Here is a 105000-nt window from a genome sequence, read left to right on the forward strand (position 1 = left end):
CAAGAAAAATTTAATCCCTCGACGACCGACTTCTTGGAAAGAAGCAGTGAAGCAATTCAATCTCTCTCTCTCTCTCTCTCTCTCTCTCTCCATTCCTCTCGCACGCACACACACACTCGCGTACATACACACAAACACATACACTATATCTCTCTCTCGCATACAAGCACACACGCACTCACACATGCACACACGTACAACCACAAACATGCACCTCTCTCTCTCTCTCTCTCTCTCTCTCTCTCTCTCTCTCTCTCTCTCTCTCTCTCTCTCTCTCCTCTCTCTGGAACAAGCCAGCTGCTGTCAGTCCTGGATAGGCTTAAAATGCTCAAGATATACCTTGTGTTACTACGGTGTCTCCGCGACATCAGGAGTCGAGGCCTCAATCAAAGATGTGTGTGTGTGAGAGAGAGAGAGAGTGAATGAGTGAGAGCATTTGTGTGTGTGTGTGCATGGATATGTGTAAGTGTATTTAAGTGTGTGTTTGTGTTTTACACACTGGCATTCACGGTTTATTCTTTCATTTATCACATTAAAAGTAAAATGACATTGAGACAAAATGACATTGAGACAAAATGACACAGAAATAGAAAAACCATTTCTTAATATATTACTCTCTTTTCACTTAATAATGCGCTCATTTACTTCGTTCATAAAAAAAAAAAAGAAATCATGTGAAATGTCATGAATATTCATGTTTCACGTGATCGAGTCGTCTGCCTTTGTGAGGATTATGCCTTCGTCTGTACAAATATTACTGACCAGAATATGGTGGCAATCGAAATACACAGCTGTTGTGGATGCACCAGCTAGTGAATATCATTTAAACAGTAACATATTTAAACACTGTATTGCCACTGATCATTATTATTATGTATGTTAAATAATTCCGATCAACTTCCGGACATGTATATTTTATCTATTTAATTTTAGTTTCGTATCTGTATAGGAACTTTCTATTTTGTGGAATATAATAAATGTTTTAAATATAACTAAAATATCGCTACCTTGTGAATACTCTTTTAAAAAGCTTTTGCAGTATGGTTTTGTCTTTTGCTCGATGGGAGTCTTTCCATGGAAATAGATTAAACGACTAACATCATAAGATAACATTTAATATGAGGGAAATAACTCTGCTAGAATCAGAATCGTCTGCAAATTCTTCGATAAGCAAGGCGTTCTCCCTAAAGAATTAGAACTGTTATAGCAGTTGTTTGATAAACTTACCGAATATATTCTCATAAAAGCATTTCACTCATTTTTCTTAAAATAAATATGCCTAAACGAATAGAAAAGGAAATGCTTAGGGACACGGAATTAAGAACAAAGACGATATATTGGTTTGACCGGAAAGTTCGTGCCGATTTTTAAAGGAAAGAAAAGGTCAATAAATACTTGCCATTACAATTTTAATCAACCAAATATGAACCATTTTGTTGTACAATGCGTCTCCATCTTTCCTTTAACTTGAAAATACCCTCTTCCCAGAATTGAGGTGGTTTCATGGCAAATAAGTCGAAAGTTAAACTACTATAAATCGGCACGAACTTTCCGGACAACCCAATAGTTCTTACACGACTATGTTTACTACTATTTCTTATCTTCAATGGTGTTAATTTTCTAAATTTATTCATTAAAACAAGAGTAGATAGGGGGCGGTTCGCCCCGGGCGACACTTTCGGGTCTGTTCTAGGTAATATGTGTTTTTTGTGGGGTCCGGGAGCTGCAAACGGAAGGGTCTTCCCGGGCGGCACATACTCTAGCTATGCTAGTGCATACATACATACATACATGCTGATCCCAACATTTGAGATACTTGATTGGTCTGTAGAGAACATCCACTCCATAGATATCAAAACCCGCAAATCCTAACAACAACTGGGAACTTCCTCAGAAACAATGATATTGACAGGCTGTGCCTCAGAAGAAATGAAGGAGGTAGAGGCCTGAGATCAGTGCAGACGGCCTTCGAATGCCGTATGGTATCACTCAGGCAGCACCTGCTGAGCAACAGCAGCAAAAATAAATATATAAATGCAGTGCTCAAAAGTGAAGTGAGCAACATTGTACGAGTTGGCAGTGAGCTCCTCAAGAACCACTCTTTTCCTGATGATCTCCTATGCAGCCCCAAAACAGCTGGGCTCTCTTACCTCAAAGAAGACCTGGGTGGAAAGTACTCAGTATACAAAAAAGACTATGCATGGGTATGTTGCTCGGAAGCTTGATGAAAACAGAATTGATACGAAGCACAGCCTCGCTTGGACACAAGACCATTACATCATATTACACTTTGAAGGCTTTGTGTTTGCAATCCAGGAACAGGAGATTGCCATGAAGTATCTGGTGAACAAGAGTGACCATAACGCTTTTGTAATCCCAAGGTGCAACCGCATGTGTAGGCTATGTCAGGTTTCTGTGGAAGACATCAGGCATGTGATTAGCAGCTGTGCTAAAATGTCTTCACAGTACTACCTCCCTTTGCTGCACGATGTTGTCGCTAAAACAATTTACAATGCCATCCACAAGAAAGACTGTCCTGAAATAAACTTATAAAATATCTCTGTTATGGAATACATTCTTAAACACCACTCAAAAAACTCAAAACTTCTCTCAAATGTAAACATAACAGGCCAGATATTGTCGTTTGGGACTGAGAAGCAAAGGTATGTACTGTCATAGAGGTCACTCACATATATACGACGGGCTTCTTTCAGTTTCCGTCTACCAAATCCACTCACAAGGCTTTGGTCGGCCCGAGGCTACAGTAGAAGACACTTGCCCAAGGTGCCACGCAGTGGGAATGAACCCGGAACCATGTGGTTGGTAAGAAAGCTACTTACCACACAGCCACTCCTGCGCCTATATATATATATATATATATATATATATATATATATATATATATATATATATATATATATATATATATATATATATATATATATATATATATATATATATATATATATATATATATATATATATATATATATATATATATATATATATATATATATATATATATATATATATATATATATATATATATATATATATATATATATGGAAGATGAAAGAGGCAAAATCGGCTTTTATATATATATATATATACCTATATACTCGAATACCCAAGGTAGAGTAATATGCTTTATTAATAAAGCTGCAAAGTATATATATATATATATATATATATATATATATATATATATATATATATATATCGTTGTGTGTGTCATTGAGTGCTTTCTATAAACCTGAAAATGATTCAAAATATCAACAGGAAATGTAACTCCTCGTCGTGAATGTTAAATTACGCGATATTTTGAAGGTTATGTTTTTGCTATATGGGATAGAGGTTAGCTATAATATGCTTATCGAATAAAAAAAGCAGTGAAGCACTTAAACCCACAAGCTGCGACCGATAATGTTGAATACGCCATATTTATGTGGAAGACATTACACATATAGTCAGTAGCTATTCAGATGTGCCATTTAAAGTATGGTCTTCCAATGATACACGATGAATATTGCTGATAAAACGATACACCTTGAAATTCTTGGTCTGAAACGTGGACTACGACCTGAAAATCACGATGCGTTACGGTGGCTGTTTGCGGAATAAAGCTACATTAGAAGGCTTTGGTAACTTTCATTTGAAACTCGTGAGTGTGTAAACTATCCATGACAATGTCTTGATTGCTAAAAACAAAAAGCCTTCCTTCAACAGCTCGCCTTTTGTAAACAGTTAACCATAAATCTGTTCATGAACTGATATAATCTCTCTTCAGAAGCTAAGTTTTGACTTCAAATTTCAGAATGTAAAAACTACATTCGTGATTCATTCAAGACAACCATACGCCACTTGCAAATGATAAGATGTCTCTGAAGCTGCCATCGAAGCTACTTTTAATTAAAAAGAATTTGACTTCCTTCCTTACTCATAAAATCATTATACTTGACCAAAGTACTTACTGCTTTAATTGTTACTACTGAAGTATCCAGAAACATCTGCTCAAGCATATTCGTCTTTGTCACTGAAAGCACAACGACTATTTCTAATGTTACTAATTTCTGACTTTGTATCAAATTTGGAAACCCATCAAAAGCAATCATGTTGTTGCTGCATGTTTTCATGGGTTATTAATGTAGTTGATAATCGATTCCAAATTCAGATTAGAGAGGCTACTTCTTTAGTATCTAGTATATTTTGTAAACGCTCTCCCATTGGTGACTGAAGCAATTCCAAAATATAGTTTTTCCTTCATACGTATATCCCAGGCAAGTAAAGTTTCTTATCATATTTTTGCTGTCATCATACATCACTAAAGAATTAAGGGATAACTTCAGGAGTTCACGCATAACAAAGTTCATTACACGGTTTCAATTCCTGGTCGAAACTATTTCGCTTCACTTATACAGTCAATGATCTAGGTAATGCCAGAGATGTCCATATCTTGTTAGTTCGGTCATTAAACCAAGACGAATGTGAGCCAATCTTTTGTAACTCTGAATTATAATCCCGTCGGATTTGACTTATTTTCCATCCTTGCGTCGATAAAATAATAGAAAACTATTTTTTAGATCGATTCTATTGATCATATCCAGTCACTGTAGACATTTGCTCTGTACTTAGTCAAAACAAATCAATATTTTGCAGCACTCGCTTGATCTGTTGCGACCTGTGTGACGTTTAGGATATTTTCATTCAAACAAAACATTTTAATCTTAACAGAGCTATAGTAGTAACGTAAGCAACAAACTGTTACTTGAAACTACCCACGCGTTTTTAGATAGCAACGGCGCATTCAAAGGACCATTAACATAAGTCAACAGATTGCTGCTCACTATCTATTGGACAGATAGACATACACACAGATATGCACACACACACATGCCTTCGCATTTATGTATATGCATGTGGCGTGCTATCAGTCAGTGATGCATATTATTTCCGGGAAAAATTTTGATGTAATGCTTCTTTGTTCTGTTTTTGATGTCGCCTCTATTAATGGGTTCAACATGAGAACAGCTCTAAATACATTATTGGGAGCTGATGTATTTCTCGTTAATTCTGTAGTGCTCCTGCCGTTTGATAAAACGATCTTCCAAATCGACACCAGTTCTTGAATGCTACTTTATTTTCTCAACTCCGGAAGAATGAAAAGCAAAGCTGAACGCGGAGGAATTTGAACACCCTAACCCTAACCCTAACCCTAAACACTGCAGGTATTCTGTCCGACGCTTTAACGACTCTGCCATGTGCCTTTTTCTGTTACATTTAATTTCAGTTTAATATGTGGAGGCGCAATGGCCAAGTGGTTAGGACAGCGGACTCGCGGTTTCGATTCCCAGACGGGGGCGTTGTGAGTGTTTATTGAGCGAAAACACCTAAAGCTCCACGAGGCTCCGGCAGGGGATGGTGGCGAACCCTGCTGCATTCTTTCACCACAACTTTCTCTCACTCTTACTTCCTGTTTCTGTTGTGCCTGTAATTCAAAGGGTCAGCCTTGTTACACTCTGTGTCACGCTGAATATCCCCGAGAACTACGTTAAGGGTACATGTGTCTGTGGAGTGCTCAGCCGCTTGCACGTTAATTTCACGACCAGGCTGTTCCGGTGATCGGATCAACTGGAACCCTCGTCGTCGTAAGCGACGGGGTGCCAACAATATGTATGAGTCTAGGTCGGCAAGCTAGCAGAATCGTTACCGTGCCAGGCAAAATGCTCAGCAACATGTCGTCTTTCCTTACGTTCTGAGTTCAAATTCCGTCAAGTCGACGTTGCTTTTCATCCTTTCGGGGTCGATAAAATATGTACCAGTTGGAAACTGGAGTCGATGTAATCGACTTACCCACTCCCCAGAAATTTCTAGCCTTCTGCCAAAATTTGAAACCAATATTATATGAGTTTATGCATGTTAAAATGTTTTTTGGTAGTTGATGAGAGATGAAGAGTTGGTTTTCCTCTTGATGCACCAGCAACTTGGTAAGTTACCATTCATCAACTATATTTCTAACATTTGGCTATGTGCAGGGTCGGTGTTGTGCTCAAAGCAATCAAAGTGATCGCCTAATGCGCTAAAATCGGTGCACTGGGGGTGCCGCGCAAATTCTGACAGGCTTAAATAAAATTTGTTAACCCAACTAAAAGCACAAACTTTCAGTAATGATAACAGCAGGAGAGATCAATCTCAGAATAAAGGAGGATGGAAGACAGAGTTGGGTTGGAGCGGGAAAGGTAAGAGGTTCGTACTGTCACGTGAAATGACGTGAAACACTTGTAGGGAAGTGGTTATACACCATTAGGTGTACACCGCTTCCGTACATTAAATTTCCAGAAGAAACAACGGAACGCAGATTCTGAACAACATAACAATATTTATTTACAGTGGAATTCAGTTCACGCTTGGAGGGAATTCGGTAGCTCGTCGCCCTCGGTTACTGAGACGCCTCCTGAATGATTTCCGTGGTTATTTGTGAAGCTCTGGTGCTGACATGTGAGAGGGCTCTGTTGGACGTCTTGGCTCGACGGAGATCAGTCAACGAATAGTGTGAAAAAAGGCGCCAAAGCTGGGTGTCGAACTCTACGCATGCGCATGAGACTCTTCCTGTATTCCTTCCGGAACTAGTCCCTGCGCATGCGTGGATAAAACTCCGGACATTGAACATATAACAGTCGTGTGTGTATGTGTGTGTTTGATATATGCATTACATACGTGTTTGTATGCATGTATATGTATATATGTGTATTTACATATATTGGGAAGTGTGAGGTTAGTTGGAACGCGTCGTAACATGAGATACCTGTTTTTTCTACTATTTTTTTTTTAAGCAATATCAAAGAACTTGGAGATAAATGTAATAAGGTGAAAGCCGATACAGAAGCTTTGCAAGCGAACAGAAAGGTTCCTATATGTTCCCTCATCCTAAAGTATAATTGTTTAGTTTGTTTAGTAAACACTGTTGTCAAGAATGAAGAATTTCGTGTGTCGATTGTTTACTAAAAAGTAATTGGAATGAAGCAGGAAATAATTTGCCTGCTTGTTGAAACATGTTCCAACTAACCCCTCTATTAAAAATACGCTGGTACACGTAGTAGCACTTGAACTTAAAAGAATGTTAAGAGTTTGGCATTTAAATCTGGGAATCGGCTTCGCTTGAAGATACCCCGGAGTTATGTGGATAATAAAAGTACAGGCAAATACTGGTAGCAAAATTTGGTTTAGAAAATTGAGAATAAGCATGTGGTGACTTTACAGATTCGGGGTTGGAGAATTATGTTCTTGAGCATTTTGCAGGGAATTAAGAGGTGTAGTTATATTTTTATACTGGTAGATGACGAGAACGAAGATGAAGAAGTAGCATACAAAATCCAGAAACATGAGTGTTCCAAGCAAAGATTTTGCGTGCTCCAAATTGACAGTATTTAAATAGTGTTGAAATAAATAAACATGAATGTGTGCGACCACCGAATTCATTCTGCCTGCTCAGTACAGCTGTGGGAGAACAAATGGTCGTCAGCAAAAACTTGGGTTTCTTGTTTGATCCATCGATCTAAAAGGCGATGACATGTTGTGGACTAATAAAACTTGTCATGAGGTTGCTTTGTCACCAATGTCGCATGATTGTTTAGTTACCTGTTTGTTGTATTGATGAACATTATCATGTGGTTTAACTGGCTATGTATAATAAATTAAGCAAACCCACGAACCTTTAACTTTTGACATATTTATTGCTACATATAATTTACTGCATTTGGGTATTTGCAAAAAGAAAAAAAAGTTCAATAATAGGAGACAGACTATTGTGACAATCATGTCTAGTTAAAGTCACCGGATAGAATATATTACTGGAATTGAAAATTGAAATGATACCAACATAATTCTTGAATTGTTCTAGAATTACCAGTGTATTCCTATATGGTGTATAAAGCATGCTCCAGCGAGCCTGACTGTGAGGCAAGCTGAACATTTAGACGTGGGTCACAAAAACTTGTATTTTTCTAGAATCTTTTAAAGTCTCTGCAATGATGTTATAAATTTATGCATATAAGCGTATTATGAACATAAGCGTTTTGGTGAAATGTGTTCCAGCAAAACCGACCTTTCTTTAATATACATTAAAAGTCTCCACAGAAGAGATATGATTTAATTCACGAGTGTAATTGAATGTAGATGAGTGAAATGCACTAGCGTAGCTGGGGTGGTTCGCTCCGCGCGGTACTTTTCATCCTGCTGTAGGCAATATGTGTTTTTTGTGGGGTCCGGGGGCGGCAAACGGAAGGGCCGCCCTGGGCAGGATACACTCTAGCTACGCTAGTGGTGGAGGGTTCTAATTCTGATAAGAGAATCACTTGACTTAGAAATAATTTTATATTATTTGCCTTTTCCATTCCCCGTAAACACTGAAAGGTGAAAGAAATTAAAAACAAAAATTTAAAAATGTAGTGAGAGCCTATTCTCAACTGAATTGAAGTTTTATACGGATTTTGAACAATTATATCAACGATAGAACTTCATTTCTAATTTTAATTTCTTTTATTTTATGTCACAAACTACAGAGCTCGTGTAGCTGAACTAATAAAGTAACGAATCACCAGGCATGAAATGAGGGTTTCGCTTCCTGTCATAAGCGTGTTAGCTCTGTGACTGAAAACATTTAACCATTAAATGGTCTAGATCTGTTGGTCTTAACCTGAGTATTTGATGACATTGTGCGGCTGTCAAGAATACGTTGAATCTTTAAAAGGATAGTGATTTTTCTTAGAAATGTAATATTTAAATAATGTACAATAAACACATTTTCAAAAATAACTTGGTCAGATGGAGGATAGCGGGATGGAGATATGCTAAGGTCTAGCATAATTTCATTAAATAAAACCTCGCGTTTTTAAAGTAATTTCTATAGAAATTTAACACAGGGGTCTATGGGTCACAAGTTTACGCACATACCTAAAAAAGCGACATAAGCGGATAGGATATTTTACTTTCTTTTAAACATGTGAATGAGGATACCTTTATTTAGGATATATTAATTAAATAGCCGATCGATTAAGGAAAGAATAACTAATTTTAAAATAGATATTCAATTATGGTTGCATCAAAGCCATACGAGCGTGTTTACGGCTATGCATGAGTTATTTCCCTTGCAACAGTGTGAGTTATTTCCTCTTAGTTACTTATCAACTTTGCAAGAACGAAGTATCAAATGAATAGTTTTTAGTGAGTTATATGTTTGTTTACTTTAAGTAAAAAAGAACATTTTAAATTCTGTCCTATCGGAAGAACAACACTTAACATATTTTCCTTCTCTGCCGGCGAATGGTTAAGCATTCAACCTTTATCTTATTGACATTAAAATACATACAGCAATTTTTTAAAATGTCATTAATCAGTAATGTAATTGACTACAGATTAAATTGCTCATCACCTTAGGTGTGTCACTAACACAGTTTTTGTAGTAGTATGTTTAAGTACGAAATAGCTTCCACACACTCTAAAATAATCTCATTTTTATATGTAACTGTAACTGTATCATTCTACCTTAAGTTTACAAACTGACAAACCGATAGTTCGAAACGTTTTGAAGGCCAGCTAAAGCAATTACAATTCAATAACATCATTAATCCATTTTTAAAATGTATTTATTCTGCTAGTGGCTCAATCTGTGCCGGAGCGTGATCTAATGGTAGTGTGTTCACGCTAGAAAGTTTGTAGGTTCAATTCCTGGACTGGATACTACATTCTACTTCTGTGCAAACCACTGCATTTCGCATTGCTTGATTCAGTCAACTGTAAATGAGTACCAGCCAGGTGCTGGCACAACCCTCTTTTCTACCATCTGTCATATCTTGGATGTGCCACAAGGCAAAGGGGGCGGGGACCGAAATGATGTCTATGTCTGCTCGTGACTAGAGAGGTACCTAAAACAATTAGCGAAAGTATGGTGCATGTTGCTAAAGGCGGCTTAATATCATTATCATCATTTTTAAAGTTCTCTTTTCTATGCTTACATACATGAGTGTGTATGCCTGTATATATCGCTTTGTTATAATGTCCACATTTGCATGCTTGTATGAAGCTTGTTGTCCAAAATTACTTCCTGTTACGAACCTGTTTCCAAGCAAGGTTATGTGCGTGAGTATGCGCATGCGCTTGTGTGTACATGTATATACATATATGTAAAAAACACATCACACACTCATTTTCTCCGGAACTGTTTCCATTCATACCAGCAGAAAACAATAAAAAGTTCTTCCACTGGAATATCCAGAAAATTGATAGTATGTGTTTTATCATTTTTTCCATTTTTCTTTCATCATTTAATCAGAGGATGAAGGGCAGCATACACTGATCCATTTTAGTGTCCCAAGGTTAGTGGGATGAAAGAAAGTAGTTTACATATCTTCGTTCTATAAATTTACTTCAACTAAACTCCGAGAATACTCAATAATAAGCAAAGCATCATCATAACCAACAAACAATTATAAAGTCACTATTTAAACAAAATACCCTTTACCTTGAAAGATGTCATAATTAAAAAAAAAACAAAAAGAAGACTTATGATACTTTTGTACAATCAGAAACTTATTTTAAAATGGACTCAACAATAAACAGAGAAAATAGTAATTCATTGTTGCTAGTGACAGTTAATTTAGTTGTTAACGTATTTAATCCATCATCCACATATTACTGTCAGAAATGTCTTCCCATTGTTTATTACTTTTGTGAGAAGCCATTGAATAAGAAGTTTATTTTAATCACTATAATGGGGGCTGGTCCACATTAGTCTGTAAAGAGCATAGGGCTGGTTTCCTGGTTTCTGTGGGATATATATTACTCCCTGGATGGGATGCCTGTCCATCACAGGGTGCCTTGTTTTTACCAGCTGAATGAACTGGAATAACATGAACTGAAATCTTTTGATCAAGAACACACTGCAGTGCCCAGTGCAGGAATTGAAATCACAATCTTATCATCATGAGTCCAACACTCAAACCACTAAGCCCTGTGCCTCCAGCAACATCACTATAATATTCACGAAAAAAAATATTAAACTCAGGACTCTTTTACTTTTTTACTTGTTTCAGTCATTTGACTGTGGCCATGCTGGAGCACTGCCTTTAGTCGAGCAAATCGACCCTGGGACTTATTCTTTGTAAGCCTAGTACTTATTCTATCGGTCTCTTTTTGCCGAACCGCTAAGCGACGGGGACATAAACACACCACCATCGGTTGTCAAGCAATGCTAGGGGGACAAACACACACACACACATATATATATATATATATATATATATATATATATATATATATACACATATATACGACGGGCTTCTTTCAGTTTCCGTCTACCAAATCCACTCACAAGGCTTTGGTTGGCCCGAGGCTATAGTAGAAGACACTTGCCCAAGGTGCCACACAGTGGGAATGAACCCAGAACCATGTGGTTGGTAAGCAAGCTACTTACCACACAGCCACTCCTGCAAACAAATGGAACTTTTGTCACTTGTAACACTCATTCTTACAGCAGTAAGTTATAATAATATGCAGTATGTTATAATAAGTTATAATAATATGCAGTATTAAACTTGCTTGGAAATATTTGGCTTTAGTGTTTTGATGGTGATACGACTTTGGGCTCATGATCAGAACAGAAATTTTTAATTCTCTTTCTGCTCATAATATGGGAAGACAGAGAAAAAGTTGAGCATAGCTAGTCTCTCCCCACAATGATGCTGATGATAATGATGATGATGCTGCCAACCCAACAATGCTGCTGTTAATAACACCACCATTAACATAGACTGATATTAAATATATATTTTTCTATATGCCAATCAAATATCAAATTCTATTATAATTTCCAATATGTCAGCTGTGGCATGTAGATATGAAGACTTAAGTTTTAAGAGTAGAAATTAAGATGTCTTGAACTTTATGCATTAATCTAAAGACATTTAACAATGTAATGGAAAGTATTTCCAAATGGAAATTGTAAGTTGGTCATGTACTTAGCTTTCTGAGAATATTCAACAGCAAGAACAGCAACCACTGCTGCCACTGCCAACACTACTACCACAGCCTTCACAACAGATTTCTTTTGACTGGACTCAAGGTTAATTTCATGTTGGGATGGACATATACCCAAGCTGAATTTACCCAAGTAGATTACTGCTATTTGATATTCATTTCACCAATTCTGGAAAAATTAAGAACAAAGGTGGTATTGGGTTTCGTTTTAAGACAAGGACAATAAACAGCAATATACTGAAAAAGGTGTTTGTGACATCATTCTACTAACAAAGACTCAGAACTACCTTTTAATAAGGATATATTTTGTTGCATAGGACTTATGTTTTAGATTTACCACTAGCAATGAATAATATTGTGTGATACGATATTCATGTCATTTTTAGGAACGTACATGAAGTGGAATGGCTTGAACGACAAATCAAAACCAGGTTATGTGTTCATTTCAGAAAGAGCTTACCTCTGTACTATTGTACTATACTCTACAAATGACCAATACTCATTTTTATATTAGCATAAGACATCATATTATAATGAAGAAACGAGGTGTTATAACAAGAATACATTTCACGGAGACGTTTATGCCAGCCAACTAGATATCCTCATTGTATTTAGGTGTTGGCTTTCAAAGACTCTCCTTTTCCTTCTGTGTTGTGTTGCCTACATGCAATCATCCAGGCTCTTGCTTCCCATCCATTTGTTGATGTCATCAGTCTCAAAACATCTTTGATGGTCTCTTGTTCTCTTCCCTTCCACACTTCCTATCAGGATAATCTAAAGTAAACATTAATGACAGTGAAGTAAAGTGACCACCACAACTGAGATTTGAAAGCAAGTTATAGCCTTGGTATGCTTGAAGCTTATTTCCATTCACTCAGTATTATGAGTTCAAATACTACAAGAGCTGGCAGAATTTTAACATCATTCTAATTTGAAACTATCTGCTGATGGAAGCTTAAAAAAATCTATAAAAAGAAAAACAATTTGAGTCTTAATAACAAAACATTAAAAAAATAATAAATTGCGTGGCCGTTGCCAGTACCACCTGACTGGCCTTCGTGCCGGTGGCACGTAAAAGCACCCACTACACTCTTGGAGTGGTTGGCGTTAGGAAGGATATCCAGCAGTAGAAACACTGCCAGATCAGATTGGAGTCTGGTGTAGCCATCTGGTTCACCAGTCCTCAGTCAAATCGTCCAATCCATGCTAGCATGGAAAGCGGACGTTAAACAATGATGATGATGATGGTATATTCAATTTGGTTTCCATGCCAATCATCACCTATGGTCATGAATGTTGGGTAATGACTAAAAGAGTACAATTGCGAATATAAGCAGCCAAAAATAGGGTTCTTCCAAAGGATCTCTGGAGTAATGTTACCTGACAGAGTGCATAGCTCAGAGACCAGGGAATCTTTCCAGGTTGAGTTGCTACTTCTTCTCCACACTGAGAAATTACAGCTCCAGTACTATGGATATGGAATTAGAATGTCACAGGAAAGAATTGCAAGATGGATTCTACAGGCCAAGCCAACTGGTAGGAAACCTAGGGTTAGGACAATAATGAGATGGCTGGGTAATCTTACCTGATCACACTCAAGAATCCAACCAGAAAGTGGAATGATGGTTACATTTGACTGGACCTTGTGGACGAAGTGCCGAAGGATTCTACCCAACAATCCTCTCAGGAATAGTGAGCAGAGAAAATGGATGGATGGATGGACAGACATCTTTGGATTTATAAAATTAAAGATTTGTTATTATTCTAAGCAGAAATTGGCTCACACAAGTTCTTATGCACTTGCAATTTGGTACCAGATGTACTGAGTCAAAAGCATCAAATGCATGAATGCAAGAAAGCAGTAAAAGAACAAAAAGGACAGTGTAAATATAACAGTAGAGCAGAAGACAACATGCATGAAAATAATTAGTTTCATTCTTCTGAGTTCCAAGATCAAATTCCAGCAGACTCAACTTACTTTGTCATTGTCAAAGATTGATAAATAATTTCTATAAATATTCTTGAATTGATTTGTTAAATTCATATTCTGTATCATTCAAAAATAAGTCTAGCACCAATTTAGAAACTAGCATAAATTTCTTATATCCAGACAAGGTTTCAATCCTTGTTACTTGAAGTTTTGATATGGGTTTCAAATATTAGCACAAAGCCAGCAATTTTAAGGGAGGGGCTAAGTCAATTGGATCAACCCATGTGCTCAGCTTGTACTTATTTTATTGATCCCGAAAGGATGAAAGGCCAAGTCGACCCTGATAGCATTTGAATTTAAAATATTGGGTTGTCCGGAAAGTTCGTGCCGATTTATAATAGCTTACCTTTCGACTTATTTGCCATGAAACCACCTCAATTCTGGGAAGAGGATATTTTCAAGTTAAAGGAAAGATGGAGAAGCATTGTGCAACAAAATGGTTCATATTTGGTGGATTAAAAATGTAATGGCAAGTATTTATTGACCCTTTTCTTTCCTTTCAAAAACCGGCACGAACTTTCCGGACAACCCAATATAAAGATGGACAAAATGCTGCTAAGCATTTTACCCAGCATGCTAATGATTCTGCCAGCTCCTGCTTTACATGTATTTCTGATGTTAAAGTTAAATAAAGGTTGTGTAGGAAGGCATGTGGCCCAATCGACACAATTGTTTGGTGATGGGTTCAATTCTTCGACTGGTTGGTGTGTTGTGTGCTTCAGCAAAACACTTCATTTTATATTACTTCAGGGCACTCAGTTGAAAATGAGTACCAGCAACAGCTGGTACTTAACCCTCAAATGAATGAGTAGTTTTGTACTTTAAGTTACCTAAATACCTTGCAAAGCTAGATAAGCATCACCCTCCTGATACTGTAAAGCTCAAGGTAGATTTTGTTTAAAAGTTATTAAGGCAGGAGATGGCCAAATTGTTATTGCACTGAACAAAATGTTTATTGGCATTTCTTCCAGCTCTTTACATTCTGAGTTCAAATCCTGCTGAAGTCAACTTTGCTTTTAATCCTTTTGGTATCAATAAAATAAAGTACCAGTCAAGTACTGGGATTGATGTAACTGACTAAAGTCCTTCCACTAAAATTGATGGCCTTGTACCACAATGTAAAACCAATAGTGAAGGAGTCTCTCTGTGTGGTAGCTTGAATTACTAGAAATATCAGCCAAATCTCTCTCCAATCACATTCTACCATCTTAAAAAAAGATAAGGACAATCTAGTCCTAGATTGTTTTGCAATATATTAATGAGAAAAAAAATTATTAGTAGTAGTAGTACCATTATTATTAAGGTGGCGAGCTGGCAGAAACATTAGCATGCCGGGCAAAATGCTTAGCGGTATTTTGTCTGTCTTTATGTTCTGAGTTCAAATTCTGCCAAGATCGACTCTGCTTTTCATCCTTTCACGGTCAATGAAATAAGTACCAGTTACACACTGGGGTCAATGTAATCGACTTAATCCCCTCCCCCAAGCTGCCCTTGTGGCAAAACTTTGAAATTATTATTATTATTATTATTATTATTAAGGCGGTGAGCTGGCAAAATTGTTAGCACACCAGTATTTCATCTGCCACTACATTGAGGTCAACTTTGCCTTTCATCCTTTCAAGGTTGATAAATTAAGTACCAATTGAGTACTGGTGTCGATGTGATTGACTGTTCGCCTCCCCACAAAATCCAGGCCTTGTGTCTATAGTAGAAAGGATTATTATTATTATTATTATTATTATTATTATGAGCTGATGGAACACATCAAACAAAAGGTTTAGTAATACCTCTTCTAACTCTTTACTTTCTGAGTTCAAATACTGCCAAGGTCAACTTTACTTTCCATCCTTGTATGGTTGATAACATAAAATACCAGTCAATTGCTGGGATTAATGTAATCAAATTGCCTCACCCCTGAAACTTGCTGTCTTGGCACCAAAATTAGAAATGGATTGCAATATTTAGTGTCATCCATTTTTTAAAAATTTCAAATCCGGTCACAATAGTCATCTTTAGTTTTCATTTCTTTGATGTCTCAGCTTAATTTCATTACTTATAATTTCATTTAATACACCCAAATAGTAATAAATAAATAAATAAATAAATAAATGAATAAATAGATATATTCTCAAGCTAGAATAACATTATTATAGAAAATTGCAAAGCATTTTATATATTTAAAAACAACATCCAGTATACATTTTTTCCCTAAAAAAATAGAAAACAAAATTGAAGAGATAATAAAAAAATATTTAAAAAAAACAAACTATATTTCAGAATTTAAAAACAAAAACTCAGAACATTTAATAAAAAAAAACCCAAAAATGTCATGTTAAAATAATAACAACCCTCTAAAACATTGTAACCTATTTTAAATGCAGATGTAATTTGTTTAATTTCTAAACATTAAATGTCATCATAGATGCAGCAGTAAAACAACAACCACAAAAAAGACTAGTTCAGATACTTAATGGCCTTTTGTAACAGAACTCCTCAGCTCTATGGAAATGCCAAAAAGTAACAATGAGGATGAAGATGATGAAGATGATGATGGTGACGGTCGTGATGTTGAGTAACTGGTGCTGTGGGTAAGATGGGGATGAAGAATGTAAAAGACAATGACATTAATGATGAAAAGAAGTTATGATGATGTCAGTGATTGATGATGACTATGATGGTAATGGTGATGATGATGATGATGGTGTTTACATTATTGCAATGGAAAAAATTGCAATGCAAATTATTATTATCATTATTATTATTATTATCATTATTAAGGCAGTGAACAGGCACAATTGTTAGCACAGCGGGGGGAAATGCTTAGCGGTATTTTATCTACTTTCACATTCTGAGTTCAAATGCCACCAGGGTTGACTTAGCCTTTCATCCTCTCGGGGAGGTCAATAAATTAAGTACCAGTTATGTATTGGGGTTGATATAATCAACTTAATCCCTTCTCCCAAATTTGAGGCCTTGTGCTTGCAGTAGAAAGTATTATTATTATTATTATTATTATTATTATTATTATCATTATTATTCAAGTGCTTAGCCTGCAGAATCATTAGTATGTCAAGAAAAATGCTAAGTGGCATTTCTTTACCTTTTAAGTTCCGAGTTCTGAGTTCAAATTCTGCCAAGGGTGGTTTTTACCTTTCATCCTTCTAGGGTCAATAAAATAAGTAACCTGTTGAGTACTGGAGTCAATGTGATTGACTGTTCGCCTCCCCACAAATTCCAGGATTATTATCATTATTATTAAGGTGGTGAGTAGCAAGAATCATTCATGCATTGGACAAAATGCTTCACAGCATTTCATCTGGTTCATTACATTCTAAGTCCAAATTCTGCACATCGTGTGTGTGTGTGTGTGTGTGTGTGTGTGTGTGAAAGCTATCATATCTGCCTCTTGCATAAAGTTGTCTGAGTTAAAAAGAAACTGTGTCAACATGCTTACATTCCCCGAAAACATTACAGCCTGTGGCTCTGTGCCCCTGAAGAAGCAGAATAAAAGCTTCTTTACTTGATAAACAGGAAATGGTTGATGACAGGAAGAGTATCCACCCGTAACAACAATGCCTCAAATATACCACCGTAATTATATTCTCGTAACTTAGCAGTTCAGCAAAAGAGACCAATAGAATAAGCATCAGACTTAAAGATAAGTACTGGGATGAATTTGTTCAACAAAATCCTTCGAAGTGGTGCCCCAGCATGACTGCAGTCCAATGAATGAAACAAGTAAAAGATAAAAGATGTAAAAACAGACATATAAATAAATTTTAAAAAATGAATGATTATAAAAAAGTAAGCCATTGAAGTCTTTGAGAAAGTAAAACAATTTTATTTTATCAACAGGACAAATTTAAAGAAAATTAACAAGTATTTTAAAAAAATAATTAAGAACTGGACAGTCACAAAAATTATTTCCGTTGTTTACATATGAAAATAACATAGTAGTTTATATAACGACTTGGAGAAAAGGAATGGTAATGGCAGTGATTGTAGTAGTAATAGTAGTAGTAGTAGTAGTAGTAGTAGTTGTAGAATTAGTAGTACCTGAGTGGATGATTAGGATCTGATGAAGCTCCCCTGTGCGCTCTCTGAAATCTTCTCATAGTTCTTCTCAGTACCAACTGACAATGGTAAAGATAACTTTGTTTCTTTCTGATATTTTGTCATAAGCATAACTAAACTTTGAAACAGAACTTTACAGTCCTTATTAAAAACTTCTAGTTACCTCCAAAGTATTCTAATCTTGTTTTACGTGACTTGATTTCTGGCACTTCAGTCAGCTCTGTGTTAAGTTGTTCTCTATCTGGTTCTAACTGCTTCACCCCAGGAGGAATTTCTTATATTCTACGCAATGGATGGTCAAGTTAAAAAAGTAATGGACAACCAGCTACAAAGTAGACTGTGTGTATTATCATTAACACGACATTGTGTTTAAGGTTAAATGATGATTCAGCTGTCAAATGTCCCAGTCTACTTGGCCATAAACAGAATCTACAGACCAGGAATGACTGACCCATAAGAACACAGTTAAATTCTCAACATCAAGAATGAAGGAGTCTCTCTGTGTGGTAGCTTGAATTACTAGAAACATCAGCCAAATCTCTCTCAAATTACATTCAACCATCTTAAAAAAAGATAAGGACAATCTAGTCCTAGATTGTTTTGCAATATATTAAAAAGAAAAAAACAACATTAGTACAAAGCTGAAATGCCTTTGATTGTGGTGTCTATTGATGTAATCCTTTAGCATTTAAACCCACTATATCCGGCCCAAATATTCTACATGTTTTATGTTCAAAGTGGCCAGATCCAGCCTCTCACACCTACACTCCAATGTCATTCTAAAAATAAACAGTCACATCATCAAAATCTCAAAGCTACAAGATAATTCATGATTCATTTCAAAGCAATGTGAACGACTAAGTATTACACTTGACAGAGTAATCTGGGTTAAAGCTGACTCTGGGACTAAACAACATCAACAACAACAATAACCATAGTCTACTAAAAGAGAAGCTGCTGGTCAACAGAGTCTACAACTCAAATTCAATTCTATTTTGGCTTCATTTCTCTTCCTTGATTTTGATAGTTCATGAAAAAAAAAACCCCAAAACTCTACTGAGTTTCTTTGGACAGGATTCAAAGATTTATAAAGAAATAAATGTTCAGTGGAATCATTGCTGCTATATTATTATTAGTGCTTGTTTCTTTTAAGTCCTAATGGAATGAAAGGAAAAGATGACAGAAACAGGATCGGAGCATAGAACCAAATGGAATACTGTTACAGATTTATCATTTACACAATCTCTCCTGCCAGAAATAAGTATGATGATTTTACTATGATTAGATGGGAGTTCACAGGATTATTTGGACAAGAAATAGGAAAAACTGCAAGACAGAACTCCAATGGGATTTGTGTAGTAGGATTTAACCCTAATGATCTCCCTTGAATTCAACAATAACGTTAACATGTCAATTCAGAAACATTCAAACCACTACTAGTTTGTTTTTGTTTTATTATATCTATATAATTTTGTATCTTAAAGAAAGAGAGAAAGAAAGGTGTCAGATTTAAGATAAAAATCCATACTTAGTTTTTTTTTAATGTTTTTTTTTTTTAATAACCCTGAATAATATATTAGCATTTAATGAAATAAAATACTTGAGCAATCAGTGCAGAGTTTCTCAGATAGGTTTCTGCGAGTAATGATACTGATTATGACGATTGAATAGCATCAGACAGTTACCACATAAATAAAACATATCTTCTTCATTTAGGTATAATAAGAAAGCAATACAATGAAATAACAAGTAAGATGAAATTTGTAACAGGAGACTGGACACTCGTTCTATAATATTCACAATGTTGCAGAAGAAAACGAAACATTTACACACACAAAATTATATATATATATATATATATATATATATATATATATATATATAAAATTTATCTATATATATTTTGTGCTTGTGCCACGTAAAAAGCACTAAGTCCACTCTGCTGAGTGGTTGGTGTTAGGAAGGGCATCCAGCTGTAAAAATCCTGCCAAAACAGTCACAGAAGTCTGGCACAGGATTCTGCCTGGCTGGCTCTTAAGAAACCATCCCACCTACGCTAGCATGGAGGGCGTGTGTGTGTGTGTGTGTGTGTGTGTGTGTGTGTGTGTGTGTGTGTGTGTGTGTGTGTGTGTGTGTGTGTGTGTGTGTGTGTGTGTGTGTATGTATTTAGTCCTCCTGAGTGTCCAAAAATCACCCTCCCCATGAAACAAGTTGGTAAGTTTAGTTGCTGATAGCCCAACTATGCAACATGTTGTACTGGGTTACATGTTACCAGTAGCACTATGAAGCAACCTGACCCACATATGTTTGTGTGTAACTTGAGTTTTCATGGGAGAGAGTTTCCTTTATACAACTTAAGATAAATCACCAATTGCATAAATGTTATCTAATTCATCCTATCAAACTATACACGTATATAAATACACACACACACACACACACAAGCGTCTAGCTGATCTCATGAGCATGACCCAATATGTTGTACCACATTTTTGGCAATTGTTTTAGAAAGCAGACAAAATGTCACAAGTATGACAAAACATGTTCTTGGCTCTACCACCCTTGCCACAGTGTAACACTGAGGATGTGACAGCAGGAGGGAGAGAGTGCTGCAGCCTCAGTCAGCTGGTTCTCATCTTTAGCTTAGTAGACTGAAGCAATAGGAAATGATGTGCCTTGCTCAATGACACAGAGCAATGCCCAGTTCAGGAACTGAAGTAGTGAATTTATGATTGTGAGCCTAACACAATGGCCACATGCTTCTATAGATTTATACACACACACAACACATACTCTTTTACTTGTTTCAGTCATTTGACTGCGGCCATGCTGGGGCACTGCCTTTAGTCGAGCAAATCGACCCCAGGACTTATTCTTTGGAAGCCTAGTACTTATTCTATCGGTCTCTTTTTGCCAAACCATTAAGTTACGGGGACGTAAACACACCAGCATCGGTTGTCAAGCGAAGTTGGGGGGACAAACACAGACACACAAACATATACACACACACACACACACACACACACACACATATATATATATATATATATATATATATATATATATACATATATACAACGGGCTTCTTTCAGTTTCCGTCTACCAAATCCACTCACAAGGCTTTGGTCGGCCCGAGGCTATAGTAGAAGACACTTGCGCAAAGTGCCACGCAGTGGGACTGAACCCAGAACCATGTGGTTGGTAAGCAAGCTACTTACCACACAGTCACTCCTGCGCCTATATATGAATATATCTAAATATATGTTACGTCAGATCATTATGTAACCCTGTAAGACCTGTTGCATGGTCAGACTACTGGCAACTAAATTGGTGATGCTATCAAATCTGCTTGGTAAGAAGGATAGTTTTCATTCTGTCCTACCACCTTGTAGGATGGAAAACAAAACCTATCAAAGGCCAAATGAACTCAGAAGAGTCAACAGCCATCCAACAGCTGGGACACACCTCCTAATCTTTGTTTAAACATTTCTCTTGAGCAAATGCATGTATGTATATATGTCAGTGGCTAGCATATAAAAAAATTACCATATCGGTAAAATTAATTTTTAAGAATATAACTATAATTAAGAATGCTGGAATGCCAGTGCCTATATGCTAGAAGTAGATGTCAAATACCTACAATCCACTCTAAATTTGTTCTCTAATAGATGGAATGTATATGTGCGAAATGCATGTATATATTGGTATCTGTATGAAGAAATTTATTGGTATGTATATATATATTTTTCGCTTATATACTTGTTGGTGTATCTCTACTAAGGATTGCAAATTAATCTTTATTACAGAGCATGAAATCTTAAGATATAAGATTATCCGACATTTTGTAAATCTTGCTTCTTACCTCGCATCTAACTTGGGGTTATAAATAGAGAACAAATTTAAAGTGGATTGTAAGTATTTGACATCCATTTCCAGTGTAGAGGCGCTGGCATTCCATCACCCTTAATTATAACTATATTTTCATAATTATCCACTTAAAAATTAATTTTATCAATATTGTCATTTTTTGTTTTTGTGTTAGCCACTGATATAATCATTTTAATAATTATATTCTCAATTTATAAGTATAAATAATTTTTGAGTTCTCTAGTCATTATATTATGCTGCGGTACTGTATTTGATCCGTATGATTTCTGACATGAACCACATGGTCGAGATGGGCTAATTGATGGAATGTATATGTGGAAAATGCATGTATATATTTGGTATCTGTATGAATAAATTTATCGGTATGTATATGTATTTTTTGCTTATATGTTTGTCAGTGTGTCTCTACCGAGGATTGCAAAGTAATCTTCATTACAGAGTATGAAATCTTAAGATATAGGATTATCCGATATTTTGTAAATCTTCTTGCTCATTACTTTGTATTCGACCTAGGGTTATAAACAGAGAACAAATTTAGAGTGGATTGTAGGTATTCGACATCTACTTCTAGCGTACAGGCATTGGCATTCTAGCGCCCTTAATTATAATTATATTTAAAAATATATACATATATATTCATATATATACACATACATACATATGCACAAAGATAGATAGATAGATAGATAGATAGATAGATAGATAGATAGATAGATAGATAGATAGATAGATAGATAGATAGATAGATAGATAGATAGGTAGATGGATAGATAGGTAGGTAGATTAGTAGATTGAAAGACAGATATATGTGTGTATTACAAATTGAGGAATTCAATATATATATTGACTTCTTTGCTATTAGGACTTATATACATAAATGCATACATACAAACACACACACATGGTCATATTTATATATACATGTATATTTATATACATGTATACACAGACACATTTATATATATATATATATATATATATATATATATATATATATATACATACATACATATATACACACACATACATATATACACTTATATACACATATAAACTCACATAAAGGTTTTAATATCTGAATATGGAAAACGATTTATTTCTGTTCTGTAAAAACAGTCGTTCATCTACCTGACATCAGACTGACATGCTAAAAATATATCATTTTCATTTATTGGCTCCGCGAGAGAAAATTATTTTTCCCACCCAAAACTGATTCCATAAAATAAACTATAAACAATAAAAATTGAAATTTTTTAAAAACATCACTTGTTTGGCTGCATTTCTAGAGCCATTAAGCATAGCTGCCATGAAGAATGAAGTCACCTGTACATGACACTGCAACAGAGAGAGAGAGAGAGAATAGTTAACTCAGAGTGTGTGTGTGCACATATGATTGTTTCTTTTAGAGAGATAGTCAGCTGTGTGAGTATATGAGTGCACGAATGAGAGAACTAGAAGGAAAGTGTAAGACAGAGAAAGAACAGGAAAAGGAAAAAAAAAAAAAAGTAATCACATTCCCGTAAATTTGACTGTAAAAACAGATGTAACTGACTGTGTAAATACTGCGATGCAAGAATGAAAAATAAAACATTCACTCAAATTTAAAGAAGAAATCTGTGCCAAACATGTGACAATGAAGGCAAAAGCTGTGTCTCACATGTATAATCAAACTGGGGGAAAAAAACCTCACCCAAGTTCGTGACTGACTTAACAGAAGTCACATCACACGGATATGACTGCAATGATAAAAGCTAGCATATAAGGATGCTTGTAATATCAAGAGATATCACATAGGTAAGACAGCCATGTCCATAAACATCATATAAGTAAGAGTGTTTTTTCAATAGACATTATATAAGACTACCATATCCATAAGCATCATAGACATTATATAAGACTGCCATATCAATATACATCATATAAATATGACTGCCATATCCAAAGACATCATACTAGAGAGATGTCAATGGTTTCCTCCAGTTATGGATTTAATGATAGTAAAAGTCTTCATACAAATAAGATTGCAATGGAAATGCTTTCATATTGCATTTGGCATGAGTGCAGAGAGCTACTCATAAATGCAATAAAATAAAGCTTTCATACAAAGATGAGAGCAATAGTAGAGATTTCATACAAGTACGAAAGCAATTGTAAAAGCCTCTATACTTGTATAACTGCAATGAAAAAGTCTTCATACAAGTATGACTGCAATGAAAAAGCCTTCATACTAGTACGACTGCAATGGAAAAAGCCTTCATACTAGTATGACTGCAATGGAAAAAGCCTTCATATTAGTATGACTGCAATAGAAAAAGCCTTCATACTAGTACGACTGCAATGGAAAAAGCCTTCATATTAGTACGACTGCAATGGAAAAAGCCTTCATACTAGTATGACTGCAATAGAAAAAGCCTTCATACTAGTACGACTGCAATGGAAAAAGCCTTCATACTAGTATGACTGCAATGGAAAAAGCCTTCATATTAGTATGACTGCAATAGAAAAAGCCTTTATACTAGTATGACTGCAATAGAAAAAGCCTTCATACTGGTATGACTGCAATGGAAGATGCCTTCATATAAGTATGACTAAATTGAAAAATGCCTTCATACAAGTATGACTGCACTTTTAAAAGTCTTCATACAAGTATGACTGCAATGCAAAAAAACCTTCACAAAGGTATAAGAGAGGTAGTGGTACAATGTTGGACAATGATGATTATGCAGACTAATGGGCAGGCCTGAGTAAGACATTTTGAAGAATCTGGCAATTGTCCACACATGTAAGTTTCCCCTCTCCATGCCACCAGTGTTTATCCAAGAGAAAAGCCAACTTGGGCTGATACAGCTTGGCACTAGTGTTGTCACAGGATTGCTGTCAGAACACTAAGAGCCAAAATAGGTAGTGCAAGGCACCTTGCCTGATCTAATAATTCTGCCAATCCATCACCTTAGATTGGTACTTTTTTAATTGATTCTGAAAGGATGAAAGGCAAGGTTGACCTTGGTTGGATTTGAACTCAGAGTGCAGAGAGTTAGAACAAATACTGCTGAATATAATGCATCAAATATGAGAGGAATTATATTCAATGTCCTAATGTATCAATTTGCTATGTTATACAAGTATGAGCACAATGGAAAAAGCCTTTATACAAGTATGGCTGCAATACGAAAAGCCTTCATGCAAGTATGACTAAATGGAAAGACTTCATACGAGTATGACTGCAGTGGAAAAGCCTTCATACAGATAGGACCACAATGGAAGAAGCCTTCATACAAGTATGACTGCAATCAAAAAAGCCTTCATACAATTATGACTGAAATTGTAAAGCTGTCATAAAAGTATGACTACAGTGATAACAACCTTTATACAAATATGATGCAATGGCAAAAGAAGGCAATGATTGTCATACAAGTACAACTGAGCTGAAAATAGCCTTCATATGAATCTGACTGAAATGGTGAAGGATTTCTTACAAGTATGACTGCAAGGGCAAAAACTATCATGCAGATATGATTGCAATAGCAAAAACAAGCATTCAAGCATTACTCAAATTGCATAAGCTGTCTTGTGAATGATAGAAAACATTTGATTGTATACATTGGAAGATAAATTCATGTCATATGCGTGTAACTGTGATGGAAAATGCTATCACAAAATTGTAATAACAATGGTGTAAAAACAGACAGTTGCTCACGTGTGACTGCAATTATAAAACAGTCCAATATCTTTTGACTAGAAAGGTAAAGTATGTCAGTCACTTTTGACAGCCATGAAAAAGTGAAAAATGTTATCGGTAATGTTATCTGCAATGTAAGGAATAAGACACTTGTGAGTGTGTAACAGCAAAGGAGAAATAAGTCACCTCTCTCTCTGATTGTAATAAAGAATACAAGTTACCTCCCTAAGAGCAGTTGACAGTGTGTAGACTTCATAAAACAGTAGAAATCAATTAATATAAATTTCACTTATTTAAAATAAATACCATTTCAGTTATAAAATAAAATTTCCTCTTACAAAAGTTTTTTTATAGTAATGAGCCAAATATTTACTAAACCCACCAAATATATTCAATTTTTTTTTACAAGAAGCTAAAACAAGGAACCAAACCTAAGTACAGAGTTCTATTCACTAAAAGTCAAAGTGGTATTATACATCATCGCCAAAATTCATTCGAATTTGTTCAAGGAAGATGAATGTGAAAACAGTGTGTGGACCAAGTCGTACAAAGGCTGGTATGAAACCCTGCAAATAAACAACAAAATAGGATCAATTAAAAACTGAATTAGAAGTACAGAAATATAATGAAAGGCGGCATGTTGATGTATGCTGCATCCAAGAGATAAGGTGGAGAGGGGCTTCAGCCAGATTCCTCACAGGCAAAACTCATAGGTATAGAATCTTCTGGGAAGGTAACAGTGATGGGGTAGGTGGTGTGGGCATACTTCTTGCAGAGAAACGGGTGGATAAGGTCATACAGATAGTCAGAGTGAGCAATAGAGTGTTTAAGCTCAGGCTAGTCTTGCAGAATAGCATAGTGTCAGTTATTTCTGCTTATGCCCCACAAGCAGGCCAACCAAATGAACAGAAGGACCATTTTTATGATGTTCTCCTGCAGGCTACCTCTAAGACAAATGACAAGGATCTCATCTTCATGGCTGGGGACTTCAATGTGCATGGTGGGCAACAGCCAGGTATTTTCCATGGTGTACATGGGGGCCATGGAACTGGTTCACGAAACAAAGAGGGAACAAGGCTACTGGAGTTCTGTAATGCAAATAACCTGTTGATCTGCAACAACTTCAGGAAGCCGACCAGCCACCTGATAACCTACCAATCAGGTGGTTATGCTAGCCAGATCGATTACATTCTCACCAGGCAGCAGGATGCATGGTTGCTCTTAAATACAAAGACCCTCCCTGGTGAAGAATGTATCCCCCAGCATAGACTAGTTGCTAGTGATTTTAGACTCCAGACCAGAAGCAGACCAATCTGGAAAAGAAGGATTTGGAAGCTTAAGAACCCTTCATGTGCTCAGAGATTTAGGGACATCCTAAGTGAGAAATTTGATGAGAGGGAGGAGGAGCTACAAACTTGTGACATAAAGGGCAACTGGGAATTCCTATGGGACAGCTTGCTGAGAGCCACAGACCAAATCTGTGGGTGGTAATATTGTGGTGGTGGAATGATGTGGAAGAAAAGGCCATTAGAGCAAAGAAACAGGCCTGGAAGGACTGGAAGAGTGGGGGTAGCAGGTAATAGTGAGAAAGGAAGTTAGGCAACAGGTATATCTAGCCAAAGGAGAAGCAGAAAAGAAGAAGTTTGCCTATGTTCAGTGATGTGAGGACCAAAGAATTGAAGTGTTTCAGATTGCAAGACAGTGTGTGAGAGAAAACTGTGATATCATAGGAGAGAAATGTGTCTGAATGGATGATGGTGCACTTGCATTTAATGATTCTGCAAAGAAAGAGGCTTGGAAATGCCATTATGAAAGACTGATGCATATGGAGAATGAATGGGAAGAGGAGAGTCTGCCAAATGTTGACCCAACTGAGGGACCAGCTATCCAAATTGACAGTACCTTGGTAGATAAAGCAATTAAGGATATAAAGACAGGGAAAGCCCCCAATCCATCAGGAATCACCACTGAGATGCTTAAAATATCTGACGGTGTGGGTTATAGTCACCCATATTCATGGACCACGAAGGAGTCATACCCAATGACTGGTGTAGCAGCACCATAGTCAACTGCTACAAAGGTAAAGGTGATGCCTTAGATAGAAATAATTACAGAGGTGTCAAATTGTTGGATCAGATGATGAAAGTTACGGACAGAGTCATAGCCTAACTAATTAGGGAGGAGTTAGCCTAGATGAGATACAGTTTGGTTTTGTGCCAGGCAGAAGCACCATTGATGTTATATTTCTGATAAGGCAGCTGCAGGAGAAATACTTAGCCAAAGATAAACCTCTGTACTTGGCCTTTGTTGACTGGGAGAAAGCCTTTGACTGGGTTCCCTGATTCTTTATCTGGTGGTCAATGTGGAAACTAGGGACACATCCCTGTATAAGCTATGTACAGGGAGGGATGCTACCAGTAAGGTGAGGGTTGGCAATGAATACAATGAAGAATTCAGGGTACAAGCAAGGGTTCACCAAGGATCAATGCTCAGCCCCCTCTTGTTTACCATAGTCCTCCAGGCAATAACAGAGGAATTTAAGACAGGCTGTCCCTGGGAGCTCCTCTATGCTGATGACCTTGCTCTTATAGCTGAGTCACTAACAGAACTAGAGAAGTTTGAGGTATAGAAGCAAGGTCTAGAATCGAAGGGTCTTAGAGTTAACCTAGTTCTATGCTACAAATTTCCTGTTTAAAGTCGTCTAAAACTTCCATTAAAATTACATACTAATTCATGTTTCATGCATCATTTTAATAATGACAATGTTAGTTTATTAAATTCTTCATTATTTTCAAAACTGATTGAAATAAAAGGCAGTCTCAACAAAAACATTTAAGAAAAGAATTACTATGTTCAGAGAACTGCATTCATTTCAAAACAGAGTGTAGCAACTATTTAGAGAACTCAGTTAAACAAATCAACTTCTGTATCTATGTTCTTTTAAAATCTAATACTCAATCAATCAGTCCATTTTGCCAAACTACAAATATAGGGACCTAAACAAACCAAACCAATTGTCAAATAGTGGGGTGGGAGCACAAACACAAACACACACACATACATATACAATATAGTCATGCAGTTCCCCTTTGAATCAGAGATGATGCATAGTTGATGTGAATCTTGTGTTGCAGCACTGGATGCAAATTCTTTCAGAATCATACAGCATCTTTAACCTCAGTTAATGAAGAATTACAATGTAAGAAAGTGTGCTGGAGATTTTACCAATACTACCCACTTCCTGAGAGTATAGATTTAGCATACAACACACGAGAGAATATTTTATTTATGGGAACCATTTTGAGCGTGGCCGTTGCCAATACCACCTGACTGGCCTTCGTGCAGGTGACACGTAAAAGCACCCACTACACTCTCTGAGTGGTTGGCGTTAAGAAGGACATCCAGCTGTAGAAACTCTGCCAAATCAGATTGGAGCCTGGTGTAGCCATCTGGTTTCACCAGTCCTCAGTCAAATCGTCCAACCCATGCTAGCATGGAAAGCGGACGTTAAACGATGATGATGATGATGATGATGATGATGATGATGATGGGATTTTCAATAGATTCACAACAATCTTTCTATTCCAGGGAATTCTTTTGTTGAATTTTTCAGAAATTAACATTTATACTTACTTTAAAAAAACCTAATGGACCATTTTTGCTAATCTCAATAGCACAGGCTAGAATGTTCTGAAAAAAAGAAAAGAATAGAAGAAAACAAAATAAAACAATATGGTAGAATTTATGAATGACAAACTTGCATTTTTAAGAACATTTAACATTAAAGAATTATCTGTTGAAATGGAATTGGTCAGAGTTGTTTACATTTCAAATGAAAAATGATTACTAGGGCTTCCAATGTTTAGAATCAGTTCAAAGAACATAAATTCACTTAGTGTTTGTAGATTAGTGAGAGAGAGAAAGAGACATAGAGAGAGGAGAAAGAAAGAAAGAGAGTTGGTCTAAATATTTGTATCACTTAACAAAGTTGATTTTCTCTTTTAAATTCTTTGTAAAAATCTAATCTAGTTTACTATAAATTGTGTGCATTTTCCTTTTATAGAACAGAGTTTGACATCATTTTAATGTCCACTTTTGATTAGATTCATTCCCAATGTTCCATAAACCGTTCAATCATGGAGAAATACCTTGCTTAGAAAAAGGGGGAGAGTTGGTGACAGGAAGGGCATCAGGCCAAAAAATGAGCTTCACCAGCAGCAGCACTACCATCACCACAACCACCATATTTTTAAATCCACTTTTCCATACTTGCAGTAGTCAGATGAAATTCATTGGAGCAGATTTTCTTGGGTTGGCTGAATTTCCTATCATCAATCCTCACCAATTTCTAAGTGAGGTAATATTACCTTCTGGCTGGACTCGTTTTCATGGGAGACTGGAAATGAGGGACTATGATGATGACAATCATTTATAGCTGTCCCATCATATAAAGACAAGGAAACACAAACACACACACATATAATTAAATGCATATATGATGATGATGGATTCTCCAGTCATTAGACAATGTATGAGGGTTCGACAATTTCTTACCGAACAACCACACAGATAATTTGTTTATAGTGATCAAATGTTTGTGTAGACATACACTCACTCCCTCCATCAAATCGACTTTACCTGTACAGGTGCAACAGGTGCCACATGTCAGATGACGATATGAAAACCAAGAAATGAAGTGTTTTGCTCAAGAACAAAACACAACACCCGGTCTGGGAACTGAACCCATGATCTCGCAATCGTGAGTGCAACACCTTAACCACTGAGCCACACACATCTGTACACATTAACTATATACTCTGTAAAGTAACCGGTGTTAGGAAGGACATCCAGCTGGAGAAACCATGACAGAACAGACAATGGAGCTTAGTGCAGCCTTACCAATTCCTGTCAAACCATCCAATCCATGCCAGCATGGAAAACAGATGGTAAACAATGACAATAATATATACATCATCATCATTTAGCATCTCTTTCCATACTGGCATGGGTTGGATGGTTAACCAGGGCTGGTGAGCTGGAGAGCTGCACCAAGTTCCAGTCAGATTTGGCATGGTTTCTATGGCTGGATGCTCTTCCTAATGCCAACCACTCCAAGAGTGTAATGGCTGCTTTTTACATAACACTGGCATTGGCCACAACTACGATTTCACTTGTCTTGATTAGTCTTCTTTTCAAGCATGGCATATTGTCAAAGGTCTCAGTCACTTATTACCTCCATGAGGACACATATAATCTGTGTGTGCATGTGTGAAGTGTGTGTGTGTATATATATATATATATATATATATATATATATATATATAGAGAGAGAGAGAGAGAGAGAGAGAGAGAGAGCAAGAGCTTCAGATAACAATCATGCAATTTCATATTAATTACACTAATTAGAGTTTTTTGTTTTGAGTATATAATTTTTACCTTGTATGTTCCAGGTGGAGCATTCATAATTCTTGTTTTCATGACATCTAGAGGCATAGTGAGAAGAGTTGCAATTGTACCCTGCAATGGAAATATAAGTAGATATGAAAACAATCCTTTGGGTATTAACCCACTGGGTTCAATGAAACAAATTCCATTTTAATGTGATGTAAATTATAACCTTCTTTCGAAATTGCTCATATCAATTGTTGAGAGAAATCACCAGACACTTGATACCTAATTAGGGGTTTGCTACTCTTCATTTTAACTGTCCTGTGACTCTCAACTAGTATCATGGAAGACACAAAAGTAATTTTCAAGGCAATTTCTTTTTTTATATTTTCCATGCCCAGAAATATGGTAAATATTATTTTGGATGCATTCCATTCCCTTGGCTAGTCTTATTCAATGCAGAGCTAGCTTTGCTGGCTGCTGTTATCACTCTGGACACCAAGCCATATCAGATATTATACTTTGGAGGATTTGCATCCAAAAAGAAGATGAAAACCACCCAGCAGCATTGATGTTATTGGCAGAGACACACAACATAAAACCTGAAGAACTACCAAAGTCAACAGAACATGGATTCCTGGTAGAGTGAGTAAAAAATGCATTTCCGTTGTAGCCATTTGAGGAATAAGATCTCAAGACTAAAATATGTTCTTGATTTGTAGTGGGTAAAAATATTTTAAGTGACTGCGTTTTTAGGGGGAGGGGGGGTTGTAACAAATTCCACTGAAACTTCAGTTGAATTTGAGTTGTCTTTTAAAGCTTATTCTTTAGAATTTCCATTGTAGTTGTGAGTAATTCAGAAGAATATATAGCTGGCATGCATGCATGCGTCCATCCACCCATCCATCTACCCATCCATACATACCTACATACATACATACATACATGAATAAAATATGACAAACTTTTGTGTTGTACTTACTGCCATAATACTGGAAGAAAAGTGTGTGACAAGATTGTCTGAGAAGAAACCTGTGCCCAGAAGAGATGATTTGATCTGGTCATAACAAGCAAGCTGAAATTCAAAGAAATATGTAAGACTTCACATCACACACCAAATAAATTAGGAAAACAACTGTAAACAGTTTCTGAAATATTTCAGAGAATAAATAATAGTAAAACTAAATGTTATGCAACAATCTAAAATAATAAGACAAAAAAAACCATATAAGTTATTCCAATAACAAAGTTGTTGGAACACAAATTGAAGACTTCAACCACCTACTATAGCGGCAGGGTCACCAAAATCTTGTGAGTGGATTTGGTAGGCAGAATCTGAAAAAAAACCCATAATATATGTTTAGGTGCAGGAGTGGCTGTGTGGTAAGTAGATTGCTTACCAACCTCATGATTCCGAGTTCAGTCCCATTGTGTGGCACATTGGGCAAGTGTCTTCTACTATAGTCTTGGGCCGACCAAAGCCTTGTGAGTGGATTTGGTAGACAGAAACTGAAAGAAGCCCATCGTCATCATCATCATCATCATTATCGTTTAACATACGCTTTCCATGCTAGCATGGGTTGGACGATTTGACTGAGGACTGACAAACCGGATGGCTGCACCAGGCTCCAATCTGTTGTATATATGTGTGTATATATATATATATATATATATATATATATATATATATATATATATATGTTTGTGTGTCTGTGCTTGTCCCTCCAGCATTGCTTGACAATCGATGCTGGTGTATTTATGTCCCCATAACTTAGCGGTTCGGCAAAAAGAGACCGATAGAATAAGTTCTAGGCTTACAAAGAATAAGTCCTGGGGTTGATTTGCTTGACTAAAGGCAGTACTCCAGCATGGCCGCAGTCAAATGACTGAAACAAGTAAAAGAAAAAAAAAGAATGTGATTGGAAGTGGTGGTGGTGGTGGTAGTTACAGTTCCTTGCCTTGACATTGCATGATAGTTACAAACAAGTGTCACTATGATATAAGCAGTGTTGTTCATTTCCAGTCACCCATGAAAACATGTTAAGCTTGGAAACAGGTGAGGATTAGTGACAGGAAGTACATCAAGCTGTAGAAAAGCTTCCTCAGTAAATTCTGTTTGACCCATGCAAGCATATAAGAGTAGATATTTAAAAACGATAAAGGATGATGATGATGATGATATTAGATATCAATCACTCATACTTTTGCTACCACCATTCACTTATTGTTGCATTTCTTTCTATTCATCTTCTCAGTAACTAGCCTTGAGCAAACAGATACAACACAGGGTAGGAAACCACAACCATTGAATTTTTAATAAGTGAAGCATCATAAACATTTCTAGGCTGTTGAACTGGTTGTGTCAGATTTAGAAGTAAAATAGTGTAAACAAAATAAAGAAAAAAATTTAAGTAGGTCAATAGATTAATTCAGCTCTGCTTCTAAATGTTTCTTTAAATGTTTTGTATTCATTTTTCTATGCTAACATTACTAGAAATATTTTAAGGAAAATAAATATTTACATAGTTAAGAGACAACAGTCTTTTCTTTTTTTCCTTTACAGTCGAATGTTCTAGTTACAACTATCAACATTATCATCATTTAACGTACGCTTTCTATGCTGGCATGGGTTGCACGGTTTGACTGAGAACTGGCAAGCTAAGAGGCTGCACCAGGCTCCAGTCTGATCTGACAAGGTTTCTACAGCTGGATGCCCTTCCTAATGCCAACCACCTCAAGAGTGTAGTGAGTGCTTTTTACATGCCACCGGCATGGGAGCCAGTCAAGTGGTACTGGCAGCGACCATGCTCAAATAGTGCTTTTTACGTGCCACTGGCATGGGACCAGTTAGGTGGCACTGGCATCTAGTTCATAAAGAAGTAGAACCTGTTGTTATCCACATAGGCATGCAAAACACTATCAATGCTTAGTATCACTTTGTGTATTTCTTTGGCTAATTTCATGAGATGTACCACTTGTCTGGTTATGACAAATACCAAAAGAGAGTAGCTCCCAAGAACTGGTATTTTTTGCAGAAAGGAGACTCACATAAAACACACTGAGAATGTAAGCAACTTGACTTTATGAGTATTTATTAATGAAATATGTAAAGGATGCAGTCTTGAGAGCTATTAGCAAACTGTCATAAATTCAAATCTTACAACTATTATTTTTGCACTGATTGTGCTGAAACCTCTCTCTCTCATTGCTTGCTCCAGTTGTCAAACTGAAAAAAACAGGATGCCACACCTACTTTCAAATTAAATGGTTAGTGGCACACAGCACAAAGAATATCTAGCTATTTTTAATAAAATGAAGCAACATATAAAGCACTACATGTGAGCAAGTACAGAAAAACAAATCTAAAATAGGAAAAATAAAAAGGAAAAGAAACATTAACCTCAATTCTTAAAGGACTTTTGGTGGACTACTTTAAAGATATAAGAAACAAAAAAAAAAACAAATTTGATATCTTGATTTAACCTGTGCTGATGAGGCTTAATATAGCAGAAATAGGGCCTTACACAGATATTCTGTTAATAATAAAGGATCTTATGATAAAACATGGTTGCTCTTCTCATTTTTCTTCCACTGAGAAAAGAAAGAAAACAAAAACTTGCCAACTTAAAACCTAGAAAAAAAAAAGAAAAGAAAGTGATTCCCTCTCCTGAAATACATAGATTCTTCTTCCCTCCCTCCCTCTTTTTCTTTCTATCTCTCTCCTCCCTTTCTCTCTCTCTCTCTCACTCTCACTCACTGCCATAATAACACATCTAGCAAGCAACAGACGCATGAAAAAATAAATCATTTTGAGTTAATCGCTTAAAACTTAATGAAATAATTATAAGACTTTAGAAATAAGAACTTTATTCCATATGACCTAATAAATTACAAAATAATAAAAGCAATACATCGTATAGGTGCAGGAGTGGCTGTGCATTAAGTAGCTTGCTTACCAACCACATAGTTCCAGGTTCAGCCTCATTGCGTGGTACCTTGGGTAAGTGTCTTCTGCTATAGCCTCGGGCCGACCAAAGCTTTGTAAGTGGATTTGGTTGATGGAAACTGAAAGAAATCCATCATATATGTGTGTGTGTGTGTGTTTGTGTTTCTGTGTTTGTCCCCCCACCATCGCTTGACAACCGATGTTGGTGTGTTTACGTCCCCGTGACTTAGTGGTTCAGCAAAAGAGACCGATAGAATAAGTACTAGGCTTACAAAGAATAAGTCCTGGGGTTGATTTGTTCAACTAAAGGCGGTGCTCCAGCATGGCGGCAGTCAGTCACATGACTGAAACAAATAAAAGAATAAAAGAATAATACCTGACCAATTGTCACAAGAACTGCTCTGCTGCTGGCCATGGTAGCACCATTGAACATCCGTGCTGGCCCTTCTTCACGGACCACTCGATATAGACCATCGATGGCATGTTTATAACTGGAAACATTTGTAATTAGCAAAAGAGAGAGAAAAAATATATAATTAAACATTCATTACATTTGCATTGTAGTAGGATTAGAGTAAAAAACCCTTGAGGTTAGTGTTATGGTAATTGATGAGATATGGTGATTTTTACTGATTGTTTCTTTTGCTCCTCGGCAAAACTGTAGAATGTAAGATCAAAATACTTATGTGAAACAGAGTTATTGAACACCATTAGAAGGTTAAAAGAACAAAATGCTGGCTGTAGAGTTAAAGAGCTCATTTTGCAACCATATCGTTTAGGGGTTCAGTCCTACTGCATGGCATCTTGTGCAAGCATCTTCTACTATAGTCCTGAGCCATGAAATTGTATGAAAGCCTGTATGTAAGGTGGTGAGCTGGCTGAAACGTTAGCATGCCGGGCGAAATGCTTAGCGGTATTTTGTCTGCCATATTGTTCCGAGTTCAAATTCCTCCTAGGTCAACTTTGCCTTTCATCCTTTCGGGGTCGATAAATTAAGTACTAGTTACGCACTGGGGTCGATATAATCGACTTAATCCGTTTGCCTGTCCTTGTTTGTCCCCTCTATGTTTAGCTCCTTGTGGGCAATAAAGAAATAAGAAACTGTAAGAAAGCCTGTCATGTGTGTGTGTTTGTTTGTTTCCTTCAATGCTTGATAACCAGTGTTGGTTTGTTTCCATTCCCATAAATGTGCTGTTTGGCAAAAGAGACCGATAAGGAAACGTACCAAACTTAAAAACACAAGCACTGATGTTGATTTGTTTGACCAAAACCTTCAAGGTGGTGCTCTAGCATGGCTGCAGTCCAAGGACTGAAACAAGTAAAGGATAAAATATCTGTGACGTTTGTGCCATGTAAACATCTCTCACATTATTAAGGAAAACAGTGAAAGCGATCAGTAAACAACATCATTATCCAGTATGCTGCAGCCATTATGAGTCAATGACGGCACTTGTGCCAGTGGAGCACTAACAGCACCGTCTGAGTATGATCATTGCCAGAACAGCTGTCTGGCTTCTGTGCTAGTGGCACATAAATAGCACCATTTGAGTGTGATCGTTACCAGCATCACTTTACTGGCACTTGCGCCGGTGGCATGTTACAAAATCATTCGAGCGAGATCGTTGCCAGTGCTGCTAGACTGGCTCCTGTGCAGGTGGCACGTAAAAAACAGCATTTTGAGTGTGGCTGTTGCCAGTACCGCCTGACTGGCCCTTGTGCCGGTGGCACATAAAAGCACCCAGTACACTCTTGGAGTGATTGGCGTTAGGAAGGGCGCCAGATCAGATTGGAGCCTGATGCAGCCATCCGGTTCACCAGTCCTCTGTCAAATCGTCCAACCCATGCTAGCATGGAAAGTGGACGTTAAGCGATGATGATAATGATGATTTCGTACTTGCATCTATTTATGTCTAATACTCTGCAAGATACCATTCTCCAGTAAATATAACCCATTTCAGCTCAGTTAATTGAAACAATATGGAATGAAGTGTCTTACACTGCTTGGTTTAGGAATAGAAGTCACATCCTTGAAATTGTGAGTGCAACAGCCAAACTACTAGGCTGTTGAGCTTCAAGTAAACAGCATGCTACATCTGAAATAAATATTTGTTATTCTATTCCTAACTTTCAACCTTCTCTTTTCTTATGTGGTACATAATCTGTTTATGCAGTGCACAAATAGCAAATAGTAAAAGTTGAAAAGAAAATTATGAAAATAAAAATTTGTAATGGATATTTTATTTTGATGAAAGTTTTGTAAGATAATCAGAGAAGGGACAGTTATCATATCATTTACAGGCCCTCTGAGATTAGTGACAGTGATGGAGATGATGCTTTAATTTAACCACTCTTGGAGTGGTTGGCGTTAGGAAGGGTATCCAGCTGTAGAAACTCTGCCAGATCAGATTGGAGCCTGGCGTAGCCATCTGTTTCACCAGTCCTCAGTCAAATCTTCCAACCCATGCTAGCATGGAAAGCGGACGTTAAATGATGATGATGATGATGATGATGATTTGTGGATCAGTGTCTGCAAAAAATGTTTGGGTATAGTGAAATTTTAGAGTGTTACAGATCAGAGAAGAAAGACTGGGTTATGTTTTATGTGGTTGTTTTGAGCATTGGATCTTACGGAGGCAAAGTGGCCTATTTCCTTTCAAACGCTGAGCCACACCGAGGCAAAGTGGCTGAATTCCTTTCGAGTTTGGGCCTCAAAGAAGCAATGACCAAGACCTTTGGCATTATGTTGTGCTTGAGAAGAACCATCAAGCTGAGCAAAATTGCAGTCATGACAGATACTGGTGTCACACAAATGGCACCTGTGCTGGGGGTACATAAAAATATCCATTACACTTTTGGAGTGGTTGGTGTTAGGAAGGGCATCCAGCTGTAGAAAACCATGCCAAATCAGACGGGAGTCTGGTGTAGCTTACCAGCCTTGGTCGAACAGTCCAACACTTGCCAGTATGGACAACAGACGTTAAATGATGATGATGATGATGATGACTGGGTGGGGTGGGGGGCCTGAGAAGATCTCAGAGGTGAAACAATAAAAATATTAAGAAGAAAGACAAGTGGAAGGTTAAGGCTCATATGGAGAGGATATGCAAAGTGCTAGTTGAGAGAAGCAAAAACTGTTGTAGTAGGAATAGAAAAAGCAATGCATTTGTGAGAAAGACTGTTGGTGCCTGAATCATTCGTAATAAGTCATCAGCTAAATGGCTTTTTATGTAAACAACGCTCCAATGGAGAACTTATATATGTTTTGTTTTGTAGAGTCAGCAAAAGACTTGGAAATTCTAGATCAGAGCCCAGCATGTTGTAAGATTACCAGGAATTAGGCACACTTTAGCTTTTTGTTAAAGTGTGTCTCTAGAACAAGGCACTACTGTGTCCATAGGTACAAAGGTGGTATAACAGCCTTGGAAGGCAGCCAGGCAAGAAGAAGGACAAGTCTTAGCATACACAATCATTAGTTGTAAGTGCCTATGATGGAGTAATTGCTAATGGAGTAAACTCCCAACAGAAAATAAGTTGGAAGAGAACTCATCTTCTAGACATATACATCCTGCAGAGAGTATGGACATGTAACAAATGGATAAGTATAGTGGTTGTATCTGACCTTCCCAACTTTCATCTGTAAAGAAGACAGAAATATTCATTCATTTAGATTATGGGTGGGGAAACCCAGCATGCAGGCACAATTGCACCTGCAGGCTGGTGTACTCATATGTAAAAAATATAGTAAATTTTTCAGTTATAAAATTTATACAATATTCATATGACTATTTGCAACATAGGTTGCACTTCCACTACAACTTAAAATGGTTAGAATCAAACAGAAAATTGTCCAGTAATTGCCATTTGAATAGAAATTTTGCTTTCACTATAAAACACATATTGCTAGGTTTTTACCACCCTCTTGAGACCCAACTACACTCTAGCTGAAAAATACAAAAACCACAGAAGTAATATAAACGTCCTAAATTCAGTGGTGATGTTAATGAAGATGTTATGCATTAAATAAATGTGTTAAACTTATCTTTATTAACGGATAATGTATTATACGTAGATATATACAAGATTTTCATAGATATAAGAGTTACAACTTGTGATCTGCCTGGGGATCTTTTTCTTTGGAAATTTTTGCCTGCCGCACTAAAAAATTTCCCCACTCCTAATTTAGACAGTCAGTATCTGATCCAGGACAATGCATTTCCTGGTTCTTATTATCAAGGTGATGATCTGGCAGAATTGTTAGCACATCAGACAAAATGCTTAGAAGCACTTTATGTCTTTACATTCTGAGCGTAAGTTCCATCAAGATCAACTTTGTCTTTTATCCTTTTGGTGGTGGGGATGGAAGTGGGGTATCAATAAAATAAAAAACCAGTCAAGTGCAGGGGTCAATGTAATTCACTTGCCTCCTTCTCTTAAAATTGCAGGTGCTATGATTCAGTCTTTGGCAATATTATCTTTGGTAGACGAGAGACTATGAAGTCAAGCATTTGTACAGACTTTGATAGTTTTAGTAGTTATTCATGACTCACACAGCATAGCCAAATGGTTAAGAAGTTTGCTTCATAATCACAAAAAAAAAACTCAGTTCAATTTCACTGCATGGCAACATGGGCAAGTGTCTTTCACTATAGTCACAAATCAACCTGAGCTTTGTAAGTGAAATTGGGTAGGTGGAAATTGTGTGGAAGCCTGTTGCATGAACTGCACTATTAAGTAAAGGTCCAGCCTTGTTGCACACTATGTTGCAATGATTTTGCCAGAGAGTTACATTAAAGGAACACATACATACCTGTGGAATACTCAACCAATTATACACTAATTCAATGACCAGATACCGTAATCCCTCACTATATCACAATTCACCTATCGCGGTTTATTATTTAAGCTTACATCGATTCATCTGCAGTGTTGTTTTGCATTTATAATAAAATAAATATATACAAATTATGAAAATAATTTAAAAAATATATAGTACAGTACTGTTTCTACTTTGCAGATTTTCACCTATCACAGGGGTTTTGGAATGTAATACCCACAATAGTCGAGGGATTACCGTACTCAGTTGATCAAGCAACTAAATACTCAACAGTGGAAGTTATAAAGATTCAGCGAAGCATTTAGGTATGAGCAGAATTTAGGCTGGTTGAAATATGTGACAAATGTATTTCAACTGCTATTTCACACCTTTCTACATAAGAGAGATTTTTTTTCTCCACAGTAACTGCAGTGTATTTGTCTTTTAGCTGTTGAAATATGTGACAGACATATTTCAACTAGCCTAAATTCTGCTCATACCTAAGCACTGCTTTACGCTAAGGCTTCGTTGTATACCTCAATCGGGTGATCTACTTGCGCAAATCAGTCAACATGTCAACTGAATTATATATAAAGCTATGACTTCATTAAGTTCATTCAAAGTTGCCTCTCTTAGGTACATCTCATTGACAAGAGTCAAAAAACTTGAAACATAGATGGCATCACTGTATGAACAGGGTGTTTTCACACCTTTTTACCATAACCGAGATTTTTTCTCCATGGTAACTGCAGTTGAAATACGTCACAAACATATTTCAACTAACCTAAATTCTGTTTATAAAGATTCATTTACTTTTACTTCATTTACAACTGAAAAGAGTGAAGTATAGGCTGTGTTTCCTTGATGCATGTATTGATTGCATTGTGTTGCCATCAGCAGATGATTTGGAGGTTTCTGTCTATAGGTTCAGCACATGCCTTGCATGATGTGTTGTTCAGGTTGCATATAAATGATGCCTGTCCGTGCATGGTTAAGAACTGAGGCACAACATCATCTACACAGGAGTTGTGAGTTGTTATAAAGTGACAACAAATAGGTTGTTAATGTACAGAAGGAAAAGTGTGGGAGAACATTACCAGATTAAGGTATACCAGAGATAATAAGATGTGGGTCGGAGAGAGGTCCATGGACACATGCTGCAATGTTACAGACTGACAGGAAACTTCAGATCCTAAGAAAAAAATACAATATTTAGGCCAAGGTTCTATACTGGTGAGAAGATGGGAAATACTAACATTCCCAGAAGATCCAGTTATCATTCACAGTAGATCGGTAAAGAGAGATATCTACATTATATATTTTAAAAAGATACAAGTTTACCATGGACTTCTAGTAATGCAGGTTCAATGATATACAATGACCAGCCAGAGCTAACTGCAACATACCTACAAACATGTGCTCCACTGACTTTGTTTTCAGTGAAAACACTTTTTTCAAAATAAATTCAGATATAATCAGAACTTGTGCCATCTGTAGCATATTTGAAGAAAATTTCATTAAAAAATATCCATTTGTCTTGAAGTTATGAAGAAACAAAGTCAGTGGGGTACATTTGTGTATGCATGCCCATTGCTTTAACATGTATAATAGCAAGATTACATTGCCATTGTATATCTACATAACAGCTTGCTTCACTTCACTTCCATTTTGTATGTAACAACATTTAATTATATAACTGCATATTATATATAAACAATACATTTATTTTGTTTGGGTTGCATCAAAAGGGTGACAATAATGAGAATGAGATGGGGTTAGTTTCTCACTACATGTAAACATAAATAAGATAACAGTATTTACAATGATATTGTGTTTAGTAACCAAATACTAACTGTATTAAAAATGCAACATAATGTGTTGGCAGTAATTAGTTAGTAATTTTACATTTCTTCATAAATGTACGTTCTCTAAACATAATTGTATTTCGTCTTATAGCCCTACATTTTCTATTATTGAGGTTAGAGCTTCATTCATTTTGCATACTTTGCCAGCATTCTTTCCATATGCATACCATATGTATACTTATGCATATACACAATAGAACATTCGATACAATGATAATGATACAATGATAGAAAATCAATGTAACACATGTTATCTTAACGGTAGCATGTTATCTTAATGTAAAACATGCTATCTTAAAGATAACATGTTCACACAAGTAAAACTAAATGAAATGCATAGAGAGCCAGTCGCTGAGGTCGACTTTGCCTTTCATCCTTTCAGGGTTGATAAATTAAGAACCAGTGAAACACTGGGGTCGATGTAATCAACTAGGCCCCTCCCCACAAATTCCAGGCCTTATGTCTATAGTAGAAAGGATTATTATTATTATTATTATCATTAAGGCAGTGAGCGGGCAGAATCATTAGCACGCTGGACAAAGTTGACCTTTCAACTTTACCTTTCATCCTTTTGGGGTCAATAAATTAAAGCACCATTTGAGCACTGAGGTCGATGTAATCGACTAGTCCCCTCCCACAAAATTTCAGGCCTTGTGCCTAGAGTAGAAAGGATTATTATTATTATTATCATTATCATTATTATTATTATTGTTATTATTCTTAAGGTGGCAAGCTGGAAGAATCATTAGCATGCTGGACAAACTACTTAGCAGCATTTCCCCTGGCTTTAACTTTCTAAGTTCAAATACTGCTAAAGTCGATTTTGTCTTTCATCCTTCTGAGGTCAGTAAAAAAAAAAATCGGTCAAGAACTGGCATCAATGTAGTCAATTAGTTCCTCCAATATCAAAATTTCAGGTTTTGTACGTATAGTAGAAAGAGTTATTATCATTGTTGTTTTTGGTTAAGGTATCTAAATAATGAATGAATGAATAGTACTTACTTCCTTCGTTTGTCATGAGGTAATTTTATATCATTTTGCATCCTGGAAAAATGAAAAGAAGGAAAATTAACTAGAAATGTAAAATTTACATAATGAAATTAAACTTGCTTATTTAGAAGCCTCAAAAATGAAACACAATTTTTGAACACTTAAAAGTAAATTTATCAAATTAGCAGCATACATTTCTTTTAAAAAGTAATAACATGTTTTAATTAAACTAATAGAAAGTTAAATGATTGTTGATACATCTGATGTTGACTTATTAGAAGGAATTGAGACTATTTCTTGAACTGCAGATAAAAACTCTCTAGACTAGAGTTATAATACACACACATGCATATCTATGTATATGTATGTATGTATCATTGTCATGTATGTATCATGAGGAGGCACAATGGCTCAGTGGTTAGGGCAGCGGACTCGCGGTTTCGATTCCCAGACCGGGCCTTGTGAGTGTTTATTGAGCTAAAACACCTAAGGCTCCACGAGGCTCCAGCAGGGGATGGTGGCGAACCCTGCTGTACTCTTCCACCATAACTTTCTCTCACTCTTACTTCCTGTTTCTGTTGTGCCTGTAATTCAAAGGGTCAGCTTTGTCACACTGTGTCACGCTGAATATCCCCAAGAACTACGTTAAAGGTACCCGTGTCTGTGGAGTGCTCAGCCACTTGCACATTAATTTCACGAGCAGGCTGTTCCGTTGATCAGATCAACTGGAACCCTTGGCGTCGTAAGCGACGGAGTGCCAACATCATTGCTATCATCATTTTTATGTCCACTTTTCCATGCTTGCAAGGGTCAGGCAATTTTATTGAGGCAGGTTTTCTGTGGCTAGATGCCTTTGCTGTTGCCAACCCTTACCTATTTTGAAGCAAACTAATATTGCCCCATGGCCTGACATCTTTTCACAGAATATACGTTCACAACAATTACGTGATGTCAATAAAAGGAGATACAAAACATGCACATTCTCACTCATACACACAAATTGTGATGGCACCTGTACCATTGGTGCACTAAGAGCACCGTCCGAACATGATCATTGCCAGAGCAGCTGCCTGGCTTCCGTGCCAGTGGCACGTAAATAGCACCATTTGAGTGTGATCATTACCAGCATCGCCTTACTGGCACTTGTGCCGCAGCTTTGTGTTTCTGACACTTGTGCCGGTGGCACGTGAAAAGTCATTCAAGTGAGATCGTTGCCAGTGCCGCTGGACTGGCTCCTGTACAGGTGGCATGTAAAATACACCATTTTGAGTGTGGCCGTTGCCAGTATTGCCTGACTGGCCTTCATGCTGGAGGCACCGTGCAGCACCCACTACATTCTCAGAGTGGTTGGCGTTAGGAAGGGCATCCAGCTGTACAAACTCTGCCAAATCAGATTGGAGCCTGGTGTAGCCATCTGGATCACCAGTCCTCAGTCAAATCGTCCAACCCATGCTAGCATGGAAAGCGGACAATAAATGATGATGATAATGATGATGATATATGTATATATATATATATATATATATATGGAGAATATTGGATTGAAAGATCCCTTGGATGGAAAAGTCAAAGACTGTCTGTGGGACTTGAACCCATATCTTCTGTAAATATAACTATGTGTATGTGTGTGTATGTATATATGTGTTTGTGTGTGTGTGTGTGTGTGTGTGTGTGTGTGTGTGTGTGTGTGTGTGTGTGTGTGTGTATATGTGCCTCTTTATCTTGACATCACATGATGGTTGTAAATAAAAAAGAAAAATGTAAGAACACACACACACACACAAGGTACCCGTCCCATTAATGAAGTTTCATTCACAAAGCTTCAGTCAACCTGAGAGTACAGTAGAAAACAATTGCTCAAAGTGCCAAACAGTGGGATTGAACCTGAAACCGCATGACTGTAAAGTGAGCTCCTTAACCAGAGCTATGCCTGCACTTGCTGACATTGATGTGCCTTAGCCTATTTACTTATATAAACAGTTGCCTTGCCTAGGTACAGAGTGTTTCTGTAAGAAGCAAGAACACTGCCTAACAAAGAGTTGTTATCTTAAAATAACTACAAGAAAAGGTGAATGTTCTAGAATAATAACAAAGAAAATAACAGGAGACAATTGCAGGATGCAACATCAGTTGAAACTTCTTATAAACGATTTTGGTGTGTCCTGTCGGTTGGAATGAGACTGGCCATTTACAAGTACCCATCACCAATTAGATATCTCATTCTAGTTATAAGACATTCAAAGACAAGTAAAAAGTCCCTACCCCCTTCTCCATCCAAAATGTTCTGTTTCCAAGCATAAACACTAAATAGTAATTACATACAACATCATTATCATTAATTGAGCTTCTCTTAGAAACATGTTTATATTTAATTAAACACCAATGTTTGTCTGACCAAATCTCATCAATCACTCTCACTCCAATCTCCAGAGAATCTCTTTAATGCAAACAACAATTGATTATCTTTAATTATCATTCTTCTCCAGTCTACAATTTGCTTTCATAGTATATCACATGCATGCACCCCACCACAGAACTATTCCTCTTTGGCTGCAGACACTACAAAGTCTTCCTATTGTCAATATTGCAGTTTACACAAATTCTTCAAGCTGTACTGCCACCTCCAAGATTGATTAAGTTGTTTAGTTGACAGAATTTATTTACAACACAATGATATTGGATTTCAGAAGAAGGAATACAGACTATAACTTACTTATACACAAAGGGCTGTAACAGATTCTGAAGGAAATACTTTTAAATACTTAACTAATCTATCTCACTTTATATACAGGGTGCGGTAAATAAATTGTCATCTAAATTAAGTAAAAATGAAAATAACACTGACATCTCGTTTTGATAGATATATTTACCAAAATTACATAAAAATATCTAAAGAGTAAATTTATTCAATAAAATTGCCATTGGCTTCAACCACGGCCTCCAGATGACTTTGGAAACTCCTGCAACTTTTCTGGACAGTCTCAAGTTGGTGAATGCTGCCTTAATCCTTGTCTTCAGTTCATCTTTGGTGTTACAAGGAGTTTTGTTAGTCTCTTGCTCAACTGCACCCCACACATAATAATCAAGGGGATTGCAGTCTAGGGAGTTAGGTTGCCAGATGTTAGGGGTGATGTGGTTGTAGAAATCGTCTGAGAGCCATGACTGGGCTCTCCTGCTTGTGTGGCATGGTGCAGAGTCATGTTGCCAGACATAGGGTCTTCCAGCAGCCACTCTCTTGACCCTGGGCAGCACTACCTCCTCCAGGCACTTGATGTAGGCCTCTATGTTGAGTCTGAGGCAGTGTGCAAAGATCACTAGTGATCACACCAAACACCATGATGTTGGCTGGATGTTTGCTTTTTATCACATTTGGTACATGTTTTGGGGACACGGCAAGCCAACGGTTGTTCTGTGTGTTCACCACCTGATCCTGGCAGAAATTTCTCTCGTCTGAGAAAAACCAAAGCATGTTTGGTCGGAGGGGATGCTTGAGTTTATTCAAAAGCTTCATAGCATGTCTTCCCCCTTGTCCTTGATGGCTTGGTATAAAAAATTGGCCCTTTCTAATCTTGTATGATCGACTTGGAGGGACTGTTGTCAATCACGGCCTGGATCTCAACAACACATTCAGAAGTTCTTTTCTTATCATCCAACTCTTTCCGAATCCTCTGCACTCTCCTCAGATTAACACCCAAACATTTTGAAATGTTCATATTGGAGCTTCCGGCATGAATGCCAAGCAGTACAGCATGTTGTTTCCAAATTTCTGGCAGAGAGAATTGCATCATGATGCTATTTTTCTTGCAGACAGTGCCCAACTGACCCTACTATACTGTGCAAAATCAAAAACAAACAATGTGCAACAATTTACCCATCGCACCCTCTGTGTGTATGTGTGCAAGTTATGGACATATAAGAAGTGCAGCAATATCAAAAGAAGGTTAACTAGGAAGATAGTTTTTGTATGTGGCAGATGCACAGGGGCAATAAACACTGAAAATGGACAGAAAATAGCTGCCAGCACATGCTTGAGGGAAAAACTAGAAGTATTTGATAGCTTCTTTTTACCTAGGTGACCAAGTAAGTAGCAGGGGTGGATGCTCTGAGAGTGTAGCTGCTAGAATAAGAATAGCCTGGGCAAACTTTAGAGTGCTCCTACCTCTACTGGTAACAAAAGGCTTCTCACGCAGACTGAAAGGTAGACTATGATGCATGTGTGCAAACAGCAATGCTATACGGCAGTGAAACATGGGCAATGACCGCTCAGAACATGCGTAGGCTTGAAAGAAATGAAGCTAGTATATTCTGCTGGATGTGTAATGTCAGTATGCATGCACAACAGAGTGTAAGGACCCTAAGAGAAAGTTTGGACATAAGAAGCATTAGATGGGGTGTGTAAGAGAGACAACTGTGCTGGTATGGTCATGTGTTGTGTATGGATGAGGACAGCTGTGTGAAGAAGTGTCACACTCTAAAAGTGGAGGGAACCTATGGAAGAGGTAGACCCAGGAAAACATGGGATGAGGTGGTGAAGCATGACCTTTGAATGTTAGGCCTCACAGAGGCAATGACAAACAACTGAGAACTATGGAGATATGCTGTGCTGGAGAAGACCCAGCGAGCCAAGTGAGATTGTAGCAGTGGCCTATGCCAGTGAAGCATAACTGGCCCATTTAAATTGTACCCTTCAATCGTTGGGCAATGTGCTGTGTTTGAGAAGACCTGTTGAGTCAAGTGAAATCCTTGTTGTGGCCAATGCTTGTACTGCCTGACTGGCTCCTGTGTTGGTGGCATGTCAAAAGCACCATTCGAGTGTGATCAATGCCAGTACTGCCTGGCTGGACCCTATGCTGGTGGCATGTAAAAAGCACCCACTACATTCCCACAGTGGTTGGTGTTAGGGAGGGCATCCAGCTGTAGAAACCTTGCCAGAAAAGATTGGAGTCTGGTGCAGCCTCCTGGCTAGCCAGTCCTCAGTCAAACCATCCAACCCATGCCAGCATGGAAAGCAGATGTCAAACAATCACGACGATATTCTTTTATTTGTTTCAGTCATTTGACTGTGGCCATGCTGGAACACAGCCTTTAGTCAAACAAATCAACCCCATAACTTATTCTTTGTAAGCCTAGTACTTATTCTATTGCTGTCTTTTGCCGAACCACTAAGTTTCAGGGACGTAAACACAACAACATCGGTTGTCACCAGTGTGAAATTAACAGCGGAACTTGAAGCAATCCAGAGAAGATTCACAAAGAAGATCGTCTCTTTGCAACTGCTCAGCTACTGGGAAAGGCTGAAACAGCTAAGACTCTACTCCCTGGAGAGAAGGCAGGAGAGGTATGCAGTAATATACATCTGGAAGATCCTGGAAGGAACTGTGCCAAATTTCGGCACTGAAAGCTACACCAATGCCAGAACAGGTCGACACTGCACAGTGCCAAAGGTTCCAGCAACACCATCGCGCTTCAGGACCAGTTACTGCAACAGCCTGGGTTTCAGGGGCCCACAGCTTTTTAATATTCTACCAAAGAGCGTGAGGAACCTGCACAAAGTAGATGTAGGGGTTTTTAAATCAAAGCTGGACCTCTTCCTGTTGAGAGCCCCAGATGAACCTACCTCACAGCAAGAGGTGCAAATGAGAGTAGCTACATCAAACACCATTCTTCACCAAGTGCCACATATTGGAGGAGGATCTCAGTAATAAAAGTGTAGCAAAACGGCAGTGCATCAGCATGGCCGCAGCTCTGAGCTGAAACTACAGCAATATATATATATATATATATATATATATATATATATATATATATATATATATATATACTCTTACTCTTTTACTTGCTTGAGTCATTTGACTGCGGTCATGCTAGAGCACCGCCTTTTAGTCGAGCAAATCAGCCCCAGGACTTATTCTTTGTAAGCCTAGTACTTATTATATCTGTCACTTTTGCCGTACTGCTAAGTTATGGGGTCATAAACACACCAGCATTGGTTGTCAAGCGATGTTGGGGAGACAAACACAGACATACAAACATATACACACACATGCATATATATATATATATATATATATATATATATATATATATATACACACACACATACATATATACGACGGGCTTCTTTCAGTTTCCGTCTACCAAATCCATTCACAAAACTTTGGTCGGCCCGAGGCTATAGTAGAAGACACATGGCCAAGGTGCCACACAGTGGGACTGAACCCAGAACCATGTGGTTGGTAAGCAAGCTACTTACCACACAGCCACTCCTGTGTATATATATATATATATATATAGCGGAGTAGATGGAACAGAGACAACTGATGAAGGGATATACTCTTTATGTTGCATGTCTTGTTTCTCGTTTGTCTATTTCTTTTTTTCGTTGTTCAAAAAAAGTTCGTTTTCTGTTTTCGTTTTTATGTTTTCGTTTCTCATTGTGTTTAACGTTTTTCTTTATGTCCTGTACTCATATATGCATATCATCATCATCATCATCGTTTAACGTCCGCTTTCCATGCTAGCATGGGTTGGACGACTTGACTGAGGACTGGTGAAACCGGATGGCTACACCAGGATCCAATCTAAATTTGGCAGAGTTTCTACAGCTGGATGCCCTTCCTAACGCCAACCACTCAGAGAGTGTAGTGGGTGCTTTTACGTGTCACCTGCACGAAGGCCAGTCAGGCGATACTGGCAACGGCCACGCTCGAAATGGTGTCTTTTATGTGCCACCCGCACAAGCCAGTCCAGGGGCACTGGCAACGATCTCACTCGAAAATCCTACGGAGGCCAGTCAGGCGGTACTGGCAACGGCCACGCTCAAAAGGGTGCATCTTATGTGCCACTCGCACAAGAACCAGTCCAGGGGCACTGGCAACGATCTCACTTGGCTTGCCGGGTCTTCTCACGCACAGCACATTTCCAAACGTCTCGGTCAGTAGTCATCGCCTCGGTGAGGCCCAATGTACGAAAGTCTTGCCTCACCACCTCAGCCCAGGTCTTCCTGGGCCTATCTCTTCCACGGGTTCCCTCAACTGTTAGGGTGTGGCACATTTTCAGGCAGCTATCCTCATCCATTCTCACCACATGTCCATACCAGCGCAATCGTTTCTCTTGCACACCACAGCTGATGCTTCTAATGTTCAGCTTTTCTCTCAAGATACTTACACTCTGACGGGTATTCACGTTGACATTACACATCCAACGGAGCATACTGGCTTCATTCCTTGCGAGCTTACGTATGTCCTCAGCAGTTACAGCCCATGTTTCACTGCCATGTAGCATGGCTGTTCGTACACATGCGTCATACAGTCTGCCTTTTACTCTGAGTGAGAGTCCCTTTGTCGCCAGCAGGGGTAAGAGCTCTCTAAACTTTGCCCAGGCTATTCTTATTCTAGCAGCTACACTTTCAGCGCACTCACCCCCACTACTAACTTGGTCGCCCAGATAGCAGAAGTTATCGACTACCTCTAGTTTTTCACCCTGGAATGAGATACAAGTTGTTTCCTGTTTGTTTACAGTCTTTATTGCACCTGAACATCTGCCACAAACAAAAACTAACTTGCTAGTTAACCTGCCTTTGATGTTGCTGCACCTCTTATGTGTCCATAGCTTGCACCGGGTACATCTTATAGAGTTACTACCTACTCCTTTTCTACATACTGAGCAGGGCCATCTACCTGAAGGGGTTTGTGTTTTATCTACCTTCCTACTTATTAGGATTTTGGTTTTAGCTAGGTTGACTCTAAGGCCCTTCAATTCTAGACCTTGCTTCCACACCTGAAACTTCTCCTCTAGTTCTGAAAGTGACTCCGCAATTAGGGCAAGGTCATCAGCATAGAGGAGCTCCCAGGGGCAAGCTGTCTTGAACTCCTCTGTGATTGCGTGGAGGACTATGATAAATAAGAGGGGGCTGAGGATCAAACGCCACGCATCCTTTTCTAAGTAAGTTTTATCTATCTATCTATATATATATATATATATGGGAGAATATACAAATAATAACAACAGACGAGGACAGGTGGTGTAAATAACAAAAGTATATATTAGTATGACGCTCGGAGAAAAAAAATTGAATAGTGTTCAGTCAAAGGTCAATCATAATAATAATCATATATATATATAATCATCATCCTCTCTCGCTCTCTCTCTCTATATATATATATGCACACACACACACACACTCATACATGCAAAGATACATGTACACATTTTCAGGTAATCATTCCAATGATATTCATACATATATTTTCAATGTCAACATGATACAGGTTAATGCACTCGAAAATCTGAATCTCTGTGTGCATTGCATCTCTCTATACTTTGTAACAGATGAGGTTTCATACTGTCAGCTTTGTCTGAATTACTTTTGATAGTGTCTTCGTGTCAATGGGCACCTTCTCCTAGCTACTTTGTATACAAACTAGTTCAAAAAAAGTCATACACATGTTTGCAGGCACACACTTGCACAGACACTCACATACATACACGGGTATGTCTGTACATATGCATGTAGTTTCATAGCAAAGGCAGCTAGGTACCATGACACATTCTTGGCAAGATAAGCTAGTTCCTGAGTAAAATTATGCAGCAATTTGGTAAGAGTAGAAAAGAAAAAAAAAGAACACGCACACAACTTCCATTAGAAACTTATTAAGACGATCGTTAGGTTAGTCTGAAATGTTGAAATAATATAGTAATCATGTTAATGAATTAAACATCTCTTAATTACCATTATATAAAGGCTGCAATTTATGCTGAGGCAAATGTATTCTCAGACGATCTGATATCTAGTGAAGTAGAGCTTTGCAGTGAAATAGATATGTATTTCACTGACATTTAGTGATATAGGACCTTACAAGCAACTGATAGCAAATGCTATCAACTAAAATCTTTGCATACTGGATGCCAGTAAGTCTCGGGGAATCACTAGAAAAGAATACATACTAATTGGTGCGGGGAGGGTTTTCCTGTCAAGAGCTTTACAGCACACTGCTCTCTGCTCACCTCACTGGTAAGAGGCCCTACCTACTGCATCGACTGACTATTATTTGATCTTAAGACTTTCATCTCAAGGGCATCAGCATCATTCAACCTGTGGAATCACATGGGTCTGACATGCCATATAGGTAAACAGGTAACTGCTTCACACCTACATATATACCATGTGTCATTATATGGCAGTTTAACATGGACAGGACACTGACAAAGAAATTATCAAACAGGCTGGATGGCTGCTACACAAGGGTGTTACAAATGGCCTGAAATGTGAAATGGCAGCAAGATAAGACAAATGAATACCATTATGGCAACCAGCTGAAAGTGAGTGTGAAGATCAGGTAAAGATAGCTGCAACTGTTTAGTCACTGCATGCACCACCCTGAACTGGAAGCATCCGAATTGGTCTTGTGGAATCCACTTCATGGTGAAGTAAGAAGAGGAGAATGTCAACACACATTAACATCTTGATTGTAGATGCTAGCCTGGAATGAATCCAGGACCTTGATGTCAAGATGTTGGATCGAGAAGTGTGGCAGGTGGACTTTATTACTGTAGCCCAGGTTGGAACCCAGCCATAAAAAAAAAAGAAACATATCATTTCTCTAACCAGGTTTCATCATTCCTTTTCAACCACATCCAATGGTTTGCACTCTCAACTGCTGACTGAATTTATTTCAAGATGGTATTAGTTATGTTGAAAGGCTGCTAAAATGCTCACAGAAGATTTGAAGTGAAAAAATCTTAGCTGACACCCAAGATATATTTCTTGGTCATTCTGCTTCTATATTAACATAGGTGAAGAGACTGTATGATACAGTCCATGTTATTAAAACAAAATACATGCAGTCTGAAAACACAGCACAAGGCTGAATATAGGTGGGAAGTGATGAAGTCTATGATGTAAAGGATACGTCTACATAGAACATACAATGACTATGATGATCAATGATGAATGCTGTAAAAGTTCTTATGGATAAACTACAATACTTCAGTCACCAGCAATGCTCTTTTCTCACTTGTCCAAGTTCAGAAATATACAGCTTCTTATAGAAATGCAAACAAGTTACAATAAAGATAATAAATTCACATAATGTTCCAAGGTTGATAGCCAAGCATTTATGGCTACAATACCAATATAGTGGGAGTCAGCGGGGAGGCTTATTAAATATATTTTGCATATAACCTCAGTAAATATCTTTACAATCACACTATATTAGTATTGTAATTATTAATACTTGGCCATTAACCTTTGGAATATTATATAAATCTTATGTTTGTCAAGATTTATTTACAATTTATACATGATACTGTAGACTTCTAAACTCTGGCAGCTGGTCAGAGTCTTTAATGTGATTGTGGTGTGTCTTAAAAGATGAAAGTAATCAGTTTAGTTCCCATTTCTGGTTGCTGGAGTCCTTGTTTATTCATGAGATTTGTTTTCACAACATTAAATACACTGTATGTGTGTATGTGTATCATCATCAGTTTAAAAACTATTTTGCCATGCTTGCATAGGGTCAGGCAGAATTCTTTAAAACAGATTTTCTTTGGTCAGATGCCCCTCCACTTGCCAACTCTCATTTGTTTCCAAGCAAAAGAATTATTCTCTTATGGCTGAACATGTTTTCATGAAAAATTGTTCTTGGTCAACTCTTACGTCTCCAACCAGTTTACTTAGCTTGAAGAATTCATCTTGAAATTTTTTCCTGTGAATTGCAAGGCTTTGGTCAGTCTGAGGCTACAGTAGTAGACATTTGCCCAAGGTGCCAATGCAGTGTAACTGAACCCAGTACGATGTGGTAAGGAAGCAAGTTTCTTACCACATAGCCATACCTGTGCCCAGCGTCGCCTTCCTGGCACTTGAAAAGTCATTCGAGCGAGATCGTATCCAGTGCCGCTGGACTGGCTCCTGTGCAGGTGGCACGTAAAATACACCATTTTGAGCGTGGCCGTTGCCAGTACCGCCTGACTGGCCTTCATGCTGGTAGCACGTAAAAACACCCACTACACTCTCGGAGTGGTTGGCGTTAGGAAGGGCATCCAGCTGTAGAAACTCTGCCAAATCAGATTGGAGCCTGGTGTAGCCATCTGGTTCACCAGTCCCCAGTCAAATCGTCCAACCCATGCTAGCATGGAAAGCGGACGTTAAACGATGATGATGTGTATGGTCTAACCTACATCAGTCTAACCCATACATTTTAATCACATGTCCATAGTACCTGAGTTATGACCACACACACACACTGAGAGTGTGTATATAAGTCTAATATGTAATGTCAGGTTTCATTACTTTTTGTCAAAAGCTAACTTAACCATTCAATAAATAGAGATTAATGAAATAAGCAGCTGATTAAATAATTACTTGGATTAAAATGACTGACTAAAGTCCTGGAAGGTAGAGCTCCAGAATGGCAACAACACAATGACTGACATCAGTAAAAGAATAAAGAATTAAAACAATGATGATGATGATGATGATGATGGTGAACTTAGTATTAAGAGCATACCAACATCCACGAAGTCTTTTCTAGTACTTCACCAAGCAAACTGAAGTACTTTAATTTACTTAGAGCACCTCCATCTTATTTCCGGCACAATATATGCAAAGTCAGCTATGTTTTTTAACATCTCTGAAGCTCCACTAGTTCTGTCTGTCTTCTGGTCTATTACAGATGCCAAACTAACCTAAAAGCAACTTGCAGTGTGAGAGTGAGAGAGAGAGAGAGAGAGAGAGAGAGAGAGAGAGAGAGAGTGTGTGTGTGTGTGTGTGTGTGTGTGTGTGAGAGAGAGAGAGAGAGAGAGTGTGTGTGTGTGTGTGTGTGTGTGTGTGTGTGTGTGTGTGAGAGAGAGAGAGAGAGAGAAAGAGAGGAATGTGTATATACACATGCATGCTCATACACACACACACAAACACACACACACACACACACACACACAGGTAAGCAGGCAAATCGACAAGCATGCTGAGGTAGATGCATAGACACATACATACACTAACACAAACAGAAACGCACACACACACACACACGCGCGCGTGCACACATACATAGAAGTAAGCAGACAGAAAAACAGCACACAGATACATACACTGACACACAAAATAACAAAATCCAATTTCCTACCATGTGGAGATTTCAGAAGGCAATAAAAACTAATAAATAAGCAAATAAGATTAAAATATGCATTGTTGTCTCTCAAATATTTAAAATCTACAATTAAGAGCCCTATCTACTCGCTGGCGGTAACCCGCCCTCCCACCCCCTCCACCGGAAGTTCATTCCTCTGTCATCCCACCCCCTCCACCGGAAGTTCATTCCTCTGTCATCCCACCCCCTCCACCGGAAGTTCATTCCTCTGTCATCCCACCCCCTCCACCGGAAGTTCATTCCTCTGTCATCCCACCCCCTCCACCGGAAGTTCATTCCTCTGCCATCCCACCCCCTCCACCGGAAGTTCATTTCTCTGTCATCCCGCCCCCTCCACCGGAAGTTCATTCCTCTGTCATCCCACCCCCTCCACCGGAAGTTCATTCCTCTGTCATCCCACCCCTCCACCGGAAGTTCATTCCTCTGTCATCCCACCCCCTCCACCGGAAGTTCATTCCTCTGTCATCCCACCCCCTCCACCGGAAGTTCATTCCTCTGTCATCCCGCCCCCTCCACCGGAAGTTCATCCCTCTGTCATCCTGTCAACCTCGGCTGTCTCCCGGAACCCATCTAGTGGCCTTGGCCATCCTCTCCCCTACCTTTGGGTAGCGCATTAAGGTTGAGAAATGTTTGCAGGTTGTAGGTAATGTTTTGCTTATGAATTCTTCCAATTGCAAGTTTTCTTTTCAGGTACACGACACTGCTTTTCCCCTTCCCAGGCTACAGGCCCACACCCCCAACACCCATACTGTTAGGATTGGCACTCTCAACGTCGGCACGCTGAAAGGTAGATCTGGTGAAATTGTTGAGATGCTTGAACGGAGATGCGTAGATATGTGCTGCATCCAGGAAGTAAGATGGAGAGGAGGTTCTGCAAGGTTCCTCACAGGCAAAGAACACAGGTACAAGATTTTCTGGGCAGGGAACACTGACGGGGTCGGGGGCGTAGGAATACTTCTAGCGGAGAAATGGGTGGATAAGGTAATCGAGGTCGTTAGAGTAAGTGACAGAGTACTTAAGATCAGACTAGTGCTTCATCATAGATTAGCTACTGTCATCTCAGCCTATGCACCTCAACCTGGGCTACCAGATGGTCTGAAAGACCAATTCTATGACACCCTCTTGCAAACTACCTCGTCGACGAGTGACAGGGACCTTCTCTTTGTGGCTGGAGACTTCAACGGTCATGTCGGACGTCGTGCTGGGGGCTTCCATGGCATACATGGAGGCTATGGCTTCGGTTCCCGCAACGAGGAGGGAACCAGACTGCTGGAGTTCTGTGATGCAACCAATCTTATGGTCTGCAATACCAACTTCAGGAAACCTGCCAGTCACCTAGTCACCTACCGCTCCGGCAGACACTCTAGCCAAATCGACTACATCCTCGCCAGAAATAGGGAAAGAGGGCGGCTTATAAATGCCAAAACCTACCCTGGCGAAGAATGTACCCCACAACATAGATTAGTAGTTAGCGACTTTGGGATCAAGGCAAAATGGGTGCCCAGAATTAGACAGGCTTGGAGAAGAAGGGTGTGGAAGCTTAAAGACCCTGCAAACGGACAGAGACTTAGAGACAAGTTACTTGAAGCATTTAACGAAATAGAAGGGGATATAGCATCATACAACGTGGAAGACAATTGGAGATTTCTGCGGGACAACCTGTTGAAAGCCACCGACCAGATTTGTGGGTGGTGTAAGGTCCCCTCCCAACCCAGAGTAACGTGGTGGTGGAACAAGGAGGTAGACAGGGCTATTAGACAAAAGAAACAAGCTTGGAAGGACTGGAAGAACGGTGGTAGCAGGGAATTGTACCAATGTGCCAGAAGGGAGGCTAGGCGACAGGTTTATTTAGCCAGAGGGGAAGCAGATAAGGAAAGATTTGCCAATGTTCTGCGCCGTGAGGACCAAAGACTCGAGGTATTTCGGGTTGCAAGACAGTGCAGGAGAGAGAATAGTGATGTTGTAGGAGAGAAATGTGTTCGCATGGATGATGGTACGCTTGCATTAAATGAGGATGCAAAGAAAGAGGTCTGGAGATGCCACTACGATAGATTGCTTAATAAAGAGAATGAATGGGAGAAAGAGAGCCTGCCTTATGTCGACCCAATAGAGGGACCAGCTATCCGAGTTGATAGTACCAGGGTAGATAAAGCAATTAAGAGTATGAAGACCGGGAAAGCCCCCGGCCCATCAGGAATCACTGCAGAGATGCTCAAAATATCTGGCAGTGTTGGCTATAGCCTAGTCACCCGTATTACGAACCAGGTGATACACGAAGGAGTCATACCCTATGACTGGTGTAGCAGCATCATAGTCAACTGCTACAAAGGTAAAGGGGACGCTTTAGATACAAATAATTACAGAGGCATCAAGCTGTTAGATCAGGTTATGAAAGTTACAGAGAGGGTCATAGCCCAACTAATTAGGGAGCGAATCAATTTAGATGAGATGCAGTTTGGGTTCGTGCCAGGTAAAAGCACTACTGATGCCTTATTTCTAGTGAGACAGTTGCAAGAGAAATACCTAGCCAAGGATAAACCTCTGTACCTGGCTTTCGTTGACATGGAGAAAGCCTTTGACAGGGTCCCCCGATCCCTTATCTGGTGGTCAATGAGGAAACTTGGGATAGAAGAATGGCTAGTGAGAGCTGTGCGAGCCATGTACAGAGATGCGGCCAGTAAGGTGAGGGTTGGAAATGAGTACAGCAATGAATTCCGGGTAGAGGTAGGGGTCCACCAAGGTTCCGTCCTCAGCCCCCTATTATTTACCATAGTCCTCCAGGCAATCACAGAGGAGTTCAAGACAGGTTGCCCCTGGGAGCTCCTCTATGCTGATGACCTTGCCCTAATTGCGGAGTCACTATCAGAACTAGAGGAGAAGTTTCAGGTGTGGAAGCAAGGTCTAGAATTGAAGGGCCTTAGAGTCAACCTAGCTAAAACCAAAATCCTAATAAGTAGGAAGGTAGATAAAACACAAACCCCTTCAGGTAGATGGCCCTGCTCAGTATGTAGAAAAGGAGTAGGTAGTAACTCTATAAGATGTACCCGGTGCAAGCTATGGACACATAAGAGGTGCAGCAACATCAAAGGCAGGTTAACTAGCAAGTTAGTTTTTGTTTGTGGCAGATGTTCAGGTGCAATAAAGACTGCAAACAAACAGGAAACAACTTCTATCTCATTCCAGGGTGAAAAACTAGAGGTAGTCGATAGCTTCCGCTATCTGGGCGACCAAGTTAGTAGTGGGGGTGGGTGCGCTGAAAGTGTAGCTGCTAGAATAAGAATAGCCTGGGCAAAGTTTAGAGAGCTCTTACCCCTGCTGGCGACAAAGGGACTCTCACTCAGAGTAAAAGGCAGACTGTATGACGCATGCGTACGAACAACCATGCTACATGGCAGTGAAACATGGGCTGTAACTGCTGAGGACATACGTAAGCTCGCAAGGAATGAAGCCAGTATGCTCCGTTGGATGTGTAATGTCAATGTGAATACCCGTCAGAGTGTAAGTATCTTGAGAGAAAAGCTGAACATTAGAAGCATCAGTTGTGGCGTGCAAGAGAGACGATTGCGCTGGTATGGACATGTGGTGAGAATGGAGGAGGATAGCTGCGTGAAAAAGTGCCACACCCTAACAGTTGAGGGAACCCGTGGAAGAGGTAGGCCCAGGAAGACCTGGGCTGAGGTGGTGAGGCAAGACCTTCGTACATTGGGCCTCACCGAGGCGATGACTACGGACCGAGACCTTTGGAAATGGGCTGTGCGTGAGAAGACCCGGCAAGCCAAGTAAGATCGTTGCCAGTGCCCCTGGACTGGTTCTTGTGCGGGTGGCACATGAGATGCACCATTTTGAGCGTGGCCGTTGCCAGTACCGCCTGACTGGCTCCTGTAGGATTTTCGAGCGAGATCGTTGCCAGTGCCCCTGGACTGGCTTGTGCGGGTGGCACATAAAAGACACCATTTCGAGCGTGGCCGTTTTCGTGCGGGTGACACGTAAAAGCACCCACTACACTCTCTGAGTGGTTGGCGTTAGGAAGGGCATCCAGCTGTAGAAACTCTGCCAAATCAGACTGGAGCCTGGTGTTGCCATCCGGTTTCACCAGTCCTCAGTCAAATCGTCCAACCCATGCTAGCATGGAAAGCGGACGTTAAACGATGATGATGATGATGATGAATGGAAAATAAACCAAAAAGCTCTCCATCCGGTGGAAACATCAAAATACAAATGGCAAATCTTCTCCATTTTAGGGAATATTAAATAATATTGATTTCTGTTGGATAGGGGTTACAAAAAACTTACAAGGGAAAGGTATTTAATCTATCACATTTCCTCAGGCACATTAAAAATTAAACTTAGACCAGAGATGAATGAATCTTTTAACCCTTTTATATCCAACACAGCCACCAACTGAAACTAGTTCCAAAACAGCTCCTTGTTTTACCCTACAAATAATCTTATTGAAAAACATTCATCTTACAAGGCTGTGTGGTAAGAAGCTTGCTTCTCAACTACAAGGTTCTGGGTTCAGTCCCATTGCAAGGAACCTTGCACAAGTGTCTTAATATAGCCTTGGGCCAATCAAAGCCTTGCGAATGGATCTACAGGGTGTCCACAAGGTCTGGGTACATGGAGTAAATAAAATCATAACATAAACGATTAAATATAAGAAATAATAATTTCTTAAAGTATGTGTTAATCCCCATGTACCCAGACTTTGTGGACACCCTGTAGTATGCAGAAGATGAAAGAAGCCTATCGAATATGGGTGTGTGTGTGTGTGTGTGTGTGTGTGTGTGTGTGTGTGTGTGTGTGTGTGTTTGATGTCACCACTTCTTGATGACAGCTTTGGTTTGTTTATGTCCTTGTAACTTAGTGGTTCAACAAAAGAGACTGATAGAATAAGTAACAGGCTTAAAAAGAAAAGTCCTGGGGTCAATTTATTCAACTAAAAGCCTTTCAAAACAGTGCCTCAACAAGGCTGCAATCAAATGACAGAAACAAGTCAATGATCAAAGATAGAAGATCTCCTATTCCACCCCCATCACACTCTGTCTCCACTCAATCACACCTGAACCTCTCTTTTAGAATGTGTGTAATCATATAACTTCTCTAAGCAAGAAACCTTTTTCTGCTCTAGCATAAAGTTGCCCTCCCAAGGGTTCATAATCTTGCAATCTGCAAGGTGACCTCACCAGTGCTGTTGGCATAAAAAAATTCTCTCAGGACACATTGTAAAGTGGTTGGCATTAAGAAGGGCATCCAGCTGTAGAAACCATTCGAAAGCAGACAATGGAGCATGATGCAGTCCTTGGGCTCATTGGATCCTGTCGACCCATCCAGCTCATGTCAGTATAAAGCATGGATGTCAAATGATGATGATGAAATGTAAACCCTAACCCTAACCCTTATTAACTGAAAATAATTATTCATTTTACTAAATCTCTCCAAATTCTTGATTATTTACTCTTTTACTCTTTTACTTGTTTCAGTCATTTGACTGTGGCCATGCTGGAGCACCGCTTTCAGTCGAGCAAATCGACCCCAGGACTTATTCTTTGGATGCCTAGTAATTATTCTATCGGTCTCTTTTGCCGAACCGCTAAGTTACGGGGACCTAAACACACCACCATTGGTTGTCAAGCGATGTTGGGGGGACACAGACACAAACATATACACACACATACATATATATATATATATATATATATATATATACGACAGGCTTCTTTCAGTTTCCATCTACCAAATCCAGTCACAAGGCTTTGGTCGGCCCGAGGCTATAGTAGAAGACACTTGCCCAAGGTGCCACACAGTGGGAATGAACCTGGAACCATGTGGTCGGTAAGCAAGCTACTTACCACACAGCTACTCCTGCACCTGTAAAATATCTTAGCATTTAGTATTTATCATCATCATTATCAACATCATCATAATCATCATCATCATCGTTTTAATGTTCATTTTTGATGCTTGCATGAGGTCAGATAAAATTTCTTGTGGTAGATTTTCTAAGGCCAGATGCCCTTATTGCAAACTCTCTCCTGTTTCCAATCAAGATCTGACACAAACAGTATTGCTTGCATGATAGTGATGGTCATTTGAGAATCATCACATGATGCCATGACAGGGGTTACACTCACATGCATGCACCTATGCACACACACACACACACACACACAATGACAAGCTTCTTTTCGTTTCCACTTACCAAATGCGCTCAAGACTGATCAACTTGAGGCTACAATAGAAGACACTTGCCCAACAAAAGAAATCACCACTTATCTGGGTTATCTGAATTTATGCCATTACACAGTTAAGTTATTTCCCTTATCCCCCCCCCCCCCCATTTTTTAATAATTATGCAAAGTATACTGGCCAAAACAGTTTATAATTATTTTCCTACAAATAACAATCTCAATTTACTGATAAAAGCAGGCTTGAGAAAATTATGCCTTCTCAACAAAATCAGCTAAGAGCAAAATATGACTGCAACAGTCACCTTATCACAAAGATAAGATTACCTTACACCACTAAGCATAAACATTCAATTTTTTATGAGATTAACTTTTAAATATTTAAAAAAAAAGTTATCCCATTTCTTTTATTTGAAAGCTGCTAAGAATTGTCACTATAGTTTTCTTTCACTAACTAAGAGGCTTCACAGATGCAATGTGGCCAATGTCAGTGTCACATAACTAGTACCTGTGTTGGTGGCATGTAAAAAGCACCTTTCGTGCACTGGACCTCACAGAGGCAATGACAAATGCCCAAAACTTTTGGCAATATGCTGTGCTTGAGAAGAATACTCATCAAGACAAATGAAACCATAGTTGTGTCAGATACTGGTGTCACATAAATGACACGCATGCCGGTGGCACATAAAAGCACCCATCACACTCTTGGAGTGTAATGCTAGTAATTAGATTAAAATCAGGATTGCTGAGCAAAATGAAATTCTAATTAAATTGATAGAAAGTTATAGGGCACTCATCATCATCATCATCGTTTAACATCTGCTTTCCATCTGGATTGAGTTGGACGGTTTGAATGGGGACTAGTGAGCCAGAGGCTGCACCAGGCTCAATCTGGTCTGGCAAAGTTTCTACATTTGGATCTCCTTCCTAACGCCAACCACTCCAAGAGTGTAGTGAGTGCTTTTTACGTGCCACCGGCATGAGGGCCAGTCAGGCAGTTCCAGCAATGACCAAACGGTGTTTTTACATGCTGCCTGCACAGGAGCCAGTCCGGTAGCACTGGCAATGACCATGCTTGAATGGTGCTTTTCACATGTCACTGGCACAGGAGCCAACTATGGATAGGATTTCTAAACAAAGGTGTTATTTAAATTCTAGAGGGGATTTCTAAACAGACAAAGATGTTGGAAAAATAGTAGGAGTATAGAGAAAAAATAAGAAAGAGTGATAAATAAGATGCATCTCTTCTTTAGAGTAAAGGGCAAACAGAAGTGATGGAAGGAATGGCTACTTTTCCATTTGCCTTCATCAATAAAGATTGTTTCACTTAACTCAGAAATATAGTTCAACCTTAAGCTGACAGAATAAGAGATGACAGTAGCAGCATAAGAACTTTCAACAAAAGAATTACAGCCATAATAACTGGCGGAAAATCTCTTTCTGAAAATTATGTTAGATGAAAGTCAATTGTCAACAACAGGTCACTAATTGCAATGAATTTATGGCTTGTGCAAAATGACAAACGCTCTGGAAATTTGAAAAAACTTTTAAATAGTAATTCCTAAATATTTCAAAGGTCAACCAGCACATCATAGCTCTTTATGTCATATCTAATACCTACTCTATAGCATTAAACAGTACCAATGGCAGAAGAAAAAGAGATGGTTCTGTTGGATAAAGTACAAGGAGAGAAAGAGAGAGAGAGAGTGAGAGAGAAATATGGCCACACAGAAATATTGAATATTTTACCTGACATTGACTAAATCAGCAGGTGTCCCCACAACACCACCAATGGCTCCTGAAAGACCTGCAGTCAACACTTTCTGATAGAAAGGCATAACTTGATTGCCCTCCACTAGATTCTTTTTCATAACATCATAGATAGCAAATCTTGTTAGAGAGTATGTCAACTGAAATATTAAGCAAAGAAAGAAAGAGAGAAAGAAGTGTAGATAGAACAGTTTAGAAAGAAAGCAAGCAACAACTCAAAAATGAAAGCCAATATCTACATTTAACAAAAACACAGCAAGCTACATCACTAAGAAACCAACCTACCATTGGGAGAGTTGTGTTCCTGGCTCAATCTGTTTTGCAGTAAAACAGATACCATAGAAAGTAAGGATTATTATGGAAGGCAACATAGCAAAGTTAGGTTTAACTGACAAAAAAATTTCTTGAGTAAAACTTGCAATTGACTGGTGCAGTATCATCGTATCAAAGAAGAGATTTGTACTAATTCAGTAATTTGAAATCTAGCTCATGTTGTCAGATGTACAACACATATACAAATATACAGGAAGTGCAGATACATACAACAATGTATATATTTCCACAAGTCCCCAAGGTTCTGCTTAGCCCCCAGTTTCATGACATTAAGCAAACAAGTGATCCTTCAATAGATCAATGGATTGTTTTGTATAATATTTGCAGCTCTGGTACTTATTTTTGATATTGAAGTGAAAGCTACATAAAATTAAATGTACTATCTAAATTCTAAATGTACAAGTTACCAGCAGTGAATATGAACTCAAAACCTACACAATAGCTCAGCATTTATGTTTCAAATGTAGGAGGTTATAGCATTTCATAAATGGAAAAAAAAAAAAAAAACATAAAAAAAAACAACAATACTCTAAGTTAAATACATATACACATTTCAGCAACTCAGGAAAACATATAGACATTTAAAGCACCCAACATAAAATTTTAAAATATTTGTGTCGAAACAGTTTTCCAAAAAAGGCAGTAAGCTTGCAGACTCATTTGCATGCCAGACAAAACGCTTAGTGATATATCGTCTGTCTTTACATTGGAAGTTCATATTCTGCCAAGGTTGACTTAGTCTTTCATCCCATCAGAGTTGATGAAATATGTAACAGTTGAGCACTGGGGTCAATGTAATCTCAACTAACCCCCACCCTTAAAATTTCTGGCATTGTGCATTTAGTGGGAAAGGTTATAGTCCAACCCAAAACCATAGAAAAACCAAAGCTGTGTCTTGCAGGTGAGTATGTCCTGGTAGCATGTAACATACTACAAAGTCACCTCATGGCTTTAGATGATTATGTAGCTGTGAGTAGACATCAACACTCACTTGACCGCCCCACTTTTGATCCAGCAGAACACCGATGTGGCAGCTGAGCAGAAAGAGAGCAGAATGACCTCTCTGTTGATATTCATGAAACAACATGAAATGAAGTGTCTTGCTCAAGAACACAATATTACAATATTACATTAAATACTATGATTATCATACATAATGTAACATAATATTATATAACATAAATAATTACAAAAACCCAAAAAGGCCAGCAAATTGTTTTGACTTATATATGAATAATATACATAATCACAGTTCCATTATATATATAGTCACGTCAGGGTAATATGGTTTAGAAAAGACAAAATTCCATATAAAGGGACAGCTGGGTTGTAAAAATTAATTAATTTTATGATTATTTATGTTATACAATATGTTATGTTATATACTATACTCTTAGTATTTAATGTAATATTGTAATATAAATAAATTATTGGCATGTCAACAGAATATCTCTATATTTATCTTTATATATATATATATATATATACACACACACACATATATATATATATATATATATATATATATATATAAGCAATGTTAATTATCTAAATGAAGTATTAACAGTAACTGCACGATAAAGTGTAGTATATTGCCACTTAAGTGTGGCTGACCCCTAGGGGTGGATGTTACTGTTGCTTTTAGCCCCAGGAGGACATCTCCTCCAGCTGGCTTATCGACACACGACTGTGTCCTGTTTGCCAGTGAAGAATTTCACTGGAAAAGTAGATATAAGATTGCCAGGATTTTGTCTCTCTCACCAAGGTCAGTGGCTGTCGAACGCCGACGAAGGGAAATAACCCTGAAATCCGGATCCGTTCGTGCTACAGATCATGGTGAGAGGGATAACTTCCCTTGGCAAACAGGACACAGTCGTGTGTCGATAAGCCAGCTGGAGGAGATGTCCTCCTGGGGCTAAAAGCAACAGTAACATCCACCCCTAGGGGTCAGCCACACTTAAGTGGCAATATACTACACTTTATCGTGCAGTTACTGTTAATACTTCATTTAGATAATTAACATTGCTTGTTTTCACCTTTTCGATATCAGTGAAGAATTTCACTGGAAAAGTAGATATAAGATTGCCAGGATTTTGTCTCTCTCACCAAGGTCAGTGGCTGTCGAACGCTGACGAAGGGAAATAACCCTGAAATCCGGATCCGTTCGTGCTACAGATCATGGTGAGAGGGATAACTTCCCTTGGCAAACAGGACACAGTCGTGTGTCGATAAGCCAGCTGGAGGAGATGTCCTCCTGGGACTAAAAGCAACAGTAACATCCACCCCTAGGGGTCAGCCACACTTAAGTGGCAATATACTACACTATATATATATATATATACACATATATATATATATGTGTGTGTGTGTGTGTGTGTGTATATATATATATATATATATATATATATATATATATATATATATATGGGAGAATGTACGAAAAAAAACAACAACAGACGAGGACAGGTGGTGTAAACAACAAAAGGATGTATTAGTTTGACGCTCGGGAATACAGAAAGTCTATATATATATATATATATATATATATATATATATATAGTGTGTGTGTGTGTATGTATGTATGTATATAACTAAGGTATTACACACATGGATTACAATAATAAAAAATAAGTATCATTGGACATTCATTATTAGATATTCTGAGGCAGTGAGCTGGCAGAATTGTTAGCATGCTGAACGAAATGCTTTGCAGAACTACATTCTGAGTTCAAATTCCGCCAAGGTCGACTTTGCCTTTCATCCTTTCGGGGTCGATAAATTAAGTATCAGTTGCATAGTGGGGTCAATCTAATCGACTGGCCCCCTTCCACCAAATTTCAAGGATTATTAGATGTTCTAATATTACAGTATATGATCAGATCAATAACAACTATGTGAGTCAGTGTTGTGAGTTAAACTGATGAATCAATACTTCTTCATTTCTCATAAATAACAGCCATAAACAGAGGGACAATTACTCAATCTTTCTGAACCAGAGGTATCCATCAGAGGGTAATAAACTCTATTGTCTTCAGAGACCGCGACCTGTTCACTGACAAAATTGTGCACAATTTTGTCAGTGAACAGGTCGCGGTCTCCAAGCGACGAAAATATTTTGACAAATTAAATTTAAATGTTGAAGTGAATCTGACGGCTTTTGTGTGTTGTTTTAAATGGCTTATAAACACCTTCCACGCTGCAATTGTTTTCGTTCCAGCACACGATCTCAGATCAGGTCACTTGCTATGCAAGTACATCTCCGTAATTTGTTTATCTTAATTTTGAAAAATAAAAGAAGTATAAAAAAACCCTGCATTATTTATGGGATGACCCCAATATGTTTCTACAGTTTCTCTTTGTCAATAGCTCTTCCCACCCTACCACAATGCTTTTACATATCTGTTGGTGTATCTTTATTTTTCTCTTCAGCCTAACCATATCTCTTACCTCTCACTAACACTTCTAACTACTCCCTTCTCTCCTTTATTACTTCCCTTGTTCTCTCTGTCTCTTTCTTTGTCTCATCCTAATTTCTTTAACCTTCAACACTATTTTTGACATTCCTCCATTCTCTCCTAGGAAGCCTTTGCCTTGACATAAATAGCATAAAATTTAATCCACTATGAAGCAATTTCTATGTAGAAAAGACACCTTAACAAAAACCCTCCATGTCAAAACATTCAAGCTGCGATGGGGATTGGGGTGGAGATTTAGATGAATGTTCATAGGAATACTACAGAGTTACATGAGTAACCTTATTCGTAATTAGATATGAAAATGTGAACTACCGCCATAAAAATATAATAGCAATAAATATAAATTCTTCTCCACTGCCTTACATTCACCACATGTAATAATTTTCTTCACATGTAATAATATTCTAATTCATGCTGTTTTGTGGTGCTTGAAACTCATGCATTAATATATACAGGATGGCCCAAAAGTAGGGTAACAGTTATTCAACTATCTTTTATGCATTCAAGAATTAACAGTTTAGATATTGATTATAAAAAAATATCATCATCATCATTATCATCGTTTAACGTCCGCTTTCCATGCTAGCATGGGTTGGATGATTTGACTGAGGACTGGTGAACCAGATGGCTGCATCAGGCTCCAATCTGATTTGGCAGAGTTTCTACAGCTGGATGCCTTTCCTAACGCCAACCACTCAGAGAGTGTAGTGGGTGCTTTTACGTGTCACCCGCACGAAGGCCAGTCAGGCGGTACTAGCAACGGCCACGCTCAAAATGGTGTATTTTATGTGCCACCCGCACAAAAGCCAGTCCAGGGGCACTGGCAACGATCTCGCTCGATGAAACCATTATTCTATTATTCTGTGCAGGTGACACGTAAAAAACACCACTTTGAGCATGGCCATTGCCAGTATCGCCTGACTGGCCCTCGTGCCGGTGGCATGTAAAAGCATCCACTACACTCTCGGAGTGGTTGGCGTTAGGAAGGGCATCCAGCTGTAGAAACTCTGCCAGATCAGATTGGAGCCTGGTGTAGCCATCTGGTTCACCAGTCTTCAATCAAATCATCCAACCCATGCTAGCATGGAAGGCGGACGTTAAACGATAATGATGATGATGATGATGATGATGCACTGGCTCTCATAGCTTCTAATCTAAACTGATTGGAAGTCTTATCATGATTTGTCTTAGTATAAGAAGATGGGCAACAGCAAATATTTTGCTCAATAACACAGAGTTGTTGCTTGACCTTAACCAGTTGCGCATGTCCCTTAGTGGCTGACAATATGTGCAACTCTGATCATGAGCAGGAATAGTGGGGGAGCCTCATAGCCATGTGTTGACAAGAATTCTTTGGGGTTTGAAGAATTCATCTCAGGAGACATGGGTGTTTCGTTAAACCATCCTTAAGCAACCCTCATTCAGGGACTTTTTGAGTGGGATGGGTTACTCAATCAGGGGCTACGTCTTGCACCCGTCTGGTTCGGCATGTTTTTTGTTGCTGGATATTCTTCCTAACACCACCATTCTACAGCGTGGACTGAGTGTGTTTACGTGGCACCGCACGGGAGCATGGTTTTAACGGCTGAATGTCCTTCCTAATGCCACTACTTTACAGCATGGACCGAGTGCTTTTATGTGACACTGCACAGTAGTTTCAATGGCTGGATTTTTATATTTTGCATATTTAAATTTTTATAATACTATAGACTTTGGTGAAAGTTGACTGGGAACTTGGGACCCACCAAAATTGTTCCCATTTGGGCCCCGCACCTCCTAAGGCCAGCCCTGCCCAGTGATCAAAGAAAACGAAGAAAAACTGAACAACTATGATGATTTGAAGTAAGAAATATGAAGGTTGTGGACAATGAGGAGAGTACATGTGATAGCAATAGGAATTGATTCACTTGGAAGTATCAGCACTCAACAACCAACATTGCTTGAAAAGATTGGTACAAAAATCAGCATTGCTTGGAACTGTAAAAATTCTTTGCAGGGTTCTTGAAGCATGACCAGTAAAACAAGTGTCACCTTAGTCTGCTGGCTGTGGGATAGCTGACACTTTCCACCATGCCCAGCAAAATAAGCTGAGAGTTTTCATCAAATAATAATAAAAATAATCCTTTCTACTATAGGCACAAGGCCTGGATTTCGTGGGGAGTGGGGCAGTCGATCACATTGAGCCCAGTGTTTCACTGGTATTTAGTTTATCAACCCTGAAAGGATGAAAGACAAAGTCAACTTTGGCGGAATTTGAACTCAGAACATAGCAACAGGTGAAATACCGCTAAGCATTCTGCCTGGCATACTAATGATTCTGCCAGCTAACTGCTTTAAATAATATTAATAATAATAATAATGATAATGTTTTCTACAAAATGTCTGAAATTTTGTGGGAGGGAGCTAGTCAATTACATTGACACCAGTTCTCAACTGGTAATTATTTTATTGTCCCTGATGGGATGAAAGGCAAAGTCAGTCTCAGAAATGTCTGTCATTACATTCTGAGTTCAAATGTAAAGACAGAGTATAAAGACAGAGTGTAAAGACATACAAAATGCCACCAAGCACTTTGTCTGGTGTGCTAACAAATCGGGTGGGGTAAACTTTCACAAGAAACACAGCAAATTATGAGTGACATGATATAAAGCAATTGGCTTCTCAGCTAATGGAATGAGAAGAGGCAACATGGTTCCAGTCAAGTCTGAGGAACAAAAGCCAATAGGTAGAGAGAGGAGACAGTGAGCTCATGAGACAGAAGCTGAATATGTCTGTGAATGACGATGTTAATGGAGACTCATTTTTTGGATGTGGTCAAGGTTGTGAGAGCAATACTTCTCTCTCAGATTCATCTGAGAGCTTCATAGTGTATCAACAATTGCAAGGATCTGAAGTCTCTTTTGGCCCTGAAGGGAGGGCCAGTTATTGAGATGCAAGCCTGGCTACATAAAGCATGTACTCACCATATTTGATGGCATAAAAGACATATGAGCATATTAAACAAACTCCAATTTCAGCAGTGCATATTTAGGAAAATGTTTTTAGTGCATTAAAGCATGCAATATTTAAAGCAACTTTGCATATAGAACACAGGCCGAGTTGTTGAGATATTTTTTTCATATTTGAAAATAAGGGCATATCATATGCCATCAAATATGGTAATCATTTTATATGATGAAGACCATACAAAGTGATAATAATTTTAAATAATTTTCAACATACCTGTCGAAGTAATGAAGCTGTTAGACCATTATAAAAACCCAAAATGCCATCAGTTTTAATAATACGCGCTAAAAGTGTTGTGGTCCGAACTTTTTCTTTCTGCTGTGTTTGAAGATGAACCTGTAAGCAAAATGGAAAAAATAAAATAAAAAACATCATATAGGTGAGTGTTTCTACTTACACCAATATACAGGAATCAATATCAAGAATGTATGTGTAGCTATGGAGGAGCAATGGCCCAGTGGTTAGGGCAGTGGACTCGCGGTTGGAGGATTATGGTTTCGATTCCCAAACTGGGCGTTGTGAGTGTTTATTGAGCGAAAACACCTAAGCTCCACAAGGCTCCAGCAGGGGGTGGTGGCGACCTCTGTTGTACTCTTTCGCCCCAACTTTCTCTCACTCTTTCTTGAGTAATGCTGCAATGGACTGGCGTCCCGTCCAGCTGGGGGGAACACATACGCCATAGAAACCGGGAAACCGAGCCCATGAGTCTGGCTAGGCTTTGAAAGGGCCACGTTTATTGTTATGTGTAGCTATAAAAAAACACCTATTCTTGAGAAAGAAAAAGCTGTTCCTTTGATGACACAAATGTTAATATTCTTAGGTCAACAGGTCAATCAGTAGCAATGCACATTCCAAGACAAGTGGAATGAAAATTTAGTTAAGGTTTAATGACAGGAATGGAACTCAGTTGCAAAACAAGAATTATATTCCTCTAACACATGATAGCATTGTAAAACAAACATAAAATGAACAAATGATATATTCCTTTTCTTCTACTGATGATTGCTATTTAAAGCATGAAACTTCAGCAATGTCTGGATAATATGTTTATTTTAATATGTACCTTGTCAACTGTTTCTCATTATTGCACATGTATGTATGCATGCATCATGTGTGTGTATTATGTAAGATTTAGAAAAGGAACTCAGAAAGAAACACAGTATGACATGAATGCAGTGTTAATCTAACACTTGAATGAAACGAAAAGTATCTTACACATTTTGAGCATTAGTTCTTCTGGTAAATAAATAAATAAATAAATAAATAAAGAGATGAAGAGGAAACAGAGAGAAATTAATTAGAACATGGAGAAGAAAAGGAAAAGGCTTTTTAGCCCAAGAGATAGGCTTCCTATGAGGTGGTTTCAGAAAGGGTGGATTGGTAAGTGAAAGGGTACTTATGTCAAAGTGTGTGTGTGTGTGTGTGTATACATGGGATTTACACACACACACATATATTTACAGAGAGAGAGAATACACACACACACACACATATATATATGTGTATATATACACACACATGTTCTGCACTACAGATCACAATAAGTTTTTGTATTGCTTTAGATTTTGAATGATGCCATCCAGTTGGCTAGATGGGTTGGCCAACATATACCCTAAGTGGTATGCCTGTTCATTGCCAGATTGCTTATTTACAGATGAGTGAGCTGGAACCATGTGAAATGAAGTGTTTCATTTCAGAACACAATGCACACACACACACACACACACATGCACATTATGTGTGTGTGTGTGTGTGTGTGTGTGTGTGTGTGTTTGTGTGTGTGTGTGTGTATATTTAAGGTCATAAATTGTTTTATACTCCAACTGAGAGGAATTATCAAAAGCATATTTTATCCTTTTGACTTGTTAACAGGCATATTGGTGTCTTATGGTGTTACGACAGCAATTAGAAAATCTTGCAGTTCTTTAAATGATACCAGTTTTTACATTTGTATTCAGAAACAAGTGCTGGTATTTTTTTGAGGATCTCAGGACCATGTTATTTATTTCATATTATATTTTAGGAAACAGTTGTTGGTTATGGGCTAATCACTGGTTCACTGAATTCATGATGACAAAGAAGCAGAAGATCTTCTATGCAACCTAGGCAGAACAAATACCACAAGAGCCTTACTGGTTTGCAAGCAGATCTTTACATTTTTCACTGATGTACATTATCAAACAATATACGTGTATGTTACCCACATACACATTTACACAAACAAACACATAAGTACACAAACATTTATACACACACACATATAAAGAGGCACTGTGTTGCTCACAATGATAAGGGTTCCAGTTGACCTCATCAGCGTAACAGATTGCACATGAAATTACCATGCAAGTAGCTGAACACGCCACAGACATGCATTCTTTTAGTGTAGTTCTCAGGGACATTCAGTGTAAGACAGAATGTGACAAGACCAACCATTTTCAACTGCAGATACTACTCATTTTTGCTAGCTGAGTGGACTGGAGCAATATGAAATAAAGTCTCTAGCTAAAGAACACAACATGCCGTCAGGAATCAAACTCACAACCTTACAATTGTGAACAGAATATCTTAGTCATGTGCTTTCACAAACATACATATATATACATCCATAGAGTGGCACAGCTAGAGTGCATGCTGCCCAGAGCAGCCACTGAGTCTGCCATTCCACTACCAGGACTCCAAGCCTATACAGGCTTATACAACAGACCCAAATATACTACCCCATAAAATTGTCACCTTGGGTAACCACCTCACCCCCAGGTACCTTACACACACACACACATTGGGCCCCTGGCCACCAATATCCCTTCACAAAGCATTAACCAACTTCAAAGTCACAAAGCATTAACCAACTTCTCTCTAAGGTGTCACACAGTAGGGTCAAGCCTGGGACCATATGGTCATAAAGTACAAAGCCTAATCACACAACTATGCATGTTACCAATCACAGGTTCCTTAAATATAAAGGGTTGGCATATTTTAAAGAAAGTACTGTTCTATGTTTACAATGATATTCTCTTTTAGATCTTTGAATAAAATATTTTTGGATCCCTTTCTTTTGATTTTTATTCTTTTACCTATTTCAGTCACTGGACTTCAACCATGTTGGAGCACCATTTTGGAAGGTTTAATTGAACAAATCGATTCCAATACTCACTTTTAAGTGAGTCAAACTACTAAGTTATGGGGACACAAACAAACTAACACTGGTTGTCGAGAGGTAGAGGGCAAATACAAACACAAAGATACACACATATACATACATACTGTAAATCCAATATATTTCAATTTCATTGTAACTCAGGCTTAGAATAGAAAGCACTTTCGTCATTCACTCTCGGGCAGACAGCTGCTTGGAATGCTGAAAGTACTTTTGATGTCAGAGTAATTTAGGTTACAGAATATGTTGAGATTATCTTTTTGCATGATAGCTTACATTATTGACTTTGCAACAGTGGCTAACCTTGACACTCCCCAAGTTAAATAACCTTTTGTGATACCTGTATACAAATGGGAATAATTTCTTGTTAGTGTCATGATGTTCCATACTATACCCGTTGCTACATTATTATGTAAGGTTCCATGACCTGATTCTCTACTACGTAACTGTGCTTTTATTTTTCAGAAACCATTCCCCTCTTCCTTGTTTAATATCAAACAACAATCTATCACACACTACACACATGCAAACACATAGAAACACAAGCACACTTGTGTTCAATCTGATATTGATATAAGAATCACTTAGATTTTATATTGCAGATAAGCGAACTAAATAGGTAAACACATTGTTTTGTAAATACACAGATTCAACTAGAGTTCAAGATATATATATATTTACAATAAAACAGGTGTTTAGCATTGACAATTCTCATAAAGTTACACTAACAACTCACATCAAAAGTGAACATTTATGTAGTTAATATACTTGCTCCCAGCAGCAGCTTATTTTTGCTTTCCAGAGAATTGAAAATAATATTTTCATACTTGGGAATGGTCATATTTTGCCAATTAAACATGTGCTCTATATATTTGGCCTTCACTTCAGTTTTATTATTATTTTAGTTTCTTTGTCAGAATGCTTTCATCCCACATCCTATAACCTCTTCAATGACTGTATCTCATGTGCCTGGGATAGAGATAAAACTGAAGTGAAGACCAAATATATAGCATAAGATAATAATAATAATAATAATAATAATAATAATAATAATAATAATAATAATGACTTCTACAAGGCCTCTCATTTTAGGGGAAAGTGACTGGCTGATTATATTGACCCTAATCAATATAATCAACTGGTACTTATTTTATCAACTCTAAAAAGATGAAAACCAATGTTGACCTCAGCAGAATTTGAAGTCAGAATATAAGGCCAGAAGAAATGCTGCTAAGCATTTTGTCCCATGTGGTCATGATTCTACCAGCTCGCTGCCTTTTTTTATAGAAACAATAATAATAATCCTTTCTTCTATAGGCACAGGGCCTGAAATTTTGGATAAGTGGGGTTCTTGTCAATCACATCAACCCTAGTGCTCTACTGGTAATTACTTCATTAATCCTGAAAGGATGAAATACAAAGTCAATTTGAACTTTGGAATTTGAACTCAGAATCATCATCATTATCATTGTTTAACATCTGTTTTCCATGCTGGCATGGGTTGGATGGTTGGGAGCTAGCCAGCAGGGGAGCTGTCAAGACTTCAATTGTCTGTTTTGCCATGGTTTCTACGGCTTTGATGCCCTTCCTAATGCCAGCCAATTTACAGAGTGTGCTGGGTGCTTTTTACATGCCACCGGCACCAAAATGTAATAATAAAAATAAATGCTAATTGTTCTTCTATATGTACAAGGCCTGAAGTTTTGGTGTAGGGGCTAGCCAGTCACATCGACCTCTGTGGTACTTATTTTATCAACCCTGAAAGAATGAAAATTAAAGTTGGCTTTGCTGGAATTTGAACTCAGACCATAATACTACAAGAAATGCCACTAAGAATTTTGTACATTTGGCTAACAATTCTGCAAGCAATAATAATAATAAAAGGCAGTGATCTGGCAGAATCATTAGCACGCCGGGTGAAATGCTTAGCGGTATTTCGTCTGCCGTTATGTTCTGAGTTCAAATTCCGCCGAGGTCGACTTTGCCTTTCATCCTTTCAGGGTCGATTAAATAAGTACCAGTTACACACTAGGGTTGATGTAATCTATTTAATCCCTTTGTCTGTCCTTGTTTGTCCCCTCTATGTTTAGCCCCCTGTGGGCAATAAAGAAAAAAATAAATAATAATAATAATAATTTTTTTTCATTTGCAACAGGGGCACAGATGAAGGAGACATCACAAGGATAGTCTACAATTTATGTAGTGGGTTTACATAAAAGATGAAGAGAAAGCAAGGGAAAAGATGATGCATTGAAATAAAGTATACATAGTATACAAAGTATTTAAACACATAAATAATGTAGTTCTCCTGATTCAGGAGAACCTCTAACTCAGGCCAGTCAAAAAACCCCCACAGATCCAGGATTACCCTGACCGCAAAAGGGACGAGTCTTTACCAAACAGTTGTCCTCCAATCTACAGGCATATGCTTAGAGTCAGTCCATTTACCCTCATCATTTTCGCTATGTGGAAATGGCAGTGGTGGTGGTGGTAGTAGTGGTGGTGAAGGTGTACGGCTGAGTGGGTAGAGCATTGGGCTCACAATCATGAGGTAGTGAGTTCAATTCTTGGACCAGGCTGTGTGTTGTATTCTTGAGCAAGACACTTTATTTCACGTTGCTCCAGTTCATTCAGCTGTAGAAATGAGTTCCGATGTCACTGGTGCCAAGCTGTATTGGCCTTTGCGTTTCCCTTGGATCACATCGGTGGTGTGGAGAGGGGAGTTTGGTATGCATGGGCGACTGCTGGCCTTCCATAAACAACCTTGCCCAGACTTGTGCCTCGGAGGAGAACTTTCTAGCTTCAATCCCATGGCCATTCATGACTGAAGGGGGAATTTAGTAGTAGTAGTAGTAGTAGTAGTAATAGTAGTAGTAGTAGTAAAAGAGCTTGAGGAAACTAGTGGTGTTCTGTGTCAGCATAAATGATTTAGTGACGTTTGTAAATTTGGATGAGTTAAATTAATGTTTATTTAATTTCTCCCTTACTCTTTTACTTGTTTCAGTCATTTGACTGCAGCCATGCTGGAGCACCACCTTTAATCGAGCAAATCAACCCCAGGACTTATTCTTTGTAAGCATAGTACTTATTCTAGCGGTGTCTTTTGCCGAACCACTAAGTTACGGGGACGCAAACACACCACCATCGGTTGTCAAACGATGTTGGGGGGACAAACAGACAGAAACATATACACATACATACATACATACATACATATATATATATATATATATATATATATATATATATATATATATACACATATATATGACGGGCTTCTTTCAGTTTCCGTCTACCAAATCCACTCACAAGGCTTTGGTTGGCCCGAGGCTATAGTAGAAAACACTTGCCCAAGGTGCCACGCAGTGGAAATGAACCTGGAACCATGTGGTTGGTAAGCAAGCTACTTACCACACAGCCACTTCTGCGCCTACAAAAGATTTTGCTTGAAAACAGAAGTATTCACATCCTCTAATAGTGTATGGACTTATCCAAATTTATTAAAATACAACTTAGGAGGATATTAAACAATGATGGTGATGATGTTTACATTTGTATTTCTCCTGACAAGATGCATAATAGGTCTTTTATTAAACTCTACAAGTCCAAATCTTTCTCATCAGTTATTCAATAATACCATCACTTGCAATTGTAGAGTGAACCACACTATAAGAACAACTATTCACAGCTGCATATAATAAAGCCAGGGAAGAGTTAACTGCTATACTCTTTACTCTTTTACTTGTTTCAATCATTTGACTGTGGCCATGCTGGAGCACCACTTTTAGTCGAGCAACTCGACCCTGGGACTTATTCTTTGTAAGCCTAGTACTTATTCTATCAGACTCTTTTACCGAACCACTAAGTTACGGAGACTTAAACATGCCAGCATCGGTTGTCAAGCGATGTTGGGGGGACAAACACAGACACACAAACACACACATATATGTATACATATATACGACGGGCTTCTTTCAGTTTCCGTCTACCAAATCCACTCACAAGGCTTTGGTCGGTCCGAGGCTATAGTAAAAGACACTTTCCCAAAGTGCCACGCAGTGGGAATGAACCCGGAACCATGTGGTTGGTAAGCATGCTACTTACCACACAGCCACTCCTACGCCTGACTAAAGAAACAGCAAAATCCCTCAACCATCATCATTTAATGTCCATTTTCCATGCTGGCCTGGGTTGGATGGTTGGACAGGAGCTGACCAGCTGAAGATCTTCCCAGGCCTCATGTCTGTTTTGCTGTGGTTTCTATGGTTGGATCCCTTTCCTAACATCAACCCCTTTACAAAGTGTATTGGGTGTTTTTACACAGCAGTGCCATGGGTGCGTTTACGTGGCATCAGTACAGGTGTGCTTTTTATGACTCAGCCAGCTGTCTCCACCTTCACATCAATACAATTAAGCTCAATATTTAAGTGTACAGCAATTTCATTTGTTAAATTAATACTCTTACTAATAATGCATGCAGGGTGAAGTACCATAAGCTGGAGAACAAAGAAAGGGTATCTATAACAGAGAGAAACCAAGGTAATCAATGGATGAAGTAATAATTGAACACTTACACATTTATTTTAATATTTGAGATCAGTTCAGTAACAAGTATACAGCTATTTCTATTTCTTTAACTCCTTTTCATACCCACCCACCTGAGATCATTCACGGTTCAATGATTCAAACACTCTGTTGCAAAATGATCTAAATCAGAATCTTCCATTAAAATTCCAACTTAATTTTCATTCCAAACACCAACTCAATAATGGAAAAGTTGTTTTACTAAATACTTTATTATTTTTGAAATTAATTGAAGCAAAGATAGCTTATTTCAACAGAAATTTGGTAACGAAGGAGTTAAAAGGTTTTACTTGTAATCTCTGTAAGTAGAATAGATTCTCTCTTGTTTTAGTTTACTTTAAAGAAACAACCTTCTGGAGATCACAGTGGAAATAGCAACAGGTCATTTTGTTAGCAATTATCCATTAAAGCAGTTACCAGTACTATAACATTAGACCAGAGATTGACATTGGCAATACATTATTACTACAAGATGACAGTTACATTATTAATAACAGCATAACAGAGTAATCACTGCTACTTCATCAATTATCACTTCTTAACATTAGCATTGCAACTACTACGACTACAATCACTGCCATTACTTATTGACACATTAACAAATAACACCAACCTGATATATGCAGGTTGTGCTGCTAATGGACATGTAGTACAAATGAACAATGCATGTAGGGCAAAGAAGTGTAATAACATGGTGGAGGAAAGAGAGGAAGGATAGCAGTGACAGAGTCAAACAAAAAAAGTAAATTTCAATGAAATGATAAATCTGCACCTAAAGATACTGTGTCTCACAAGTGAATGTCAGTTAGCTCTGACATAATGGAAATTTTGGCACAAGGCCAGCAAGTTCAGGCAAAATATGTTGAAATCCCACCAGCTCTGTCGTGTGACTTTTAGAGCACTCCCGTAACTTTTTGTTTCAAGGCCGCATCTCTTCAATCAAAATTCATAATCTACGCACCTTTTATTCATGGCTATATTTTACTTTATTCTATCTGAAGTTCAATATTTCATGTTATCCTAAAGAACATCTTTAAAAGTACAACAAGTTAAATTTATTTAGGTCTGTTACAAATTTCAATAAGTAAAACTTCCAGATACGAATAAAAGAGCACTTTTATAAACCGGGCAAATTTCAAAGACAAACATGGCAGCACTTTTCACTTTGCGAAATCATCGATCAGTTCAGAATAATCAAGCTGAGAGATAAGTTCGTGTTCAGTTGATATCATGTACAATCCACAGAGTCTGGTACATGTTCGTGATACAATGTAATATTTTTACAAGGACTTTTGCAGGCAGAATGCATTACCATTTTATTTGTTGAAATTTTCAGTTAACATAGATAGTTTAATTCTTGTTCAACATCTTAACCAAAGTAAATAGATGACTCATTAGAGCCCCTCAACCATGGATGCCCCCTACGACTACAGGGGTTGCAAGGGCTTAGCAACGGCCCAGAATCATATGTAATGTCAACTTCATTATTATTCCTCACAGAGTCAAAAGAAAAAGTACATATCACACACACACCAAAGCTATTTCAACCAACTATGCCTGCTCCAATTTGTAACTTTGTATCAATTTCTGTAATTATCAGAAACTAATAAAATTATCTTTAGATAAACATTTAAAAACATTCAGATGACCTAGAAAAAATGTTGTTTTCAACAGTATGATTCTGAATGAAACCCACATCGCATTATTTTAAAATTTTATGCAAATAAATATATTTATCTCTCATGATATATGCCTGATAATATAGGCTTACAATTTTACAGTGTAATCTTTCTGACCTTCATGTACACAAATGTATGTATGTATGTACATATATATATGTAGAAACTAGTACAAGTAATGTGGACACAGATTTCACATTTTTATGACATAGTCTCAAGTTGTGTCTCGCTGCTTGTCACCTTGGCCAAGTGTCATCTCTTGCAGCTTTGGGTCAACTGAATGCCTTGCGGGTGAAACAGGGAGACAGAAACTACATAGAAGGCCATCATACGTGTTATGGGTGTCTGTATGTGTACACACACACACACATATACAGACATGCATTGTATCATGTTTATCATATTTCTCCTTATATATTTAAATCTATATCTATCTACCTATATATATATATATATATATATATATATATATATACATCTATATTTTATTTATGTATTTATGGGTTTCAGCCAAGTGGCTGTGGTCATGCTGGAGCACCACCGTGACTGTCCGTCTTTATATATATACATATTTTAAAGAGGTCATAGGCCAACAGGTCTTGGGGTCTGACAATACACCATAAAGTTAAACCCTTTATGGACGGGAAACCCAGGATAACTCCATAAACTGGCCTTCACCAGGAAAATATATACACACACACACACACATATACATACACACACACATATATATAGATATGTAATTATGTGTGTGTGACTGTATGACTGTTTATATTCCTCACTCTGTTTACTCAATCTCAACCACTAAAATGAATTTTATAAAGCAAGATTAGTTAGTAATTTTTACAGATATCAAAGTGAAGATCTCGGTCATTACAAGGATTATAAAATCACCAGCTATTCACATCTCAGTGAATTGCTTAAATTATACAATTCAACAAATTCAATAAACTGTTTGCTGTTGTAATATATTATTTCCTGAAACTATCATGCATCTTATATTAGTACATGTTGCTTGTATGTCAAAGTAATTCAAATCACCCTTTGTCTCACACACAATACTCACAAAACAATCGATATGTGTTCAAATGGTGTTCAAAGAAAACATTTTATTCTGAACCAGAAAGGTAAGCCTTCTTTGTAATTATAATAGTATACAAATACTAAAACAAAACAGAGATAATGAATGCAGTTTGCATATGCTAATTCAGGACAACAATTGATTTTTCTTTAATTTATTATGAGTGAAGATTTCAATCTAGACCCTGAGTACTGTCTATCTATATATTAGTTTCTGCTAGTTTAGTTGTTCAACCTACACTTGATTACCTTTTTGTTACATTTCTGCTAAGTGAATAGCTCCAGAGAAGTTCAAAGTCTTGCCAAACTCATAGGAGAGTACTAATGTCCAAATATGAACTATGTAAGTCTTGAAATGAGAAGTTAATATCTGACCCAACCAACCATTGCAATTTCACGAAAAGAAAAAAAACACATTTCTCACAAAATAGCTCCTGGAAAGGGCTCACAGTTTCTGCCCACTGGTGGTGTTGACACAAGAAGTTATTGTATTAACTTCAAGCTACACAATCTACTGACCCAATAGATTTAGTTTTACTACACCATTTTGAGTGTGGCCGTTGCCAGTACTGCCTGACTGGCCTTCGTGCTGGTGGCATGTAAAAGCACCCACTACACTCTTGGAGTGGTTGGCGTTAGGAAGGGCATCCAGCTGTAGAAACTCTGCCAAATCAGATTGGAGCCTGGTGTAGCCATCTGGTTCACCAGTCCTCAGTCAAATTTTCCAACCCATGCTAGCATGGAAAGCGGACATTAAACGATGATGATGATGCTCAGGTTAAAAGTTAATCCTCTCCTGAATCATTAAGACTCCTACATCCACTTCAGATTTCTGAATTCTACTACAACAATGGATAACAGATAAATTGCTCCTGGAAAAGATGCTGTTGTAGTGCAGTAACCTTTCCCAGATTTATCAATTGTAAGTCAACTGATAAATACTTATCAATCAACAATTATTTCACCTAGAATCTTGGAACTTATAACTTCAAACAAAGCCACACAGCTCTTGTCCTCTCAACATCCTTTCCGTTTCACCTTCCATATCCCACATTAAAAAAATTTCTTCAAAATTCCTCTTCACCATCTTTAATCTTTTCCTGCCTTCATTTTCTAACATTTTATTCATTTTATCTTGATTTGTTTTTCTTCTCTGTCCATCCACATATATTTGAAATGTCAACCAACCTAAAAGAAGTTCAAAGTTCACAATCATTGTATCTTCACCCCCACTACCATCACTTCTCTGCCTAACTGTTGACAATATTCCATCAGTATAACCTTATAAATTTTTACTGTACATATGAGAAAAAGAATGCAACAATAGCAGGTCATAAGAAAAAAATGGAAACACAAATAAGTAAATAATAGCAAAATATGAAGGATGAGACTGTAGCGAGGAACAAGAAGCCAGCACCATTTTGAATGAGATCTTGCCAGTAGCCATTGCCAAGTGTGAGACAAGAACAAGATCTCACCTGCAACCATTTGCCATGCGTGAGACGACAACAAGATTCTTGCCGGCAATCAGTATTTAAGTAAGGGAACGACATTCTCTCTTTCACTCTTCTCACGCTTTTCATAGACTTCGTATCATGCTGGTGTATTTGCTGATTGCGTGAAGAATTGTTGGCTGTTTTGTGCTACTTTGCAGCAGTTTTCTGGTTGTGTTTTCTCTCCGCCTTTAAGGATAAATAGCCATGGCAATAGTAAAGAATATGTTCTATTTGGACTTTAGTGGGTCCGAATTGTCCTCTTCGGAGGAGCTTGTACGAGCAGTTGATAGAAGAAAAGAAGGAAGAAAAGTTTTGCTAAACCACATGTTGCTATGAAGATGGTCACTGAGAGCGAACCACATGAACGAGAACTCTGTAAATAAACGGCTATTGAATTGTACTCCACTTGTGAACTTCTTCATGTTCCAGATCCTTGAAACTACAAAAATAATTATAATAGAAGAAGATACTCCACAGGTATCATAAACCTTCCGTTCTATTATAAAATGGTGACCCCAGTCTAAAAGGATTTTCAGCAGCCGAAAGCTTCTATTGTTGTCAAAATGGCTCACCCGACTTAGATCACGCATTCCCTTCCGTAGTTCAGTGCCAGCTTTCATTTTACTTTAATGACCAACCATTCTTTCTAATTTCACCTCTTCACTACAGAAATAGGTTCCTTTTATCTTCTATTTTGTCTCCCACAAAATGACTGGTGAGGGGCTATCTGTAGTGTGCACTTGAGTGAAACTCCTCTCCTCTCTATTATATATACATACATACGAATGTAGTGGATAACAGCTAGCCTTTGGTTGCATTTTGAACCCCGTTGTGTCCACTACTCTGATTGGTTGGTACTGGCGCAATTTGTCTCTTACTCTATTGCGCCAATACGCAGCTTATAACCAATCGAAGCCCCTAAATAAGGTCACGTGTGACAGCCTGTTCTCATCTCAGTTTTGAGCCTACGACTCCTTATAAAACCCCAGCTTCTCATCTCAATGTCTTTTGGTTCCAGACCTTTTAAGGTCTAGCCACTGACCACACAATACACTGCCAGTTCCAGCGACAACACAACAGCAGCCATGTTGAGACTCACCAACTTCGTCCAAAAGTATTCGGCGACCTCCATCTCCATCGTCCTAACTTCAACATCTGTACATACACAACTCAACAAGCACCTCGCCCAGGTTCCAACTCTCCACTGTTCGTGAATTACTTCACCATGGACCAACAGCGAAAAAACCTGTGAGAACTCCTGTACCAAGTAACCGAGGCAGCAGCATCACAGCCACAACTTCACATACGACATGTACCACAACCAGCTCTGCATCATCACCACAACTTCTTGATACAGTATTTCAACTATAGTGTACAATTGACTATGAACTGGTATTTATCATTCTTGTGTCTATGAACTTACACCTCACTTCGATGGCTACAGACTCATTCACTGTCTCTTCTTCATCACCATCCTTATATGTTCTTAATACGCATACATCAATGCCTACATACACACACATACATCATGTTCTCATGACAGCCTGTCTATTATTCTGTATATATGATGCACACACAATCACATATGTTAATATATCAATAAATCTTCTCTTGAACATTCTACCCAGTTGTGTCTCTTTTTTCCCTCTGGCACATATACGCATTATTCTATTTATATTTATTGTATCGACCATGTGATGTACTAAGGAGCCATTTTCATCACCTCACTTCGCACGGATATTACTAACTGGTGACCAGTTACAGCTCCTTGAAACTACAAAAATAATTATAATGGGAGAAGAAGATACTCCACAGGTATCATAAACCTTCCATTCCATTATAAGACATTTTCTGCAAGGAACTGGAAGCTGGAGAATTCAAACACAGCTCATGTAATTGTGTGTGTGTGTGTGCCTCCTACTTTTATATTATCTCCTTTACTTTCTCCTCCTCATAAGTTTCCTCTCTCAGCACACCCCTTCCATTTACTCTATTGTTTATTTATCAGGTCATTCAATTTAAGATAAGAAACCAGTTGCCTTTTCCCACTTTCCAGTTATCAGTTTATTTCTGTGCATTGTTCCTTCCACTTTAGATGCCTTGTTCTAGTAGCAGTCACACTCACACACACAGTATGACCAAATGAATGTGACTATCCCTGTAGTTTGTCATTTTATTGTAAACACTTATCATAATTTGGTTTGAAGAGAGCAGAGAAGATTGACAAGGCAGTAAGGCATGAAATTAAATTATTAAATGATAGTTGGGGTCAGAAAGAGCATCCAACCATAGAAAATTTGTCACAATGAACTTTGTCTGATCCAGGCAAGCAGAGAAAAGCAACAACGATGATGATGATGATGATGATGATGATGCTCTTCACACTTTGCATCGGTCAATTTCTTTTAGTTTCTTCATACAGCAAACTAAGAGCTACTTTGCTGTATCCTTAGCACATATCTTCATCATCTCAAAATGCAAAGCAATGCTTCTACAGTTTGTTACTTCTGAACAATTCAAAGAAATTTTGATGTGTCTGTAGATCAATAAATCATTGTGTGAGACATCAGCCTTTGTTATTCTTCAGTAATCAGAATCAGATATGAGCACAGATTTGACAACAATGCTTTTGCAAATTTTGATCACCATTTTTGAGGCGCCTGACTGGCTCCCGTGCCGATGGCACATAAAAAGCACCATCTGAATGTGGCCAATGCCAGTACCCCTGACTGGCTATCATGCTGGTGGCACGTAAAAAGCACTATCCGAACGTAGCCGATGCCAGTACCCTCTGACTGGCCCCCATGCCGGTGGTATGTAAAAAGCACTATCTGAATGTGATCGATGCCAGGCCCACCTGACTGGCTCCTATGCCGGTGGCATGTAAAAAGCACCCGCTACACTCTCGGAGTGGTTGGCATTAGGAAGGGCATCCAACTGTAGAAACATTGCCATATCAGATAGGAGCCTGGTGCAGCTGCTGGCTCTCCAGACCACAGTCAAACTGTCCAACCCATGCCAGCATAAAAAAAAAACAGACGTTGATGATGATGATGATGAGGCTGAACTGTACAGACTTCCAAATGGGAGGGAATCATTCAAATAATCTTCTAGCTTTGTTTAGTTGAAACTGTGTTTCATACTCCATGACTTTTCATAACTTGAGTCTTAGGCTTGTTTATGTAATATGCCTAATCTACAAAATACACTTACAAAGTTTGTTAGTCTTCATTTGATTGTATTAACTTATAAAACAATTGATAAGTTATCAACAATCTTTATCCTTAGATAATAAAAGTCTATTAATCCCTTGAAATCAACCTGTTGAGGCTAAAAAAATTACCCACATCAATTATGATAATGAAGAGTAAGCTAGTTCAGGTTTTCGTCAACCATATTGACCCCAGTGATTACTTCAGCCTAGCACTTATATTATTGATGTCTATTTGTTGAACCACTAAGTTATATTATGCAAAGTAACACAACATGCTTCTGCACATTTTATGTCTACCAAATTCCACTCATAAGCTATGGATCACCTTAAGGTTGTAATAGAAGACACTTGCTGAAAAAGCTGCACAATCTTCCATGAAAACATGTTTGGCCATGGGAAATATTATCTTGCTTGGAAACAGGTGAAGGTTGGCCACAGGAAGAGCATCTGGCTGTAGAAAAACTACTTCATAAATTCCTTGTCACCCATGTGAACATCGACAAGGATGACGACTGTTAGGCCTATGTATGAATGTATATACACAAAGGCCTAAGTAGTTAGTAATATTTTCAACTGAACAACATTTAAACACTAGTATGGCACTAAGTTGATAAAAATTACAATCCATGCCTTAAGACATTAAATTTCATCTCTACATTCTAGTTATGAAACTTATCATGGTCAGTTTTGCCTCTCATTTCTTCAGGACTGGCAAGCTACGTAAGAATATAATCTGGAATCAATTCTTCAACTGACTATAACCTTTGCCCTCTAAAGAACAGTTTTGTACCAGGTGTACGAACACAAATGAATGGTAGAAGCAATAACTTTACAAAAGCGCCATTCTAGTCACCTAATAACAGTTTTGTGTTTCACTAAATGACTACAACAGCTTTTCCACATGGTTTCAGTTCAGTTCAGATCATTTGTGAAACGACTACAACTACTAATTGTCACAACAACCATTACAATTGTTACTACAAGGAAGTAATAATACTACATGCGAAAACTTATTAATAAATGAAATTAAAATTCCTTGACAAAAGGTGTTTAGTAAGAATGCCTCCATTGCGTCACTGTTGTTTCTCACTGACACGTTGATCGTATAAATGTTGAGAGACTTTCAAAGCATTGTCATTTTAATACTTGCAAAGGTCAGGCAGAATACAATGAGGCAAATTTTCTATGGTTGGATGCCATTCCTATTGCCAAAGCTGACTTGCTGCCTAGCACAGTAATAGCTCCTCATGACTGCACACATTTTTGTAGAAAAATACCACTTGTATAACATTACACTTATCACATGATATCAAGACAAGGAGAAACACATACATATAAACACACATACAAATACATATAAATACCCATAGACACACATGCACAAATACAAATACACACTCATATACACATACATCATCATCACCACATACATATATGTGTATATATGTAAATATATACCTATGTGGCTGTGTGGTAAGAAGCTGCTTCCCACAACATGGTTCAGGTTCAGTCCCACTGCGTGGCACTTTGGGCAAGTGTCTCCTACTATAGCCTCGGGCCAACCAAAGCCTTGAGTGGATTTGGTAGATGGAAACTGAAAGAAGCCAGTCGTATATATATTTATATATATATATATATTTGTGTGTGTGAGTGTCTGTGTTTGTCCCCCCCCACCACCACCATCTGACAACCAATGTTGCTGTGTTTACGTCCCTGTACCTTAGCAGTTCAGCAAAAGAGGCTGATAGAATAAGTGCTAGGACTTACAAAGAGTAAGTTCTGGAGTTGATTTGTTTGACTAAAGGCGATGCTCCAACATGGCCACAGTCAAATGACTGAAACAAGTAAAAAAGAATTAAAAAAAAAAGAGAATACAACAGGCTTCTTTCAGTTTCATCATCATCATCATCATCATCATTTAACATCCATTGTCCATGCTGGCATGGGTTGAATGGTTTGACCAGAGCTGGCAAGCTGAGGAGTTCTAGCAGACTCCAGTCTGATTTGGCATGGATTCTATGGCTGGATGTCCTTCTTAATGCCAATTACTTTACAGAGAGTGCTGGGTGTTTTAATGTGGCACTGCAAGGGTGCTTTTTGTGGTGCCACACGGGCACTTTTACATTGCATTACATGGGTGCTTTTATGTGGCACTTTTACGTGACATCACATGGGTGCTTTTACATGGCACTGCCATAAATGCTTTACACCACCCCAGAGGGACCAGTTTTAATACTTTTGCTGCAGAATATGGGTCTTCTTGAATACAGCAAAGCACTAGGCATTTCGGTCCTTTGTCATCTTGCCTGAAAGGTTCAGTATCCTGAGGTCATTCTTCAGTACTTCATCCCAAACCTACCTGTTTAGCTTAGCCCAGGGCTATAAAAAAAAAAAGACATTTGTCCAAAGTGCCATGTATGAGGACTAAACTTCTTAACCACACAGCTGTGCTTTTCACATACCGTAAATCCTCGAGTATAATCCGCATTTTTTCCCAAAATATAAAGGTCAAAATCCCTAGTGCGTACTATATATGAGGTTAAAAATGAAAAATATTTTCTAAGCAATGTCCGAGTCTCTATTTGCTGTCCGGCAATGTTTATTCAGACGCATTTTGTGATATCGGGCTTGTAACTGATAGTGATAAATATGTAAAAGCAATTTACTGAATATTCATTTTTCACTGACGTTATTTCTGTTATTTCTATATTTTCTGCAAACAAAGTGCACAAAAAAGCTACACATTTAGGCGTAGGAGTGGCTGTGTGGTAAGTAGTTTGCTTACCAACCACATGGTCCCGGGTTCAGTCCCACTGCGTGGCATCTTGGGCAAGTGTCTTCTACTATAGCCTCGGGCCGACCAATGCCTTGTGAGTGGATTTGGTAGACGGAAACTGAAAGAAGCCTGTCGTATATATGTATATATATATGTATGTGTGTATGTGTTTGTATGTCTGTGTTTGTCCCCCCAACATCGCTTGACAACCGATGCTGGTGTGTTTATGTCCCTGTAACTTAGCGGTTCGGCAAAAGAGACCGATAGAATAAGTACTAGGCTTCCAAAGAATAAGTCCTGGGGTCGATTTGCTCGACTAAAGGCGGTGCTCCAGCATGGCCACAGTCAAAAGACTGAAACAAGTAAAAGAGTAAAGAGATTTGCATTATGTTATATATACAATAATAATAAAGGATGTTACCGTATATATGTTTACAAACCAAGGAGGTTATATAGACTTCTTTGACTCAAGTTAGAGAAGGGGTGCGTATTATACACAAGGTCTAGGTTTTTCAGAGGTACAGTCCCCTAAAAATCCCCTGCGTATTATACTAAAGGGCGGACTATACTCAAGGATTTACGGTATATAATATTTTAATGAATTTACTCCGAGGTGGAAAGACAGCACTCATAATACTTTCAGGACTTCCAAGACTGGTTGAAGATCAAAAGTGTTATTCTTAGAGCAAAGAACTGGCTTTAAATGCTTGCATCAAACACACTCAGAGGTCAGATGGCAATGGATCAAGTCTACCAGTCAACAGTATCCAGAGAGGTGGGAGAGGGGCAACAGACAGACAAACAGACAAGCATTATAACATAAATGAAGAACACAAGTAGAAATTTTGCCTAAAATAAAAAGATTAAAAACAAAGGAAAAAAATTATTCAGATTCTAAATGTCATAGTTCATAGATTCTACATAAAGTTCACTCAATGAAGAGAAATGCAAACAAGATATAGAATATGTACATAAGGCATATGGAGTTGAATCTGGTATTGTAGGAAAACATACACTGAACACAGAGATAAGGCCATCATCATTGCCATCATTCGTTTTCCATGCTGGCATGGGTTGGATGGCTAGACAGGAACTGGTAAGGCCAAGGTCCACATCAGGTTCCATAGTCAGTTTTGGCTTGGTTTCCTAATGCCAACCAGATTACAGGTATACTGGGTACTTTTTATATGGCACTGTCACCAATGTTTTTCATGTGGGACCTTAATCTCGAAAGGGTTTGCAAAGAAAACAAATGGATTCTTAACTTCGAATATGAAAAGGATAAAACTATACACTGTTAGACATTTAGTTCATTTGCTCTACAATGTGTACCATTTAACCGGACAAATATTAATTTATAAAGGTTGCTTCCCAACCATATGGTTTGGGGTTCAATCCCACTGTGTGACACCTTGGGCAAGTGTCTTCTAATATAACCTCGAGCCAAACAAAACCTTGGGAGTGGATTTGGTAGATGGAAATTGAAAGAAGCTCATTGTATATGCATATGTACATATCTATGTGTATGTGTCTTTATGTATGTGTTTGTACCCCCATCCCCACTTGACAACCAGTGTGAGTGTGTATGTCTCTGTAGCTTAGCAGAGATTGATAGAATAAGTACCAAATTAAAAAAAAAAAAAGTACTGAGGTCAATTTATTTGATTAAAATTCTGCAAAGCAGTGCTCCACCATGGCCTCAGTCTAATGACTGAACCACATAAAAAATAAAACAACATAAGACCACAAATATAGGATAGGAATTGGGGACTGTTCTAACCTCAGGCGAAGTTCTGTTGTCCCTACATACACAAACACAGTATACATAGATTAGCATAAGGTCCCTACACCTGTAGGACATCCAGGCAATTACCAAGTGTGCCTATGCTTAAAGACGACATGGGTAGGTATATAGCTGATATTACATGGATTCCAAATGATAACTGTAATCATAATTATTATTACTATTATTATTATGGTTGTGAGCCGGCAGAATCATTACGACGTTGGACAAAACACTTAGCAAATTCTGCTGAGATCGATTTTGCCTTTCATTTCGCTGGGGAAGACGAAATAAACACCAGTCAAGTACTGGGATTGATGTAATTGACTAAACCCCACTCCCTTAAAATTTCAGGCTTTGTGTCTATAGTAGAAAAGATTATTATTGTAATTATTATTGCTATTAGATCCCACCCAGATCACTTTTTCTTTCATCCTACCAGGTCGATAAAATAAGGTTCTAATCAAAGCTTGGGATCAATGACATCAATTAGACCCCCTCCCTTCAAAACTGCTCGTCTCGTGCTTAAATCAGAAGCCATTATAATTATATCGCAACTGGTGAATAATAGCGTCGTTGACAAACAAATTATTGATTTGATTCATTTCTAATGGTGAGCGGCAAGGGAGTGTCTGTAACTTGGTGCAGAACAAGTATCGCAAGGAACTTAGTACTGTAGAAAGAAATCTAACTTGACAGCGAAATTTTTTTAATCTCACAACCTTGACCAGAATACATGAAAGACAAACTGTCCTCATCAAAAGTGAAGAAACACAAATTTCTAGCTTACAGGGGGAAAAATATGCACTCCATGTTTCTTTTAATTAAATGCACAGATCCTATTATCTTAGGATAAGAAGTAGTGACCTTCACACCTTTTTTGATGGCATTAGTGTTGAGAATTAATTTCAGATAAGAATCGGAACAAGACAACAGAATCGACTCGTACAGAGCTTACATTTTTTAACACTAGTGTTAAATTTAGGCAAATGAATTAACATACCAGTTCGCACCGTTTTACATTGTCTATCGATCGGGGTCATTGTATTCTTGTTAGAAATCAAAACAAGAAGCAACAGATTTTATTTCGGTATTTATCATGTTTCATAGATATTCGAGACGTACCAGACGATAATAACAATGCTTGTTTTCAAACAACAATTCCTTAACAATAAACACGGGATATACAGAAAAATAAAGAATCAGTAACGCTACGCCCAGTAAATATGTGAGACCTAATTATAAACAGAGAAGGAAATTTATTGGACTTTTATAAATGGTTTAGAATTCTTAATGAATAAGTTTATTAATACAGGGACGTTTAAAGAAAACATAGTAGAAGACGAAATTTTGAAAAAGGTTTTAGTTTTTGTTTTTTTCACTGAATACGATACCAACTTATCATTACTGTTAAATCAATAAAAATATACGAAATAACTAAGGGTGAAGCATGTAGGATTAGAAACAAATTCTAAATTATACTTAGAACAAATAGCGTGTCATTGTAAATTCTGATGATTCTAAGGAAAATATAAAAAAAACCATGCTGCAGACGTGGCTCTAAGTTTGCAAACCTATAGAAACGATTGCACGTTACCTTCAGCAAGTCCAGTGGATGGGTACAACAAGCTGCCAGAGCACTAGCAACCCCGCCGAAATACCAACGGCCGACACGTTTAGTTTTATCAACTTGCATGTTTCTCTATTATCAGTCTCCAGCTCTTCGATGTTATGAAGAAGTTGTCTTAGTTTTTTCTGTTGTGTAATATGCTCTCAGCTGTTCGTACCCGCGAAACTAAATGTTGTTTTCTTTAAAACAAGGGAGAAAAGTTGCAACGCACAAATCAGGTCCTGGCGTGGTGGTAGTCATACGTTTAGAGTTGCTTCCCTTGACTACATGCATTTATTAAACTGTTCCTGCTTTCAGTTTTATTTTACACCAATGCTAAGAATCATGTAGACTAATTTATTATAATTTTCCAGGTCAGAATTAAATGGGAAATAATTAGAAGAAGACAAAGAAGTATTCAGATTAGTATGCATGTGCGTTGAATGTGTGTTTTATTGTAATTTGATTGCATATTATTTATCAGCAATGATAAATGCAAGGAGATACATTAACTTACTATAGTAGTAGTAGTAGTAAAAACTGGTTAACAAATTAACGAAGAAAGTTACTAAGATCTAAACTATTGTTAATGGCATTGCGATTAATTTTAGATATGTTGAAGTTATATCAATTACTACTATGTCAATTGTTTTATGAGTATGTATGTTAAAATCAGAAATACTCTGGTTTTATTGTATTATCTTGTTATTAATAAATATGTCACTGTTGACGATGGTGTGATTTGTTTGTTGTCGAGAATATTTCCTGGGCATATCTACACAAATGTGCTCCACCCTCCGAAAATGGTTATTTCTCAATGGAATGTTTTATGTTTTAGACAGTGTAGACTACGATTATATCAAAATTCAATGTGGGAGGAAAAAGTGAGCGCATGCATATATGACATGCATCATATAGATATCGGCAAAATGAACTTTAAAATATTGAAAAGAATATCTGATGTGTGTTAGTATGTATGTGTGCGCATTCACCATCACGCACGCATATTAAATTTCGATATAATGGCAATCTACACCATCTGAAGAAGGATCTTTTGTGTTTGGCTGTCACTTTTCAATTTCTTCAATATCTATTCGAATTGATTTAATAGCTTTTAAAGTTTGCAAATTTTGGTTAATTTTAGCCAGTCGAAAGCCACAGACATATAGGTGTCTGTTTCCATAGTAACATGTCAAGCTGTTACCAAGCTGTTTACCCATGTGCTCATTTTCTGCTTATCTAAATACTTAAAATACATGAAGTATGACGTGGTCGTAAGATGTGCTAGAAATAATAGCCAAATAGGCCTTAAATCACACGGCAATTTTCTCTTTCTTCTTCTTTTTAAATTTTTTTTTGGTGGGTCGGTGGGTGGTTTTGCATAATTTTATGAATTCCCGTGTGTGGAATACAAATTCACAAAAAAAATTTCTGAAAATTCAAAAAAGTAAAAAACCTATGAGGGGTTATATGACGTGCACAAAGCCGAATTCCGCCAATATTTCATTTGTTTATAGTTGACAACTTCTGATTGGGTCAAAATGGTCAAACAGGCTGGTTGCTGACATATTTTTCTGTTCTGTAAGGATTTTATCTTATATATGCCCTTTTTATTTGTCTTAATATTTCTTATCAGAAATTTTATACTCCTTTACATTGGTAGTTTTTAAACAAGCTCCTAAATGTCATTCCAGAAGCTTTTCCATCATCAAGAATTGCTCTTTCGTATCTGATAATTTCTTTACACACCTGGTAAAAAAAAAATTTCTAGTTTACTCTTAAGATAGCGTTTTGTCTATATTGGTTTATCCGTTTTTCATACCGTTCAACCCTAGCTGTTTTCACAATCACTCTCTCTAACCATTGTCAGCTTTCGCATCCCCTTTATTCTGTACTTTCTTATTTCTTTATTGCACACAAGGGGCTAAACATAGAGGTACTTTCTCCATAGTTCATTATATTTCCTTATAATTATCAATTGCTCTTACAGTTTACTTTCTAAAACATCACTACTTATATATTCTCTTGTTCTTTTCCATCATAGTTCGTTCTTTTTAGTGTTCCTTCTTGCATCGTTCCAATTCCTTTTTAGGAGAGCGGGTTATATATCTTTAGATATACACCTAACTCTCATACATTAAATTGGAAGAGAACCGAACGCAGAAACTTCAAACTGATCAACAACAACAAATATTTATTGTTCGGTGGAAAAGGTAAACAGCTTCTAATTGTCCGGTTTTAGAGTAGCCTGAAATGTAGATGTACGGTTCTTCGTGCTGGTGTCGTTATAGAGACAACTTGGTTCAACCACACTCAAATGGGAGAGCTTGCTTAGACGTCTTGCTTGGTCGCTGTCTGCCTTGGTAAGAGTCTGTCTAAAAGCAGGAACGCTTCGATGTTTAAACCCACGCATGCGTGGTTAAGGATTCAGCAATGGCGCCTATGACGTCACTACACTTTTCATTTGCTTCATATAAACTTAGCTTTGAAATTGTTTCTGTTACATTTCTGGTGATTGATGACTATTCGTCTATTTGTAAAAGTTTAAGGTTTTCAACATTTTTAAAACATTAGCTTCCGCTCAGTTCATTATCACTGTTCAAAAGTTTATCTCTTTCCCCAAGTGATTCCATCTTTCCACCGTACAATTCTCTATTTGTTCCTCATCTCCGCTTTGTTTTATATCGCCTTCGTCGTTCGTCTGCTCCGTATCGAATGTCACTCTTAGTCTTAGCTCTTCGAGTATGATCTTTAAAAGAACTTTTGCAAAAGCCTAACAAGGTTATTTTTGAGTACCACCGCAGGAAGGAATCCTCCTTCTCAAAATTTAGGATTTGTGGTTCAAATAGACCTTAAATTCGAAATTAAGTCTTTTTTTATATGTGGTTATGGGTATAAGGCAACAAGTATAATTGAACAGTTGTCTAATTTGAAGTCCTCTCAGTATGATCAACTGGTGAACTGTTGCTAATGTTTTATTTCTTGTGCACAAGAATAACCAGATAACTGTATATACTTATAGAAAGAAGCGGTAACCCCAAAAGCTAATGAAATGAACTTTGCTGGGTTTCTTTTTAAATCTACAACACTTCTTATATGTTTCTTATAAAAGCCAGCTTCTCTTGTGGTGTTTGATTCAATAATTCTGTCTTACTAAATCAACAGCTCAAGTCAAAGACATTTTAAATATTTAAATATTCTTTTCTGCTCTAGGGACATGGCTCGAAATCTTGGGGGATGGGGCCAGTCGATTAGATCGACGCCTGTACGCAACTGGTACTTAATTTATCGAACTCGAAAGGCTGAAAGGCAAAGTCGACCTCGGCGGAATTTGAACTCAGAACATAAAGACATGAAATACCGCTAAGCATTTCGCCCGGCGTGCTAACGTTTCAGCCAGCTTGCCGCCTTAAGACATTTTAAATATTAAAAAGTTTTCGATGTGTTTGGGTTTGCTAAAAGAGCTTTCTGCTGTTGATATTGTTGTAGCTGTAATTGTCAATAATATTCTCAAATTAACCAAAAACAATATGAAAATGTCTCAAAGTTAAATACATTCGAAAGTTTGCAGTTCTATTTTCTAAAATTTGCTTAAAGAACATTTCTACTGAAAATTCCCATCGTAAAATCAGTAGGATATTGATGTTCTCTCTCTCTCTCTCTCTCTCTCTCTCTCTCTCTCTCTCTCTCTCTCTCTCTCTCTCTCTCTCTCTCTCTCTCTCTCTCTCTCTCTCTCTCTTTCTCTCTCTCTCTCTCTCTGTCTGTCTCTCTCTCTGTCTCTCTTTGTGGAAAGGAGGAAAGCCGCTTGTTTTGGCGCTCCGTATGCTGTCAAGAACCGCTAAAGGGTGGGTTAGGGATGCCGTGGCTAATGATGTGCAGGTATGCACTGAGGCTAAGGGATCTCTGACTCTATCTGGATGGTGGTCAGGTGTGGAATTCGCTTGCGGAGGAACTCTTTCCACGACCGGCCTCCTTGGAGGAATTTACACCCGATTTGATTAAAAGACCACGCTAATCCACAGGGCGGGCAAGGCTGGCAGCGGGAATACCACCTCGGTATTTTATAAAGGGATGCTAGAGTTTAACAGCGATGATGTCATAGGAGCGGCTCTGGGGCTCGATGAGAACCAGCTAGCCAACCTGTTTCAAAGAAACCAGGGTATTTGGATAATTACCAAAAATTCCTGACCTGGCAGTGCTACATGAACGCGTTACCTGTTCGCGAAAAATTGTCCAGACATGGGATATCAGTGCCCAAGGTGTGCGCAGGACGATAAAACTGTCCTGCACGCTCTTGTTCAGTGCCCGGAGCTTTCGGGCTTGATAATTTACGTGGAACACGTGTTGTCGCATCTGGGAAGAGTACAGCTATCAGCAGCGTCTGTGATAAAGATTGTACCGCCATCCGGACTATCAAAGGAAGGTGAGGCAGGTTTTTTGTGTACGGTCGCAGTGTTGAAAGAGTGTGTGTGGAGAACCAGAATGGAAGTATTCGTGACAGGATTTTTCATCTCCGGCCCTGGTCTACTGTATTACTTCAGATATCGTCTGAAGAGCAAGATAGGGCTGGAGAGGGGACACCTGTCACGAAGTATATACGAGAAAAGATGGAAGGATGTTGCGAGGAAGTTGGGCGTGATTGTTCCTACTTAATCTCATCCATGGTAAAAGCAAGGTGTAGTCGCTGGACTTCACGGCCATAAGTCTGTGGGGAAATGTTTAAAAATTACATATACATCATTGAAATTTTAAAGTTATCATATGAACTGGCATAGCATTATTTGTTTGTAACGTCTTGTGTCCTTTTCTGTACATCGATAATTATTATCATAATAAAGAATCTCTCTCTCTCTCTCTCTCTCTCCCTCTCTCTTCAGGTAACGATTTGCTTAACAGCATTAAAACGTATGATTTATTCTGCAATAACAACCAATCAAGACACAAAACTCATTTTTCTGATCGTTTTTGGCCAATCATTTGTGTTAGCCATTTCCACTAGATTAGCATGAATTGTCGTGATGTCATACACTTTCCTTTATTTTCGACTCCTTCAATGCAATAAAGAACGCTGTAATTGTTACAGCTAGAGCTTTTTTTTCTTTGTTTTTGATCTAATTAAAATACAGAATTCACTTGAACAGTAATAAATGCAACAAATCCCACTTGGACGTTTATCACATTTTTCCTTCCAGTTAGGCCGCTAATTAAAACTGGTAGCATCATATCAATTTCTTAGATATTAAAGATGGAGGCGATACCATAACCGAATGGCAACCTTTATGACGTGGAGCAACGTAAAACTGCAGTATTCACTCAAAGAGTGAAACACAGAGGCACCAGTGACAGAACTGTTGTATCACGTGATTTCAGCGTTTCTTGCAGCAGAGATATCTGTTCACACTGCATGCTGGCCCCCTCTTCCACCAACCAGCGACTTTTCAGCCACTGGTGTCGCTAACAACCGGAACGCCGTTTAAAAGTTAGATATTAGTGATTCCATTACCGGTACTCGACTGTTACCGATACCGCTGTGTTTTTATACGCTAGACACCTACACGAGAGACTCTCTGTGAGTGAATAGCGCAATTTTACGGCACTTCTCTGATATACCCACGTTAAGTAGGGTATAAAAATTTCCATTTGGTGATAATACAGCCTCTGTCGCTAATATCTAATTTTTAACCAGTCTGCTAGCTGTCAGCAATATCAGTAACTGAATAGTCGCTGGTTCTCTATATATCAATAGAAGGCGGATTTGGCTAGCATGTTATCGGATTTTGCAGTTGTTGAAGAAGCGGAAGATATGCTTAAATAGAGTGATACGACAGATTTGTAATGATGCTTGACGATTCTTGTCTGCTACCGACGCCTGTGTGTTTTTACTCACAAGTCAACGATACGTGAAATTTTCTCAGAGTGAATATTGCAGTATTACGGTGCTCCTATAATATATGCACATTAAACAGGAGATAGAGGTTGCCATTTTCTTTGTATTAAAAACTCACGAATTTTTTTAAATAAAGCTCTTTTGCTTGAATTTAATAAAACAATAATAAATTCCTGTAAAATAAAAAATGTCCCGAGCAAAGAAAAAATTCTTAAATTCAAATAAAAAAAGGTCAACAGAAAGAAATTATTGGGTTTCATGTTTATAATATTTTCATAAATAGAATAATGTAATCCATCTTACAACAGTGAAAGGTTAGTTTAGGTTATAGTGAAATTATATTGCAAACATTTTTACGTTCTGTGTTTTAATTCTGCCGAGGTCGACTTCGCGTTTCCTCCTTTTGGAGTCGATAAATTAAATACCACTTAAGCACTGGGGTCGATATAATCGACTTACCCCCTCCCCCGAAAATGATAGGCTTGTGTCAAACTTTGAAACCAATATTAGTAGCGCAGCTTAAGGCGGCGGTCTGGTAGAATCGTTAGCATGTCAAGTAAAATACCTAGCAGCATTACGTCCATCTTTACGTTCTGAGTTCAAATTCTGCTGCGGTCGATTTTGCTTTTCATCCTTTAGGAGTCGTACCAGTTGATCTCTGGGGCCGATGTAATCAACTGGCCTAATCTCACCGAAAATACTGGCCTTGTGCTAAAATTTGAGACCAATATTAGTAGTGGCGCTAACAACTTACAACTGCAATAAATGCACGGGCATAAAAACATCTCTAAAACCATATTTTTTTTTTAAATATAAAGTAATTTCGTGTATGTATCTAGTAAATTCTACACTGTAGTTAGATAAATAAAGAAAAAAGAACGTAGGAAACAGGTGGTGAGACTCCGGGCATCAGCAGGCCAACCGAGTAATTTATTCCTGAGGAATTTCTGTGCTAGTGCTTATGGATAATTCCAAAGCTCCAGTTTGGGATAAGCTTTACATAAAGTTCTGATTTGAGATGATGCGTCAAAAGCTACGAAACTATTCTTTTCGTACTCGGTCAGTGTCCGTGCTTTACTCACCTGTCGAACTACACCGAACGGCTGATATCATATGCAAAACTAATCTAACTGTTGCCCTTGAAAAGATTGACTACTGCTCTCTTTGGCAAAGAGGGGTTGGCAGTTTTCGTCTGCATGGTGACCGTGTTTAAAAAGTGTGAGAACAGTTCTCTAACTCTCTGACCAGTCCCTCAGCAACTTCCTCAAGTATCACTTGAGACAGAAGATGTCAGGAGGGGAGCAAATTTAACGAAACGTTGGTTTATTCAGTGAAAATGGGGAATCTGAGAAGGTGGTTTCATAAATTTTATCTGTACCTTGTTGTTGCGAGAGGAAAAGAACATGGTGCAAAAAAATTATCAGAATTGTGGATGTTCTGATTCTTCCCCAGGGGTAATTTTCCACTCCTTTGTGGGAAGGTGCTTTTTATTTAAATTTTCGTGTTGTATTACTTTTTTGCACCTCAATGCATAACACTTAGAAATCCTTAATATGACAGTGCAACAAAGGGTCACTACTCGTTCGAAACAAACATCACAGACACAGAATTTCCATCTAGTGAAACTGTCCAAGGTGCACACACAGAGACGAAACCATTCTATTCCAGCTCGTGCAGCATCCGAGCATTGCTGACATGTGAAATTATGTCAAACAACCACTGTCACATGAAGGGTGGATCCAGCTAGGAATCATTACTCTCCTTTAACTGTACTGGGCAGGCAGTTATCCTCTGTCTAGTAGCTCTGGTGAAAGTAGTTATGAGTGGATGAGATGGAATGGGTCAAGGACTGACACTTTACCCTTCAGTCAAGTCATCATTGACATTTGCAGGTTTCAACAGAAAAGTAGGTAAAGGATGAGGGGAAGTGCTTGCTCTCAATGAACTTTTCAAAAGATGAGTGACGGTAGCAAAATTAACAAGAGTGGATGGATTTACTCCAGGATTGGAAAACAAGGTGGAAAAGAATACGTACCTCTGGTGATCAGAGTGATTCTGGATCTGTGAGGTTTCGTGATTGGCTTTTGTTGGGGACCCTCCTGTATCAGAAGGACTATATCGTCCATGTATTGATATATTTTTCTCCTCTCAGTTCTCCCTTTTTCTTTTTACTCTCCCCACCCGATTTCTTTTTACTCTCCCCAACCCAAATTGTAACCTGACTTTGCAATGTCCTCTACTTCTAACATCTTTGAAGCAAATAAAAAAAAATTGTCATCGTCGTCGTCCATCGTTGTTATTATTATTATTTTGTTCATTTCGCTTCAAACCCATACGTAGTTATAGCATTACAAAATAAAATTTTCATCCGAGTACTTGATAAAAAGAATTATAATCGCTTGAGGGATGTCTGTCAGCGATTCCTGGGAGAGAAACAGAACAAAGAAGGTTTGTTTTGGCAGATATTATCTTATTTTATTTCTTGTACAACAATTTCACTTCCAAAACGGTCACCAAACATAAATACAGTACATGACAAAACATTCCAACTAATTTTGTATTGGTTGGAAGCAAATGAGGGTTGATGTTGGGAAGAGCATCCAGTTGTAGAAAATTTGTCTGAATGACTTCCGTCTGATCCATGCAAATATGGAAATGTAGATGTTAAAACGATAACAACGATGATGTGACTATTCTCCCTTAATACATGAAACAAGAAATTGCTTCATGAATCGAATCTTCCTAAGTAAACATAAGCCTAAAGGTCTTCCAGCCAGCTATAAGCATCTTGTCTTGTGTGTGTGTGTGTGTGTGTGTGTGTGTGTGTGTGTGTGTGTGTGTGTGTGTGTATATATATATATATACATATATATATATATATACATACACACACACACACACGCACACACACACACACACACACACACACACACACACACACACACCAGAGCATGAGGCAACATCAACGCCCATCCCACCAGGAATCAAAGAGGAACTACGGTAAGAACTCTTCCCCTTTTTTTACGCAAACACCCTAATCTACACATTATAAACAAAAAACATGAACAAAATAAATATTTCTCTGATCAGACCTTTAGACGTAGGAACACCAGATCATTTTCAAAACCTCAACAAAGATTACCTACAAAAAACGGGGAAAAAAACCGGCCTAGAACCAGAAACAATACCAGACCATCCTCTCAGATCACTAAAACCAATTCTTACAAATTGAAAAAGAAGATATTTAATTCTGAAAATAGGAAGGCAAACATAACAACACCAGGTAAAATAACACAACGAAAACACAAACTTCAAATCAACACCAACAAAAATAGTAACCATAAACAGAAAAAAATTCATTTTTTAATGTCAGGACAACAAACACCGGAGAAAGAAACACTCCAAGAAGTAACATACCCAAAACAATTGGACACATAGACCCTAAGATAATTAATCTTTCCAGAAGAGATCTTGACAATGATGAAACCCAACTTCTGTTAAAAGGCCTGAAATTTACACCTACACCAACAGTCAACCACCATGAACTAAAGGAAGATATCCAGAAATTCTGTCGCAAATTACGACTTGTCGAATTCTTCACCACCAATATTAATAATAAAAATAATAATGAAACCGAAGATTCTTTAGTGAGGAATAAATCAAATTTCACCCCACCAAAAGGCAGAAATATCTACCTGGACCAATATATTGACACCCTATCAAACTTCCCCCTAAAACAAAATACCAAAATTAGGCCGAACATTAACAAATCAGAGATATCTGCGCTTAAACGCATACAAAACGATGAAACAATAATAATTAAACAAGCAGATAAAGGGGGTGCAATCGTCATCATGGATGTGGAATACTACAAGGATTTAGTTGAGGAACAACTAAATGACACAACCTTCTATTGTGAAATACCCTCGAACATAGATCACCACATCATGAAGAAGATCAACCACTTAGTTTCTAAACACTACAACTCACTCACTGACAATGAAAGAGACTACATCACCAACTTCGAACCAAAACCCAGTAACTTTTACGGCTTACCCAAAATACATAAGTCAGAAGATATTCAACAGGGAGTAAAGGAACAAGGAAGTGAATACATAAAAGTGCTACATCCAAAAGATTTAAAACTTAGACCAATTATAGCTGGCCCAGTATGCCCTACTCACCGTCTAAGCAATTTCATTGACATTCTTTTGAAGCCACTTTGTACATACATACCCAGTTTCATTCGGGATGACATCGACTTTTTATCCCATCTTCCCAAAACCACTGAAACAAATTCAATCCTACTGAGCTTCGATGTAGTAAGCCTATACACAAATATCCCACATGATTTAGGAATAAAGGCGGTTGAATACTGGGTAAACAAACACAGAGAAGCAATTCCCAACAGGTACACGGTGACATTTATACTAGAATCAGTGAGACTTATCCTGGAAAATAATACGTTCTTCTTCAATGGTAAGAACTATATCCAAATTAAAGGCACGGCTATGGGGACGAGGTTTGCCCCCGTTTATGCGAATTCGGTGATGGGTTACTTGGAACAAAAACTCTACCAGGAAATAGAGGAGAGATATAACACCGAATTTAGGAAGCTTATAGAAAAAGCATGGAAGAGATACCTGGACGATTGCTTCATAATCTGGACCAAACCTCAAAGCATTGTGGAAGAATTTAACACCCTCCTGAACAATCTACACCCATCCATCCAATTCACAAAGGAGATGAACAGTAGCAAATTACCATTTCTAGATATAATGGTAATTAAAAAGAACACCGCCATTACCACAGATATATATTACAAACACACAGACACACACCAATACTTGAACTTTAAATCGTGCCATCCACCCCATACAAAACGCAACATACCATACTGCCTAGCCAGGAGAATATGTACTATTGTAGAGGATATAGAGACCAGAAATCAACGCCTGATGGAACTGAAAGAATTTCTGGTGAAGCAAAAATACCCATCACGACTCATAGAAAATGGTATTCAGCGGGCTTCGAAAATACCCATACAACAACTGAGGACACCGCAAAGAAAAGACAAACAGGAAAAGATCATTCCATTTATAGTGACACAAAATCCATGCCACCAGAACATCTTTAATATCGCCAAAGCGAACTTACCGATCCTTGCACAAAGTAAGGAATTGAGAAATATCATTACAGATCAAAATATAACTCTCAGTAAGAGACAACCTAAAAACTTGAAAAAACTATTAACAAAGGCAAGGTTTGACCTCAGCAACAAAAATCAAACATTCACTGTATCCAAATGCAATGATAGCCGATGCGGCACATGCCGATCAATCCATACCGGCCCATATATGAACACAAAAACAGGGAAAATATTCACCAATGCGAACATGAACTGCAAAAGTAGAAATCTAATCTACTGCATCAAATGCCCTAATTGTGAAGAATTGTACGTTGGCCAGACAGGTAATGCACTATCGGAACGCTCACGGGTACATCGACAACAGATTAAAAACCCAGAAGTCCGCCAAATACCACTGAGTAACCATCTAGCAACATGTGGTCATCAAACTTTTATTATATTTCCATTCCATAAACTTTACAACCGGAATGAAATTGAAAGAAAATGCAAAGAAAAGGACTTTATTAAGAAATTCAAACCCACTCTTAACAAACAATGATTAAATCCATCTTACTTGGGGTTTAAAAATCTTATCCCTGTAACCAAAACACAAAAAATCTCTCAGATATCATCATTTCTATAAATAGATTTGGCATCATTTCTAAGAACAGCCAAACACCTACTGGGGTTTAAAAATCTTATCCCTACAACCCACACAAAACAATAAATTAAAATATCATCATTTCTAAAAATAGATCTAACATCAATTCTAAAAATAGCCAAACACCTACTGCTGCCATCCAAAGGAATTGGTATAAAAGACAGAAAACCAGCCAACTTATTACAGTCTGTTAAAGTCTGTCATACCGGCCATGACGAAGGGAAATAGCCCTGAAACTCGAGTTGCCTTTATATATATATATTTATATATTTGATCCTTTATATTGAACACTCAATATTTCATCTACATTCAATACTTTCTTTCATGGTGCCATCCATTTTTATTTTATTTTATTTTATATTGTATATTGTATATCATATTATATATTGTATATTCCATATTCTATACCCCACATTAGTTCTGCAGGAATATAAATAAAACATAAAAAACAGACAGTGTTGGAACTCTTTTAAGCAAAATAATATATTCCTCTATACACAATCATACAAAAAAAACCACCTTTTTTGTATTTATTTTTACTCGCATATATATATATATGTATATATATACATATCATCATCGTCGTCGTCGTCGTTTAACGTCTGCTTTCCCTGCTAGAATGGGCTGGACGATTTGACTGAGGACTGGTGGACCAGGAGGCAACACCAGGCTCCAGTCTGATTTGGCAAAGTTTCTACAGCTGATGCCCTTCCTAACGCCAACCACTCCGAGAGTGTTGTGGGTGCTTTTACGTGCCACCGGCACGAGGGCCAGTCAGGCGGGTACTGGCGACGGCCACGCTCAAAATGGTGTCTTTTATGTGCCACCTGCACAGGAGCCAGTCCATCGCCACTGGCAATGATCTCGATCGAATGTCTTTTCACGTGTCACTGGCACAAGTGCCAGGAAGGCGACGTTGGTAACGATCAACGTCCACGCTCGAAATGGTGTATTTTACATGTCACCTGCACAGGAGCCAGTCCATTGGCACTGGCTACGATCTCACTCGAATGTCTTTACACGTGCCACTGGCACAAGTGCCAGGAAGGCGACGTTGGTAACGATCACGCTGGAGCTATTCACGTGCCACCGGCATGGAAGCCAGACAGCTGCTCTGACAACGATCACGCCCAGACGGTGCTCTTGGATTTTGGTCTCACTTGGCTTGCCGGGTCTTCTTATGCACAGCATATTTCCAAAGGTCACGGTCACAAGCCATTGCCTCGGTGATACATACATATGTATATATATACATATATATGTATATATATATATATACATATGTATATATATACATATGTGAATATATACATATGTGTGTGTGTGTGTGTGTGTGTGTGTATACAACTTCTGTCTCAAAAACAGTTTTGGTTTTATTTAATGTCACATTAAAGTTAGGGTGGCAGTAGTTGTCCATAAAAGGTAGTTCTTTGTTGCATGGATTTTTGGAAATCATGTAAGGCTTTTAAGTTTGGGAACCCCTGTATTAAAGTGGAAAGCATGGCAAACATTAACAGTGTTATTGCTTTTATTAAAATGAGTTAGATGTTACTTATTAAATGCATGTCAGCATTTTAGATTTTCCATTTATTTCCTGACTTTTACTCCTACCAAGATTGGCTTTCATTCCTCTGGGGTCAATAAAATATATACTGAAAATGAAAGCTTGTAGTTTATGTCTTTGTATTTCTCTTTTATACTTAGTTTAAGCCTAAAATGAGAGGATTGGCAGAAAACAGTATATCATCTTAACACAGTCTTTTTAGTCAGGTACTCTGCTAAATGATTCTCAAATGCTGAAAGGCTTCCATATTCTGAGTTAATATCATGCAGAGACTGACTTTGGCTTTCATCTCCTGCTGGTGAAATAAGCTACAGATAAGTGATTTATGACCTTGTATCAATGTAAGTAATCAATATATGTAAAAGAGATGCTTCTGAAAATATATTCTTAGTACCCACCTGCATGAATTTTAGCAATATTTATTTTGTGCAGACTCTCTCAACAATAAAGTTACAACAACAATAATAATATATTTAACTTTCTTCTAATTGTGTTATCCATGTTGTAATATTATCAATGTTAAAAGTGGTGAACTGGCAGAATCATTAGCAGACTGGGAAAAATGCTTTGTCTGTCTTTATGTTTTGAGTGGAAATTCCACCAAAGTTGACTCTACCGTTCATCCTTTAAGAATCAATAAAATAAGTAGCAGTTGATAATGAACTAGATAGAAATTACAGCATAAAAGGGTTTGGAAAAGCCTAGCTTAACCTCTCCCCTGAAACTTAACCTCTCCCCTGAAACTTACCCTCTCCCTCAAAACTTACCTTCTCCCCTGAAATTGCTGGCATTGTGCCAA

At 38.0% G+C, this 105000-nt stretch overlaps 1 protein-coding gene across 1 annotated transcript; it reads right to left on the minus strand.

Annotated features, from left to right (window-relative positions):
- Positions 1–23055: 23055 nt before the first annotated feature.
- On the minus strand, positions 23056–93329 carry LOC106867962 (mitochondrial dicarboxylate carrier). Its single transcript, XM_014913044.3, has 9 exons — positions 90950–93329; positions 69800–69919; positions 62748–62908; positions 42677–42718; positions 35373–35487; positions 32033–32125; positions 31099–31179; positions 29296–29352; positions 23056–26228 (listed from the first exon to the last, which is right to left on the minus strand). The coding sequence occupies exons 1-9, from the start codon at positions 91046–91048 to the stop codon at positions 26133–26135; spliced, it is 864 nt and encodes a 287-aa protein (XP_014768530.1). The 5' UTR covers positions 91049–93329; the 3' UTR covers positions 23056–26132.
- Positions 93330–105000: the final 11671 nt, after the last annotated feature.

The sequence above is a fragment of the Octopus bimaculoides genome, chromosome 2 (assembly GCF_046866305.1).
Source record: "Octopus bimaculoides isolate indiv1 chromosome 2, ASM4686630v1, whole genome shotgun sequence".
In the NCBI taxonomy this organism is placed as follows: domain Eukaryota; kingdom Metazoa; phylum Mollusca; class Cephalopoda; order Octopoda; family Octopodidae; genus Octopus; species Octopus bimaculoides.

Bases quoted from the DNA above. Each gene is read 5' to 3' on its own strand.
- LOC106867962 (XM_014913044.3), bottom strand. From the start codon at position 91,048: ATGCAAGTTGATAAAACTAAACGTGTCGGCCGTTGGTATTTCGGCGGG. The intron at 32,126-35,372 runs GTATTATTCTTT...TTTGAATTTCAG, and splicing joins TTCTTGTGACAATTGGTCAG to CTTGCTTGTTATGACCAGAT. The intron at 29,353-31,098 runs GTAAAAATTATA...TCTTTTTTTCAG, and splicing joins CTCCACCTGGAACATACAAG to AACATTCTAGCCTGTGCTAT.